This window comes from Periplaneta americana, chromosome 10 (genome assembly GCF_040183065.1).
Source record: "Periplaneta americana isolate PAMFEO1 chromosome 10, P.americana_PAMFEO1_priV1, whole genome shotgun sequence".
NCBI lineage: Eukaryota > Metazoa > Arthropoda > Insecta > Blattodea > Blattidae > Periplaneta > Periplaneta americana.
In genome coordinates, this window is record NC_091126.1 from 120977632 (window position 1) to 121121810 (window position 144179).

Sequence of the window (144179 nt, forward strand, 5' to 3'; positions counted from 1 at the left end):
CCGCTTGGGCGCTAGTGTCGCGAATGTTGGCAGAAAAAGTGTTGAAGTTTCGTGACTGTATGTCTTAGACTGTGAGTATACTATATAACGTCTTTGGAAGTTGCGCTCGGGCGCGGGTTCGATCCCCGCTTGGGCTGATTGCCTGGTTGGGTTTTTTCCGAGGTTTTCCCCAACCGTAAGGTGAATGCCAGGTAATCTATGGCGAATCCTCGGCCATATCTCGCTAAATACCATCTCGCTATCACCAATCCGCTAAATAACCTAGTAGCTGATACAGCGTCGTTAAATAACCAACTAAAAAAATACAATGATTATCACGATTAACGGCTATCGGCGTAGCTCAGTCGGACCGTATACTACGTATATAATGTCTTTGGTCAGGAGTTGCGCTGGGCTGATTATCTGGTTGGGTTTTCTTCCGAGGTTTTTTCCAACCGTAAGGCGAATGTCAGGTAATATATGGCGAATCCTCGGCCTCATCTCGCCAAATACCATTTCGCTATCATCAATCCCATCGACGCTAAATAACCTAGTAGTTGATAGAGTGTCGTTCAATAACGAACTAAAATATCATGATTAACTTACCGAATGTCCTCTTATCAACAATTATTCATGAGGCAGGATCAGTCTGGGCTGTCACATTAACAGTAAAGTTAAGCTACCGAAAACACACACACACACACACACACACTCTCTCTCTCTCTCTCTTTCTCTCTCATGCACGCGCGCACACACACACACACACACACATACACACGTGATTTTTCGTTATTTCATAACATACGAGATGGAATAACTTTAAAAAACGTGCCGTACATATGGCTCATAGTATACACTATAGATCAGGCATCGCAAAAGTCACGAATTTATGACGCAATATAAGTACCATAGACAAAATAATAAATACTACCCGCTACACATATAGTGAAGACGGGTGGAGAGTATCGGTCGCAGTAAACTAGACAGCAGAGGCGATTTGTGATCGTCACTGCCTTCCGTGTTCAAAATAAAATATGGAATGAATTTCTTTTTAGGATTATATTATTTTCATTTGCATTCTTTTATTTTTATTACAATATTTCCATTCGGTAATGTCTCAAAATTAGGGGTAGTCACTGCCATTTGTACACGAAGGCTGACATATGTTAAGCGTGTCCCTTTTTATTTTAATATATTTTTAATTTTGAAAAAAAAAAATCACAAATATACGTAGAACAGAACATAGCTGCGAATGTGGCAGCAAGTGAACTATGACGTGGATATTTAGAGAAGTTAATACTTTTAAATACATCTAAATCAACACAATTCTTATATTTGCTTTTCACAAATGTGTCATTTTGGAGATCAGCAATCTCAAATTGCAAGTCTGGTCGTACCTTCAGAATGGGTGTGTTAAAAAAGGAATTGCAAATAGAGAGAAATCATTTTCCATTTGTTTAAAATCACAAAATCTTCTATCTCTAAATTCTGAAAGTAATGTTTCCAGGATGTCGCAGTATATTTATATTCTTGAATTAGAAAAATTTGAAGGTGACTTCAGACAAGAAAAAAAATGATAAAAATCATTTTCTTTCAATTGTACTTTCCAAACATTTATATCATCATGGAAAAAGATTTCACCGCGTCATGCATGTCAACTATGTTCTGATCACGTCCTTGAAGTCGGCAGTTTAGTTTGTTCAGCTGTTCAGAAATATCTGTTATGAACGACAAAACACTATTCAGACCTCTGTTATTGTCTATGATTCAGACCAAAGACGTTATATAGTATACGGTCCGACTGAGCTACGCCGATACTGAATAACAGAATGAGCCACTGTTGAAGTATAAACAACGCTAGAGGAAGGGGTTCAGTGCGAAGAGGGGTGTTGTCACGTGGAACTTACGTCAGAGTTCAGGAACGCTGTTTCACGAAACACAATTTTGCGATGCCTGCTATATACAAATAAATACAAATATAGTGTGCTTCAAAGCATCCTTATCGCCCGTTTTTCTTTAAGAAAAAAAAGCTACACGACACTGGGTATTGGCGAAAAAAATTCGTTACCGAATCTATATTATAAAGAATTTATTGGTGGTAGGCTACTTCCGTTTCCCGGGACAAACCAGAAGTAAGGATGCGATACTACCTTTGGATAGGACTTATAAAAAGAAACAACTTTTAATAAAACTTTGTTTCTAACTTCCCTTCTTCATGAAAAATAAATTGTAAGTACGTTGCCGTATCTCAGTTATTGTGATATTGGGCATGAGAACATTCATTTAGTCTTTCTCACACAACACTCTCCATAAGTGCTCAAAATGTTTACTAACCTGCACAGATTGAAATTATTTTCATTATAGTGTTGCGAAGTGACTCTTTCTAGCTCGTTGGCCGAGAAGGTACTGAGAATGGTGTGACAAAAATTCTAGTCAATCAGGCGCAAGGGAGACGGAAGTAAGCGTGCTTGACGTATGTAACGAAGGGTTAATACTGCGAGCATTAAAGAAAACTTTCACGTTCGTTTAACATTTGACACTTACAATATATTTCCCTACACCGTCTTTTCTACCACTGGTCACAAACCTCGTGTGTATGTGTATGTGTCAAGATTCCAACATCTGGATTTCCTACTACACTTAGACTAGCCCCAAAAAAGGATGTGTTATTTTGTCCTAAACTCAATATTTCTCCACTTGTATTGGTAGCTATGTTGTAACAATTTCACAACTAGTGTAACACACCGGGCATGGAGGAGCTCCAACCACACTGCTTTCTTTCAAGTTATTGGAAGCGTGTTACGCTTAGAAGGGATTCGAAGTGGGCCAATCCCGAGGCCATATTAATCTGTGATAAACTCAAGTTTTTTTTTCACATGTGTTAGTACGTTTTAACGATTTCACAACTAGGACCATGGAGTCGCCCCAGCCACACGATTTTCTTCAAACTCCGGGAAGAATGCTATGCTTAGAAAGTTATTCGCAAGACGGTGTAAAGCAATATTTAAAATAAATAAAGAATTCAAAACATTGCTTGGAACAAGAAATACTTATAAAGGAGCTTCATTTATCTTTATTTCTTTATTTTAAATAATTATATTCAATAATTTCTTAGGTCTATTTCCATACATTTTCACTAGAACAAGTCATATAGTGTTAACATTATCTTTAGCATTACCACTTTGAGTTAGTTTTATATTATTTGGTTGAATTAATAATACTCAACACATATTTGCACACCTTGTACCTAGACCTATTAGCCCCTCAATACGAACCGCCCTGACTGTGGTTTGGAGAATTGTAGATACTGGAAAACAATTTTAAAATCTTTCGAATATTACTCTTTCATTTTATAGGCAGCCTTGCAGGTCGCAGTTAAAAATTTAAGGACATTAACATTATTTCTTCTTCTATATATATTTGCAGGAGCTCTTGCCTCACGTACATGACAATTTTGCTCAGTACAATATCCAGTAGTCACATACTATACCGGTAATATAACGAGTTAGGATCTCTGTTCTTACCACAGCAACTAGTTATATTACTATATAGTGGCTACAACGCCTTCTGATTGAAGACAATTGCGCATTAGTCCGCCATGTTTTGTTTGGTCAAAACAAAGGGGCGTGGCTCGAATATTGTAGGAAATGACAGTAATGAAGTTAGTATTATTATAAATTAAGTTACATATTAAGCCTATGTTATTAAGTAAAAAGTAAAAACACACAAAAGTTGACGTTTTATTAGTTTTACTAAATATAGCCCAGATATTAAATGAGAAGTTATACTCAATGTAATCAAACCAAAGCATCTAAAGACGGATGAAGGTATTCGGCAAAAGAAAAATACATAATTTTTGGTTTCGTCACAAATTTAATTAGCTTACATTTAATCTAACTTAATATAAAGCCATGTAATTCAGTGCTCAAAGTGATTTTAAGAGAGGCGACGGTATATAACTAATAGGAGTAAAATATAGGAAAGATGGTGGCGAAAATTTTAAAAGATTCAATAATTATTTAGAAAAATTAACTTCAAAACTGAATATAACCAAGAGGAGTTTACTAAACTCCTCTTGAATATAACACAGGGACTTTTAGAAAAATGCAGTTATTGAAACTATAAATAACCTCTTAGAATGCAAGATAATAATTAAAGAATGATTCTAATCGAAAGTTACTCATACCTCACCACATTTATTGAAACGATAAGATATTTACTGTTAACATTGTTATCAAAAAGAAGAGCCACAGCTTGCTACATTTCTTTTCGCGCGATGGACACATTGTGTAGTCTAATATAATTTGAAACAAATTAATTATCATCTCACACATGTCTCGCAACTAGGCTGAGGCTTTTGGAGAATAAAACTATTCTTACATTTAACGCAATAATGTCAAATTGTGTGTGATGTAAGTGCTGAGTTTCCTCTATGTTAACAAAAAGAACCCTAAGCATTAATAAATAGAAAATTCAAGTAGGCCCTATAAACAGAATAAATACTAAACTCTTGATCGTACAAACTTATTAAATATATATTTCGCTTATGCTCAGTCCGTCTTATCTTTATAATTATATGGGGCAATGCAACTCGTATTCAGAGAATTTAATCATCTATAAACAAATATTACGATTTACGGTACTTTTAATTTAAATCCAAGGGAATGAGACATTTTTAGAATTTTTAAGGTCTTAACCATTACGTCTTTATTTATTTATAAATCAGCATTTTACAAAAAACAATAGCGAAATGTTTAAATTAAATATTAATGTGTACGAAAAATGTAATAATAATAATAATAATAATAATAATAATAATAATAATAATAATAATAATAATAATAATTCATTTTATTTTACCTGGCAGAGTTAAGGCCTTCTCTTCAACTGATCCAAGTCTACAATGTAGGCCTATACAAATACGACAAGAATCACGATAAGGAACACGACATGAACTAGGATGAAGGATGACTACGACAAATAAAACAAGGATCATGATAAGGAGCATGACAAAGACGAGAACCGCTATAAGGTCCATGAAAAAGACAAGGACTAGAAACACAATAAGGATCATGACATGGACCACGACAAGCATCACGACAAGAATCACGATAAAGAACACGACATGGACTAGGATGAAGATCACAATAAGAACTACGAAAGGACAACGCAATCACTATAATAAGGATCACGATAAAGACAAGGACCACGATAAATATCACGATATGGGCCACGACAAACATCACGATAAGGACGGCAACTTAGACCACAACAATGACCATGATAAGAATGAAGACATGGACCAGGACTTAGACCACGACACTAACTACTATAAAGATCGCAAGGACCAGGACTACAGTAAGGATTATGAGAAAACAACAAGGATCACGATAATGACCATGACAAAGACAAAAATCATTATAAGAACCACTTCAAGAACAAGGAAGCTGACAAGGTAAATGACAAGTATCATCATAAGGAACACGACATGGATCACAAGTATCGCGATAAGGATCACGATAAACATCAAGGCGAAAATAAGAATCATAACAAAGACAACAAGGACCATGATAAGGACCTGGACAAAGACAACGAGAATCACAATATGGTACATGGCAAAAACAAAGGTCACGATAAGCACCATAACAAAAGCAAGAATCACGGTAGGGGTCATGACAATGACAACAAGGACCACTATACCGACCATTACAAGAACCACAATTAGGATCACGACATGGACCACGAAAAGCAGAGCGAAAAAATCACGAAATTACGAGGACCATGACAAAGACAACAATAAGGACAAAGGTCACGATAAGGACCATGACAAAGACAACAAATACTACAATAAGGCACATGACAGAGACAATGAGGAGAACTATAAGGACAATTAAATGACAGTAAGGGCAACGAAAAAGACATCAAGGATCACGATAAGGAGCATGACAAAGACAACAAGGATGACGATAAGAAACATGACAAAAACAACAAGGACCACTGTAAGGACCACGATAAGTTTCACGACATAGACCACGACAAGCACTACGACAAGGATCACGATAAAGTCCACGACATAGACGACGAAGGGACTACGATAAGAACTACACAAGGACCACAATAAAAACAATGAGGGACGTGATAAGGATCACAAGGACAAAACAAGACAACAGCTGGAACCATAATAAGAATCAAGACATTGGCCACGACAAGCTACACAATATGGAACACGATAAAGTCCACGATATTTGTTTGTTTATTTATTTATTTATTCTGGTGTAGTTAAGGCCATCAGACCTTCTCTGCCACGCCACCAGAAATACAAATACAATAATAGAAATAAAAGAAAAAATCACACTATAAACAAAGTAAAGCCACACAAAAATATATACACGTTGCAGTCACACAAACTTTCAATGAGTGATTACGTATCGACCACGATAAGGACCATGCAAAACATAAGAAACAACAAGTGCCACGATAAGGATCACGATATGGACCACGATAAGAATCACGACTAGGACCAAGACCACGATAAGGACCATAGCAAACGTAGCAAGGACCATGACTCAAAAAGTACCATGATAAGGATCAGAATAAAGACAACAGAAATCATAATAAGAACCATGACAAAGACAAGGACCACGATAAAGATCACAACAAAGACAACAAGGATAAAGGTAAGGACCATGACAAAGACAACATGGACCACGGTAAGCACCACGATAAGGCTCACAACAAGAATCATGACAATGACCAAGACATGACGTAGGACAATAATCACGACATTGACTACAACAAACACCATTGTCTTGTCCTTTTCTTTATCGTGGTCCTTTCTGTGCTTGTCGTGATCTCTTTTATGGTTGCTGTTTTGGCCCTTGTAATATAGCACTGTTTTTCAATATTTCGGAACGGCACTTGACTGCGGTGAGACCAAACAGCTAGATAAACACTTGTGTTGCCACTCGTCTCGGTGGCTCATACGGTTAATATGCATTTGTAATTATTATTGCTATTTAAAATCAGTTTCTTAATGCTTGTTAAAAGATTCAAAATTTCATTATTATTATTATTATTATTATTATTATTATTATTATTATTATTATTATTATTATTATTACCCCATTTACAATAACATCTTAAGGTTCATAAACCGCCCTCACATAAGCCCGCCATCGGTCCCTGTCCTGAGCAAGATTAATCCAGTCTCTACCATCATATCCCACGTCTCTCAGGTGAAGAATACAATATGTGCAGTTCTGCGGTGTGTAACTTTCTCCATTCTTCTATAACTTCATCCCTTTCAGCCCCAAATAATTTCCTAAGCACCTTATATTCAAACACCTTAAGCCTCTGTTTCTCTGACAAAGTGAGAGTCCAAGTTTCACTACCATGCAGAACAACCGGTAATATAACTGTTTTATAAATAACTAACTTCCAGGTTTTTTGAGAGTAGACTGGATGACAAAAGGCTCTCAACCGAATAATAACAAGCATTTCCCATATTTATTCTGCGTGTAATTTCCCTCCGTTTTTAAACATATATTTTTCATAATTAAAACGCATTCATTAATTTTTTTATGATAATATATATAATTTTTATTTTTGTGTTGTCTGTAACCATTAACACTCATCGAAAACAAGTCTCATTGTGCTCGCGATCAGCCACTTAATCTTAGGACTCTGTAAAACTAAGTGTTAACGTTATTAAGGAAATAAAAAAAAACACCGCGGGTATAGGGCTCGAACCTGCTCCCTTTCGCATGATAGAAAAAACTTCAGGCGATTGAGCTATTGAGACGATACGGAAAGTGTCTTTTCGGAGGAGCCTGTGGATCTCGCCACGAAGGCCCAAATTTCGATGTTACTGGAAGATTTTTATCTATATTTATCTATTTTTACAATACATTTACATTTTTTTTTGCAGTTTTCTGGTGAGTTTCGGAACTAGTCCCAACAACAGACAAAATAGACTGAACTTAAATAACTGAGTTATCCTATTATCTAACGAGTATGTATCTGGGCTCCGCGCTTCCGACCATGCGCAGTGTCTTGTATCTGGTACTTAAGAATATACCTTCGTCTCATTTCTGTAGACTTCCTGTACAGAATGTAAGAACTATTAGCCCTACATCAGATAGCATTTCCAAGGACTAGTCTTATCATGATAAATTGCGGACTTAAGCTTTTTCTGTATAAAGCGATTTTTATTGTAATTCCATACTTATTGTTATTGTAATTTAATAGTTCTAATCTATAAAAGTCAACAGAAAAATCACACAAGCTAACCAGAGCTTCCGTACATACCGGTACCTTATTATGATTCCTTAATGATTTTATAAAAAAGTACATATTAATATGTATGAAAATAAACAGTGTTTTTTTTTAATTTCCAAAATATTTACTTTTTGTGACTTAGGTCCTTCATGCATATAAATACCGTAATTAAATTCTTTCCTTAAACAAGACACGAATGGATAAATAGCATCAACATCTGAATCCAGTATGGTTGCATGAAGAGGAGGCGTTTAATGGTGGGGGAGGGGGGACACGAACAAGGTGGATTTTGGAACCAGCACACGGCACATCCTGTTGTCAATAGAATCACAGAGAAAAGGAAGTAGATTCAGAAACTTCTGCTAAAATAACTTCGTCCAAAATTGGACGGATTTTGGAACGTGGTGCCTTAATTAATTACGAAGAAATTATGTAATGGCAGGGGAAAAGTAAATCTGTCGTAGAAGTGGAAAATCGATTTACTGATCTTCCTGCTAACGGTACACCTAATACATACTGAACAAATTCAAGTGTTCGTACTTTCAATGACCGCCTTCGTTCAATTCCATTGTTTACTTCTAACCGGTATCCAAAATTCTCCCTGAAATTTGTAGCCTATCGCCTCCCTGGCTCTTGGAGGTGCTTAAGCTCTGCCCACACTACCACACGGGGCACCGCGCACCCGACTTGGGTTCCTGCAAGTTCTTGTGCCGGCGTGCCAGCCGAATGTTGGGATAGGACCTAATCCGCGAAATAGGGCCCAATCCCCGCGGAATCAATCTTGCGTCACCGCTGTAGCCGCGTCCTTCACCTACCTTCTAGAGGCCAGTCGGCCGCCTGGGCCGATCGATACGAGCGGCATCGCCCCGCGCAGGGCGAGGGCCCTCAGTCGCCTACTTACCCGTGTGATGAACGCGCGGCGCGGATGCTGCGGTCCCCTCACCCTCATCCGCTGCGCCGATGGCTTCTTGGACGACGAGTACCGGTATTCTCCGTCGCCCTCTCTAAGCGACTTTCTTCTGGCGGGAAAGCGAAGAAGCTCTCACAGGTAAGAAACGTGAGCCTTAAGTCCAAGGAAACACCCATGTATCTTGGTCTTAGCCTATATGATGTAAACTCGGCGTCTTACCTTACGCATCCTAGGGAAAGTTAGCACAATGTCGTTTTCCTCATTGATTAAAACTATCTACTCAATTTTGATATCGTTAGTTGATAATTTATCGGTTCAAATCACAGTCAGAGGTCGACTGAACCGAAGGAAATCTTTACCTAACCTTACATTTGAACACATATCCAACCTAGAAAGCTGGAATGTAATTATAGTGAAGTGTATTTACGTTGGTACTTGAAAAGCTTAGCATATTATGTACATTTAAAATTCAGAGAACTTAGAACCAAAATCGGAGAAATGACATTTTTTATATGGAACTAGAGTGTTGAGACACGCTTTCTCCCAATACTTTCAATTTTATTCTGAATTATTTACTATCATCGTCGTCCTCATCAGTATCCTTCAAATGACGGACTAGACATTTAACTGCAAATTCGTTCAACTCTCATGATGGGAAGTAATTACAGAGAGCATAAAATCGTCATATTAGCACAAGATCTGTTATGAACTTCACGGTTGTCTTCAATTTATTCTTTTGTAGTTTTAAATAATTGTAGCTCGTCAGCCATCAACTTATTTACCTGCTTTTCGACATTAATCTATTCCACTGGACTTTGTGGGATAGTGCAGTGTACAACACAGCCCTCTGACCTCTGTTGTCCTGATGCGTCAGCAATCAGCTACATAGCCCTATTTTCCTCCAGATACCTAGCACAAGAATATTTAGGAGTGCATGGAGGGCTCGTATGCTTCCATTTCAGATCAAGAACTTCAAAGATCAGTTTCATACTGCGTCTACTTTACCATTAGTGCGTTTCCGACTTATTTCAACTACAAAGGCTATTTCTCGTCAATGTGGTGATAATTTGTTGGTTGGAGAACAATGGTGAAGTGCGAAATTAGTGAGAAACTTGAAAGGCTATTATGATAATATTCTTCACAGCCGCATAATCTGCCACAGGATCTGCCTTCTGTTAGGTAACTCAGTGACGTCTTGCCTCTCTCATTCATTGGAAGGTTGCGTGGGATAGTCATAATTTTATTTCCTCGGAATAATAAAAGATTAATTGGATTTCCTTCGCAGTTGAGCAGGTGTTTGCAGAAAGAAAATGTTTTCCAGTCTTCTGTGTAGCTTCTTTGCAATAACATCTGTAAAATGTTGCATATTAGTATTATTATTATTATTATTATTATTATTATTATTATTATTATTATTATTATTAGACTATTACTTATCTGAACATTGTTCATGACAATGAATTAAAAATTTAAATAATTATAACTATAAATATATCACTGATGAACATTATTAAAATATATGTACATTACATATATACAGTATATTTATAATTGGTAACAAATTTTGGTCTGCTATTATGAAGTAGGGCTACTATTATTAGTCCAGGGACGTAGCGTCCCTGGATGTAGTGGCAGCATTGCTTCCCTTTTCATTTGTAAAGGAAAGAATTTTTATGTGTAAATGAATGAATTAAGTAGTTTTTTTCTTATAAGTTATTTCTTTTTTTTTTTTTTTTTGCGTTTATGCTGTGTAATGTTTAACTCGGGATAAATTTGAATGCGCGGGACTATGTAAGATGTTAGCTTCCGACTACCTACTTGTGACAATGGGCTGCTAGGAAGAAAAAGGGAGACAGAGAGATACAGAAGCATAATGTTAAACCTCTCACGGTATGTAATTCGTGAGCAGCATCCAGCCTTGTTTCTGACGTTTCTCCACTGTATTGACGACAAACATCAGCAAGCAGCATGTGATAGGCTACTTTTCACAAGGCGATACTGTAGCGTTTCAAAATTTAAATTACTATGACGTTACTATTGTAGTAGGGCCCGAATTTGTATATGAAAAAATGTTTTTTTTTCCTAATGCGTGCATTCCTAAAACAAAGTTTAATATCCATATAGAGGTCCGACAAACGCAAATTCCAAATTTTATGCTTAAAAAAAAAGTGAATAAATATTTCCGATATTGTCTCCATAAATACATATTTTAATACTTTTCCTCATTCTCTTTTAACATTTTACAACAAAAATTTGTATCGAAAGAATTCAATACAAATGCTTCATTTCCGCTTCAGGTGAGAATAATTCACTTGCACGTGCTTAATCGGGGAAGAACAGAATCCAGTCTCGAGATTACGTCATACAGTGACCTCTATGTTAGTGTGAACGCTTTTTCTGCTTCTACAAATAGTAACTCAATGCAGTGAGTCGGATATTCTTGCTTGTTTGTTAGTTAGAATCAAATCAATAGAGCAGTTGCTTTATTTTGTGAAGTGTAGCTGTGTGAATTAAAAGTGCCTAAAGTTAAATCGTGTGTACGCGAGCATCTGCAACAGTAGGCCTACGTACTAGAGTTTAATAACACTTTTACCACCGATGGAAAAAATATTATCTTAGGCCTACCAGCCTTGTGCGAAATCAGTAACTGCATACCAACGATCCCAGGCAATACAACATATGTCAGATAGTAAGCACATCGCAGCTGCATCGCGTGTTTCGTCGAGACAACTTCTTATAGGAGAATCAACGCCATCCTCATCTTCCAACATCCCAATACACTCAGATTATTATTCAGATTTATGTAAAGCCTTTCTTTCAGCTGACACTCCTCTTTTTATCGTGAACAATCCTAAGCGCAGAAAGTTTCTAACTAAATATTCGAACATAAGTCCTTCTGATGAGTCGACGCTAAGGAAAAATCTTCCAAAGTGCTACGATGAAACATTACGAAACATTAGGTCTATATGTGAAAATCAAAAAATCTGGTTGAGTATTGACGAAACTACCGAGGCCAGTGGTCGAAAAGTAGGAAATGCAATAGTAGGTGTACTTAAAAATGATGAAATCATTTCCAAGAAATTTTTCTTACTAGTCTGTAAAGAAATGCCAGCTGCAAATCAAGTAACAATAGCTATGCTATTTAATCAATCTTTGGAGATCTTGTGGCCGAATTGTGTGAAATATGGCAATGTATTTTTTCTGCTTACCGACATGATTCATGTAACGTGTGTCGTTCACGCCCTGCATAAATTGTGTGAAACATTCCGGTCCATTTATCCTAATGGACAAGTTAGTGTCCAACAGAAAAAAAGTCTTTGTTAATTCACCATCACGGATTGATCTTTTCAAAAAAATAAATCCTGATCTTCCATTGCCTCCTACACCTTTAGTCACGCTGGGCCGTGTTGTATTATGCAGATCATTCTGAAGCATTTACATCTGTAGTAAGTGAACTGGACAAAGACGATGCCTCTGCAATTGAGATTATTCAGAATTTAATATGTGATGATAATACTTTAAAATGTGACTTGGTCTGCATATCTGCTAATTTCGGTTTCTTGATTCACTCAATAAAGAAATTAGAAACTTCTCTAGATTTAATGAGTAATTCAGTTAAAGAAATGCAGTATGTTGAAAGGCAACTTAACACTATTTAGGGTTCGAAAATAGAAGTTCTAAGAAAAAAATTTAATGAGAAAAATAGTGGTTACCAAACCTTCTGCAAAATCGCTCAAGTTTTGGAAGGCCAAAACGTAAGTGAACTTGATCGTATATGTGTTAGTAATATATACCTCTTCAAATATGCAAGATTAACGTCGTGTGTTGTAGGCTAGAACGTTCCTTTTCTCAATATAAGGCACTGTTCTCAGATAATAGACAAGGATTTATGATCCACAATTTGGAGATGACTGCAACTCCAGTCAGCATTTTACATCTGATGTTTAGCTGCAATTGGTGAGTTTCAATATAATTTTTCTAGTAAGTTACGAATATTCTGATATTTTTGTTTTCATTTTCAGAAAATATTTTTTTTAGTTTTAACACATATTTTTCAAATTGTTAGCACACAAAAATATAAATATTTTTAAGTTTTTTAGCACATAAAAATCCGGGCCCTAGTTATTAGTAGTCACATACGTTAATATTGCAACTATAAAATATAATATTGCTAGTAATAAATAATAATAATAATAATAATAATAATAATAATAATAATAATAATAATAATAATAATAATAATAATAATAATCACTAAACACGAATAAGCGGTTTTCGTAGATCTGTCAGCCCATCTGACCATGACCATAGCACCAAAGTTCTTCAATAATTTCATCCATATATTTATGAGTAGACATTGGATATTTTAACACTAAACAAAGCACGTTTAGACATCTAAAGTACATTTCAAAATACTAACATAGGTTCCAAAATACTCCTTTTAGGCATTTTATAGACAAATCAGAAGAGGGCAGCAATGTTGCAATCAAGATATGAAAGACTAAAAATGTACCTAAATATAATTACGTAAATTTGATTTTATTATAGGAACTTTAGAAGGGGACAGCAATGCTGGAATTAAAATATAGCCAGCTAAAATTATATAACTAAATTTAATTACTGTATATAAATTTGATGTCAGATACATTAATAATTTTAGAAGAGGACAGGTCTTTTAAATTATTGAAAGAGAGACAAGGGATTGTAGTATCCTTGTAATAGCGTAGAACGTGGCTGCTCAAGACATTAGTAATATCCTAAATGTAATGCATATACGATTATATTCGAACTTCATTAATTTTTTCCAAAAAGAAAATAGGTTGTAGGTTGCATCAGTCCGCTGTCGCTAAGGAGCAATGGTACGTTGCGGAGTGCATCGGCGTGAACGAGCACAATAATACTAAATATTGTCCTGGTTAGGCCTATGAGCGTTGCATGTGATAAATTTAATTCAGGGACAAAATTACCAACCAAAATAAAAAAGTTATTATTTTGTTTTGGAGTTGCTACTTCAACCCAAACAGATAAAAAAATACTTTTACGTAAAGGACAAGAAATAACACATGTTATGAAGAGTTACATTTTCAAAAGTCATAAGCATATTTTAAAAGTGCCGGACTTTTTTTTTATATTTTTAAATGCCTGGAGGACAAAGCTTAAAAAGGAGGATATTTCCTCCAAAAGCCGGACGCCTGGTCGACCTGGCTAGGATGGAATCACACTCAACACATTAGATTTTTCTAGCCTTGATTTTCCTGTTATTTTTCTTACTGTACTCATCTCTGAGGTTTCCATAAGTTACTTTGTTTTCGTTATATCTACTGTTGTTGCAGCAGCATGAATAAGGATGCACTTGACTACAGTTTTATAAATTCTGGTTTTGACTTAGTTCTTAGATATTCGTACTTATTTTTCCATACTATATAATTTAAATATCCAGAGATTATGGCTGCTTTATTAGCTTGTTTTCTGACGTCCTTGCCTATTTTCCCATCATTTTGCAGCTCTACTCCCAAGTAGGCTATTTAATTAAAAATAATTACCTTACCTGATGTTCCTCATGCGTTTAGGGTGCGAACTTGTCATGTTGACCACATATCAAGCGACGCGAAATTTCATTGATCCCAAAGGGTGACCTTGCATAATAGAGCTATAATATGCAGGCCAACCTCTAAGTCAGCGGAGGCACACTCAATCGAATTGCAGTTTAGACCAAAACGTAAGGGGATCAGGAAAAGTCATTGCAATCAGACTCGCAGTGTATTTCTGTTTTTGGATCATGCATCCATCCATCCACCCGCCCACCCATCAAGAGCGCATATTCAACCACTATTGAGACAAGAGTAATAACTGTCAGAGAAAGACGCTGAGAATGTTTCAACATTCTATGAAATGAAACAGAATTTGTTTTCAGAGAATAAATATTGGCGGAGCGTAATCCTACTCGGTTGAGGTTGAGAAAAAATGTTAATGTTGCATCACTTTGTGTGTTCCATGTATTTTCATAATACGTGCTCTTATTCGTCATTGGATAATTATAATATTGTTACTAACGATTTATACTTCGCATGTAGTTTCAAAAATGATAAGTTCTCGGTTCTATGTCTTTGAATCTCGATGAATTTGAGTGAACTTAATAATAATAATAATAATAATAATAATAATAATAATAATAATAATAATAATAATAATAATAATGTCGAATTGTTATTATTATAACTATGTGTGCAGTTTAAAGTGTAAGTTCAAAAGTGTTATTTTGAAGAAATTTAATTTGTATATCAAACATTGAAGAAATTTCTAGCTTAAAATACTGTAGTGTAATTTATCTGTAGGTATGTAGTCTGTATCATTCTTGACAATCAGTTTTTATGAGTACTTACTCCTTCATTATTGTGTTCAGTGTATCGAATAATTGTTTTAATAAAATTTACACAATAAAACTGGTCTCAATCTACTTGACACTGAAAGAAAGATGATGATGATGATGATGATGATGATAATAATAATAATGATAATAATAATAGGCCTAATAATATGATGCTTTGTTGCGATTTGTTATTGTGGAGATAGAGTGGATGGTTTCCATTACAATATAAGTAAGATTAAAATATTAATAGTGATTCTGCCTTACTGTAACTAGTATTAACATTCACTGCCTTTATTTTTATGTAATCTACTTCAACGGATCTGTGACATTGAATAAAATAAACTTAGTCAATGTGAATCTTTTAACCAACAATCTGAAATACAAATTTATTATACATGAGGTTCAGTATCACACGACTGGTGTCTTACATGAACAATGATTTGTTTTATGTAGGCTTAAATATAAACTTATTTATTTTCGGATTCATTTCTTCACATGTGTACTTTACGATAACTGAACTCAATGTGCCAGTGTTACGCAGTCCAATAAAATTAGGCATATTTAGCTTGGATTTATTAAAGTTTACCTCAGTTTAAAAAAGTCTGTTCAAGTAGATCTCGATTGTTTCCTTCCTAATTGTATATTTTTTATTGATTTATTTTATGACACTTTATCAATTGCTATGGTTATCTAGCGTCTGAATAAGATGAAAGTTATAATGCCAACGAGATGATTCCTGGGTACAGCGCCGAAAGTTATCCAGCATTTGCTCTTAATGGGTTGAAGGAAAACCCCAGAAAACACTCAACCAGATAACTTGACCCAAATAGGATTTGAATCCGGACCCGCTCGTTCCACGGTCAGACATATTAACCGTTACTTCACAGCGGGAGGCAATTGTTTCTTATTCATCATATTATAATTTAGTTATAAAAGATAACGTTACCGGTACCATGTATTTACTTAGCCTGGCGAGTTATTCCTTTGGTTTGAATTGTAAATTAATTTAAAATACTCGTAGCTTGTAAGAGGATCTTAAACTAACAATTTTTAGGTTTATATAGTTTATTAGTTATGATTATACGGAATAATATGGGTGTAATTGTTTGTCTTATCTGAAGTGTTGTGTCAGTGAACCGTGATGAGTAGGGTCCGGAAGTTCATGCCCTAAAAAACTATGAAATATGCATGCAAATAATGCTCTTAAAAACTTGAAAATATGCCAATAAATATGCACTATTAAATTAAAAGAATTAATGTCCCTTGGCAGTAGACATGACTAGTTAGTAATAATAATAATAATAAACTTAACATTATTCCTTAAAGGTTGAAGCAGAAGTGGTCCCGCTGCCAATGTTGACTGAATAATTGCAGTTCACAACCATCACTTTGCACAAATTTTCAACTGAAAAACTTCGTATGTTGTCTCGCAAAACACTTTTGTAACGTGAAAAACTTCTCTCCACGTCACAAGATGTTATTGGGGCATATTTAAATGATGTTACTGCTCCACAGAGAGAGACAAGTCTCTTGGTGTGACAGACGGTTTTTCTTCGAGGATATCTCGAATATCGCAGATCTGTTTATAACCAGGATTTTTTGAAATTACATAATTTACTTTCTCTTTCACTTTTTGTCTTATAGCATACTACCAGGAACAGAACTTAGATTGCATATTGTTTTTTTTTCGAAAACGGTGATTCATTTAAGGGAGATCCTACAGCTTCCAGTGACGTTATGGCTGTTGGTAAGAAAGAAAAATGGGCAGATATGAAAACAAGATTCTCTTGTAACCCAGTGCCTGACAGAATATTTTGTAGTTTCTATTGATGTAGCATCATTCGAGTCCAATGAATTAACAACCTCTTTGACTATTTGTACAGTATGTGCTGAGCATAATACAAACTGCATCCAGCCATGTTCTCCATCGAGTTAACACTGGCGCAAGAGGAAGTGGGATATTAGGTGCTGTTGATCTAAACAACTTGACTCTTGAAGGAGATTTAACAAAAATTCTCTTTGTAGAGGCCACAAATCTATCTACCAATCGGAAAGAATTACGTATTGTCTCAGCAATGCTTTGAAGAGCATGCGCCACACAAGTTACATGAATTAAGTTAGGAAAGCCCATACAACTCATTAAAATATGCCATATAGGCACTAAAATATTGAAATATGATGCATTTATCAAAATCAAGGAAATATGCAGATATATGCACTATAAAATCATGTTCAAATAACTGAAAATTCCATAATTCGTGCACATAATGTATAAGCACACATTTTTAACCCCTAAGAAAAAACATGCAAATGCATCCGGGCCCTAGTGATGAGACAGTGAAGTTATGGTATTCAGTGGCAGTGAATAGTTTCGATCAGTATGATGTGGTTGTGTTCTAAAGTGTCAGTGAAATGTCCCATGAGAGTACAGTGAAAAAGTATCAGTACGAATGTGAAATTTAAGTAGGGAAAATTAGGTTCACTTATTAATTAGGCTATTTTAATAATTATTTTTAATTAATTTAATTTTAATTATTTTAATTATAATTATATTATTGTGTATTGCAATTATGGTGTGTAATTATTAAGTTACCTCTGCGACCGGATGTTTGCTCACTTGCACTGTAAATACATACATAATACATACATATGGTATACATACATACTCCTACTATCAACTCATCAGAGGTATAAATAAATGATCTAAGGATACTTGCAACCATCGTTAAATAAAATACTGAATAGGCAATAAGAACTTCTAAATAATACTACCCTTCTTTATACACTTATGTTATTCAATAATAACTTCATCTTACCGGATAATATCTGCTTGGAGATTTTGTGAGAAAACAAAGGAAAGTTGTAACATTATGGATAATGTAAGAAATCCATCTTGAATTTTAACGAACCTCGCAGTGGACTTGTGTCAATCAGACGTTACAGTCATCTCGTTTCTGCGCCGCATGACTGGAGTGCACGCTCATGTTTATTGTATTTCCTGGAGCTCAGGCGCGGTAGGTATCTGGCTGGAGCGTAAGCACCACATCCGCATGCGGATATTGGAATCCCTAGAGGCGTATCTCGCTGTACTTTCAACGCGTGTGAGTTATTGTAAGAGACGCGTTGGCTCAAAGAATGTCGTAAAATTACGATACATTAATAACAAATAACTTATTAAATTCTTGAAAATGATCGTGTCTGCTAGAGAACTTTAATGGTAACGGTGGTACACAGAATTGGCAGTGATTTCGCGAAGACTGGTCTGCTATAATGATCGCCATCTTGAATAATATCATTAAAGAGAAAGGGCTGTGATGCTAGAAAAAAATAGGTTTCTCAAACCATTACGCTTCGGATAAATTAATTATTATATGCGGAAGTATTTCTACTTTTCCTTGCTAATTTTCTAAGTCCAAATAGTTTCTAGGCTCAATCAAGGTATAGTCATTGATCTTAATGTAGAGCGCTTCGTTGCCAGAATTAGCATACCTTGTCATAAAACAATTTTTTACGCGTGAGTGAATCGAATCAAAGTCTAATGTAAGTATATATTAACATCTATGCAACTTTTTAGTGCCGAATTTCATAAGTATAACAACAATATGAGAACTTAATAAAATATATAGCTACCTTTAAGAGAAATGATGTTACATCATCCGGGAGGGGGTTCAGTGGTCCAAAGCGATGATACATATGTGCCTAATATAACTTACTTATGGTCGGAAATGTGTCATGTGAGCCTCTGGTTGGTTACAGATAGTAGATTACTTGAATACTAATGACACATCGAATATCTGGGCTTGGTTCAAGTAAACAAACAGATTTCCTTGACACTGAATGGCCAACTTTACGTACGTACATCAGCAGGTAGAGTTGTCAGGGGTAAGTATTCGTCTTGAGCTTGGTGCACAATGCTGCTGAATACGTATTTATTTGTAAGGTAAAAGTTTTTATTGACATTGATAATAACATTATGAAATTTAATTGGATTGGATGTTGCAGCCTACACCACTCACATTAAATATTCGACAATTAAAAATAAGCCCATTCTCTGCAACAAAAGTGCATTTGTGAATATCGTAGTATCATAGGAATAACAATACTAAACAAAAAAATTGCTGGTCTCTATCGCTCATATGACGCGTTTCCGGCCATAAGTATATACTGTCAACTCCGGTTATAGTGAACCTCTGAGGACCTGCATATTTCGTTCACTATGTCCGAGGTTCACTAAAACCGAGGTGTCTGCTTTTATACTACTAACGTTGCTATACATACAGTATTAATGCCCGTTTAGGACAGATCCGTTCAATATCAGTACTAATATTCTCTTTATCTTCCAACTTAAACACTTCACGCTTCGACATCCTAATGTTCACAGTTCGAAACTTAAATCTAATCTGGCCATGTAGGTAGTAGGCACTGATCGATTTCGCACCTCTTCTCACTAGAGGTATGCTACTGTGTACTCAGCCTTGGAATTTTCCTGGGTACACTTTTACAAAGATGCGGGAGAAAGAGTTGAGGACCATTATACTGTAATCCTTCTTATATTTACCCTTTGGTCATCATTCTACTCTCTTTTACAAAAAAAAAAAAAACACTTTCTCTTCCTATGCTTCTTATAACCTCTTTTAAAGGAGTCAGAACTAGCCTAATCCTTTCTTTATCCCTCACTGCATACACTATTCTCTTTAACATGTTTCAAGCAGTCCAGGAAGCTGAACAAATTCTTTGTCTTTCAATGCACTTAAGGAGAAGAAGGTTTGAGATTTTGTTCTGAACATATTCTTGGAAGTTTTTGGCCATTTTAAAATTACATTGTCTTGGGGACGTTCTAGTTTTAGGTTCACTATAACCGAAGTGAGAGTTCACTATAAACGGAAATATTAAAGTACTTTTTATTGCATGCGGGTCGGGATCAACGATTTAGGTTCACTATAGCCTAATGTTCACTATAACCGAGTTCACTATAACCAGAGCTGACTGTACCAAGAAAAATATCGCTTTGGACTGCTAAACCCGCTCCCGGTCTGTGTAACATCATTCTGATGCACGAGGTATATATAACAATATTGTAAAATTGTGAACAATTATTTATTTATTTATTAAACAATGCAATTTTGAAATGAAGTCAAATGTCTTAATTTTGGGATGATAAAAATCAGCGGCGGATTTTCAGGGGAGGCAAGGAAGGCCGCCCCCCCCCTAATATTTTACCAGGCTACGATACGACGGAATTAATTCCAGCTGAAGTAAGATCATAGTTATAGCAAATGACAAACATTAATTTTATTATTCAATGCGACTAAGGTTTAAGTTACTTCAAGTCGACCACATCCAGTTGGTGATGCCCGCTCGGTACTGAAAAAAAAAAAAAGATAATGCTGTAACTTGTACAATCGACAACCAGTAGCCTGCAGTGTCTGTGAGATAGCGGGACAGTAGGCAACTATATGACTCTCCTCCCCGGTAACCATGACAACCAATAAGATAGCTGGTTAGCGGTGTGTTTAAACCTAGACTGCATCCGAATTGACTCCGAGAAGAAAATGTGGTGTTCGGATTGGCTCCCAATTTTTTTTTGCATTGACTTCCAAGAAAAACAATAAAATTGCGTTCGAGTAGACTTCCTTACACAGAAACATCGGAACGTGTAAAATGTTTCTATCAATTAGAAGATCTTGTAAGTCTCATATAAGTTATGTAACACTAATGTTATTCTTGGTAGTGTTTTAGATCACAACCACGTAAAAGACAAGGAAAATATTTTAAAACGGCAAGAGATCTGCAATAATTTAGAAAGGAAAATGGAGGAAAGAAAACACGAACGTCCGTCTAAAATTATTCGTACTGAGTCACTAGAGATGTAGTCCAAAGAAACAATTCACGATGTGGATAGAATCTGGAAAAACTTGCATGCCTGTAAAATGAAATAAGTACGTGCCAAAGTTACCCAAAACACTGGAGGAGTTAGCTTAGCTTTAGACACTTACGAAGTTGCAACGATTAAGAGGGAGAATTTCTTGTATTTGAATGACAAAGAAAATAATATTGTGATTTTCACTTGTGAAAGTAATTTGACCGTTTTATGTAATACAGAAAGAGTGTGCATTGACGGCACTTTCAAGTGCTGCCCAAAGTTGTTCTGCCAGATTTTCAGCATACATGTTATAAATAATAACATTTAAGTTCCTTTAATATTTTCTCTCCTACCGTATAAAAAGTCCGACACCTACAAGAAATTATTCGAATTTCTAAAGGGCTCTGTGAAGCTGTACATGTATGAAATAGTAATGAGGTACGTGACAGGCCCTTTATATTTTAATACATAAAATACGACTTGTCATTAGTCACATCTTGACTTCCTCAACTTTCAAACCCATCGTCCGCCACTATAAAAAAGTTTTTTTTAATAAAATAAAAATTGTATTATGTGATTTCACTTAGCTGACATATCTTTTGACTAATAGTCCAATAAATAAATAAATAAATAAATAAATAAATAAATAAATAAATAAATAAATAAATAAATAAATAAATGAATGAATGAATGAATGAATGAATAAATAAATAAATAAATAAATAAATAAATAAATAAATAAATAAATAAATAAATGAGAAAGTATGTATAATATTTTGACATTTATATACATCATCATTTCCACACTGCATCATGCTCACCTAACCGCTCTATTCCATCCAGCACATATTGTACGCGTCCTAGCTCTGAAGCGCTGTTAGGGATGTGAGCAGCAATAAAGAAGCACATACGGCATGGTATGACGAGATATGGTCGACGAATTTTGTCTGGAACCCTCTATTAGGAATAGCGTTCTTTTACGTGTCGTAAATATATGATATGGACTTCCAAGCTTTGCTTCCCACCTGAAGGAAGTCATGCTCATTTTTTATCGCCCTTTAAATCCATAGCGCTCGGTCACGTTTGCAACCCGAATTTCGGATCAAACGGCTAGCATTGTAATGGAAACACATAAGCGTTGATTCGTGATGCAAATAATAATCTCTATTGTTCACTTTTACTACATATTTTTTAAAATTCAAGTACATAAAAATTAATTTTTTATACAATGAGTCCCAGCAAAGTTCCCGGTTCCCCTCCCCCTCCATTCACTGTAGGACCTGGTGCCGAGATATTAGTCTCATGCCGGGGTTTCTGTGGCCGACGAGCGCCAGTCCCTCTTCCCCCACTAACGCCGCTGCTTGCATCCGCGAAGTCACGGCGCTTTGCCGAATAGGGATATCTTATGCCAAGTTTTACCGTTAGATGGCAGGAGCGTTCCATGCGGCCCAACATGTACGGCTATATTATGTCATATGCTATAGTTGATTGCGTTCTCCCGCTTGTTGGTTTTTTGTGCGTCTCAAAATTATATTTATAATTATTTTGTATAGCTTAGTATAATTTAATATAATTCGGTATTTTCTTACCTCATAATTTAATTTAATTTATTTTACAATAAATAATAGCGTAAACTTGTATAATACTGAGCGATTCCCCTTAACAGATGGATGGGGAAATCTGCAATATGCAGAATGTATACATAGATACAAGTAAACTAAAGATTCATTAACCTAAACGAGAACTTTGAGAATGAGGTGCACGAATAAAAATAAATAAAATAGGAACATTGTTGAAGATGAATATTGCCTCTTTGATCATTAGTATTGTAAGTACCGTACGCTAAAAATTAGATATGCAGCCACTAATGCGTTTTTTTATAGGGAAGAAACTATTGAGATTGAATTCCTCGTATTTTTTCTATAGTTGCAGAAAGATCAAATGCAATGTTAGATAAGATGATATAATATGATCGCAGTATCACGATTATTCCTGTGTTTTGTAGGTTAAGGACATACAGTTTTGAATACTATGTAGGATGATTTTGAAAATTTGAAGTAAAAATATGGTTTTAATAATTAGTGTACAGCATATTAAAAAGATTATGTACGAAATGGATTTCACTATGGATCGTCCTGGACAATAAACATCCCAGTTAATCGAGAGTTTACTGCAGGCGTAAACGTCGGAGAGTCCTAGAAGTACTGAATATAATCTATAATCTTGCTGTCGAGGTTGCATATGCTTCTATTAATTTTTCTTTTCTCTCTTCCAAAATGAAACTGTAGCCAGCAATTCCTTACTTGAAGTAGTTACTTTTTGTTTAATAGCCACTTTCGAGGCACAATTTAATTAGTTACATTTTAAAGGTTTAAAACATATATTCAGAATATTTCGGGACCCGAATGAAGATAAAAGGCTTTCCCTGGTTTTTACATATAGGAACACAACAAAAATTTGGCATTTTGAGTTGTTTTTAAGAGTATTTAACGTAATTACTAATATACTACGTAAATCCTCAATGTTTAAATACCGGAAAACAAATGCACACGCAAAGCGCATCCCTCAAAGTACATGCGCGCTATCTGTTGGTGATAGTTCAGGATATCCCTATTGAAACTTACAGTACGATTATTTAGTCCTGGCAGTCGCCGGGAATGTGCGCCTTGGTCAGGCGAGTCCATTTAGTTACGCCAAAGGGTGTTTGGGTCAGTCACTCGCTGAGCGATCGGATGTCATGCGTGCGGTAGAGCTGTATGTTTCTAGTACAGTTAAGCTGTACTGCATTCCTTTACCGACAGCTCGCCCCTAACTCTACTCCGGAGCTCTCCCCACTACTCCTATTACTTCCCCTCTTTCGCGTCGCCGAGCTGTCAGGACTAAATAATCGGTCTGTACGTATTACTATGCTATATTGTACTGTATTAATAACATTTGGTAGCCTACTCACCCTCCACACAGTAGCTGCAGGATCTTTTGTGTTACATAATTCACATTAAATCACTCACAGAACATGTTTCATTCAACCTACTGACTACTGTTTTTCTACACGGAACTGGACGGCCAGGATATTTATTTCAAACCGTTCCTTCTACACGATTTCTTTTTGCATATGTACGTTTTCAAAATTGGACATCCCTGTTTTATGACTATTAAGAATGTCATTTGCACTATTCTCACGAGTTCGTCTCCCCTTGCTTGGCTTGGTTTTGAGTACTGGACTCGGAACACTTAGACACACTTTGGTCCATTGTGCGCTGTACATGCAATGATTGTCCAAGTCCGACACATGGCCTGGATGACATTCGTGAAACCGACGCTGACAGGTGGGCCATCCTACCTCAGCCCCTGATAGAGCCAGGTCCGATTCGCGGACGAGTAGCCTCATAAGCCCCAGGGCCCCGGAATCCCAAGCCCTTCCTGTGTCAGCATCGGAAACCCGTAATACACCCTAGACTTAACTCCAGCCTATTTTCACTATTACAGATGACAGATGAAATGAGAGGGAGGTGGAGAGCGTTGATGGGATGATAGAGGAAAACGAGAGTATCCCGAGAAAACCCCTCTGCAACGTCTCTTTGTCCACCACGAATTTCATCACGGCATAACCGGGAATCAAACCCGGCAGCCTGAATGGAAAATCAGAGCGCTAGCACTTGGGCCATAGACGCGGCGTCGTCTCCCTTTATATGCAGTCTGTCGTCTGTCCTTGACACAGCCGACAGTGAAGACTTGCAGTTATTCAGCTAATAATAAATGCGCTTTATTATGCTATGTTGTGTTTTGCAATAAATTGTTACATATTCAGTGTGTGTACAATTTTGAAAAAGTACATGCGGAAAAGAAATCATATGGCAGAACAAGGGAAAAACTCAGACGTAAATCTCCTGGCCGCCCAGTTCTAAGTAGGAGAACAATACTAAATTTAGTGCACAGGTTTCATGAAACAGGTTCTGTGAATTATATATCACAAAAGATGAGCAACATTTCCAGCAGATGTTCTGTGGAGGGTGAGTACCGAATGTTATTAATATAAGTAAGTTTTAACTCGGCAAAGCGCCGTGAGTTCGCTGATGAAAATAGCGGGGCTAGAGAGAGGGGATCTAGCGCTGGTCGGCAGACAGAAACATCGGGAATGTTGGCTGTGACTCAGTATTTTTGTCATCTAAACATCCGTTCCTTAGTCATGACTTTGCACCTAGTTATTTTGAATATTTCAGACATATTTTATTCCATGTGATAATATATAGGACACACGTCCAAATCAAGAATTTAATATTTTATGAACATGTGTAATATACCCTAATAACATTAATTGGTTCGGAAGATGCAAAAAGGTGATATGTGACTTTTTTGACATTTTTACTTTTTACTGGATTTAAATTCTACAGAGATAGATACAAAATACTATGCAAAAAGTTGACATGTAGTGGCACATCATGTGAACGAAACAGCAGGATATGTGCAGCACATATGCAAAGTATGAATAATGCTGGTACTCTATGGTCAGCTGGTGTTGACTGTCTGATTTGTATGTTATATTGTATACATATATTCAAAACCTTCACACAGTATTTACCCATTCGTGGGCATTCGTTTTTACTCTGTGGTACGGAGTTTGGCCAAATAAAATTACTTGTTTGGCTAGCTGACTATAAATAATGGTTGAACAGTTTGGAGAACTAATGCGAAAATCATCAACTTCTGGAGGTTTGCTGCAACATACTTTAACTCTGAAGTAACCCGTAACTCTTGGTGGGGAATATACTGTAGAAGGAGGTGTTTTTCAGATGAGTCCTCTGGAAGACATATTTCAAAAAGCGAAGAAATATCTTTTCAAATTAATGAATTTAAATACATCTCTTTTGACAAAGAAATGTGAAAGAAGAGGTGACAGCAAGACCTTTCATAGATGGACTCGAAAAGCATACATTCACGCTCCTTAAGTCGTCAGTCTTCAACTAAACATGCATACAATAGAAATATTTCAATTCATAAGAAAAAAAATGTGTGATTTAAAAAAGGTGTTAAAGTATGATCCTTATGGATTTAAATTTTATAGTGAGCTTTTGCAATGACCTCTAACATGAAAAGGAGAAAACAACATTCTGATATAAGCGTCAGTGAGTGAAGAAGAGGAAGAAGAAGAAAATACTAAAAACATAGTAAGAAGGTCATGTAGATAAAAAACATAACTGTACTCTATTGCAATTTATGCAATTTAATAGAGACAGATCCTCAGAAAGATCATAATTTACTAAAGGTGACATGTGAATCATAAACATTTATTTTTTCTTCCTAGTCCAAGAACACACAGATTTCAGACTTTGTAAAATCAAAATACCGGTATGTAGACTGACACAGGTAACTTAATTTTATATAGCATGTACAGAACATAACTTGCAAGAATTGGAAAATTTTTATTGTAATCTATAATTTTTTTGTCACATGTCGTCTTTTTTTGCATTTTCTGATTCAATTGAACACGGTATTGTTTTATTTTCATTAAAACCCTTTAAAATCCTTTTTATACTTCATGTTAGTATGAAACAAAAGATTCGGAATTTAGTATCATGAAACAAAACGATCAAGTTTAAATTTATCTGCGAAGGTTTTACACGATATTGAAACAAGGAACAATTAGAGGTTATATTTTTTAAATGAAAATTAAGTTTCTTACATGATTAAAGAGTTTATTTGCAGTGGAAAAAAGCTACTTTATATAGGCTTGGAAATAAAGAGAATAAAATAAACACATCCTGCAGACTGTATTTCTTATTTGATTATTTTCCAAGCATTGAGTCTACCGCGAAGGCAGGAAATGCCTTCGTGACCGAGATTATTCCTGTTTCCCAACCTCTCCGTTAATGTCACTACGTTTCCTTCATAGTCATCTTAATGCCTTCTTTCCGAGATGCGTTAACAAGCTAAGATTGAACATTTCGTCATTATTTCTTTATTTTCTCTCATCTAACTCTGTCTCTAAATGTATGTTTAATATTAAATAATAATAATAATAATAATAATAATAATAATAATAATAATAATAATAATAATAATAATAGCTGTATGGTCTCCTTTAGAAACCTTCGGAGACCACTGCATTCCAGTACTTCATTTCTCCACATTTCTCCATTACAAAATGTCTTCTGTCGTTTAGAAAAGTCGATCAAAGATTGAAGTAATCGCCTAACATAATACTGAATCGAAAAAGGAATTGTGGATTTTCATTAATATGTAATTACACTTATTTCCACTACTATAGGAAAGTTTTTGAAGAATCTATTGTATTTTTGGACATTTTCTTGAAACTTTTGGCAGGCAGTTTGAAGGGCTAGTTGAAATGGTTTCAGAAATATAGAATTCCTTCTCAAAATGTCACGGAAAAACACCCGAATATGCTTTTTTTTTTTTTTTTTTTTTTCACACAAGCGAACTCGCTTCTCTTCTGCGAACACACGACCAATACTTTGACTATTCCTCAGCAATGAAAATTATATGAGAAACCAATTCTTTCCATTCTGTCGAAGGTTTCTAATACCCAAAATGGGGTTTAATACATACACATAACCAATTTTTAGGAGGACATATTGCAGAACTTCGTAACGTTGGGTCATCCCGACAAACTAGATTTCTTAATATAGACATAAATTACATGTACGAAATAATACATGCAATTTAATCCCTTAACCCGGTATTTAAAAGTCCCAGTGCTAAGAGCTGAAGTGGTATATAAATCCTCTCTTAGAATTAAATTTACATGACGTCACTCTTTCATTTCCATTTCCGAAATGGTTAAACATAATAAAACCATACCATAGTAAAAAAATCAGATTCTCTACAACACAGTCGAAAAAACCGCATGAAAATATCTCCAATAGATTACGAACTGTGGTCGATTTTGTGCACTCGTGCATGATGCGTACACTTGTAGGTGAAACTGCTACAGAACTAACCTAGAGGCGTAAGGCAAACCGGCCTGAGGGGTCAAAAACATTTTTATTATACAGTCATAAATTTGTTTAAATGTTAATTTTTTCCGAAAGTTTTTTCATAAATATTTAAATATTATGAAATATAAGATCAATATGAAACTGGTAGTCATACTTATCGCTATAGGCCTAATGCTGGAATTTTACGAATGTTGCAACAAATGAAAGAACACTACTACTTTTGTCCTAGTAGGCCTATTTCTACATGAAAATTGCAACCAACCTAGAATAACACTAAGGCCAAAGCATGAATGCGGCTGAAGGAACTAAAACAAATACCTCTTGACAGTTTTTTTATTAGGCCTATAGATTCTATGGATGAAAGAGGTGGCCTACATAATACTGTAAGGATCTAGAGTATCCATCCAAAATAACTTATTAGTTTTTAAGTACTGGATGTAACAAAATCATCTTTTATTTAGGAGAAAATATTATAAATAGACGAACAGAAATAATAACAAAACCCAATTTGTGATGCAAGGGATAATAAAGTACGATTTCCGGTTGAAATCAGGAAATCAATTTTCGCAGTAACAACACATTCGCACTGTAGTTTGTATTATGAGAAAGCTACATACAGAATATAAACTACAAGCAGTAATTGTAAATACCTTTAAGGATGAAGGTAACATGACAAAATAAGTAGACACCCAGCAAAAATGGATTAGCAAACTCGCAATTTCCCAGTTAATACGCGTTTTTAATTACCGTACGTTTCTGCACTAATGTTGAAAGTACTGCCTGTAACTTGCAGGCTCATTTGCAGATTGAAAATAATTTGAAATAGCAGCATTCTAAATTCACTGCACTGTTATGAGTAGGGACCGTACTTTGTCCCAGGAGGCTACAACATTAAGTATTATTGGAGTTTTTAAGTGGACGACGCACGAACATCTAGCAAGCGAAGTACTTGACTGACAGCTCACGCTTCATAAAGTGGGGCAGAACAAAACATGTACCTCTATAACAATTACACTAATATTTACAATTTACATTATTTACACTATGTACATTACTTCATGCTGCGAACCCAGGACGAGCTGCAGTTGAGGTTTGGATGTCTTCTTTGTTGGTGCTGTTGCTGACTGCTTGCTAAACAATCATCTGATGTAAGTACGAGTATTACATATTCAATTTTAAGCATTTAGTGCATTTATTATGGCATTATTTAAAGTGCAATGACTTTCTACCTTAATATACACATCAATAAATAGGATTATTGAATAATCTTGCACCTTTTATGTAATAACAGCATGCACTGATTGCATTTATTGAACATGCAATTCTGGGTAATTCGGATCTCTTCTAGCGGGGTAAAGCGGATCACTATTTTTTTTTCACTGATGGGTTTATTTCTTCATACTGTGTATATATAGTAGCGTATCACTTTTCCATGAGTGTTGTAGAACAATGTTAATCAAATGGTGTGTCGCGACTCAGTGGTGGCCCACAATATGATTGGAAGTGAGATACAAGTAGGCTATTGTAATAGTTTATCCCACAGATATAATTTTAACCTAAATGTTTACGAGTATAATAATTGATGGACCTTAGTAGAATATATTAATTGTATATTTAATGGGCTTTAATGCCATGTAGAGCATAGTGTCCCAAATTGTAGTGCTCCCAACACGAGAAAATCGTTGACACTATGATAGTTTTAAAATACGTAGTAATGACCGACTCCCTACATTTAATAGGCCTATAGGCAATTTACTGTCATTTATTATTCATTCATTTCTTGTTATTTATTTATATTTTATTCAAGAAATTAATCGAATAGCATGAAAGGAAGATAGATCAGTTATAAAATGCAGTCAGTGATAGAGTGTAATATTACAAAACGTCAAACTTACTAATTTATATTGCTATTTTCAGATGCCTCGTATTTACGTTAAGAAAACCACACATGGTTCTTGGTCAAAAGTTGCTATGGAGGAAGCCGTTACATCTGTAAAGGAGTGTTGACGGTAGGGCGTAAACCTGTGTTATCCCTTGATGTTGAACGAGCACTAGCGACAAAGTTGATATATTTATCCGAGAGAGGCTTTGGTTTTACTCCAAAAACTATCCGTAAATACGCATACCAATATGTAGGCCTATCTACACGTGAAATCCAACATAATTTCAGCATCCAAAATGAAATGGCAGGTGAAGATTGGTTTCAGGGATTTTTGAGACGTAATCCCGAACTTTCACTTAGGAAATCCGAAAGTTTTTTCCGAGCTAGAATTAATGGAATGACATGTGAAAAAGTGGACCAGTTTTATAAGCAATTAAAGAAATTGACAATCGAGTGTAATCTTGAAGGAAGACCCGAGCGCATCTACAATCAAGATGAAACTGGTCTACCAATGAACAACAAGCCACCTAATGTAGTTGCTCAGAAAGGCTCTCGTGACGTTGTTTCATTGACGAATGTGGAACGTGGGGAAAGTGTGACCGTCATGGCGTGTGTTTCAGCCACAGGTGCATATATCTCGTCCCTTGTAACATTTAAAGGGAAGAGGATGAGAGATGAATTTAGCGACAACATGCCAGCGAGAACGGAGTATGCATAAGTTAACAGAATCTGGATGGGTGAATGAAGAAGCTTTTGGAAAATGGTTGAAGCATTTTAATAAGCATAGAACGCCTGGCAAAGTAATTCTAATCTTGAATGGACTTCATTCTCACACTTTGTTTGCAACAGCTGTTTTGTGCGAAAAAATATGGCATTGAAGTCTTGCGTTTACTGCCCCACACAACACATGCGCTGCAGCCCCTTAATGTCTGCATTTTCAAGTCACTGAAGAGCTATTACAATTCACACGGAACGTCATGGCAGCACTCTAATTCAAATAGAGCAATTTCAAGGTTGAATTTCGGCAGTATTTTCAAAAAAGCCTGGGACTCTATAGCAACAGGGTTTGAAGTAACTGGCATTTACCCACTTAACAGAACAGGTATTGCAAACCACAAATTCGTATCAGAATTTGGACCCAACCAAGACAATTCATCAGTAGGGCTAAACGATGCGTTACCAGAACCAAAATCTTCTGAGCAATCCCCCAATTCATCTCAACTCAGTAGGCCTACCGCAACACCTGAAGCATCCACTAGACATGAAGAAGTTAGAAGTTTGTTACCATTTACAGCAAAGATGACACCAAAGAGACCTAGGAAAACCATCGGACCTACTTCCTTGGTATTAACTTTACCAGAAAACATTTTCCTTCTGAAAGCCAAGGCGGCCGAAACTAAAAAGAGAATCGCCAAAGTTCAAAAGAAGGGGGATGTAAAAAAGAAGAAACAGAGTGTTAACCTTAGACTATCTGCGATTCAAGTGAAGAAGATGAAGAGACGAAGATGAAACAGAATCGGTCTGCAACTTCTGCAAAATGTCACACGATGATGACAGAAGTAATAATGCAGGTGTCTGGATTCAGAACCAGAAATGTAAGCTATGGTATTACGAACGCTGTGTTAATGCTTTTGTACGTAAACAATTCGTATGTGGAATATGCATGTGGAAAAAATAAAATTTCTTTCTAGCTCGATTTACCCCAGTATTGATCCATTTTACCCCGTATCATTGGGGAAAATCGGATAAGAACAGACTTATGTTTAACATTTATTATCATGAGTTAGGAGCTCATTATGCAATCTGTTATGCACAGCTTAGATATTTCAAAATATGTATTTTGTATTGGTTATATATTCTGTTTAATAAAATTTCTTTTTTACCAAAATAGATCAACTTTTTTAAAAATTGACCCGATTTTTCCCGGTCTATCCTATATGTAACCATTTGTCTTTTGGGTATCTATTGTTTATTGTTTCTAGAGCTGACAATTTTATTTTAGTTGGGTTAGTGTCTTTCCTCCTCTGAATCTAGGGAGTTTTGTAACAGGAAAGACTGTCTGGTGTAGATTTAATGTCAAGTTTCTCTATCATATCTACAATTTTCTGAATATATTCTTCTTAGGCCTTTGAGTTACGTGTATAGTTTTCATACATGTTCCACTATTCACTACATGGCAATCTTAAAGTTTTTCATAAAGAACTAAATTCTTTTCTTCGATTAATGAATGAAGTTTACTATTTCCGGTTAGAAGCATTGCAACTATGGGTGAGGTGTTTATTCCTCCGGTGTTAAGACGAAGTGCCTGATTGTGTATTAATTCTAGTTTATTCATGATTTGATTATTTGCCATTATTAATACTTCAGTGCAATATGTCATGACAGAGCTTATATGTAAGTTTTAATGTTGATCTGGAGAAGCCCCACCTGCTTTCAGCAAACCCCTTTACTAAATTTAATCGGGTTATACTGCGGGTGGTTATCTTAGAAGTGTGAGATTGTCGTGTGATTTTGTTATCAAATGTTACTCCAAGATATGTAAGCCTACTTTCATCTGTGTTGTTTAATAGTTAATATATTTCTGTTCAGGATTTATGCTTCGATGAGCTAATGAGGACTGGACACACACACACATACACACACACACACACATACACACATAATTTATTCCTCTGATGTGAACTAAAACACCCTTTGACGTGGTGTACTGTATGTTCGTAACACATCGAGATATTTTATATGTGTACTAGCTGCAATGTTCTTTTTCGGTTAATGAGAGATCTCTCAGATGGGCGAGAGATGATTGAGGATGAGTCAACCCACTTAACACCGCGCTATGCAAAGGTTAAACAAGGGTGACCTGCGACATGGCACAGGGAACTGCGCAACTTCTCAGAAAGTTCCCAACACCATTAGATCACACTCCGTTCCGAACGTGTTGCATCAAGCCTGGAGGAAGTGAGCAATTCCACTTCCTATCCTAGAACGAAGCACTATGTCACGTTGAGAACGCACATGGCTCAGTTCGCGAAATCCGTCCTTGATACAGGGATCCGTTTCATGTTGCTGTAATCTCGAGCACGTTTTCAGTGCTGTGGCTCCAGGAACGTCACAAATTTATAACTTTATTTTAAAAAAGCGAGGGAAGGCACCAATGTTGGTAGTTTATTCAAAAAGAGTTTCTTCAGAATATCTGTATAATTGTTGACGGGTTGATCCATCTTGGCCAACAGGTAAGGAAGAGGAAATTTATTCGTTGTAATCATCACGATTGACAATTCACTGGTCAATAACCTTGGCAAATGTATATTCAACCGTCGTAACATCTTGTTTTCATATATACTTGTATCTTGGAAATGGAGAAGTTCTTTCAAAAAGCCTGTTTTTGCCTGCCTGCCTGCCTGTTGTGAACTATTATTGTAAAATATGTGCAATTTCAATTAAATTTACGGTAGTACCACAGTCTAGTATATACAGTCACGAAGCTTGAGTTGTGAGGGTGGTAGGAACAATAGATTGTGCCGGTACTATTTCGCATTGTTTGTAATGAGGCGATATTAGCGATCCTAGTGGTTAGCAACTATACTATCTATGGATGCACATTTACTATGTATTGAGCTTCGTGACTGTATATACTAGGCTGTGGTAGTACATTCACTGTTAAGTGTCAGTTGACGCGCTTACAATATATATATATATATATATATATATATATATATATATATATATATATATATATATATATTCATTCATTTATTAAGTATCTACCTATTTTTTTAGAGTGAGCTAATTTACATAATGTACTTGGGTCCACGGAATGTTTACGGTCATAAAGGACAACATCAGTTTTCTTAAGTCTTGGTATGTTTTGTGGTATCCCACAAATGTTGATGGCAACATTAACATCTTTAAAGTGAAATACGACAGTAATGATCATTTCAAGGAATGCAGTGTTTCTAATTTAGGCTGCGGCTACATACAATAAATTTTTTTTAAGTACAACAAAGTTAGAAGGTGAATGAATGTATATCTATTTGCGGTAAATTTACATTTAAAGAACAATACATAGTTTTTCAATAGTTATTTGCGTTTTATGAAGATAAATACAATTTTGTTAAATAATTATTGTTACATAAAATTATTACTTTGAATTATATTTTAATTAACTTTTGTAATACTAAAATGCATTGTATTGTGAAAATAAAATTTCCTACACCAACTAAAATTACACTAATCATAGAATGAAACCTCAGAGTAACTTAAAAACACAATCTGATGTCTGTCACAAGGGCAGCCTTGAAACGCTTACAAACAAAACTCTGTTCTCAAAGTTTCAAGTTACACCGTAACAGATCTTAAGAACTAAATCTTGACCAGAAGAAAACGCAGAAGACATCATACAGCAGTCATGATTTAGACAAATGTGATAACAGTCTTTTGGCTCCATCTTAAAGAAATTAAAGTGACACTCACTCTCATCTTAACTCGTGTGTTTTAATCTGTAAGAGAGATACGAATGGATGATACGTAAAACATAATGCAGGCTAAACCTGTGCTATAGTATATTGTTCACGGTCGCTATGTGGATATTACACATCAATTCAGGATCTCCTTATTAACTGGTGCTTTTAGAACGTATACATAGCCTTTATATTTATACGTGAATCTGTTGCATTGAAACAACATAATGCATTTCTAAAAATATTTTACCAATTATCACAGAAGATAGCTTCAGACACATAATTATATTTTTACTTTCCCACTATTCTGTTGTCTAACAACATGATAACCTCAGCACGTACTACCTAGTAAAAAAAACCCATGAGTGGTATGAATTATTGGCGGTTTGTGGACAAGTCACAAGACTTGTGCTACATCAAAAGTTCAATTTTGACGTAAGTGATATTTTACCTGAAGCTCTCTAGCTTAGGGTAAAGATTTCTTCTACGTGACATAAATCAACGACACGGCCTCCCATTTTTATTCCTTTCCCGAAGGAATTTACAGTAAGAACTTATGTCGCCCGTACAAAATCCATTGTCCTCGGTCAGGTATAAACACTCGAAACTCGGCGAGTTATCTATTACTCTACCGAGAACAACATAACAACCCCATGTAACATCTTCAACAAAATTTTATTGAAGGAAATTATACAATACCGAAAACGGCATTATTAGAATGAGAGTATTTTTTATAAGTGGACCCTAAAGAATTATGGTTTTATTTATATTATAGTTAGGCCTACTATATAGGATAACATTTTATCTGAAATGAATTACACAGCATTGTACACTAAACGATACTCTTTTTCAAAGTAACATATCATCATTAAATTAATTCAGGTTCTAAAATTGAAACGTTTTCTTTCAAAGGCATAGCATACTTATTAATTCACGGATTTTACTGCAATTCACTGCAATTCAGTAAGGCGGAGGATTTAAATACAGACACGAAATTTAAATTATATTACAACATTTAACGATTTATTATAGCTACTGCAAGAACAGTAACAATCTAACATGAATATTCAATCTATGTATATAATAAAACAAATGTTTGTAATACAGTAATTAACTTAAATAATGATTCATAATTTTAAATTAGAAAGTATAATGCGACTAGTCAGCGATGTATGCAATGGAGGGAAAAAGGAATTAGCCACCCTAGCATTATAAAGAGTGGCGCATAGCAAGTTCCCTAGTTTTGGAGTCTTATATTTAATGACTGAGAAGGGAGAGGAAAATAATAAATGTACCAATTAAAAGTATGGAACATGCCATTTATTTACCTCATGTCACAAACTTATTTCTTGAAAACAATATCTTCAAGATGGCCTCCATTACAGTCCACGCATTATCGCAAGCGTGTAATGAAACTGGAATGATTTTTCAATGATTTCCTTGTGATTATTAGGTGTCCAGTACCTCATATTCTGTTTGTTAACGTAACTGTCCAAGTGGAAGATGGCTTCGTCACTCATGAGTAATGTACCACATCTGAGTTTTCCCATATCATGTTAAGCATGATGTTGCTAAAGTTAACTTTTGTTGGCCGCTCTATAGGAAGAAGGTTTTGAGTCACTTGAATTTTTTATGGGCGAAACTTGAGTTCACCTAGTATGCGTCCCAAAGACCTTCGAGAAAGACCCAATATTGCTTGTTTACGAGCTGAATGACTCGGACTACGTTCAAAAGCTTGTCTCACTCGAGCCACATTCTTTAGTGTTGTCACTGTTTTAGGCGGTCCATGTTTAATGTCTACGACACTAACACTGGCTAAAACTTACTCATCCATTGCGTAATTGTTTTCCGTGAAGGAATCTCATCGCGCCTTGACACATTGAAGTGAACGCAAAATCTCGTCTGCGTTGTCACAACAGACCTAGTCTCGTGGAAGAAACGCACAACTGCAACACGATTTGCCACTGACCAACGCTCCATTGCTTCTGACCAAGAGGGCTAGAGCAAGAGGAATTAAATATAATATACAGAGTGTTTAAAAAATACGGGGCATAATTTCAGGTATGTATTTCCCACATGTAGACAATCAAAATAGTTCATTACAACATGTGTCCGGAAATGCTTCATTTCCGAGTTATGGCCTTCACAACATTGAAATTCACCGGAACGTTTTTCTTTCCGCAGGTCGTTGTCATTACAGAAGATGTTCAAAATGTCCACCTCCTGCTTGAATACAGACCTCACATCGATGTCTCATTGACCTGCGAACACGATCCCAAACTCCAGGAGTATTGCGTATGTCCTCAGAACATGCCACAATTCGATTCCGAAGGGATTCCAAATCAGGCACCGGAGACGAATAAACCAATGATTTTAAATGGCCCCACAAGTAGAAATCGAGAGGGTTCAGATCAGGTGAGCATGGAGGCCAAGCAACTGGGCCACCTCTACCTATCCATCGATCAGGAAACCTTCGATCCAAGTACCGGCGAGCCGTACGACTGAAGTGTGCAGGAGCGCCAACATGCAAGAAGTGAATGTGTTGACGATTGATCAGTGGAGTGTCTTCTAAAACATGAGGTATGGTGTTTTCCAGGAAGTTTGTGTACGCCTGCCCCGTAAGTCTGTTTACAAGTACCGTACATGGGGTCCAACTAATCTATCACCAATGATACCGGCCCACATGTTGAGGGAGAACCGCACCTGGTGATGAGATGGAACAGTTGCACGTGGGTTTTCATACGCCCATACATGCTGATTGTGGAAATTTGTTATGCCATCTCGTGTGAACTGTGCTTCATCTGTAAATAATACTAAGGCAGGAAAGTTCGGATTTACACCACACTGCTGCAAGAACCACTGACAGAACCTAACTCGTGCAGGTTAATCTGCTGGTGACAGGGCCTATACACGTTGCAAATGATAAGGATACAATTGATACTCTTTCAACAGTCTCCAGACAGTCGTATGAGGAACATTGACTTGCAACGCTACCCTTCGTGTGCTGATAGAAGGAGTCATGTTCACAGCCTCCAGAATCTCCTCCTGTACTTCTGGAGTTGTAGATCTTGGTCGTCCCCTTCCCAAACCAGGAGAGTTAAATTTTCCATACTCCCACAGACGGTAATGGAGACGTACAAATGTCTTCCGATCTGGACATTGTCGCTATGGGTACCTCTCCTGGTACAAACGACGAGCCAGCGCAGCATTGCCGTCCGCCTTACCGTACATGAAGTGTATCTCTGCCAGCTCTTGATTTGAATACATGTCGCACAGTCTAACGCCTACACAACACTGAATGTAACCTTCGCCTCGGAATGAACTGTCAGAGTGGCCTCTTAATGTCTCCTTTGACGGCAACGACCTGCGGAAAGAAAAACGTTCCGGTGAATTTCAATGTTGTGAAGACTATAACTCGGAAATAAAGCATTTCCGGACACATGTTGTAATGAACTATTTTGATTGTCTACATGTGGGAAATATATACCTGAAATTATGCCCCATATTTTTTAAACACTCTGTATAGTCCTCTTGGGCTAGAGCCCTCTTGCTTCTGACGCAGACGCATACCAAACAAAACTGCATCGTTCCTCTTTTCTATTGATAAGGTATTACCAACAGCACGGCTTCATATTTTCCCAGGACATAGATTAGAAAATGGGGAATTTGCTATGCGCTACCCTCTATCATGGCTTAGTTGCCTCATAAGTGCAAGCTTACCATACGTCCCGTAAAAGACGGAAGTCTCCTTTTTTGGCCTAGATGTCCGGTCTCCCTATAATTGTTGTCGGGACGCGTAAAAGTCCCGCTTTTTAATCAAACTTTATTTCATAATGTAAAAATCAATAATTTCTCTGATGTTTACTTCATAAATTACTTTCTTACTTACTTACTGGCTCTTAAGGAACCCGGAGGTTCATTGCTGCCCTCACATAAGCCCGCCATTGGTCCCTATCCTGAGCAAGATTAATCCAGTCTCTATCATCATATCCCACCTCCCTCAAATCCATTCCCATCTACGTCTCGGCCTCCCCAAAGGTCTTTTTCCCTCCGGCCTCCCAACTAACACTCTATACTTATTTGAAGGTTTCGTGACAAGCTGTTTTTACGGTGATGGGTTGTTAGCACTTCGCCCAACCCCCAAGCTGGAGGACCACCCCTCATCGTCTGTCCGCGACTGCTTATTCAATATATTCACAGCTACCCTCCATATCTGGAGGCACTTCATAAATTAGTGTTGAAAATTTTATTTGTATAAATGTTTGCAAATGTTTGATGAATGAACTATGAATGAAGGGTACTCTTAGACAAGAAGATAAGTGCAAAATACTGTCAAGTGACATAAAGAAATTGACACGAATGAACACTGTTTAAAGGCAAAAGTGTTCTTCCTTTTGTTATCTCTCTTGTTTCAATCTCAGTACATTTCTCATTAGAGCGCTTTCAGAATAAGAAGGCATATAAGGCGGAGCTAGTTCAGGCCGGTCTAGCTCAAGATGAGTAGAAATATACTCCTCTTGGTCTAGCTCGACTAGCCAGTGACAGTGAAGCGGTGTTGCCTAGTTAAATCGTCGCGCAGTCTCGCTGAAGCGTCGCGTATTAGTTTATTTCTTGCGCGCACAATACTTATGGCTAGGAATGAATTTTAAGCTATGCCATTCGATAGAGCTCCGAATTCTGAATCTAACAGTACACGAATGGCAGTTGTATGTCAACTGGCTGGCGTGTTATCGCTTTAAGACTAAACAGAGATATCCAACCTACACCATAGAACATATTTTGCTCTGAATTCCGTCTCTGTAAACGAAGATATAATCTGTTTATTTTCAAATTCAGATGTGGATGTTTTCTCTTGTGTGATGTGTAACTTACCGTAACAATGTCTCTTGAAGGGATTGCAATTGGCTCTGGTGTTTCATCTGTTATACGCAAAGGGATAGTCCAACACTCACAAGCGAGGAGTATGGATTTTTTGTATACAACTTTTTTAAAGGACTAACTTATGATGCAGTGCGTGTCAGTTCTTCAAGAACAAAGAATCTCACTGCAGAGACGTGTGGTTTAGAAGTACATACGTTATCTCATATTCTCGGACAGGAAAAAGAGACAATTAAAATATGTGGTATACTTGAATTTACCTCTCCTGGAAAATAACGCAAACAAACGTGTTCATTATTTGTACAATTTTCAGAACCGTGTATTACTTCAGCATACGATATTTGAAATACATTAGAAGTATGTGTTAGCAGTGCCATTATAATAGAACGTGGAAAGAAGAAGAAAGCTGAGAATAACCATAGGTACGATTTTCACTTTTCATTGGAATATTATACATGGTATAAGATGAAATAATGCATAAACATATGAGATACTTGGATGATATTGTAAACATAAACACTCCTGGCTCTTTTTCCATGAATTATACGAAGAGAATTAACAATATTCTTCTCTTAAAAGCATTAGAAAACTTTATAAAATGAAGCACATTAACTACATTTCACTTTTAAAATAAATACAGGCATGTTAGGAACGAGGAGATTTTATAATATTCCAAAACTCAATTTCTATTTTAAAAACCTTTCGTTATATATATTACACTTTATGTGATTTTTTTCTAATATACAATTTTATCTTCAATATATTAACGATATTCTTGGATTACGGTTTTCATATTCGCTTCTGTACAACTACCTTCACTCGTAGTTTATATTGCCACTGGCCAGAGTGATAGAACATAGAATACTGGACTTCTAGGTAGGTATAAGCTTAAGGATTAAATTAAATTAGATAGACTTGATTTAACAAAGTAAAAGAAAGTAATTTTCAGTTTCATTATGAGTACTGAATTAGGCCTACATATGAACAGATATGCTTATATTCTTATAGCCGGATTCTTAGCCAGAATATGGAACACTGGACCTCTAGATATGTAAAAATTATATGATAAAATAAAATCAGATAGACTTAGTTTAACAAAGAAAAATAAAATAATCTACAGTTCCAGTATGAGTACTGAATTATATATGAACACACATTATGATTACGTTGCATTATAGCCAGATTCGTAACCAGAATGTAGAACCCTGGACCCCTAGGTATGTATAAGCTAGAGAATTAAATTAAATTATATAGGCTTCATTTAACGGAGGAAAAATAAAATACTTTCCAACTTCAATATCAATATAAATTACGTATCTACAGATATGTTTTCGTTTTGTTATTGCTAGATTCTTAGGCTGCTCCTACAAACAAACTGTACCTTATCTTTCCTCTGGAGAAATAAACAATAATAAATTCAGTTTTACTGTACAAGGAAGTCTGAGTAAGAATTAAAACATTCTTTCTCAGACATTAGCAAAGTAAATTTCTACATATCTGTCACTTTATTTCGCAAGTCAGTGACTCCAAGAGCTACTGATCTATGAAGTGAAGAAGTATAAAAATTGAGATGAGAATTACTTCAGTAAGAATAATTATATTTAAACATTACACACAATGAAGAAACAGGTCTGGACCCGCTCGTTCAGCGAGCATCTGCAACTGATATGTTCTGTCCTTATCTGTTGTCTCTGTCTTCCACTTCTCGTGCACCGTGCACTGTGTGACAACGTCGAACTGTTGCTAGCACTCAATTGGCTTAGGCCATGTGCCTTCTTATTCTGAAACCGCTATAACTACTAACTTTATTTTCCATAAGAAATCGTTGATAGTAAAAATGTCCCGTATTTTCGTGAGATATGTAAGGCAGGCTTACATAAGTGGTACCTTGTTGGTATCAATTGCGAGATTCAGATCTGTCTTCGGACAGTTGATTACACAACAACAACAACAATACCATAAAATGTTACGATTCACAGTGGAATACGTATGATATAACTAGGTACTGATCTTTTCTCTCAATAATGGACCTTTGGATATGGGAAATGACGGGAATTAAGACTTTTATAAAAGAAAATAGCATATATTGTTTTATTTTAACACTGTTTATTAATGCAGCAGGCCCGCTGATGTGCGTTCCCGGCAGAGTATGTGCCGCGTGCCATTTGCTGTGGAACCTCGTGTACGTCGGCGCCGGCATAGTGCAGCTGGTGGCGGGCATCTTTTTCCTCATCTCGCTGCCCATATTCAAGATGGGCTCCAACATATGGGCAGGCGCTTGGGTAAGCTTCAACTGTATCACTACCCTCTGAGCTTTTGATATCCATGCTCAATAAATAGGGAATTGTGAACTATTATTATCGAAACCTTGCCTCAAACTGCGCACATTGTATTAGACCTCACACAAGATAGGGAGGTACAAAAAATAGCTGCCCAAAATTAATTGAGTTTTGCGAAATTAAAGAGTAGGCCTATGCATTCAGGCGGGTGGCGACTCAGGTACTTCCTCCAGACAATCGTCGTTATTTTTAAAGCAACACTCTAAGTAAGTGTCCATAACTTTACAGTTGGTATGGCAGCTTCATGTTTGTCTATTTCCTGTAGAAATCTGCGTGCCCAGTTTGAAGGGAGGTTTCGATATGAGGCATTAACAGTTATCTACTTGTGAATCAGATCAGTAATTCAACGGCCTTAAAATCTTTTTAATTTAATTTATAAGTGGTGGATTTTCTCGTTGGTTTGCTACAATGCTGACTAATACTCGTGAAGTATGGGAAAAGTAGGTCTACAGTAATGCAACAAAATTCACGATTTTGCCTATATGGTAGGCGTTAGCTGTAGTTTTGACACAAAAACTGTTTCTGACTCCTCGTCACTTTATACAGTTTTTTTTATCATAACGCAGTCAACACATTTCATTTACATACATATATTCATATATGAGGTCTTGCCATCCTCATTGAATAATCAAGACTGCTCTTTTTTGTTAGTAGTCAACATGTATATACCTATTAATTTGAGAAAAAATCGTTCCTGCACCGGGGAGCTGAGAGGTCTCGGGTTCGATTCTCGGCGCAGGAACGAATTTTTCTCAGATTAATAGGTATCAACATTTCGTTTATATTAATGCAGCTTTAACCATGCATGACAATCAAAATCATGGATTGCAATTCCGTCTACAGTTTGCGCGTTTGTATTCTGTCAGTATACTATCCTTTGTTATTATTGTAAGTGGAGGTCCGATGATGCTAGCTTCACGAATATGAGGATTATGAGTAGTCAAAACTAGATATTTTCGGATTTAATTTATGCCAAATTAAAGAAGGAAAACTAAATGGTGCCACTGGAATATGAGTATAAACGGTTCTATATGTGAGACGCATAAATCCTACCAAATAACAGTTGGACTGTGCTTAAGACTATTATTTAAGTTCTGTTATGTAAAGGTATCACGCTATTTTGTGTTCAATAATTAAATTATTTTCTCTTTAAATTGATACCAAATTTTACATTACTGTATGCTACATTCTACTCTAAACCTTGGACCAGGGACAGCACTAAAGTTATATGAGCAAAAGCATTATCATAATGATCGATTAAAAGTACTTTGACTTCTCCACAATTCGGTAAAGAGGGAAAATACCTACTTGGGATAAAATTTAGATTAGAATTTTAATACATACTTTGAGGATCCTTAAACACACCTTAGTTGCATCCTTAATAATTAATAATTATTATGCTTATGGCCTATATGGGTATAGATTTTAGTCAGCAAAGCTTGCACACATACTAATCAAAATTATTGTAATTGTGTATTTTAAACGCATACTTAGCTGTCAGTGGCGTAACTAGAGGCTTGGAGGCTCCTGGAAAAGTTTTAAGTTGGGATCGCCCACTACTTTGGAGTTCTACAAACGAAGATCCTTAAATGTTTTATAATATCTTAATAATTTCTATACCGCGCATATTAGGAATATGTAACTCTAAATACAATTTATATACAAGACAGAGTCGGTATAGCGCTGAAATACTGTGCTCGAGGTTGCGAGTTCGATCCTGACCAAGGTCGATGGCATTTAAGTGTGCTTAAATGCGACAGGCTCATGTCAGTACATTTACTGGCATGTAAAAGAACTCCTGCGGGACAAAATTCCGGCACACCGGCGACGCTGATATAACCTCGGCAGTTGCGAGCGTCGTTAAATAAACCATAATTTAAAAACAATTTTACAAGACAGATATTCAGAATTGTATATGTATAACATTTTTCATACCGGTACCATAAAACTCATTTCTTCTTACTTTGACCTCGGCATGGCTATCTATTACGGTGCCCTCATTTCCCATAACTATAGTCCTGGAATACAACTATGGTCCACGATACAACCATTCAAAGAACATTGTACAAGTAACATAGACCGTTCATAGATAGCTGCAGTGACTTGACTTCAAACTACAGTACAGCAAAAAGTATAGATAAACGAGGTACTACGTTATGGAGTACAACATTTGAATGGTTGTATCGTGGACCATAATTGTGCTCCAAAACCATAGTTATGGAAAATGACGGTACATCTTCAAAATATAGTTCCTGCTCGATGAATAGAAGTGCTAAACCTTTCAATCTTCCTGATCCATGGTGCTTTTCAGATACCGGTAGCCTTTTATTATTTTAAGTTTGGAAAATTAAAGCTCCACACTGGCAGTTGTAACAGAAATGGTCAGAAACAATACCAATGCTGTACAACATTCCTTAAAACAGGATGGAAGGAAGTTTTTCACTATAAGAAGAATGACCAGTTCACTGATTGTTGTCACTTTTGAAATCTCATTACTAAGTACCGATCGCATACATAAAATGTCTCGTGGAAATGCTGAAGAAATGTCTTTGCTGTACTGTACATTATCTGAGAACTCCTTTTTCTTATGTAGGAGATTAGTGCCACTTAAATTCTGTAGAGGCTTCAGTTCAGAACATTACAGTTTGGTAACAGTTAACTCATACCATTGAAAGAATACTGCATTTGACTTGTAATAACATGCGAATAAAACACATTTACTGGAAACTTTCATGATCTCTTGATCGTCCATCTTGATAAAGTTCGAATCGCGTCGTTCGAGATGTACACGGCTCAAAATACTTTAATTCCTTCAAATCCAGTATATTTTAGGTTTAAATTAGCTCTGTTCACGACTTATTTACAAGAAAAGAACGGATTTAGAGATTTCAGTAAAACAAGCAACATAGTATAAGGGCTTAATTTTTATTATGACGATAAGTAGGCTCTGTGAAAAGCTGTTGCAATGGTCGCATTGCGTACTTGAATCTACTATAAAAGCTAAAGTAAAATAAGCACTTTTTTCTTCATTGTTTATGATGATATAATGAGAGATACTACATTTGCATTTCAGAGTTACATATGTAGTTGTTTATTTACTAACTTATCTTTTAGTTCACTTAATATTTCGGTATCAGAAAATGTTATCTCTTCTCGCTAGAGCAGAATGCGTAATTTTAAACGCTCATTACATTTTCTAAGATTCGTCAAGATATAATTTTGTTATTTTATATACTTAAGAACAAATCTCTTTAACACAGAAAAAATGGAAATTTGTGGCTCTGATCTGAACCAGGAGAATGTAGTTTAAACATGCACATTGGGCATAGGCCTATTCTCAAGTCATTGAATGAAAAGCATTTCCATTCAATTGAGAGGTTTTAGAGGGCTTATGATGAATCGATTCACATAATATTCTACGGTGTCCTACCAGGTAATTCTCAAGAAAATGCTCTATTAATGACTAGACATTTGACTGATGGACGTACGAAACTATTAAGATTCATCTGTGCACCGAAAATAAGGCCTATTATTGATGATGCGAAGAAGATAGTCCGGCTCTATTTACGGAAAACTCTCATATTGGCATTAGACAGGCTGCAGCGGACATAGGAATCTTTAAAGAGTCCATCATCGAATCCTCTAAGGAAACAGCGAGTAAGTGGCATTCTAAACAACTTCAGTTGCTACAAGAGTTGGCGGAAATGACTTTCACACCAGAGTAACCTATTATAATGAGATGGTACGATTTCTTAAACAGCTAGATTTCATTACGCAAGTACTTTGGTCTGATGAAAGTACACTTAGCGGCAAAAAGACTCTTGGTCGATAGAAATGCTAAGTTCTATCGCGCGGTTCACTCGTGTAAACGTAACCCACTGCAAGGCATTGCTGTGGTGTCTCTTCATTGAAAGTCACCGTCTATAATGTAATAAACCTTACGAGCAGTGTGTGGCCCAGTGGTAAGAAGTGTGACATCCGTGCCACAGGTTGTGAGTTTGCCTCCTAGTACGGTAAAATTATTATTATTTTTTTTTACTTTTACTTAATTTATTAGTTTAAATGTGAAATGGCATTTGTTAACAAACTTCGTTATGCCTGCCTTGTAAACATATTATTGCCCATCATCTGTGGGCTATTAATAGGTGAGACCTGGCCTGTATAAACAAAAAAACTTGTTTCACATCCTAAAAAAACGGAGGCATATGAAACACAAATAAATAACTAAATTAACAAAAACAAACAATTTGTTAATATATTAACAAAACAAGGCTGTGGTGGGGACTAGTATCTCGTCCACAAACCACCTGCGTCAACAACTGCCCTCATTCTGCGCGGCATGGAGTCCACAAGATTATGGAACAGGTCTAAATTCTTGGCCATCTCCTCCCACGCATCTAGAACTCTGTCCCACAATTCCTCAGGTGTCCGAACGGGTGGTTGTTCTGCCCAATTAGAGCGTAGGATCCTTTTGACTGCAGCCCACAAATTTTGAAACGGATTCATATCTGGTGAATTTGGAGGCCAGTCGACTGGGTCGACATCACGCCTCCTCGTAAACCATCTTTGAATCCGGTTGGCGGTGTGTATCGGATGATTATCCTGCCGGAAGAAAAGTGTTCCTTCTGGATATCGTTTTCGGGCGGAAGGGATCATTACATTTGCCAAAATGTGTTCGTAGACTTCTGCCGCAAACAGACCGTGGATGCGTTCCAGAAGTCCTGCCCCATCGTATGACATCCACCCCCAACACGCGACACTCACGCGAAGCGTATCGGTGGTCATTCATACAATAAACTAGGGCAGTACTATCATTGCTATTGGAGACAATTACCTCGTCGGAGAAAATGACATTTCTCCAATCGAAGTCCTGTCGGAACCAGGGCAATGAGTTATTGTTTCTGTGCCATCTTCAAGCGCAATGACGAGACAGAAAGTTATATTAACAGAAATCAGTATTGCTTGAAAGAGAGAGGGAGGTTTATTATTTATTAGAGTTTGGGCATATTCTAAGACATATCGCCACATAATTATAGCTTTGCGAGACACATATGATGGCAAATTTTTAATAAAAAAAAAGAAGATTGGGGGAGATTAGAACCTTGAGCTACTAGTAGGCCTACTAACGTGTTCAATATACCAATGCCGTAACAACTTACGCTACTGCAACTGTTTATGTCAGTTCGGCATAATACATGGTTTTCCTGTTCATATTCGCTCCGGTCGATTTTGTATTTATCAATTTTATTATTATTTCACTCTTCAAGGGCCCTGATGCATCTAGAATCAACCCGCCATTTGATTTTATTACATATTTTAGCTTCTTAAACAAAATACAGCAAATTTAAATGGTTTAATTATGTGTTACCTAGTGAACTATGGCGTTGACGAGACGAGCATGCGCAATGTACGTCTCTGGAACTTAGAAATTGTTGGCCGGCCCATTCTTTTTGCCGCTAAGTGTACATTCACAAACACTGGAATCGTACTCCGGCACAACATGGTTTGCTGGGCAGATCACAATCCTCGTTGGGTCCGTAAACGTCATACCCAGAAGTTTAATATGCGGTACGTATCCTAGGGTATCATCTCACTGGTTCAGTCTTCCTGGACGTTGCTGTTACTGGAGACTGTGTCTTAGAACTCCTGTAGACTGAACTAACGAACGGCGATCATTTAGTTGATATCCCACTGCAGCTGGTAACATCCCATTGGATACAGATGAATTGTGTACCCCAACATTATGATATAAGAATGCGGGGATTTCTCGACTTTTCCTATCCATGACAATGGATAGGCTGTGGAAGACCTATATCCTGACTTCACACTCGTATATTTTTTTCTCTGGGGATACGTAAAGATAGCGGTCTATCACACCAGACCACATGACATTGAGGACCTACGCAGAGACATCATCGCTGCTTGCCGTAATGTGACACCGCAGATGCTGCGACGAGTGCACAGAATAAACAGCGGCGCCTTTTCCACTGCATACGCTCAGAGAGAAGATCAACTGAGCTCGAGGGATAAAGAAATTAACCTTGCTAGTTTTTGTTAGTACTCACCAACCTGCAGTGAAACTAAACGCAGAGGGAGAGGCAGGAAGACCAACACAAAAAGAAATTACATTTAATAAATAAATGTGTGAACCAGTACAAAGACAATAAAATAGTTGTGTACCTTATTAGAAACATTTAATGCAGTTTAAATTCAACAAAAAACCCACCCTTAACTAAAGGTTATGATTTAATAGCAGACAATGACCATTAACAGCAGAACATTACTATGGCGAAAATATTACAGTAAACATACAAGAAAATAAACCGTAATTGTATATAACTTTTACCAACTTGAAAATCCTTCAAAATGCATCTAACATGATACGTGAGACATGCGAGTGTAGGCCTATTACATTATAAGTTCAAGAAATGGACGGCGTTTCAGGCGCAGTCTGTATATATGCATACATGAGTGTATGGTGTATGTATTATTATTTTAATACGAATAATGAAAATTAAATTCTACTCAAAGAACCTCATTCTTTATTTGAAATAAAAAGTGCACTGCACTTGCAATATGAATATGATGCAAAAAACGAGACTTCTGCATCTCTCAAAATTTGTTCAGGTAATTGAGGTACGTGGTTTATTTAAAAGTTAGAAGTAGTCTATATATTATCAGTACGAGTACAAATTAACGAAAAATTTGTTTTTAACATAATAATTCAGTTGGATAGTACTGGTCATAATATTGTGATCATTATTTGTTACTTAAGGTGTGGCAACAGAAGCTTATGGAATCAATTAACCACTTCCCTGATTAACCCGAGTTAACTCGGGTTGCTAACTTGTGTCAAAATTTATTAACCCGAGTTAACTCGTTTGAGTCCATTTTCGCTGTTAAGGATTATTATCCCGAATATATACGTTTCCATCCTTCCATTAACCTTTTCCTGACTAGATGGCTACAGAAGTTAGTGATATTGCTACATCTGGTGGTGTGTTTTGTACTTCTTCCTTGCGAGTGGAATTCTATGCTCATATAGCATTCACACACAGTAGTGAGTAGATGCTAGTTAGTTTTGCCGGTTTCTGTTTGTGTTTAGTGTTTTGTTGTGCTGTTTTGTGTTAAGATGGATCAAGTTAGTGATTCCGAAACTTTTGATCAGGAATATATTCCTGTAGAAGTTTAGGAAATGAAACATCGGTATCAGAAGACGAAGTTATAGACCAATATACAGATTCAGATCAGTTGAGTCGCGTCTTTTCGACAGTGGTTTGAATAGAAGACATCTGGCACCACTTCTTCTGCACCTCCGAGGTCCCCATTCCCTGAAATTTTAACATTGTTTCTGGTAACGATAATTCTCAATTTTTAAAATTATTCTTTGATAATGACCTCATCAACATTATATTCGAGGAGACGATTCGGCATGCTAATAAGTGTTCACAGAATGCTGAAAATAATTCTATCAAATTCGACACAAGAGCAGATGCTACTATCCGGAATGCAATATGCCACTGTGCGTAAAACCCTGCTTTCGGGTCTATCACACGACAAGCAACATTTAACACCTTGATAACAGCACTGGCATTGTACCTCATAAATTAATTCATAAAAAAACATAAGTTGATAATTAGTTCAGGAGAAAATCAAAGTGGGACAACTACCAGAGCTAGAATCAAGGTGCACGAGATAACTCGGGATAATAATTCAGGTATTAATGTATGTCCATTTCATAGTGATTTTTTAGGTATGTAAGAAAATTAGTGATTTACAGTGATTCTGTAATATTAAATGATCTCTATACAAAAATAAAAAAAGACACTTTTTTCACAAAACTGGTAAAATATATAGTAAGGGAAGAGGTTAAAGGTTAATGAGATTTTTTTTTTCAAATTCATTTAGTGGACAGAATGTGTATGTTTTCGGTAATACTCCGCACCTCATTAAATTCATAAGAAACCATTTCTTGAATTCTGGATTTTCAATTGACGGGAAAATGCTGACGAAGTGGAGATGATGGAGAAAACTGGGTCTTGAGACATAAATATTGCTTATAAAATTACTTAACTTCATTTGAACGTAAAGCATATTCAACGGAAAAAGTTAAATACATACGCTTTAAGAAGAGCAGGGAACTTGGGACTATTGAAATCTGAATAATGGGAAGAGTTTTCCTGTTTCATGAAGTTAGTGAATGATTGGTCCGATGTTTTTAATTCTGAAGAGCCAAGAATTGATTCTAGGGAAATAGTGGTGGCTTGCGGACTAGAACTAGAAATCAGAAATAAAATACAGTTTGCGCCAAAACAAACAGTACTGAAATAATCTGCTATCCACGTTTCTCTAGCAACGAAGTATTTATTTATTGCATACAATAGTTCGACATATTGTGAATTTAGTGTTGTGTTGATTTCTGCAATTATGGTTCTCACAACAGAATAGAAGATGTTTATTATCGAGCATTATTTCCGGTCATACGGAGTACTGAAATTACAAACTACTCTGAAAATCAAGATAAATCATTACAACATGTAAGGCGACATAAAACTGACCCCGTACGACGGAACTTCTCGACGATAGCTAACATTGTTGTGTTATATGGTGCCGAATTGTTCAATCGCTCCTGGTACTGCTCTTTAACGTGACGCCCCACTCCATATGACCGAAATAACGCTGGAAAATAAACACTTCCTCCTCTGTTGTGAGAAACATAATAATAATTGGAGAAATCAACACAACACTGAATTCACAATATGTCAAACTATTGTATGCAATAAATAAATACTTCGTTGCTAGGGAAACGTGGACAACAGATGAACGATAATTGCAGTACTGTTTGTTTTGGCGCATACCGTACTTACCGATATGAAGTGAACAGTGCAAAAGATGAGATTAAGTCTAAGAACACATTTTGTCCTTTTTTAAAGGGACACTCATGAATATTAAGTTTTTAAGAATGTTCTTTGAAGACATCTGTATTAAATACAAGATCGGTTATTATAATAAAAACCCGACAAAATCAAGATATCCTAGAAAAGTTTTTTCAGTCTCATGAGATACAATGTAGAAATGCATGGTCGTACATCGCCATTGGAATTTAAATACAGATTCAGAATTACCTACTTGGAAAAAATGATGTGGTTTTGTCTACAGCAGCAAAAAAAGATCGAAATGATAGTGGTGATATCATGGTTATAAAAACTAATTACCGATCAATCAGTTCCCTACCTGACAACGTTGATAGCATGATGAAGGAACGATGATCACGGGGACCATATTTCGTGACTTAACAAGAGACAGTGTAATACCGAAATAACAGAAATTGAAGACGACATGTTGAAAAGTATTGATCGGTTTTTATCGTCAATAAGTTTAGAAATACGTTGGGTGCACTTACAGAAAATTTTGAGGATACTTATGTCGACCAGTTGTCAGAGGGATGCCTGTACAAACCATTCGTAGAATTTTTGGAAATATTGTCGCGATTGTTGAACATTTTTCAAAGAAACAGTCTGGCACGAAAACACAATATTTCATCAAGTCTCTACTTCAACAACCGTGTAATGTTGATGTTCCTGAAGATGTAATTTTTTTTTTCAGAACTGTTAAGGCCCGATCCCACTTAGTGGAATCGAACCGAATCGAATCGAAACGAAAAGTCTGCTGCCGCTCACATCTAGTGGAACCGAACAATACTTTTGTGTTTTGTCATTCAAAAGAGGATAATTCTACAGAAGATTTAACTTATTAATTTTTCTTCGTTCATATTAATTTTTTAATTTTGTATCAGCAATAACTTTCAATAGTAAATTAATTAAGTATCAAAGAGTGGATATGGTTCATTTGTTTTTTTTTTTTTCACGAAGGCTTCACAAGAACTTAAGGGCCGCTCCCACTTAGCGGAATCGAATCGAACAGAATTTCTCTTCACAATGTATTTAAATGGAAGATAGCAGAAAGCTGTGCGTCGAATCGCACAGAATTCAGGAGCTAGAATATTTATTCCACTGCCGGAACAGAATTTATTGTTTCGGATATGATCGTAATGCTCTTCGCCATTAAAAGACATAATGGAGACATCAATGGCACCAAAAGACGTAAACGAAAACTAAAAAAGAAAAGACTGTAACTTGAAAGCCATAAATAATACTGCAAAATGTTATGTACCGGTATATATCTCGTTTACACTCATAACATGCATTCTTAAATTAGATAATTTCTATTTAAATCATACACAAAGATAAAGTGAATGGTGTATACTCGTATTTTTGAGTGAATAGTAAACTAGTAAATCGAGTGTGAAGTTGAATATTTCGTACATACCATAGCATAATATATTTGAATATCTGAACATTATAGATGTTATCAGCTCTGACATGGAATTTCTCTACATAACTGTAAGTAGCCCTATTCATATTCATGCTACTTTACATATGAAAGAAATGTGCAATGTTAAGCTTCCATTCAATGTAGTTGATAAAAAATTTAGACAGTAAGTAATTTATTACATGCTTACTAATCAAATATTTTATTCATATTTATCTAAGGCAAATTCATAGGTTAAGGTAAAAGAATGAAAACAACTTTATAGTAGTGTCAGCGGCGGTCACCCGCCGACATTACGTGTGGGAAAGAGATAATGCTACTCAAGTGCAATAATCTACCTGTAGTCGTAGTATAATGGTTACTATTATTATTATTATTATTATTATTATTATTATTATTATTATATTACTACTACTACTACTACTACTACTACTACTACTACTACTACTACTACTACTACTACTACTACTACTACTACAACCATACTACCACAGCCATCACAGACACTCTTTGAAATAATCAGCGTAAAATCTGAGGTCATGTGAGTATAGTATATCTATCGAAATGCGCGCTATTGATTTTTTGTAGTACGCACATCAGTTGTAACAACGACAGAAACGTGAATACAACTGTCATCGCTAGTAATGTCACGACCTCCGCCATGGAAAGATACGAATTTTTATTTCTGTCATTCGTTATGAAATTCGTACTTCTGCAATACCGTACCTCAAAATGGTTTGTCACTTTTCATGTAACGTCTACATACTGTTACCTGCGACACATCTGAGCAGAAGAAGTTACATTCTGACAGGTGTCACTAGAACGGCCGAGCAGAACCATTGATCTTCGGGAGTAGCAGATTCGCAGGCTACGGGGATGCTCTGGACTTACTCTACAGTGAACCCACCCGTGAACATATCGATTAGGAGCGTGATTCGGTCTTCACTGCGTTACGAGATCTACTTGATCACCTCGTATCTTTAATCTTTTTATTCTCTCCCAGATATATGAGGCGTTCCGCAAGAGAAGGGCGAACCCGCCAAGTGTACCTTCAGAGATAATCGATGTTCAAAGTATTTTACCTGTAAACGAGATAAGGGCGAAGCCGCCAAGGACACGTTTGTAAATAAGTATAATTACTTTGTACACTGAAAAACGAATACCTTTATTGAAAATTGCAATTAAATGTCCAATCTAATATTCCAACTTAATAGTGATCATTGATGACATTATGAATTCATCAATATTATGGGAATAATTTGAAAACAGTATATTAGAAAAAGCAAAGGGCGTAGAATGAACTCAATAGTGGCAGACTTAATAATAATAATAATAATAATAATAATAATAATAATAATAATAAACAAAAACACTTAATCGCACTGTGACGTATCATTTACAAAGTGTCTGAAATTATTAATAAACAAAAATAAGTAGACGCTTGTCATGTTATTACCCTTGCTATCAAAAGTGGTCACACTTGTTCTGGGAACAGAGGTGCTAATAATCCATTACATCATCTTCATGAAGATGTTCCTCTGAGTCGGTCACTGCTAGTTACAGGTTTTGGTTGCTGATCACGTCATCCAGAAACGTTCTGTGGCACATAATTATGTAGATAAGAAGAGCTTTCAGATCCTTTACTTTATTAGAAGTGAGCTTTATTGGCGTGACATACCTCTTTGGTAAAACCAGCTGAGAGAGGTCGGCCTGTTCTTAATGCGACATCTGTTCACATCAACAATGGTTACGAGCTTAGAAATATAGGCATTCTGGAGGTCATAATCACCCAACTCGCAGAAATTACGAAATACAGGTTGTATTTTCTCCATACCTAATGCGTTGAAGCACCCACAAGTACATGGCGGGACTATACCGCGAGCTTGCATATGTCGAGATGTTTTCGTACTAATGTACGATTCACCTTTGTTCCTTTTAATTTTTGCTTGTACGTTTGTCCATTTTTCGACATGCCTCTGACGTTTCCTACAATAACCAGATATGCCTGGTTGATTATCACTGTCACTATTACTCATACTAAGCTATTACAATGCCCATAAATACACGTAATTCCTCACTATGGTTGTACTCGTCTGTGTGGTTACAACAATACTGAGACAATGAATGACGCGCCGCTTCAGGCGGAGTGGCGTATTCGCCCTTCTCGTACGGAGTAAAATGAATATTATGAACCTGTCACAGACTACACAGTTTTTCCGACCTTACAAACAATGATAATTTCGATGTAGCAAGGGAGAGCCCACCAACGTCTGCCAGGCTTAAATTGTAGATGTGTCTCAAATATTCGGAGGAAAAAAAAATCGACCCTCGGCGGGTTCGCCCTTCTCTTACGGAACGCCTCATCTAGTCTACGGTAGAAGAGTTCGGGGCAGAAGAAGATATCAAATGATAGACAACATTAAGATATATGGATCATATGCAGAGACAAAGAGGAAGGCAGAAAATAGGAAAGACTGGAGAATACTGGGTTTGCAGTGAAAGACCTGCCCTTGGGCAGAATACTATGAACGAATGATATAATTACTGAGGAGCCAGGTGCAGTACGAGCTTTAGCCGGTTAACGCTGTTGCTGCATAGAAGCTGTTCTTAAATGTTATACATTACATAATTTTAAATTTTGTTAATACATAACCCCTTAACACAAGACTAATTTTTGCTGTAGTATGTAAAGATTTTGTTCATAACAGTTTTAACTTTTCTATATAGTTTTCCTGAAGAGCTATTTTTTTTTTTCATTAACGCTGTTATTACACCCAGCTTCTCAATTACAATACGAAAAAATATTAATTATAACCGTTATTATTAGGGAACGGATTTCTATTTTGTTTGCTACGTTCTAGACGCAGATATCTCTACGTTTCATGTATACAGGACCACCCTATTAAAATTCTATACGACCTAAAACGACTAAATGAACCATAATTTCCTATAAATGCCTAAAAACTATGTCTGTATCTGAAATGCGTCTTTTTAGTATTTTGTGTATATTCAAAATAAAAATATCTGTTCTAAAAATTAAAAATAACAAAGAACTACAAAAATGCAATTTAAAAATTTAAAAGAATTATCTTACAGACAAACATTGGTCTGGCAAGTTCGTTCCATATTGGTCTCAGAAGGGGAGAGAAGATTTTACCTAATTTTCTGGAACCAAAGCTCGTTTGGAGAAGTCCATTCTAGCACAAAAGAGGTGGTAGGTTGTTAAAGTTAGGCGAAAGCTTACAAATTAGTTTTCGCGTTAATGCATCCCCGTTATGCGAAATTAATCTAACCAAGCAACAATCATTCTTTCACTGGTAGAAATTGAGTCTTCGGTTTGGTAGCACTCATTGTCAGTATCATTTCTTTGTAGGTACAAATAATTCCCGCCTAAAATGGAATATTTACTAAAATTTAAAACATGAATTGTTAATTTTATATAAACTCATAAAAGTGCTCAATTTAATTCTATGAAGTCCTAAATCTCTCTTTTTAACACCTAGAAATCCGTTCCCTAGTTACCATACATGTACAATACAGGGGCTACCACAGACGATGAAATAATGAAGAAATCTAATGTGCATTACAAATTTCGTAGTATTTGCCTGGAAAAGAGTTCAGACGCTTTTGTAAAAATCCATTATTTAGTGGAAGTATGACTGGGCGCTAGAAATCCTCCCACATGAATTAAGACGTCATCTAAAATTTGTACTTCTTTAATTAGGCTATATACTTTGTGGACATCACTGAATAATTTGAACCAATTACAGATAATTATAAATTATATCACATTTTAGTCCGTTATTTAACGGCGCTGTATCAACTACTAGGTTATTTAGCGTCAATGTAATTGGTGATACTTGTAGTGAGATGAGATGAGATGAGATGAGATGAGATGAGATGAGATGAGATGAGATGAGATCGACGATTCGCCATATGATTCTCACATTCGCCTTATACTCGTAGTTGCTGAAAACATCGGAAAAATTCCAACCAGGGAATCGAGCGGGCATCGAACCCACACCAGAGCGCAGTTCCGGATCAGTAGGCAAACACGCGTACCAACTGAGCTATGCTGGTGGCCAATAATTTTATCAGAGAGGAGATTAAATTCGGGGAATATAAAAATTTATATCGCTTCGCTTTATTTCATGGAAAGTGGAGACAAGAATAGGATAACGTAATTACAGTATATTTTAGGTCGCCAGTTTCTTTACTAGTACACGAAATATCGTCTCTCATTCTAAGAGTAGAGCAGAAGTTGACAGCGTAAAAAACAAGGTGCTTAGGAAGCCATACTTCTAGGTTTAAGAAAGTTGAAATGATGGGGGAACAAAATATTGCGTAAGTATTAGCTTCACGCTTTGTCTCTACGCTAGGATTGACAGGACATATGAAAAGAATGAAAGAAATGAGAATTAAATTCACTTCGAACATTATAAAAACCCATTCAAGAACTTCCATGAGGGTGATTCCATGATAGATAACTTTATTTAACATTTCACAAAGACCAGTGTCAATCAGTTCACATGAGGCAAAAAAAAAAATCTAAACAATGTAACGAAAGTATATGTTTAATGGTAGAGTTGTTTGGACTTTTTTCATTGCTAATTTTAAACAAATTGTAGCACAACGTTTCGAAGAGTGGATCTCTCTTCGTCGTCAGATGAAAACTTACTGTGGGGATCGTCACAAGTAGCTAGCCTGTCTGACTGATCGACGACAGTCAGGTTGGTGCGAAATATAAAGACGGAACGCACGATGTCATGTCATAAGCTGTTGTAACATGAAATATAGAGAATGAAAAGAAGAATAAAGGGAAGAATTCCGTGATTGTAACTAAACTAATATATACAGGGACATCATTTTATTTTTACTTCAATTTTTATTGTACCTGAGTTTTAGAATGTACTTCACTCCCACCCCTTCTACTAATGAAGTTCCAACCGTCCTCTACACAGAATCCAAGGCCGCATATAGTAAACAGAACTGAGTTAGTGAGTATAGTACGTTCCAGAAATATGTTCGCGTTTTCCAGTGGCGAAAGAGCTTTCAATATTGAATCATATTTTCGCACAGATACTGTTGTCCGTTTGCCTACATTCGCATCCCGATTTCTCCCACCTGCTTCTGCTCGCCCCTCTGTAAAGTCTAATGGCTGGGTTGTCTTAGCTCTTTTCTGAAAACATTAATTTCTGTTAGTAATTGGACGTCTACGTAATATTATACAACTGTTTAAAATAACTTAAATAAAATAGCCTTGTTAAGTAATTAACTGTCACGTGATTTTCCCCCTTTCTACGATCCTGCGACATAACCACTTGGACGGGCAGTAGATAGCATGTCTGAGTAATTTTATCTGTGCGGGTTGGGCAGAAGTGCAGATTGAATTTACAGTACGTAACGTACTCTTTTATAGAGTAGGTACAGAATTATTTCAACAGGAGTTACTAGTACGAAGGACGAAACTGGTAATTGGAATTAGATGCAATAGTCTATAGTGCAAGCGAGATGAGTCTAGGGTCCATCGGCGAAAGTTACCCAGCATTTGCTCTTAATGGGTTGAGAGAAAATCCCCGGAAAAAACTTCAATCAAGTAACTTGTCCCAACCAGGATTTGAACCCGGACCCGATCGTTTCGCGGTCAGGCAGACTAACCGTTATTCCACAGCGGTGGACCTAGGCTGTTATTTAGATACCTGTTAGAGAGAAGTGTAACTAATGGAAAACCTTAGTGAAGATATGCAATCTCAAGACTCGAACCTCAGATATGTAGGCCTACATAAAAATATTTTAATATCGTAACTATTTCAATTACGCTTAATCCGGGGTAAACTCAAATAGCTGATCATATGCCATGCTCCTACTATGAGATGTGGTCCTGTGATAGTGGAGAATGTGGCAAAGGAATGAAGAGTGCATTGGGTAAAGCTATAGCGAACATCGTTTTCCCCACCATAGATCAATCCAGCTTTACCCTGGTCTCCCTCTGCCTTGAAAATCGATGCTCTTGCCTCGTCAAATGGAGCGCAGCATGTAGTTTGTACAAATACAGAGATTACTTATTGCAAACACGAGAACAGGAAGAGTGAGGTCGATGGTGAGGAGTGATGGAGTAGCACGCGGTAATATCGCCTTTGGGAGCACGTCGCTCGCTACATGGGAACCTCCTCAGCAAGGAGTTATTGCGCCGGAATGGCTGGAGGCTTTCCAGGAATCTCTGGCAGTGATTATAGTGGTACAGAGAAGCTGTTGTCCGTCGTGGCGCCTGAGTTTTCTTCAAATAGGCGGGAATTGCTTGGAATGTTTAAATGTTCACCTTAAAGTTATGTGAATTGCAGTGACGTGGCTGAGGGAATAGGCCTAATAGCTATTCAATAATAGTAATGGGTATAATAATATTAACAACATACTGTACATAGTACCTACAATATCTATCTACAAATAGTGTCTAGTATTTTCGTTCGGAGGTCCGGTTCGATGTCAGATAACGTCTTTTATGGCCGAGATTTCTGTGATTTTACTTGATTCTTAAAAAAATATTGAAATAAAAATGTAAAGTAAAGGATAATACAGTAATACTGTAGATGAAATTGATTAAAATGTTATTTCTCTTAACGAATTTGAAGTTATTCCATCATTCCATTATTTGGTTTAAAATATACAAAGATATCTTACTAATCCAGAGCGTAAAATATCTCGGAAAAGTCAGATTTATGTATTAAATAGAGATTAAATATTCGTGATGACGTGATAATATATCTAAAGACATAATTCCATCTCTGGTATTCTGTAATATTACACTGAATTCATTTTAAATATTTTTCGATATAGGAAATAAATGTTATTACTTACTTACTTACTTACTTACTGGCTTTTAAGGAACCCGGAGGTTCATGGCCGCTCTCACATAAGCCCGCCATTGGTCCCTATCCTGAGCAAGATTAATCCATTCTCTATCATCATATCCCACCTCCCTCAAATCCATTTTAATATTATCTTCCCATCTACGTCTCGGCCTCCCTGTGGTCGTGCCAGAGAATCAGTCCGAGGCTTATTTGAAGGATTCGTAACAAGCTGTTTTTTACGGTGATGGGTTGTTAGCCCTTCGCCCAACCCCCAAGCTGGAGGACCCCCCTCATCGGCTGTCCGCGACTGCTTATTCAATATATTCACAGCTACCCTCCATATCTCGAGGCCGTCTCCTCGATCCGCAACCTAAGGACGCGCCATGCCGTGGTGATAGGGATCCACAATACATAAATGTTATTACTAAGATTAGTTTAGCACATGTAATGTAAATTATGAATTCAATAACATGCAATCTGTGGGAGAACGTCCTCTGTTTTAAATACGGCGATAAGAAAAAATCTGGAGTTGTGATATTGGAAGAACGCGAAGGCCATGAGATATTCCACCATAGATTACATGATTTTTTAAAATAAAAGATGCGTGAATAAACAATACGTAAAATATAAATAACTCAGTAAGGTGTTTAAATACATTTAATTCGCACCATAAAATTTTATTATACTTTAAAAATAATTAGCTGAAAATGTCCCACTTTTTATTTGTATTATCAAGCACTAATGATTGCTTTGCAAAGTTCCCTCAGGTAACACACTTTCATAATTCCCCCTAGTGTTTTTCAGCCAACATTTTCAGGTAAAGAAGGAAGGGAATTACGCAATAATATACGGCAAGCTCGGAAACTTGCTGATGGAGGAACAAGTTGTGGATTACGTGAATCAAAATACAACTTGATCTCGTCATTATTTTAAAGACTCCCACCAGTCAATAAATAATAATCTATAGTTCTGTATCAAATACTACATTCGTAAAAGAGCTTCACTTTGAAGATCCTATCGAAGACTTTACAGCAGTGAAAGCATGTCTAGTGAACTTAAAAACGTTATGAATTTTGTAATTTTTATTATAGTAATCTATTACAAATTGCAATTATTAAACTTATATAATTGCTTTTGCTTTTCTTCTTTTCCTTTAAAAAGTTTTTCTGTAAACAACCCTAGGCTTCTTATACAGATAATATTTCTAATTCAAATAAAAAAAATGGTGATGGCTAGAACAACCAATGAAAATATTGTTAAACGAGAAAAAGATTAGTTAAATACATAAATCGAAACTAAAACCCAAGACGACTATATTTGTAAGTTCCCGGAACAAAACCAGAAAGCCATGAAATAGCGTGAGTTTTGAGGGTTTTCTGTCTGAGAATTTTCGTAATTTTCCTTAGTTTCTTCAGATATAGGCTTACCGATTAGTTTCGTACTTTCCGTTACACCATTTACAATTGAAAATAATCTTTAAGTTGGAATCCACTTTTTTTTCTTTCAACACAACATTTAAGTGACGGTTCCAATACAGATTCGAGCATTGGTTATATCAATGTTAAATGTTAATGAAGATCGAAGTAATGCTACATTCTTTACTTCGTTGCAGTGCAAAAGTCTCTTCTCGAACACTGTGCTTGAACATTCATTGAGAATATTTGAAATATGTTGTGTATTCTGTTGCAGAACATTGTGGTGGGGATTGGCGGAGCAATGCTATCCTGCATTGGGGACCTGACGACCAAGAAACAAGAGGCGCTGTTGTTCCTCACTGTGTCCATCCTCGCGATCAACGTGGTCAACATCGTGATCCTCGAGATCGGTGAATGGCATTTCTTCATGACCAGCAACATCCAGGAAATCATCGGTCAGAAAAATCTCAAGAAACTAGTCTTCTACGGTACTGCACCAACCTTGCTCCTTATGTATTAGGGTTCACATTATTAAATTGTGCTATAATATCGGATCTCAATCATTAGAATAAAAGAAGCATATAAAGCAATAAATATACAGAGGGTCTTACTGAAAGTCATGAACAACCCATTACTATAATTCAAATTTTAACAATGTAACAAAAACGAGTGTATGATCATAATATACAGACTTTACACTATGTATTGACATTTTGTGACATCATTAGCTTCTATCATGTGACCACATGTGCAATGTTTGCAAAATGGTCAACAACGATGGTTCGTTTCGACAGCGTGCTGTCTTAGAATTACCTGTTAAAGAGAACAAACCTTCTGCTGAAATTCACCTCAGACTTCAGCGTGCATACGGAAATGTTTGCATGGACGCCAGCAGTAATAGGAGATGGGTGAAACATTTCAAAGAAGAGAACAAGAGCATCCAAGATGAGCCTCGTAGCGGTCGCCCTCCACGGAACGCAACAAGGAAAGAGTTGATGAGTTTTGGGAAGCATTCTGGTTGAATTTCCTGAACCTGGAGAGGCCATAAATGCAACCTCCCTACAGTCCCGACTTGGAACCCTCCGACTACCAACTTTTCGGTTCTGTAAAGGAACAGCTGCAAGCAGCGATAACTTCAAACTCTGACTACTATGCCCCCAAGTTAATGCGTCCCGTGAATGCGAGAGACGAGCGCTAGTAGCTCTAGTTGCTCTAGTTGTTAGTATACAACCTACTGTTTCGTCTGTGAGTGAGATCATGTTACAAGAGATAATGCAATGAGTGAGGTATGTGTAAGAAATATGGTGTCACACCATCACAAACTCGCTGCAGAAACAACTTATAAAACTTGGAGATGATAAAAATGACGTTGAATCTTGTGCCTAATCAACATGTTGAGACTTTGAAGGCTGTGATTCAACGATTCCAACGTCTCGCCGAACTAAAAAATTCCAGCTTTAGCTATGATGGAATAATTCTATGTATGAATGACATCATGATAATGACCACGATATCACGTCAGCCAATCAACAGAATACCACGATGACATCATCTTTTTTCCTTCTAAGATAAAAAATTTCATTACGTAACTCTGAACTGAAGTGAACAGCATTGCAAGTTCTGTCGTCGATCAATAAATTAGATCTGCTTGCAATTACATCAAGATCCACAATTTCAAAAATAACTTTAGTATGCCTTCCTTTGAAATATAAAGAAAGTCAGGAGTTTCTCATGGAAATTGAAAGACATAGACTATGTCCCGAACCGGGAAGGAAAATGGAAAATTTTATTGACCATTTCTTCCACATACCAAAATTTGTCTCCAGCGGTATTCATTCTCACCATTATTACGACGTCAGGGATAATTAATTCCGCTTACAGGCGCCACCACTTAAGAAATTAAATGCTCTACAATTTTATTTCAGGCCCTCAGCGTATCCTGATCCATATACCTCATTGCCTTGTACAGCATTGTTGTTTAGTCAACTGTCCGAAGACAGGTCTGAACCTCATACGTGATACCATAAGGCATCACTCATGAGGTAACTAAACCAGGAGACAATGGGGTAAGGTGGCCAGTTACTTTCCCCTTCCATTGCATAAATCGCTGATTACTTACACTGGTCAGACTTCAGATTCATAGAAACAATTGTTCTTTCTCTGATACATAATGTCAAGTGAGATGTACTGCCTGATAGATGTACATATCAGCCAGAACCTCAATCATAGGTATGTACAGCATTAATGACCAGTAATCAAATAATCACTGGCTCGCCTGCTACTCATTTCTTTCAGACTGCAACGTTCGTTATTATTTCCCCTCATCCCTTCACCTGTTTGTTGCTCACGCTTAGCTGGCTAGTCCTCGAGTTTGTGTAGTGCCGCATTACTGTATTTGACGCGCATGAAGGTGAAAGTTCTATGACTTCCGCCTACAGTTGGATCGTGGGTCAGCGCCTTTGTCGGAGTCTGCGCGTTTGATCGATCAGTTGCTGAAGGCAGAGTGCAGTCGTTATTGACCCCTCTTCCTCACATCATGCGGCGCCCTTGCGCTTTTAAGTTTGCCGACATGTCCATCCACCATCGACATGTGAAAGCCACAGAAATGCAGTACTATACCATCTCCAAACTAAAAATGTGAGCATTGCTTTAATCATAATTACTTCGTAATAATAATAATAATAATAATAATAATAATAATAATAATAATAATAGTAATAATAATAATAATAATAATAATAATAATAATAATTTAGAGGAAATTTCTACAAGATAATTCGTGGTATAACATGTAGGCCTATGTACTGTAGAAATGATTGTGTAATTATTCTAAAAATATATAGACTAACAAAATCTATCACTAGCATTATTACTACTCTAATGATGACAATAACAGTTAAAATAATAATAATAATAATAATAATAATAATAATAATAATAATAATAATAATACACCTGATCACATATATAACAGATTGGCCATCCCCATGCAAAAATCGGTAACATGTGGAAGAGAACAGCCACCAGGATCGCCACCGTCGATTCAGAACGACCGTAGATGGAAGTACAGTTGCTCAATGCAATTCAAATGAGAGTTCTTATGCAGTAGCTAGATGGCAGCATAATGAAATTGATAAAAGTTGTTGCCAACAAAGCCTATAAGATTGTTATATCTGGGATAATACCGATAATATGAAAAATCACTTTGTGTTGCCAGCGTCAGTCTTTATGAGTGTCAAATTACGACACGGCATTGGTGAAACTACTTCTCTGCTCTATAAACCACGCGACGTCGGAACAATGAACCAGGTGGTTCGCGCAATGTAGTGCTTTCAGTTGATGACTCCTCTTGTAGATCTCTGTATATAGGGCATTCGTGAAACTTATCTGCGCGTGAGGGGAAGGAAAAAGTGGACTGAGGAGCTTCCCTCCCTCGCTACGCTTCGACTTGCAAGCTAGCTAGCTCACTTATTCCCACCATAAGGTTCTAGTTCTTACTGTGAGCTACAGCGCACAAATGCATTTGGTTTCACGAGATAACGATTGACCTATATTATGGAAAGTAACTATTCCCAAGAGTCTTCATAGCATATACTGTTTGGGATATTTTTGCCTATCTTACTCACATTAACATTATTAATGGAATTGAATCGGTTATTGTTGAAAGGAATTAAGTCCACTTTTTAAAGTTTGAGATAATCGAAAAAAAAAAACTGTTTTGTGGATAATATATCGAAGATTGAGCAAAATATATTGTACACATATATTTCATGTGTACAATATATTTTGGTTTAATCTTCGATAGATTATTCACAAATCTGTTTTTTTTTTTCGATTATCTCAGAACTTTAAAAAGTGGACTTAGTTCCTTTCAACAATAACCGATATTGTATAATCTCTTCCTGACTTTCTGGAGCCAAAAGCGTCTATAACATCCTCGCAGTCAATACAATTTAACAACAGCTCTTTCTCAATAGAAAGAATATCAAGCTGGTTTAACTTCTCTTCAGACATGGTAGACCTGAGACGTGTTGAACATGATCGTTCATCGGAATAGTTATTCGCTTGAGTTTTTAAGTACTGTAGCATTAATGAGTTTCAGATAAAATATCTTTTCCTTCCTCTTCCCTCCCCCCCCCCTCTCTCTCTCTCTTGGAATGCTAGGATTGTTCGGAATTTAGATTTAGCTGGATTTGGACTAGCAGAGTTCTACTGTAAATAACAATAATAAATGGTTTAATTGTTCCCCTCTCCCTACCTCTACATATCATACACTGTATCGATAATACAATTAATAATAAATAATTTAAATCAGATGATTAATAGATTACTTCTGATAAGTGAGGTTTAATTATAAAATAACTTTTATTTTACTACCTAACTTATTTTTATTTATTGGTATGTTTTACTAATAAATGAAGTTAGTAAAACAAATAACTAAAAAAAACTTATCTTTACGTGAGTTTGGAAGCCTTCACAATCGTCAGAGAGGCCTAAACTTCTTTTATAATACGTGAAATAGTAGGAACTAACACTTTGAAAGCAAATCTTAAACTTGAAAAGCTGTCATCAGTGGCTAAAAATCTTAAACATATTGGGTGCTATTCATAGACATTTCGCTAGCCCGCGCTACGAGTGTGCTAAATTAGCTCCGGCTATCGACTGCTTACTTGTACGGGATTCATATCATATCATATCATATCGCTAACACTGGTTTATGAATACGAAAAACGTTAGTTCGCTGATCATCCACCGGAAGCCCGCGCTAAGAATGTTTATGAATACGGCCCATTATGTCCAATATAGTAGCTGCTGGAACTGCTTCACGAAAACAAAGTATTGTTTTTAATTATTTCTTGTCCAGTCAACTGTAATATAATTTCGAAATCTGATCGCGACATCGAGTAAAATATTGAAAAAGTGATTTTTCGGCCATCTTCACTTCTTCAATCATGAATCTAGTTTCAGCCCTTCCTTTGTGATATTCACTCATCCAAAATAAAGGCCCTTTTCGTCTCTCCCGTTGCGGTCGATCAGCTATATTAATCAAAATAGCTGCAGAGATAGTTAGACCTACATCAAGCGTCGACATTGCTTTTCGGAATGGACCAAAAATCCTAATATATTCGCTGGAATACAGTATGTGCACATATGGAAACGAGATGTGAGCAACTGTTGCTTGGCTCTCATTATTCCTGTGCACTGCAGTTGCAAAAGTGAAAACGACGCTTTAAAGAAACTATGATTCCTAATCCATTAACTTTGATGGGATAAGACTGCAAAGAGGTATAGATATGGGTGACTGATGAAGAATATTGACGTGAAATCTTCTACGTATGCTACATACGAGTATTTTGGTCCCAGATTCAGAAAATCGAAAGCTTGTCAATATAATTATTGCACATATCTGACTCTTTTCAAACATTTCCTGATCACTGACTATGAAATAATGTGACATGTTTTTTCCCGTTCCGTTTCAGCTCGTATGACCACCAGCATAAGTACTGCGGTTGCCATAGTGACGTCATTCTTGGATAGTCAATTCACATTCTGCTCCATGCAGAGAAGAACTCCGAAGAAGAGCCTTCACGAACAAGTTTCAGATATCGAATACATCTTACCCAGGGTATGTTGCTATGTCATATTCGCTATTCATTAGCTTAACATAGAAGTTTATGTTTGCGCTCTACTGAAATACGTCACTGTTAACTCCCCAAAAATGCAATTAGAATGTTACAAATATACTAGCTAATTAATATTTTAGTATTAGTATATTATTGTCTTCAATACTACTACAGAGCGCTCGTTTACATACTGTAGGTCGACCGGGTGGCGCGCGACCGGCACGAGGCTATGCAACACATCTCCCGCACGCTCGGCAGTTCAGTCTCTCTGTAAAAGTGGTGGTGTTGACGTTAGATTGCGTGTTATTCTTCTGATTGTGTTAGTGTAGTGTTTAGATTTAGATTTAGGACTGGTATTTTGCTGCTGGTGCTATGTGGAACGGTAACATTAGGACATTTTCTGCAAATCGTCTTTTTATCTTTCCGCAATCACTCTTTTTCAGATAAGTTTCTACCATGAAATACTTTGCCCTAATGTAAATTTCTGTGTGCCATGTGAGCAAGATAATCTAAACAGCTGTGTTCAATTTTGTAGTTACGCCTTTCACTAGTTCGCGATAATCCGCCAGGCATGGTGACGTATGACCATCTGGCAGACTTTGTGTATAACCAGTGGTGGCTAGTGCAAACTGAAGGTATTATCTTAGGCACAAATAATGATTATCAGCCATAGGCTAAGTCCCCTTCGGAAAATTTCGTGTGCTTTCGTGAGAGCTTTCGTGAACGAATGTATTCTGCAACTGGAGAGATCCAGTGACTCTTACTGTAAGACAGCAGTGGCGAAAATGTGACTCGCGAGCACATTGTGGCTCGCAGTAATAGCTATGCATTTCTCTTACTTCCTACCTCCTCCAACCCCCACCCTCTCACTCACTGGAGTCAAACTCCGTTCCATTTGTATTTGTCTCTAACCTGCGAGTGGCGTATCATCGCAATGTCTCTCTCGAAATCATGTACCTCTACAAAATCGAAAGTTTCAAGTAAGATGGGTGGACGCATTTTTTTGCTGCCAATATGATGAGAAAATTAAATGTATGTTTTGTTCACAAGTATTACGAGGAAAACGGTTGTACAACATAAAACTGCATTATACTACATGTGACTCATAAAACGTTAAAAGGTTAAGTATTATTATTATTATTATTATTATTATTATTATTATCATCTCTGTACGTCGACCCTTTTTCAACAGGTGTAAGAATAATGCAGTTAGATGTTCAATTTAAACTCACAAATTTACAATGTAGCATTATGTTACAATGAAAGCTAGATGTAAGGACTTGACAAATGTTGAACTTTTCAAATCTTTGCCAAAAATAAATATCCAAAGCTTCGTTCTTTCACTTGCTCTGTTGAAGCCATGTTCGCTACAACTTACATTTGTGAAAAATTATTTTCAACAATGAAAATAATATAAACCAAATTTAGATCACGACTGACAGACAAATATCTTCGTGATCAACTACGACTGGCAGTAAGTGACATAATTCCTGATTTTGAAACTCTGTTGCAGAGACATTCTGAAGACAGTTAATTTTAGATTGTGATAATGTGTTCTATGTTTTCTTATTCATTTCTTTCTTCGTTACACGTACTGAACATTATTTTGTAACCTTATACTGTATAAAATTATATTTAAGTGCTTGATGTAAGGAAAATGAAAATCCGTTAATAAGTCAGACAGTTACTTCACTTTCCCTTCGGGTGTCCGCCTCCCTCCATAGGTGCTATGCACGTTGCAGGTTAGACAGTGGCTCGGCGCACGATCATATTTTCGCCACGGCTGTTGTAAGAACACGTAACTGTTATCTCGAAACCCAGGATTCAAGTGACGGTTTAGTAAAAGATAGGAAGTAAGTGTAAGACTCCGCTCTATGTTTCTTTTGTTTTGTTTTTTGTTGTTCTTTCTGTTTATTAATCAAGTATTATAAATAATTTATAACAAAGAAATATTCAAAGGGTAAATTAGATGCAAAGTAAACATCCTTTCCCTTGTCGTATGAAAGAGGCGCTGTTTGAAGGTAAACTTAAGAGAAATTCAGGTTACACGAGATCGCTCATTTTTTGTGTCGTAGAGTGTACATTGCAACAATGGAAATTAAATAATTTCCGTATTCATTCCAATCTGTGTTAATTTGGTGGGTTGCAAAATATTATAGGCTTATACCATACGACATACACATTTTAAACTAAAAACTTCAAAATGCATATTGTAATATAAGAAACAAAATCAAAATAATGTGCTACTAGGAAATAGGCTCCTAGAAAACAAATCTATCAAATTTATCGAATCACTTACCATCATTCCACAAGTGTAGTTGCCTGAAATAGGGAATAATATCAGTCATTGCAATTGTGAGCTGATTCTTCAAATTATCGTTTATAAGTCTAGATCTCGATTTTGATTTAGCCGGCTTCATCTGTGAAACCAAACATTGATGCAATTTTCATAGTGAAACTACGTAGGTTCGGGTTTGTTAATTTACAAAGTTATTTATATACGTCCAAGCCAACAATATTAGTACATTTACTTCTGGTAAATGTGTAATTTTGTAGAAGGATAACCTCCATCTCCAAATCTAATCGAACATATCGGACAGCAACATGAAAATAATAAGAAATCGTTCTGCAAATTGATAAAATCATGAAATCTATTATTGGAATAATTGTACGAGCGCGTATGATTAAATAGCACTTGGGTGGCATTATCACTGACTACATAAATACATTGAACATTTTCAAATTCTTGAAATAAATAAAATGATGTTGAGACAAACCAATTACTTATATATCTTAGTTTAAATAAACAATATTCTAGCTAAGACAGGTACTGTGTTATAAAATTCCAAATTCCTTTGGGAAAACATGAATTATTAATTGCTTCAAGTGTCTAGTTTTGATTTATGCCGTGTGTTAAGTATGTGAATACCACATTTGAGATTATATAAAGAAATTATACGTAAATTAATGATGAAAACATAAATAAGTTATGAAATGTACGAATGTTCAATTGAATAAAAACGCTTTAGTTCATTGTTTTTAAAACCTAAAATAGCTCTTATTGCTCTCTTAACATATTAAGTCATTCTTAATATAGGCCTATATCACGTCATCGCATGAATTAATATAATACATGAGGTGGTTTTTTAACAATACAAAATGAGATAGATTTAAAAAAAAAAGAAATAAAGATATTTTTCCAAATATTTTGACCTGTTACTTGTAAAATGTAGAATACTATTCTTACCTTTACTTTCACTGTATTCACGATGATTAAGTTGCATTTTTACCTCTCGTAACACTTTAGAGCACATCAAACATCGAATGTGGTCCTCCTCTTATACAACAAAAAAAAGTTGGTTTTCCCATTATTTGTGGAAATAATATCATTTTACCTCTGACTGAGGCTCTGGCTATATATATGTATATATATACATATATATGTATATATATATATATATATATATATATATATATATATATATATAATCAGGCAGTACATCTCACTCGACGATGTGTCAGAGGAAGAACAATTGTTTGCATCTGAAGTCTTCTAAATACCATTTTGACTATTAGGCCTATATTCCTTCCGCTTCTTATTCACTTTCAGTGCAAAAATTTGTAGGCGCTATCACCACTTAGTCTCTCTAATTTCTCCCCCATTCTTGTTTACTACTGCTCGCATTCGACATCCACCACATTTGACGGCGTGTGTGTACTTCAATTGCATTGTTATCTCCTCTAAAGCTATGTGTACACAGGCGACAAATTGTTGCACAACATTTTTGTCGTTACGGTGTGTTCAATAAATTTGAATGAGCGTGTGTACATAGGCGACGACGCGACAAAACTGTGTCTGAGCTGTTGAAAGGTTGTGGAGGATCTAAGGTATAACAGTGCGACGACTAGGATGCGCCTAATGTAATAAGATGGGACCGTGTACACCAGCAACAGTTCTGTCGACAGGCCCACGATCTCTAGTTATTTCTCTACAGTTTCTTTCTTTGTTTCATAAATTATTTTATTTGTGAGAGGGGAAGGGGAATTTTAGCAGTGCCTAGGGGCGGCACTACTCACAAGCCCCTCAGCATAATACGATATTTTATTCAACAACTCTTTATAAATAATGATTATATAACTACTTCCAGGAAAAAGATACACTTAATGTTTGTCATATGATGTTCAATATTGAATTCTGGCAATTTTCCAAATAACTGTACAAGCGGTAAATTTTACGAAATTAGCCTATTTACTTTATTTTTCACGAATGATTACATTCGGTTTCGCAAACATTCCTCAGCTGGGCATTTGTCTAGAATTTCGAAGCGCGTCAAAGGTTGCACTGGTTTTAGCGTATATAAACATTAACAAATTAAAGTAGGTCTGCAATAGGCCCTATAATAAAATACTAATTTTTGGACAGTTTAAAGGATTTCCCGAACTGACTTGCTTTGCTAAATGTAATTTGTTCTTGTTCTACTTCTTCAAATAATACCCAAGGCTCTATATGTACGAGTATTATACACTGATACATACAGTATACACATGATACGATCTAGCTCTGCATATAGGCCTAATGTATCAAAATGGTCAATACTGAATGCATAATGCAATATTCTTAGTGAAATTCACAGGATAACTCTACAACCTGTAAAAATCCATTAAAGGAACTTAATTTTTCGCCATTGAATATATTTGTTTTTGCAATTAAGGGAACTGTTTTAATCGAAAGTGAATAATAATTACTATCGGTAAATACTTTTAACACAAATACTTTAAACAATATATACAAAGAACTTCTTGGAGATATCAGACAATTGCACATATCGATTTTTTTATTTTTATTTTAGTTGGGTATTTAACGACGCTGTATCAACTACTAAGTTATTTAGCGTCGATGAGGTTGGTGATAGCGAGATGAGGCTGGTTGGGGAAAACATCGGAAAAAACCCAACCAGGTAATCAGCCCAAGAGGGGATCGAATCCGCGCCCGAACGCAACTTCAGACCGGCAGGCAAGAGTCTTAACCGACTGAGCCACGCCGATGGCTCACATATCGATTTCCCTTTCATTGAAGGATACTGTCCTATAAATATTACGTCATAATAACCACTTCCATTAAAAGTCAATAAATTACATTACATTACTTACTTACTTACTTACTTACTTATGGCTTTTAAGGAACCCGGAGGTTCATTGCCGCCTTCACATAAGCCCGCCATCGGTTCCTATCCTGTGCAAGATTAATCCAGTCTCTATCATCATATCCCACCTCCCACAAATCTATTTTAATATTATCCTCCCATCTATGTTTCGGCCTCCCCAAAGGTATTTTTCCCTCCGGCCTCCCAACTAACACTCTATATGCATTTCTAGATTCGCCCATACGTGCTACATGCCCTGTCCATCTCAAAGATCTGAATTTAATGTTCCTAATTATGTCAAGTGAAGAATACAATGCATGCAGTTCTGCGTTGTGTAACTTTCTCCATTCTTCAGTAACTTCATCCCACTTAGCCCCAAATATTTTCCTAAGAATCTTATTCTCAAATACCATTAATCTCTGTTCCTCTCTCAAAGTGAGAATCAAAATTTCACAACCATACAGAACAACCGTAATATAAATGTTTTATAAATTATAACTTTCAGATTATTTGACAGGAGACTAGATGACAAAATCTTCTCAACCGAATAATAACAGGCATTATCCATATTTATTCTGCGTTTAATTTCCTCCCGCGTATCATTTATATTTGTTACTATTGCTTCAACATATTTGAATTTTTTCACCTCTTCGTAGAATACATTTCCAATTTTTATATTTCCATTTCGTAGAATATTCTGGTCACGAGACATAATCATATAATTTGTCTTTTCGGGATTTATTTCCAAAGCTATCGCTTTACTTGCTTCAAGTAAAATTTCCGTGTTTTCCCTAATCGTTTGTGGATTTTCTCCTAACATATTCACGTCATCCGCACGGACAAGAAGCTGATGTAACCCGTTCAACTCCAAACCCTGTCTATTACCCTGAACTTTCTTTAGCAAATTCTAGAGCGAAGTTAAAAAGTAAAGGTGATAGTGCATCTCCTTGCTTTAGCCCGCAGTGAATTGGAAAAACACCCGACAGAAACTGGCCTATTACGGACTCTGCTGTATGTTTCACCGAGACACATTTTAATTAATCGAACTAGTTTCTTGGGAATATGAACTTCGATAAGAATATTATATAAAACTTACCTCTTAACAGAGTCATATGATCTTTTTGAAATCTATGAATAACTGGTGTACTGTACCCTTATACTCCCATTTTTTCTCCATTATCGGTTGAATAGAAAATATCTGATCAATAGTCGATCTATTACGCCTAAAACCATACTGATGATCCCCAATAATTTAATCTACATACGGAGTTAATCTTCTCAAAAGAATATTGGATAAAATTTTGTACGACGTCAACAAAAGTAATATTCCTCGAAAGTACTAAAGTTAGTCTTGTCCCCCTTCTTAAAAATAGGTACAATTATGGACTCCTTCCATTGTTTTGGTACAATTTCTTTTTCCCAAATAGCAAGTACAAGCTGATAAATTTCTCTAGATAATGCGCTTCCACCCTCTTGTATTAATTCTGATGGAATTTGATCGATACCTGGCAGAAACAGGCAAAATTTCTTTCAGGCTTGCCCATGACTGTTTACGTTCGTGAGCGGGCTTACGCTTAGTATCATTCGCCCGCCTGCAACCTTCCCTCACGAGCAGGCAGGCAGTGTGGTTGCACGTGACTCCCAAACAGTCCTAAGAGTGACCCGAAAGGACTGTTGGGTTCCGCCGACCTGCGCTAGACTGTGCTGCTTTCAGATGCATGATAAATATCAACCAAGTCATTCAAACCTGACAAGAAGTCTACAGATATAGACAAACTACTGAAAACTTAATTTGTTGTCTTCTGAAACGTACCGTTAATAAAGAAAGAAAACTATTTCTCGTCAACATAATATCCATTAAATGTCAAGAGTTATTATAAATTACTTGCACTTTCCTTTTCATCGTAGTAATATAAATTTAATGCAAACCATTCAAATTTTCAGCTTAATAAATAAAAAGAAATCTGTCCCTCAGAAGTTAAATATCAAATCATTATTCTGAAGAACGAAAAACTTTTATACATTTTACAGGTATTCATGAAGCTTTTAATTGTTGATAAGGAAAAAGTTAAAATGAAATATTTTTCTATAATAGTTGTTAATATTCATAATAATTGTTACCAATATCTTTTCAACATATCTCCTCTCCTCTCCTCTCCTCTCCTCTCCTCTCCTCTCCTCTCCTCTCCTCTCCTCTCCTCTCCTCTCCTCTCCTCTCCTCGTCACAAGTTACGAAATGTTACCATTTTGTTGATTGAGTGAGATACACTTTGCAGGAATATGAAATGTATATTATTGTCTTATTATTTTTTAATTCTGTAGCGCAATAAATCGTAAAACTGCGTTTCTTTAGTCAAGAATTATCTGCCGTTATTTCTTGACTCAGATACACTTTGCAGAAAAATGAAATGTATAATATATATCTTATAATTTTATTATTTTATGAAATTCTGTAGTGTAATAAATTGTAAAACTATATTTCTTTAATCAAGAATTTTCTGCCGTGTTGAACCATAAAATAAAGATTTTTTGAAGTGATTAAATAGCCAACGAACTTAAATTTCAGACTAGTACTGTTTCATCTTAACCAGCGCAGACTGGCTTCCATGAATGCAAGTCACTCTACCTTATCTTATAATACGAGCAAACAGGCAGGCTTTCTTGGGTCCCGCCTGGGCTGAACTTATAAAACCCGGGGTTCAGTCTTAAAAGTTAACTTGCTTTGTAGCGTCACCGGAACCCAAGCCTGACGGCAAGCAGTTACGGGCGTGAGTCTTGTCTGATTTGCCGGTGTCTAATACCTGGAGACTTGTACTTTTTCAGATTTTCTATTGCAATTTCGCAATAAATTATACTGGTTGTCTAAAAATAAGTTTTTTTTTTACAAATCTTGCTTTGTAGTGGCAATTTTCAAGGTATTGAAATCTGGAAGCAGGAAATATAGTAAGTACGTTATTTTAAAATTGAATGCATTTTTGACACGTTGTCACGTACTACAGACGGTGGTGGTGGTAATTTGTTACTAATAATATAAATTAAACATCATATACCGGTATGAATGTTCTATAAAATTAACTTGGTTCCTAGGAGCAACGAGTGGATGAAAGTTTAAAAATCTCACTCGTTGCTTTTAATAACACTAACTTCAATTAAAAAAATACTTTATAATAAATTATGTTAAGTATCAACATAACAATGGACAATTTTATTAAGAGGTGTAGGATAAAAAATACACAGATATCAATAATTGGTGTATTAATACTTTCCCTTTGTAGAGTTTTTATACTTCGAAATTTCACAAAAATATTCTACAAACCTTGCAGCGTGTACTAAATATAAAACCAATGCATGTAAAATGCACTTACGAGAAAAAAATACGCTTTAGTCCTATGCAGTTTCACACTAATCGTCAGTTTTCGTTAGTATATTAACTTTAACATTTTTTTTTTCATAGTGCCAAGGAACGCTACCCTGATGGAAAATAAAGTATTCTGCAAAGTGATTTCTCACATCTCATGTCAAGGAAGCTTCTCGCATGTTGCATGGATTGAAAAGGAACCTCGTATAAAATGTCATTAAAATGTATTCCACCTTTTCAGCGCACTTAATTATACAAGGAGTAGGCCTTACAATCGACTCATAAAGAGGTAAGCTGGTGTTTAGTGGCTTGTACAAAATACAATATTTCGATACTAAAATTTCAAATGTGACTTCTATCACAGGACGAGCTCTGACATATTTATTTTCCAATTGGTGTCCTGCCGAGCAATTGAAGGTCCAACTAGAGCCAAGAGTTCATAAAATCTGGAAATTCTCATTCTATAACTTAGTATAAAACTTATCAGAATAATTACTATAACGTTGAAAACTTGCATAAAACTTTCCAAGTAACAGTATTTCAGTGTCATAGGATGCACCCAAAATTGACATTCACGTTGACATTTTCAATTCCAGCATATAAGACCCAAAATAAATAGCAGCTACTTCTACAACATTCATGATGACGGTGGCAACAAAACTGTGTCTGGTGAACACACACGCCAACGACCCGAGTTTTGTCTTTCACTTGCCGTGCAGTTGCCAGCGAGAGAGGTTGACGACAAAAATGTCGTTTAAAAATTTGTCACCTGTGTACATATAGCCTTAATACAACCCTATGCACTTTTTAGTTTACTTCTCTCCACATTTCTGCAAACATGCTTCCCATATTTCTGCCAACGCTTGACACCATCTGTTCGTTTTTTGCTACATCTTCCATTCCTACACGGTCGTTGATTTGGTTTAATATATACTTTTCTCAAACGTCTCCAGCTGATCGTTTGATGAGTTTTGCATTCCTTCATCGACTTTCTTGTCTTACTTTCACAAGTTTTTCTCCACTGTTTTTTCCGTCCGAATTCCTGGCACTTGCACTGTCCTTGGATGCAAAAATATTCGAACTCCATTGAAATTCTTTATTCCGCTAAATACTTTTGGCAGTATTCTAAATCAAACATTTTTCCATTTATCTTAAGTTTGACTCTCACTAATACTGGGAACTGCCCTTTCACTCTCGCATCTTTTAAAAACGGTAGTAACAACTTCTTGTTTCTCGTTTCCCAGCTATAGTCCAGATCGACTCTTATCCTCTTCCCTTTGAGTTAAATGTAAAATGTTATGTTTTATTTAACGACGCTCGCAACTGGTGAGGTTATATCAGCGTCGCCGGATGTGCCGGAATTTTGTCCCGCAGGAGTTCTTTACATGCCAGTAAATCTACTGACATGAGCCTGTCGCATTTAAGCACACTTAAATGCCATCGACTTGGCCCGGGATCGAACCGGCAACCTTGGGCATAGAAGACCAGCGCTATACCAACTCGCCAACCAGTTCGACTCTTTGCTTTGAGATTTTCAGGTTATTCAAGATAAATTCTTCTGTTCTTTCGTTTTTAAATGGCCGATTCCTTCCCTTTCTAGTTTAATAGTTTCTTCAATGTGGTCCTCATCCAGATTTAGCCCGAAACTCTAACTGCCTTACTACATTATATGGTCCAATTTTCTTTTCGCGCCAGTCTTCTTTCCTGCCGAAAATAATTATATTTTTGTTCTTCTGGCAGTCCTCAATATTTTAACCTTCATTTGTAGTTTATTGTTCTCTTATTGCAGTTTGGTAATGTTCTCAGTCTTGACTTCCAGTTCTTGCTGTAACCCCACTATTGTATTGTTCAGGTCATTTAAGTTCTGTTTGAATTTTCCCATCATTAATTTAAATTCTTCCTTAATTTCTTCCTCTACTAGTTTTAACAGCACTGCCTCTGCTTTCTTGGTCTGTTCTGTCAATATTAATCCTATTGCCCATATTAGTAGATTGGATGCTGGATCTTGAGCACTTCACACTTTTTACATTGAATGTTTTTGCTGTATGTCCACACTCATCTTGCTTTCTTCACAACACTTCCACAACTTTCTAAATTATTTGATTCTTACTATTGCCCCCTATTAATAGTACGAAAACATTATTCTCCACTATATATATATATATATATATATATATATATATATATATATATATATATATTACACTTGGGTAAAAGAACCTCTGCTGCTGTGTTAGCGTCTGCACTAGACAGAGCTCTGCTCTCCCTTTCGTTGTTGACTGAATTCTGACATAAATTAATTACATTTGTATTATAAAATTAAATTAACAGCAACGGGTACAAAATTCATTACGCAATATCGAGAGATACTTTATGACAATAATGAATAACGTTCGAATAAAAATGGCAGAAAATCTTACATGTTCGGAAGAATCCTATTCCATAGCCACTTTACTACTACTGCATATGCCTCGAGGTTATGTACACGCATGGACGATAATAGTTAGACAATTTTGAAAATTGTTGGTTCTAATTAATGAAAAAGCGGTCGGTTGTGGTTCCAGAAAAAGCCCTCCGGGAAGCAGGCGCACAACATCTACAGCCAGTACGCGCAGTCGTGGGTGTTCGACTCGGACACAGCGGGTTCTTCGAAGAGCGAGTCTCCTTACCTCAAGCTGCCCAATGAGAGCCACAAAGTGGATGTGCATCGCAGCCACAGCAACGAGCCCAAGATGTGCGTGGTGAATCCCATCGTGCGCGTGGAACAAGTATCGGACGAGAGCAACGGCGACCGTAGCCTCAACTACATGAAGAGCTTCTCGAGGACGCCGTCGCCTGCCGCCGTGTCGGAGAGTTCATCCCCAGACTCAAGCGCTAATCCCCCGATCTACGAGTGCCTGGAGCGGCTCACTGAGCCAGCGCTGTACAGATCACGGCTCAACACGGCCATCAGCCTCAACGCAGAGTCCTCCATGGCCACCGCCGTCAGTCCTGCACGACCTCGCAGCGAGATATTAGACGGCTTGGACTTAACTGATAAGGTGCAGTACGCATCGCTTATGGTGGAACTGCAGCAGGCTTTCCTTTCCAAGAAGAAGAAATTCCAGCAGGCGCCGACATCGCCCCAAAGTGCGTGTGAAAGTGTACTTGTGGGGGATGGTGAATCCAAAGACAGTAGCTGTCAGGAGTCCTCTCAGGATGACTCCCAACGGACAGGACACAAAGGCAGCGACGCCGAGTTCTCCAAGGAGCTGGAGGCGGCACTACAGCTGATCCAGGACCTGGAGTCCCCTAACACCATCGAGACCCCGTCTGAGACCTGCAGGTCGATCGACGAGGTCGAGGTGGTACTCCCCAGCAGTTGTGCTCCTGTGGTGTGTGTTCAGTGGGAAAACAGTGATGAGAGCTCAAGCGCGCCGAGTGAGTGTGTCTCTCCGGTGCCGGAGGAGACCGCCTCAAAGGGTAAGGAAAGTGCCTCATCCTCTGGTTACAGCTCTCCGGCGCCCGGCACCTCCCTTTGTCCCCTTGCAGGCTCCTCCTCCGTCAGAGACGCTACTGGGGTTCGAGTACCCAGTAACGCGCCTTCGACTTCAAACTCGGACCTGATTGTCGAAAACAATAATAACATATACAGAAGGGTAAAGCGATGCCACGGAACGTCTCTGAAGAAGTTGCTCCAAGACGATGTCGACTCGATCGATGAAGTGTCCGGACCTTCAGATCGAAAAGGCAATGGCAGGCAACGGAGTCAGAGTACCACGCGCTGGATGGTCAAGTCTCTTCTGAGAAAGAAGAGTAGCCCGCCCCTGTTCGCCCCGGAATTGGAAGGTGCAATTTTCAAATCTGAAAGTCTCGCGTACCTAACTGAACTCGAACTTCTTGCTAGACATGCAAGAACCAAATCCATACAGAGGGTAAGGACACTTCCTAAACAAACATCTCATTGCTTGCAGAGTGACCTTAGTATGTAGACAATCCATTCCTGCCAAATTTATCAACCAGATAGTTTTTATTTATTTATTTATTTATTTATTTAGACATATATTCAAAAGAACCAAAGATCGGGAGTTCGATACCCCTTGGTCTCGAAACAACTCTGCTTAAGAAGAGGTCAAGCTGACCCACTTCCCCAGAAAGACTAATGGAGTGTCCTTAGCGCACAACTAGAGACTTTAATTTATCTTATGTTCAAATGCACTAAAACGATCGATAAATTTTACTTTTGTTTGGTCAACAAGCCTTAGTTCTTTTCAGGTAAGTGGTTTTGTACGAGTAGTTGTTTGTTTTGCCCTCCACCCTGCTCACTTAGTACATTATTTGAGTTCGCTATGTTTTCCGACAGGCAAAGTTTAAGGATTAATGGCTTCGACAAGAATTTGGATACTTTATCCCTTCGAAGTTAGTGACTATCTTGGACTAAACTCTTTAATATTTTGCAGAGTAGAATACTTTTAAGATCTATAGAACTCATATGATGAAATATTTGAAATAAATTATGTCTGTATCATAATCACCAATCCATCTTGAACGATGGTGAAGGTCATTCAATAAAACAAATCGTTTGAAACGGAAGACGAATTATCCACCCCCTATAAACTTTAAGTCTATGTAATCTATATTTATTTATATGTTATTAATTTTACATTTAATACTTTTGTTCTTTATCTGTTACAGATTTAGAATGTTAAATTTAATTATCACGACATCCAAATCACGTGAGAAGCCTTTAACACTCTAAACAAATGTCGGCTGTTTTAACTAGCTGTGACCAGCCTTCATTCCCTCGGAAACTGTATTTTTGAATGTGTTCGAACGCAAAGGTAATAATGGTGGTATTTGAGTTTTTAAGTTATTTATTTTAATGTATATTTTTTATCACTGCTTTGCACAATCACTTTCTCGAGAAAAGAGTGGTTTAAATAAAATCAATGAAGCTTATATACATGTATATTTATATTCTTTAGGCAAGATATATTTTGTTGATAGTATTTTAGTACACTTTTATGCCTATATTTTAATGCATAAATTAATTGATTATATAAAAATTCTGTATCTGTGGGAATTGTATTTAGCAATTTATATGCCTCGACTGGTCATTGTTAAAATATGACGTATAATAACTATAAAAACATTCTTTCTGCACTTATTTCACTAAAGAGGCGTCTACTTTATACAAATAATATATTATATTACATCAATGTGTCATTCATGTTGGGGAACACTCTGTGGTGTACAGTAATTTACACAGATCCATAAAAGTAGGCTCATTCACATTTTCTCCCACTATTTACCTTTAATATCGCCGTTTCCTTGGTGTAATAATAATAATAATAATAATAATAATAATAATAATAATAATGATTTATTTTAGCTGGCAGAGTTAAGGCCGTAAGGCCTTCTCTTCCACACAACCAGCAAAAAGTGTATATACATATGCATGAACTTACAAAGAATTCAACAATTTGATTTAGATGAGAGTTACATGTATACAAGAGTTATTTACGAATGGTGTAGTTGTTGGCTTGCCCGACTGTGAACCATGAGGTTCCGATATCGATTCCCGGCTACACCGAAGAAATTTATGAAGGAACGGGATCTGACCAGTCTCGTCATAGAAAAACTTGAGATCCATGATAGGTATTTAGCGAACTCCAGTGAAAGAAATGCCAATTAATAACTGTAGGAACTCTCAGCAACCCTATCCCGTCTGGTAGGGCAATTGACTGGATGGCAGGTGTGGCTGTACAGCCAGAGAGAGAAGTTTATCCCTAAAAAGACATAAAGTTTCACATCGAATTTAAAACATATACATCCTGTTCGCCCTATAAAATCCCCGATATTACTGAGCGTCATGCTAACTACATGATTATGATCTTAACGTGAATTTGTAAATACATACTACATATGAAGCAAGGACATTGGACAGATACTTCACTACATACTCAAAGCCGATTTTATTTAACACATTTAGTACGTAAGTAATGTATTTTTGGAAGACATATTTCACAAATAAACCTCAATAATATCTCTACTTACACGCAAAGAAAATAACTTTACCAAAATCACAAGGACTAGTCCCTGATGTACTGTGAAATAGAATCGGTATTAACATTTATGAACATGTAACATGTTTGTTACTAGTAAATCTGACTACATCAAGATACCAGGGGCGTATACTGGTTAAAGGGTTTGGGCTACCGCTGACCCTATTATTACACAAAATATATCTAACAATTACTTTAATTTTAATTACTATGGTAAAACTAATAATACAAAATTATTACATTATGTTATATTATAAACTTTTTCTTTTGTAATTTCCTTGGGCTATCGCCGGTAGCCCCGGTAGCCCGCAAAATACGCCCCTGCATGATACATATTGCTACATACAGAAGGTTTCATAAGTATAGGTACAAACTTAGGGTGACCAGATTCACATCGATAGAAAAGAGGACACAGAGCTTCAAAAAGGAAGACATTGTTCGAAAAGAGAGGACAGAAAATATATACTTAGATTTGGGCTTATTATACTTTAAATTACGTCAATATCTATTTCATTACAAAATATTTACAGTACAGATTTAGGCTTATATCTTACTTAAATATATATTAATATCTATTTTATTACAAAATAATTATGAAAAAACTTAATAATGATTTTACAGTTAGCTACATACGAAAGTCAAGGAAACTATATATAATTAATATTAAAGAGGGCAGATAATATCTATTAAGATTATTATATTATACTTAAAATTATGCCAATATCTATTTTATTATAGCATACTTACGATAAAACTTAATAATATAAAATGGTTTTACAGTTAATGAAAGCAACGTCCGTAACAAGTAGGAGCAAAGAGAGTTATGATCGTTGGCAAAGAGTATATTCAGTCGATGCTGCTACCACCTACAGGCAAATTACTTGAGAAAGGCGTCAAATCTGATAATTTAAAAATATCAGGCATACAAGTTACGAAAAAGAGGATATTGATTTTTTTTAAATCCGCCCGGACCCCGGACAAAGGCCTAAAAAGGAGGACATGTCCGGACAAAAGAGGACGTCTGGTCACCCTATACAAATTGTAGGAGTGACTAGAGGACAATGAAACAAGACAAAAATTCGTAATAAACGTAGGTCCGGAAAGTAATCGTTCCCGAGATATGCCGTCACAGTGGCCACCGACTGAATATATCTGTTTCTTACTTCGCGTGCGTAGCTGCGTACCTCCATTTTTTCAACATCAGCTACGCTAACTTTTATTTGCTGTGCCTCTTTGGGAAAGGCAGCTGCTTTGGTACATGTATGACAGAACACCGGTCCAGTTTCATTTCTTACGTAAAAGTGTCTACACGAGATGTATCAGTTATGGTTTTCCAATACCATGACCTCTCAGCTCCCCTGATTTGAATTCTTTGGACTTTTGTTTGTTTTGTGATATTTTAAATGTTTTATGTATTCCATTCCAGTTGAAATGTTAACGAAGTTCGGTAAGGCATTGTCAGTTGTTGTCAGATCATTAGATGCACGCCGGGAATATTCGAATGTGTGTGATTGTCGATGAGGAAACGTGCTGATGTCTGCCTCATCATGAACGGTGGTCACATTGAGCACATGTTACAACCCTCTTCGATGTTATCCTACTGACGAGACATAATAAAATCTCATTATTTCGGAAACAGCTGGTTTGCGTATCTATGCTTATTAAGGCTTTTTGCCTTGTTTCATTGTCCTCTACTCACTTTTGCAGTTTGTGCATATAATTATGAAACACTTTGTATAATTGCCAACAAATTAGTGGTAATGTATATTGATATGAGGACTGGGGATGGTAATGGTATGAAAGATGTAAGCACTAACAGCTGTCTACATGAGAAGCATAATTATCCTGCCACATCAAAAAGGTTTTGTAAATCTGCGTGAAATTTGGTAATATGCGTAATATTTTTAAAGCTGAAACAATTTTATATGCGACTATCAACATACCCTACGGTTTCTGTTAATTGGTAATCACTGTCAGTACAACAATCTAACATTGTCAGTAGGCATATTGACAACCTACTGACAATCATTTTGCAAAATAAGTTACGTACTTAAGTGATGTCTAATGGTTTTTATTAAGAAAACTGAATTTTAAAGTACAGTCATTGAATATATGATTTAAACGTAAAAACTGTAGTAAATTTTACCCCTATATATAATACAATAATACAGATCGATACAAATAAAAATGCTTCTTCAACATTCTGTATTTCAAGGCGCAAATAAAATGTTTCGTACATATTTATAGCATAAGGCTTAACAATAACGTCCATACATGATGTTATTTATTGAAGTAATTCTAGTCAGATATGAGGATGTTCCTTAATACACCAGCGTTGCTTCACATCTGACCATCGCCAATTCATGAAAAAAGACGAGAATTCGATTGAGCTCTCAAGCATATTCCTGACGGTTCTGATTTCTTTTCAAATTCGTTTCCTCAACAATTTGAAGCGTATGTATAATTTTGCATAGGCATATTCTCAAAGTTACATCGTTGTGCAAAATAATAACATAAAATAATGTTTCTTATACAATTCTTTTATTCGCAAAGTATTCAAAAAATTTCTTAATTTTCTTGGAAGCATGACATGGCGCAAAGTTTGCTGAAACATAGCAGACCCATCCGTCTGAAAATTCCTCAGTTGTGAGATCACTTTAGTTCTTATCTTGGTATACTTGTTGCTGCTCATCACCCCTTCAATTGGAATCAGAAATCCTGACCCACTCTGAAAAAAACATCCCAAAATATCTTCTTCACTGGATAATAATAATATTAGCAGTTTGGTGAATATGTTTGGCGGGAACTTTTCATCATCATGCCGACGGACATGTTGGATCCGGATTCCTTTAACTAAACAAACGGCTCTCATTAGAGAACAACACTTTTTTCCAGTGTTTCTTGGTTCAGTTATATTTCTTTCTCCGCTAGAGACGTTTCTTGACCACAGCAAATGTCGATTTTGTTTCTAAGCTGGTCGAAGCACTTCATGGCCATATTCCAACAAATTCCGGGGAATGGTTGAGTCATGAACGCGAGTTCCATAATAAGCCAATTCCTTCTGAAAATCGAAACTACTCTCGCTAGGATTAATTTTATTTCCTTTAAACAAATAAGTGTCATATTTGGCTATTATGACTCGCTTCCTTCCACATTTTTCTTTCCTTTAAGGATAAAGAGAGCCAGTTTCTGTCTTTGGCTTAAGAATTTTACACACTGAACTTTGACTAAAATCAGACTAAGCAGTAATCTGTCGTTGGATGAGAAGTGTTCTGACTCTGTCTCCTTCATGGAATTACATCCATCTTGCAGTGTTGAATAAAGTAACCGAAATACTGTAGGCCTACCTAAGATAAATTAAGATGGCCAATGAAAGTACACTAACAATACTGTAAAACACACTAAGCACAATGACGAACACCCCGAATGACAAAATGAGATTAGAGTAGAAGTAATCAGCAAATCAGCTCATAGAAACAAAAGAAAAACTGGGACTAGCATGACCAACATCAAGAAACAAATTTTACTAGCTCGATTTTATTAATTTGCATAAAGGCGTAAGTCTCTTATTGTATGGTATTTCTATTATATTCATCTTCACGAGAGTTGGTTACATCGCAAAGCTCAGAATTAAAATTGAGCTCTTCACCTCGCGCAACATGTTGTACGAGTAATTTCATTTTAAAATAGCAAATTTCTCACTGGACTGTTGAGAACAGCTTCTTACAGAATTATGTGTCAGACTGAATTACTTTGGCGAATGCAAAGTTCTATTTAAAGAATTAGTTATACGTATTTAGGTTGTCACTACAGACATCATGAAGCTTGGGTATCCGACGAATCACTCGCACACTTAATGCTTTTGCACTAAATTAAGCACTGGAAAATGTCACTTCTGCCCAAACAGCTTCATAGCTGCATAAAAATCTCCATAAATATACCTATTAGTTTTTTTTTTTTTAATTTTTATTGACATTGTTATGAATCCAATAAGTTAAGAAGTTTCAATATATTTATGAGTTGGTTTCAGTTCATAATTGATCTATTTTAGTAAGACGTAATAAATTAGTCATATAGGCTATATAATGATTACAGAGGAAATATTAATTAAGCTTAATCCCACGAGTTTAATGGTGCTTATATATTTACTGCCTGAAGTTTTCAATATTTATTATGTTAATTGTTTCTATAATACATTTCACCCTTGATATCATCGCTTATACAAGAAACGATGGCTTCCAGTACAAAGCTTATGAGTTGCTATTGCTTGGAAATATATAACAACACTCTGTAAAAGTGGAACATGAATCAGCTTCAGTTTTAGTATTCCATGATAAGGATATTTGTTTCATTCAATACGAATTGATTATATTTAATGGACAAATGATGTCATGAAACGATACTTAATTTTATATTAGTTATTGTTGCCACTAATAGATACAGCATGCTGTTTTCTTCAATTCTCCTCTAAGTTTTGTAATCATTGTTTCAACTTCAATCCAAATAAAAAGCAAACACATAGTTACATATAAAATGTATAACTGTCCTGGACCTTAATGCGTAGCTGACGGTCTTGGACTCTACTGTATGATGTATTATAATAGTATTGTATTTTCGTTCACAGCAAATTGAACAGCGGGTCCATCAGCAAATCTTGGAACATTCGCCGTCAGTTTTTCACTGCTAGGAAAATAACCCATCCCACAGCTCTGAAGAAACATAATAAAATTTCAACTTTATTTACACTAAAATAACTTACAATTTACGATTAATAAGTTTTCAATATGTCCACAAAAGAGTTAAATAACATTGCTAATTAACATTGTTAACTTAAGGATCCGTTTACAAACTCAACTTCTTTCTCATATATCAAATTTTAACTTCCTGTCAATTCTGATAATACGTTGAGATTGTATAAAGTTAATATACAGTTATTCGTAAATGACAAAAATACAATAAAATAGTTTAAATTGCAGAATTAATGAACTTACAAAAATTTCTGAGATTACATTAAGAATGTATACAGTATACATTTCCTATTATAACATTAAATAGTACTTATATTGTCAATTATGTTTCAAGATTTTCGAAAGACAGTGTTTCTCAAAAGTACTATTGTTAATGTCAAAATGCATGTAGGTGACATTTTCACTTACACGAAGCTCTTTGTAATACACAGACAAAACATTAACAACGTTATTTTATGAGAAACGTCTTCGATAAGGCAGCTTCGAAACAATGTTCCATTAACAGTGTTGTGTAACATTTTCAGCGTGGACAGTACGAATGGAAGCAATAAAATTACGATTATAAGATATGGAAGAATTAACTTGGTGCTGGTGTCCTACAAAATTAATTCTATTTTCTCTCATTTACTGTTAAAGTAATCAATGTTTATAGTGTTATAATTGGAATAATTCCCTGCATTGTTAAAATACTTTTACACACTTAGAACCGTCCAAAAAGACGTCAAAATGTTTATAGAGTTTATTGTGTGTTATTATACCTCTTGTAGCAAACTGTTTGTTGAATAAAAAACAATAAAGTTAAGATTTAATCATGTTTGTAAAGATAAGTTTTTATCTGTTTCTCAACAACCTTATTCCACCGCTAATGTCCTTAAAATATGTTCTCCACAGCAAAACCACTTAAACTTTATGAAAATATTAAGTGTAGCCCTACATTTTTTCTTTTTGCTGTTATTTATACTCGCTTTAACATCTCTGGTCATATCGCGAGTTAATCTTTTTTTTTAGATGAAATCCGAAGGCCTGTGTACTATTGTTGAGTACTGGTTCTATTGTTGTGAACTAGATGGCGTCTGTAGATGTTTACTGATTTGTTATGAATATGATTTTGGTGATGAATGGAGCCAGTGATATCAGCGAATAGGGGTTATAAAGAATGGACACTGAGCGAATTTTCCTGTGTTTTGTTTCTCTGTGCGCCAGCGTTTAGTTCTACTTTCAAGCGCTAGAGGTTAGTGTAATCGAGCATAGGCTAAGATAATAATTGAGAATAGAGTTGAGACACAGGATTCAAACATCGCCTACCTTATTGCATAATCCAGTAACGCTTTGCTTCAAATAAATTCAAGTTAACAGCTTTTCCTTATTTCTCAGTGACGAACTAGTTGTAATAATAATTTTTTATATTTCAGATATAATAAATTATATTATAAAATAATATAATACATTATAAAATGATATATAAAATTCGTTTAATATTTGTATATAATATAATATAATATAATATAATATAATATAATATAATATAATATAATATAATATAATATAGGTATATGGTTTTACTTCTCATAAGAGTTTTGTTTTTTCATTTTCAGTGCTATCAAATCATTACATCTTTAATTGTTGTTGGGGGTCAACGTCTCAACTCTCGTTATAAAGGAACTCTAGAGTCTAGACATTACAGTTAATAACGGATTTATTATTTTATGGATCCAATTTATTTTATTTGAGTACATAATGTACCTAGATGTATTAATTATATGTGTTATATTTCCGCTGTGTCGACTGCTAGCTGGTGTGATGTCAGCGCCAACTCTAGGGAGAAAGCAGAATCTCACGCTCTAGCTGGCTTGAAGGTCATTGAAATCAGTCCGGCTACATCAAAGGTACCGACGCGAAGTGTCCATTCTTTATAAACCCTATTCGCTGGTGATATTCAGAGATGTTTTGGCCCGAATTTCCTGACATTTGTCTTACAGTTGAGGGAAAACCCTGAAAAATCTCAACCAGGAAATTCAAGCCAACTGGGAATCGAACCCGGGCCCTCTGCATAAGAGACCAGTATGCTGACTGACTCCTATACCACAGAGGTGATCTACATTTCTTATACTGACAGTTTATAAAAGATTTCATATACAATTTTCTTTTAACATATTATATAAAGTAATTAAGAAATTAGATTAATTTAAAATAATTTCATTTCAATTACGTTTAAAGACAAAATTAATATGATACAAACTTTACGGGTCTGCATAATATGTAGACTGATATATCAGTGGCGATCTGCGGCCCAAAAATGAGGTATTTTTCACATGACACGCACAGAAGACAGCCATATTCACGAAAATACCACTATTTAAATTACGTTTCGAAACTTCTATTTGTGCATGTGTTACCGATACATATGCTCAATCTTCGAGTCTTTTCTAATCTGAATTCCGTACAGAAAAAAAATTATTAATGCTATCCTCGATTGTCTGACGGTAGTCTGCTGGCCATAGAATCCTAGGTTCGCTGTTCAGAAGTGACCAAGGACGATAAAATCTTCAGCATTGCTTCCTTCGGGAGGGAAATAATGCTGACGATCTCATGTCGTACATATAGGCCTACGACACACAAAATAAACCCGTTCCTGATAAAGAGTTCCAAGCAAAATTCGTCGGCCATTTATCTCCCACATTCAATTTCGGTGCAGAATAACCTTTGCAGTTAAAATTATCATTAAATAAAATATTATATAAATCTCTTTAAATGGGTGGTCAGTCCATGCTAACAAACTGATATAAACACAAACACGCTTGAAAAAACTTCATATATTCAGTACGCGCTGACAAATAAACTGTCAAGTGTAACATTACAGTATACAATACATAATAAGAACGCTAGCAAATAAATTGTTATAAAAGAATAGGCCTACTTCTATAGGAGGGTTGTTTGAAAAGTTCATATCCTGACATAGAAATTAAACTAGGATTATTCTGAAACAATCTTTGTTTCTCTACATAATCTCCCCTTGAGATTCACACACTTGCTGTTACAATGCTGCTATACCCTCCTTGTACACATATTTCTCGAGGTCTGCAAAAAAGCCTTCTGCTGCTGCGATAACCTCTTCATTTGACGAAAATTTCTTCTCACCCAAGAGTGAGTTTGAGCTTTGGGAAAAGAAAAAGTCTGAGGGTGCGAGATCTGTGAGTAGGGGGATGTGGCAACAATTCAAACCGTAGTTCGTGTAGTTTAGCAACCGTGATTTTAGACTGTGAGCAGGTGTATTGTCGTGATGAAACAACACGTTCTTCTTGACCATATCCGAGTTTATCTCACGAATTTTCCCTTTCAGTTACTGTAGGAGATTTGAATAATTAATATTTCCCGGTTATTGTTCTCTCCTTTGCTAGATAGTCGATCATGATTATTCCCTTAGAGTCCCATAACACGGACGCCATGACTTTCCCAGATATTTGAACAGCTTTTGCTTTCTTTAGAGGCAGATAATCATTATATGTCCACTGTTTCCACTGCTGTTTTGTCTCTGGTATGTAGTAGTGGATTCAGGTTTCATTAGTGGTAAAAAAACCGCCTAAACATCAGGCATATTTTTCTGGAATCGAGCCACACAATCCTCGAAATTTTACATCGGACGTGCTTTTGTTCCGGTGTTAACAAACTCGGAACCCACCTTGTGGAGACCTTGGACATGCCAAGACACTGACTGAGATGTGGCGCACCCGTTTAGTTGAGATACGCATAACCTCGCTAATTCACCGAACTTTCAGTCGACGGTCATTCAACATCATATCATCTATTTTTTCTATGATTTCTTCACTTGTTGCTCTTACTGGATCTCCACTGCGAAGGTCGTCTTTCACACTCTTTCGACCATGTTTAAATGGTGCCGGCCATTTTTCACAGTCGAAAACGATTAAACGGATTCCTCTCAGTGTAGCATCTACGCCTGCTTTAATTTCTGTTGGACTCATTTCCTTTTGTACGAAATATTTAATGACAGCACGAAGCTCTATATTTTCCATTTTTTGCCAATCTGTTCGACGCACTAACTTCAAAATGAAACTACACAAAATGTAGTCAACAGACACTTTATAATTTCTCGTGCTTGAACTAATGTCAAATGGTCGTCAACAACGGCGACATTTTTGACACGTTTTCAATGCATCCATGTGTGAGACCACGTACTTTCCAAACGCACCCCGTAAGTTACAAAAATAAACTGACATAAATAATAACAATTTTATCAATTTTATACAACTAACATCTTCATTTAACACTAACTAAGAAAATTGCAAATACATTTGAATACAACCATGTATGCAGTTCGCATTAGCTCATAAAATGGCGCAAATAATGCAACAGAAGTTGAAAACGAGAAAGAACAGCATCATGATATGGGTTCAATGATGTGCGAGACAACCTAGGGAAAGAAGAGATAGAGAAGCTGACTCATTTTCCTAGGGCCGGACCCTGGACGCATCAATGTACTTATGTTTAGGCTACATCATGCCATCATGATCCACTGTACACTCTATATGCGATGATTGTTCGAGTAGCTTGTATGCCATTCGAGTCGATGCTGACAGGCGGGCCTCCGTCCTGACAGAGCCAACATTCATTCTAACACGACTGCCTGACAAATCCCAGGGTCCTGTGTCTCAAGCCCTTGAATCCTATATAGGCATCGGAAACAAAAGGTCTGTTTTTTTCTTTTTTTAACTTTTCAGATGGTAGACGATATGAGGAAGAGGTAGAAAGTGTTGGTGGAATGAAATAGGAAAACAGGAGTAGGCTACACCCAGAAAATTCCTCTGCAACGTTGGTTTTATCCACAAAATAGTTCCATTACGACTAGACCAGAGATCGAACCCGAGCCGACTGACTGGAAGACCTTCGCGACAGCGCTTTGCTGTAGACGCGGCAAAAAATATAGATACATAAGGTGTATATTTGCAGAAGCTAGCATACGGCTATGGAAACCCTGTATTGTCTCACTCCTACCAGAGCCCACAGATAAACCTACTTACCTGCCTGCTTACCTATTTAGTCCGTAGTGTTTTTTCTTTGAGTATAAAAAGACAGGAGGGAACATCAGCTTGGAACGGTGGAATCAGAAATGTGTACTAGTATGGCCTTAAAATTACTCATAGTTCATCTCTTTTTCCGGTGTGTTAATCAACTGTTTTATTCATATTATTACGATTACAAATTGTTTTGTATTGTGAATATTTCAAAAGTTCAGTCAAATTCAGTAGGTGTTATTTTCTTTTATAAATAAGCAGTGTTTTTTTTTTTTCTGGCGGAACGCGCCAACTTTTTGACGTGAATACGTGCGGTCCAGTATCAGAATGCCATCCCAGACACATTTTCAGGCCAGTTTCGCCCTTCTATAATTTCCAAACTACATGACATATTCCAGTGAAGAAATGATGATCGGCAGACGAAGGACAAATGCATCCAACTTGACCTGAATTGGAGCGGGAGACGTCTTTTAGCGATACGCGAGAGGGGAGAATTTGAAGCGATTCGGCGGATCGCGTGGCAACCGAGGCAGTGTAATTCGATAATTTGTAACAATAGAACATTCGCAATGGTGTCAAAGAAATAATGAACCAGGTTACAAACTCAATCTCAATTGAGCATCAATCAGCAGTCGACAAGATAAATTGGAAAAATTCGCGAGTGAAATTAAGTAAGGATAACACAGATAGGAGAGGGCTACAAGCAACGGGTAGCAAACGATAGTGTACGACAGTTACTATAGCAACGGACATGTTCACTCTCAATGCATACAAGATGGTTACTCCCAGGAGTCCCAGCACAGCAAGACATATAGATTTTTAAGAGTATGTGGAAAGAAAAGATGTCACTGCTGACATTTATCTTAACAGCAATTCTAGCAGCGACGTATTCATGCATAAAACTTGTGCAGCCTATCCACATTTTCTTGTTATATTTTCCATCAGAGAACCTAGAAATGTTCGAATTTCACGCCGTCAATATCCACTGAGATCATCCCTGCTACTGTCCGACCGAGTGGTTAAGTCGCAGAGTCGGCAAAACAGAGGAAATCACATGACAGTTCATACTTCACGAGGCCCTTTTCTTTAAATATTTTAAATAGTTGTATAATAATAGGACTACGTACACTTTCAATTCCGAACAGCAAATGTTTTCTGGAAAGAGCCTAACACCAGCCACTGGCCTTTACAGAGAGGCCTTCCTCGATCAACTTCAACCCTGACAACTGTGTTAAACCTTGGTTGCTAAAAGGCCATCGTGCTGCAACGGACTCACAAGGAAAGAGCGTAACAGGGAAGATAAAAACACTGAAGAAATGGCTATGCTTTGGAAAATCTAATGCTTTGGATACCGGTATGTAGTTTGGTAAATTTCTTTGTTGGAAACAAATTTATTACTCTGTTCCCAAATTGAGTCAATTTATACTAATGTGGATTTAATTTGCATTTCTTCTTAAAGGTGCATTAAAATGTGAAAATAAATAAAGGTTAATATTATGTTTTATCAAGATTTTTAATTAACGCCATTTAGGCCTTGAATTTCTGGTGTGCTGGGCAGTAATTAACTAATCATCTCCTCGTCCGCTCCAATAAATTTTACACCGGGTTCCGCCGTCTTTCCCTCTAGAAAAAAAGCACTGTAAATAAGCTAATATTCAGTTCGGCCCAACTGTAGAATATGTTTCTCTATGCTTTACACTAATTTATGAAGAAGTACCAACATTCTTCTTGATAAAAGAAATAATGTGGAAATAAAAGTGTTCAGTGCATGTAACAACCACAACACTTTTAATAAATATACAGTGAAATGTACATTGATTCTACTTATACTCCTGTTACCTCCGCATCCATTCTAAATCGTTTACGTATGATCGAAACAGATAGCATCAATAAAGTGGAATAGTTGGCGATATTTTGCGGAGGATTGTGATGTAGTTTGAAGTCATATCCGTCACGCCGATTTCAAGCATTTTTCTTTGGATTGCTTTCTTCTTTCTGTTTTTCTATCCTCTCAGGCTTTTATACGTGGGTTCATGTTTGTGATTAATTAATTAAACGTATTCAAAGTAGGATAATAACATTAATACGTTATTATGTACCGATTATAGCCACAGTGATGGCGAACTATTGTTTTTTCTTTAATTTGTTCTACGATATTACTAGTGCAGCGACATGAAAAACTCTGAATACAAGTCTGAAAGTGAATTAAATCGGAAAGTAGCAGGCCAATGGTCTTATACTAACTCCAAGTGTCTGGGCATTAATTTTAATAAATAATAATATGTTCTCGGCAAACAACGGGAGTTAGACAATCAGTGAAACTTCATTATATAATAGGAACAATGTAATATATCTACCTATTGTGCTAGGTCGAAAAAAGTCACAATATTTCCTATGAAAATTCTTTACGCGCCTATGTCAGTCAATAGAAATCGGCTGCGTTCGTCCCAAAATCACGCGACAAGTTGTTGAAACCCTTCAGTAGCCTCCTGCCAGCTATGCATGCTCTCTATATTATACTACTAAGCAACAAATTGAAAAACCCCTAATACATGGGTCATTCAATAAATAATTAGTGCCAACAATGTTTGTATGTGGTGCTATTAATATCAGCGGTAACTGGTAACAATGAGAAAGAAGAACATCTGATGTGCATTATCTGTAAGTTTGAAGACAATAATCTCATTTATAAGATATTTGTAGTGAGTTTAATTTGTAAGCTGTTATCTGTAGTGCTCTAAAATGTTTAGCAAATACGAACAAAGATGCTTCATTAAAATTCAGATTGCAAGAGGAAAGAAAGCTCGACAATGGTGGAAGCTTGTTGTAAGAGAGACTTCACCATATCGTACCGTGGCTAGATGTGCACATGCATTTCGCAACGGAAGGGAAGATGTTCATCAAAAACATGGAGCTGGCAGACCACAATCGGCAAATGTTGATGAGCATGTAAACGCTGTAAGAGCACTGCTGGAAGAACACCGTTGTTGGACTTGTATTGAACTAAAGTAAGGGAAGTTGGAATTGTTCACATACTTAAGAAGAAGTTAAAGACGCGGAAAATCTGCGCTCGGAAAAAAAGAGGAAAGAGGAAAACATGTGGCAGAGAATGGAAACAGCGAGATTGTACTTAGAACGCTATAAACGTGAAGGCGACGTACAGTACCATCACTTTAGATCAGCGGTGACCAAAGCGGGTGTCGTGATTACATCGTGTAATCACAGGCATTCAACGGATAGGCCTACGAGGAGTTCCCTGTACATTGCTGTGTATTTCATTCACGTACTGAAGACAAGCAGTGGCAATATCATGTCGCTCTACAAACTCTCTCTACAAGCAGTAAGAGATGGTTTCGTAAAGAATGAGATGGAGAACTTTTTTATTGTTCTGTCGGACAAAATGTAATATATTTACTTTGCTCAACGGTTCAATAGGACTATATAGAAACATTAATTGCCACGCTGAATAATGTATTATTATTATTATTATTATTATTATTATTATTATTATTATTATTATTATTATTATTTTAGTAGGTTATTTTACGGCGCTTTATCAACATCTTAGGTTATTTAGCGTCTGAATGAGATGAAGGTGATAATGTCGGGGAAATGTGTCCGGGGTCCAGTACCGATAGTTACCCAGCATTTGCTCATATTGGGTTAAGGGAAAACTCCGGAAAAAAACCTCAACCAGGTGACTTACCCCGACCGGGAATCAAACCCGGGCTTATTATTATTATTATTATTATTATTATTATTATTATTATTATTATTATTACTGACTACTAAGTATGTGTTTCTATAATTCTTCTGTACGTGCATGAATATTGACATTTTTAGGTCTTCTTCCTAGAAGGATAAAATTATTACGTTTTATCTCAATTTTAATCTTCTTAATCTTTAGATGAGGGTAACTATTTATTAATTATTAATTTAATAATAATATTGTAGAAAAACTGTTTCAATATTATGTGCCAACGAACTGTTAAACGCCAGGAAATGACATGTCTTAAATCATAGCCAGGAGAGAAAGATGAGATAAATAAATGTAAGGAAGTCAGCTACCTAATGGGGTTTGAAATATCTCATGCTCTAAAGCCTTTTAATAGAACAGATTTTCTCAAAAGAATAATGATTAAAATATAAATTAAGCTTTCAGGTATAACTCCCTGTAAAGTTACTTTGAATAATTTCGAGGGAAAAATTGTTCCGGGGCCGGGTGTCGAACCCGGGACCTTTGGTTTCCCTCGAAATTATTCAAATTAACTTTACAGGGAGTTATACCTGAAAGCTTGATTTACATAATACACGTCACTGTTCGTTAACAGAAAACCACAATTTATGTCACACAAAGTTAGTATGCACTCAATGTTGGTTTCTTGACGGTTGTCAGCGCACTTTGAGGTCTGTGGATATAGAGGGAAAAATTGTATCGGTGTCTGGTAGAAATCCCGGCTAGCTCAGTTGGTAGAGCGTTGGAACGTTTAACCAAAGGTCCCGGGTTCGATACCCTGCCCCGGAACAATTTTTCCCTCGAAATTATTCATGATTAAAATAGCTTAAATAATTTGTCCGTAAAAAGTTTTTAATTTTGAAAAATTATGAATTTCTCGACCAAGTATCGAGTGAAGAATTTAGAAAATTCCTGATTATATTCAAGAGGAAGATTAAAAGAGCAAGAAAAATCGTATATTATTCACTAACTCTTGATGACAGCAGTGACATTACTGATACAGCAAATGTTGAGATTTTTATCCGCGGGATTGATCAAGATGTTAGTACAGGAACTACCCACTGGTTGTAGTTTTCATGCCAAGTGTCTTTCCTTCGTCTCCTTACTTCATAGGCTGTCTGTCGCATGTAATCACTGCAGCTCGAGTTTCGGTCACCGCTGCTTTAGATGAAATCTGGGTTCGACGCTACCAACCAAAATTGAAGAGACAATCAAATGAGTGGCGGCAAAATGATTCCCCACGGCCAAAAAAGGTATCGGCATGAACAAGATCCACTTAAAGTCATGTTCATTGTTGCTTATGATTTTGACGGTGTCCTTGTCACTCATTCAGCTCCTGCAGGAAATTATGTCAATGGTGGATATTAGTTACTTTCTGGAACAACATTTACAACCAGCTGTGCTCCGTAAACGTCCAAATCTCCTGAATTCTCATCCTATTGTGCTACATGATGGTGCTGGCTCTCAAATAGCTGCCCCTGTGGTTAATTTACTTCGCAGATGGAACTGGGAAATTCTGGAGCATTCTCCATACTCCCCAGATATGAGCCTATGTGATTTTGACCTTTACGCGAAAATGAAATTACCAGTTAGAGGCGATCGCTTTAGAACCAGACAGGCAATTACAGCAGCAATAGAGCAGTCCGTTCGAAGATTAGTACAAGGCGTTGTGGATGACATCCGTTCTTCATGTTGGAGGAGATTACTTCTGAGCTCTGCAACAATGTGACTTGTTCCAAAAATGTTTCCTTTGTTGTTAATTCAAATGTTGTCACTAATTATGGAATGACCCATGTACATAGAAAATATAGTTCTCTCTTTTTTTTTCTAAATTGGAATGATCTTTTTTTTTATAGTATAATGTTTTACCGAGAATAATGTTAGTTAAGAATCCACACCTGTGGAGTAACGGTCAACGCGTCTGGCCCCGAAACCAGGTGGCCCGGGTTCGAATCCCGGTCGGGACAAGTTATCTGGTTGAGGTTTTTTCCGGGATTTTCCCTCAACCCAATACGAGCACATGCTGGGTAACTTTCGGTGTTGGACACCGGACTCATTTCACCGACATTATCACCTTCATATCATTCAGACGCTAAATAACCTAGATGTTGATACAGCGTCGTAAAATAATAAAATAAAATAAATAATGTTAGTAGTAGTACATTCAAAATCCGGTTTCGTAAGTTAGCTATATTGGCTGGGGGGGGGGGATATTGTACCGAACACACGTTACCTCCGTACTGGTTGGATTATCGTTGAACGTGAGGCTAGCAGTTGGTTGGTCGGTCCTGGCCCTCCAGTGCGTAGTGGTCCGAAACGTAAATCTAGTGGGCAAAATTAACAACTTCTCTCCTATCTAACAGATTTTATGTACGTAACTTTGTACAGTAGTTACAGGTAGCATATTTGTTTCGTATAAAAACTCTCATTGTGTTTCTGTAAAAGAAACTACTCCATATATAGGGGGTGAATTTAGACAAAATTATCAACTTTTCTCCTATCTAACAGATTTTCATCAAATTTTATATAGTAGTTACAGGTAACATGTTTGCTTTGTATACAAATTCTCATTGCATTTGTTTAAAAGGAACTACCCCATTACAAGAGGTGAATTTAGACAAAATTGTCAACTTTTCTCCTATCTAACAGATTTTCTTCAAACTTTACACAGCAGTTACACGTACCGTACCTAACATATTTGTTTTGTATAGAAACTCTCATTACATTTGTGTAAAAGAAACTACCCCATTATAAAGGGTGAATTTAGACAAAATTAATACCTTTTCTCCTAGGTAACAGATTTTCATGAAACTTTGTACAGTAGTTACAGGTGGCATACTTGTTCCGTATACAAACTCTTATTACGATTGTGTAAGAGATAGACGAAGTTAATAACTTGGCTTCTATATAACACATTTTCAGATATTAATGTATGCTGAATAATTTTCAAATCAACTTTACAGGGAGTTATACCTGAAAATCTTGATTTGCATTAATGTATGCTATTTAGTGTGTTTATATTCTAATAAAATGACAGTATTTCAGAGACATATGGTATTGGAGGCGAACATGGTGAAAAATAGGCTTTTGCTTTTTTTCATATTTTGTGGTTTCTCTCTTCTCTGTGAGAGCTGACTTACTTGCGAGGCCCACTTCTTTTTATATCTTCTTTACCTGTGACAGTACTAATCTACACCCTGTCTTTAAATTGCCTTCCGAAAATTATTTTCTTGGTACTCCAGCAGATATGAGTAGGAGTAGGTTCTGTGGTACTACATGAATGTAATGATCTCCCACGAAATTTATTTTTGAACTGAAACTTTGTCGGTATTTTAGCACAAACCTGTTACATTGCTTTCAAAGCATCTGAAAGCCTCAGTTTTCGAAATTTTTTGCAATAGCATCACTACAGTTGTGTAGTATTCTAATTTGATAATTCACAGTAAATCATTTCTTCTGGAAGAGTTCTGTATGAGTCACCATCCTTCATTTGGACTCTCGTTTTAAACATCGTGGTTCCCTCTAAGAATAAAAAGTAAAGGACAGTTCTGAATTTTTATATACCCTAATAGTAAATGATTCATTTATTCATTCATTCATAGTGTTCTGCCCAAGGGCAGGTCTTTCTCTGCAAACCCAGCATTCTCCAGTCTTTCCTATTTTCTGTCTTCCTCTTTGTCTCCTTATATGATCCATATATATCTAATTCTTTAATATTTATTATGAAAGCATTAAAACCTCTGTTGTTAAGCAAACGAATTTGAAGTAAATAATTTAACTTCTATTTTGTCCAAGACTAATTTTGTAAGATCAGCGCATAAAATTATTATAAATTAAGTTCAACGGTTTAATTTATTCAAACTAACATCCTATTTAATTTTTATTATAGGTTATTTAGCGTCGATGGAATTGGTGATAGCGAGATGATATTTGGCGAGATGAGACCGAGGATTCGCCTTAGATTATCTGACATTTGCCTTACGGTTGGGTTTTCTTTTCAATTAAGGCAAGTCCTGGTTACAGGATATTTTTCCTTGTTAATTGCCTTGGAAGAAATTACGAATATCTTAAAAAGGCACAAGTGTCGCACTTTGCGGGTTTATGCATTTTGTAGCCCTAAATTTCTCTACAATATACTAAATTTTTATCGTTATATATTTTTAAAGTATGTTCAAATTTGTAGGATAAAAATAATTTAATTTTAAGAAATACTAATTAATATCACAGACACACAGCTCTCAGTATATGTAGACCTATAATAAAATTATTATACCAATACCAAAAGGTTACACATACATATGCTTTTATCTTAAAAATTCAGTAGGAGTGGGAGCTTCCTCTTCACACTTCTTTGCAGTCACTAACTAATCTCACGACGACAACAGTCTGACGGCAGACGCTAAGTCAGCATCTAAACATTCAGCCACACAGTATTATTTTAGATTACACTGGCGGTATGTTTAGAGTAATATTGAACCATCTTTACTTAGGTACATCTTCAAGAGTGACCAAAATTATTTTTGTTCCGCTAGATTCGTTATTTGGGCCACTGTGCAGTGGCGCCACAGAAAAATTAGCAGTGGCGGCTCGTGAACTTGTGGATTGGGAGAGCTGCAGTGGATTTCGGTACATACAAATTTCACTTCTTGATACCATTACTAATACGTATAGGACAAAAATAAATGCACTACATATCGAAAAACCAAAACTTCCTGACTTAGTTGGAAGATGTCTGTGGGACCATTTACTAATCCCTAAGAAAAACTAATACCATCGATTTCAGTCTGAATTTCAGATCGGCAGACACTCAGCTTACAATCTACCAGTTCATTCTGAATTGTCTTAGAATAACCTTAAACAGTGGCATGTTCCAAATGATTTTTGAGAGGCTCGTTTAGATTACTCACGGACTGTAGCAACCCACGAAACACATCAGGGTTCTTCGAATCGTTTTTTCATCATGTCCCCTAAGAGGAAGTTCATATTGGCCACAAAATTTGATACAATCAATATTTTTTAAAAATAATTTCACGATTTTTTCTCACTTCTTGATTATATTTGAGAATGTTTGTTCTGTTCGTTTCACTTAATTGCACAGCAGTATGAGTTGCGTAACATAGCCAATGAAACAACATTTTTCAGGTAAGATTGCGAAGATTCGTGCATTTTGCTTTTTAGGGGCAAATGTCCTAAATCTGTCACACCACTCCTAGTCCATGCAGCATCACCACCGAAGAGGAGGCAAGGAAAACAAAATACAGATTTTCTTTGTTCACATCCACGTAACCACAAATGCTTAGTGTAAATTTCATTTTATACTTCCTTACATATATGCACTATTTCGGCTGGATGAAGATTAAGTAAGATTTAAGTCGGGTAACGGACGACCCTTTAATTTCACTTCATTACATCAATATTCTCCGCAAGGGAAAGTTGAGAAAAATAAAATTAATATTCTGTAATTCACACACACTCATGCTTGCAAATTTGCACTGGTTAAGTTACGGTATTAAGACGTCACACCAAAGCAACACTCAGATATACTGATGGTCAACAATTTTCTAAAACTGGAAAAGAAGTCTCTTTCGTATTTTACGTGCTATATTAAAAGGATTCTACTCGTGCAATCATTTTGAGTTAAGGCAAATATTAGGTTCTGCTGGAGGCTGGATATATACGTAATAATAAGGCAAAAGAGAATATTAATTTCGTTATATTAACTCGATAAGATTCTACAACAATAAGTATGTGAAAAGAAAATAAAAATTTTGTCATTAAGTTTCAAGGGAATAGAGAATCCATTTGACGCAGCATTACAATAGCGGTGTGGGAGGAGAGGGAAGATCCCTTGTGGCCTGGCTCTGCAAGCCACTGCAGCGAGATATAGGTTTTAAACAGCGGCAGTATCCCTCTGCTTCTCTTCACCTATCTACCCCCTGACCACGCAAGACACAGTCTATGGGGTGACCACCCTGCAGATCCCAGGACGACTTTGAATGCAGTGTCAATTCCAATACAGTCGGCGCGCAAAAAGATTATGCATAAGATAATAGTACATATTCCCGGCCAGATGAAATATAAAGCAATTTACCAATAAAAGCTGTAACAATTCTTCTACAAATTAAAATACATATTATTTTTATTTTCCTGTCAAAGCAGGGAGTGCTGCAGCTCCGCAGTTCTTATGGACGAGCCGCCCCTGAAAATTAGTATATCCTTTCCACTTTAAAACGCCATTATTCTCACAAATAATTTCAGTAGGCCTACCAATTAGCTTCAACCTTCAGGCTTCTTTCAAAATTTTCGTCCTCCTTCAAGTTAACTCTATTAATTTGACCCTGCTCTCTCACTCTACGCACCATCTCTGTTTATAAACATTTCTTTCACATCTATAGTTCTAATACAGAGGCCAGATTTAAGTAATAACAGATTATTAGCACGTTTTTCAACAATCGTTTGAATATGCCGCTGCGTGAGAGTGAAGAACACAAACCGAGATTCTCCAATAGCAGGTAAGGATCAGTGTGTTCGGCAGGTCAAACCCCTTCGCAATAGTCGTGATTGGAACTGGCGGTCTTAGTGGAATCTACAGGTGCTACAGAATAAAGAAAGTTCGTAAGTTAATACGTTATAATCAGCATTGAAGAACGTTAACATGTTGCTGTTGCAAGTTTAAAGGTGTAAATGTGTCTGATATAATAGATCTCTTCAGGCTGTGTATTTTTTTTCCTAAACGCAACAAAGCTATGTTGCCAGATGTAATAAAATACAGTTTTTGTCATACCTAAGGTTTGAAATATGTTTATTCCACATTATTGTCATAAATATGAAAATTTGAGTTCACAGGCCAATGTATTAAAAGTATCACAATAGGCTATCCATATGTCTTAGGTTTTCAGAAATATAAGTACTGTAAATAATAATAATAAAAAAAAACAATCGAGACACTACATAATTCTGCATCGTTATTTAATCTGTTTACGTTTTTAAATTTACTCATGAACTTTGCAGAACAAAGAAAACAATGTAACTACATTTCAAATCTGTAATTCATTATTTGTGTGTTTCGAATGTTTTCAATATTGTATTTGCCCTTCAATCTCTTAATTTAGTAACACAAATTTTTTTCGTTGTACTTTCAAAATCATTGACAGGCTACTGTAGGTATGTGAATAAAAATGCGGGGTAGCCTACATACGTATGTCGAGAGTAAACATTTCGTGATTGCATTTAATCTTAATATGAATTTTCATTCATTTTAATCTCGGCAGTAAACTGCATTGCATAACCTCACACTTTCTTTAGTTCTGAGGATAAATTTCAGAACACGGATTCCTTCCTTTCCCTCTTACTTCAAAATTCCAACCTTGTGCACACAAAATAAATTATTGGCACTGAAAAGTGCCTTTTCATAAGTATGATGATGCGCATTCGACAAACGCAGACAAATCTGCTCTTTTTAGTATTTTAAGATATAATTGTTAGTGAGGAATCTGTATATACTGAAATATAATAATAATAATAATAATAATAATGGTACTGAGCTGGATCGCATTCTGGCACCTTTTTATTGTATTTTCGTCATGGAACCTAGAAACGTGTTAATAATTATGTTTTCAACATGATTTTTCTTTGAACTCCGCTCTTGAAAGTCTTAAAGTTGGACGAAAAGGAGATCGAAAACGACAAAATTCCCATTAGGCCCTATACTGGACAGTATCATCTCCCCGTCTGCTATAATATAGGCTATTCTACAGAGTCCCACCACCTTTTTCTCCAGAAGAAGAGCGCTGGTACCTACTGATGTTATTATTTACCTGACATCCATTGAATACAGAATTTCATAGGCCTATGATATCACATCACTTTTTCTTATTTAGGCCTAAAGAAAATTTGGAATTTCTACATTTTGGGAATGGTGATATTGAATTCCATAGGACTAATTTATTATTCTTACAAAAAATTTCAGTTCAATTTTTCTTCAGAAAAGAATATTACAAATATTTAAATGTTTCGATATAATTTTTTTTATTCAAGTGATAATATTCAATTTTGCATGAAATAAACAAAGATAACATATTAATATAATTTATTGTACGAGTTAAGAAGCTTACTCTTATGAAAAATTACATACAATATTGAATTGAACAAATTAAAGTAAAGTAAGTAGCCTATATTTGTCTTAAAAGTGGTTTCCCTCAGTTCTTCCAGTTGCAGCTTTTAGAATAATCTTCCCTTCCTTACCCAGAAATGCAGCATACTCAAAACATGTACCGGCATTCTGTAGATTTAAGTATATCTTTAACATTTTTAAAGATTCAGCAGTAGCGGCTCGCCGTAAAAAAAAAATAGGTGAAGTGCTGTTCACATACACAAATGCATAAACAGTTTTACCAATATGAGTAGGCCTACTATTCGTAAACTGCGTGCAATTTTAATAGGTCTAGAACACATGCAAACAGGAAAATTAATTTATTTCAGGACTCACTCAATTTCTTGCATATCAAGTCAATCCTTCTACCTTTTAAAGCAGCAAACCTGTCGATGATGTCTTCATAAAATGTCTGACTTTAACTGAGGGTGGACAGTATATCTCTATGCAAAGCTATGGGACTAATGAAGAAAATCTCTCCTGTGATGTAGCATTCCGAGTGAAATTTTTAATCTCTTCAAACAGAAAATATTCTTTCATCGAAAAATTTTTTTAAAGTTATTTTATACAACTTCTCTATTTTCTTAGCACTTTTTAAAACAAAGAACAAATGGAACTGTAGGTCGTCCAAAATTTAAAACATCTTTCTTATCCTCATATATAAGTCTACAAAACGGCATTTCTAATAAATAATAAAACGTGTCATTTTCGGGATACATATTTCGCACTCATTTATCAATATTTTCTATGTACTGGTATCTGTTTGTATAATAGCACTATAGTGATTAAACATATAATATGCACTGTGATGTAGGATTAATACACTATATACACTTATCACTAATATACTCTAAATACATTAAATAATAAGTTAATATATATGTACACAGTATTAAACTACATGTGTATATTTACACGCGCGTTAAACTTTCAAATACAAGAGCTGGAACAAAACTGGCAAGCTCATGGTAAGAAATAATACACGCAGCGGAAAACAACTTGTAAACTTTGTGAATGTATGTTGGGTGTATTTCTGATAAAATAACATAGAGCTAGCTAATTTACCACAGTAGGGGTGGCTGCTTCGACACAAGGAATGAGGATAATATTCTCGAGTCAGGTAGTACATACTCTAAAATTTCGCAGCCCTTAAACAATAGCCCCCGGCCTTGGAGACCAGCTGCAACGCTTCTCTATCGTCAGATCTGCAAACTGGTTACTCCACCTACAACAAGTCTGACAGTTCTCCGTAACTGAAAGACTCAGAAATGCACTTCACTCATACAATCTTTCTTTAGTGCGTGACGTCACGTTACCATGGAAACCAAGTGCTGTATGAGAATGGGAGCCCAAATAATTTCACCTTTACAGTATTGTAAGTTCCAATAGATACCGCTCGGCGCTCGTAACAGTTGACATTATTCTATTCAGCGGGCGGTTACAGGTACTATTTATACATCTAAACACTATTCATAACGACTGAAAATAAAACTTTTTTTTATTTTAGAAATATGGTACCAGTAATAACTAGAATTAATTATTAGTACGAGATAAAATTGTGTTTTACGCGTAAATAGGTGAAGTCACACTTCACCTACTTCACCTGAATAACCGCCCCTGAGGTTCAGACACATTTGATTTCTCTCTTTGGTCCAAAAACTACCCATAATACTGATTGTTCTCTTAGCATACAGTATACAAGGTTGCCATAAACTTTGGAACTAAAATCGAGGCATATAATTAAAACACCTGTTCATTGTGCAAACATTGATTTTTATTGGAATTCAAATAATTTTGCAAAGAAATTATTTTTATTGGAATTAAAATAATTTTTCAAAGAAATTAACACAATAACCATACCATTCATATTTTTCAGATTTGCACACAGCCTGCATGATGGATGGATATCTTTGTACATACATGTAAAATTTAGAACATGTCATGTTCAGATTGTAGTGGCACTGCAATATGCTTTCTATAGTGTCTATGCTGAACCGATTTCTTTCATCAGTCCATTGTGCTGCCATCAGAGAAAATCTGCGTTCAAGATTTGCATTGTGAGCAGGTACAGCGAAAATATACTGGCAGATTTCAAGTAATTCTGAATACTCTTCATTATGGTTTACAGTCTCAAAAAATTTAAGTCACTTCCCTTGAACTTTTCCGCTTTTCCATTCATGAACACCCAACTTCGTACTCACAAAGTTTTTCAAGCAAACAAACTGATCAAACATTTCAGATTCTGAAAGCTGCACTTCTTTTTGTTTTTAGGTAAGTCAATGTCTCTTCTATATAACTTCTATAGGCCTATCACTATTTAAAGTTTTCAACAAGTTCGGCTAAATCACACAATAGATATATTGTAGTAACCTTAAAATACAAATAAGCTGAAAACCAACTCAAAATCGGGACATCTGACTGTCCCAAACAAATTTGTCAGGGCACCGGGATAGTGGACACAAAAGCGGTGACAATCCTGGAAAACTGGGATGTATGGCAACCCTGAGCATATGCGTTACTTAACCCATATCAGCCCATGGAATCATTAACGACCCACTCAAAGAATTAAAAAAAAATTGTTTCAAATTACAAAATGAATGCATTGTTAAGGTTGTTAATAATTAACATTCTCAAGTTCAACATCTAGATATTGAGCACAACTTCTCTTTTGAATGACATACTGTCCAGTGTCTTGGTCTAAATTGTCGATTGAATGGTTGCTGTACCTTTGTGCACTACGAAGTGTAGAAGTGCAAGGAAGAAATGAAAGTTCTGTTTTCAATTTTATTTATTGACTATTTATATTAGTGTTAATATGATCACGAAAGAGTAATGGATAGTTACGCATAATTGTCCAATATTACAAACTCATAGATTTAGCATAAAAGTGGCATATTTTGATGAATCACTAATGACCCACTGGGCAGATATCATAGCAATACATTATATAATCATTCAAAATATTACACTACTAATTTTATGAAGCTATCAGCAGTCTCTTGTGGTCATAAAAATATTCTGCTATCTGCAAACCTGGGTTCGATATTTTAGTACTTTAGTAGTTGGTTTTGCAATGCTCTGCCTTAATTATAACATGAAAATAATTATTTCTCTGGTAGAGTCCTGGCTGTTCTCTTCTCATATTTATTGAATAGAAACACACTCTTCACACCAGATGATTTTTCTTTTATTATTATGGTATTCCTTATTTTACAATGCTATGTTAGGGTTGACAACATAATTATGACATATTTGAAGTGAACAAACTGAACAAAGTAACTGCAGACTCTTGCTTTGGCTGCAATAAAATATCGTTTCACTTCATAGAGGTTCAACACCATGCTCTTTGGACATAAGTGTAACAACAAAGTCGCAATCCCCCAACGTGATGTAGTATGCAAATACAACTCTTTCATGGAAGGAGTAGATCAACTAGTCTCCAATATTGCTGCTTACAGGATATCAATATGAGGCAAGAAACAGTATATCCCCCATTTTATATTTTGGAAGTTCCATGTGTTGGTGAACAATTTTTGTGTCTTAGCAAGATCGTACAATCCTAGCATCACCCCCTTGAATTTCGGAAAAAAATATTGCCATTGCATTGCTCGTGAAGTATGGAATGCCTGCAGCTCGACCAGAACCTTCAGCTAAGCTACTGATAGATTTCTCATCCCCTGTTCGTTGACACCAAACAGGTCACAGGATTGGGTCAAGTAAGGAAAAGTGTTGTTGTTGTTTTCTAATGCCAGGCGTTTGACAATAAAGTCATTTGACTTCTTGCACTCATAATTTTTTCAAAGATATTATCATGGCCAGCCACTGAAGCACAGATTTTGAGGTGTTCCGAATCCATTTCTTGGTTTGAGTTGCACAATGGACAGTTAGGGGACTGATATATTCCAATTCTATGCAGGTGTTTGGCCAAACAATCATGGCCTGTTGCCAATCTAAATGCAGCTACAGACGATTTTCGTGGTAAATCGGGAATTAACTGTGGATTTTGATGCAGAGAGTTCCATTTTTTCCCTTGAGATTGTGTCATCAAATTTTGTTTGTTGAAGTCTAAGTATGTAGATTTAATAAATCTTTTCACAGAGTAATACATAGATTTAGTAACAGGTCTGTAAGTAGCAGTGCTGCCCTTCTTAGCTAAATCATCCGCATTCTCGTTTCCCAGGATTCTACAATGGGATGGTATCCATTGGAATACAATTCTTTTATTGAGTGATATTAATTGAGAGGGCATTTTAGTTATTTCTGCTGTTTGAGATGAAGGTGTGTGTTTAGAGACTATTGATAGAATAGCTGCTTTGGAGTCTGACAATATAACTGCATTTTTAAATTTACTGATGTGGCATAGAAGATTCCTGAGGCTTTCACTTATTGCAATGATTTCTCCATCAAAACTTGTTGTTCCATACCCAAGAGATCTATAAAGTGAGAAGAGACAGCACGTAACACTTGCACCGGCACCTTGTTCTCTGGAGATCAAGGATCCATCAGTGTATAAATGAAGCCAGTTTTGTGGAGGGTACCTAATATTAATTGTCTCTAAAGACAATTGTTTTAGTATTTCAGTGTTTACTTCTGATTTTAGTATTTCTTCTGTTAAATTTAGATTATATTCTATATTTAATAGAGTTAAAGGGTTTGGTTTAATTTGTAGGTTTTTTTTTTAAATTCGGAATATTGATTTTCTGTTTTAATTCTTGAACAATGGATATGAAACTTTTTTGAGTTTTCAATCTACAGAGAGGACTGTATGAATGCCAATTGTTTCCTGGTAATCTAATAAGCCCTTCATATTGAATCAGTGCTTTTTCTTCTATTGTCATTTTGATGCTGTTAATATTAGTGAGGAATCTCATAGAATCTATTGGAGTTGTTTTGATTCCACCAGTAATGAGTCTGAGAGCTTGCTTTTGAACATATTCTATTTCGTTTATGAAAGGTGAAGTAATTAAAATTTCTCCGCAGTATGTCAGCACTGGCTGTATAAACATTTTGTATGTAGTGTTCAAAGTAAGGAAAAGTTGTAAAGTGTGTAAAAGTAAGACTGGAAAAGCCTGCAGGAAATGTCAAGTTCCTCTTTACGACAAATGTTTTGCTACATTGCAAAATAGTTTTATGCGTATAACTGATAAGATTGCTTGTTTTCACAGACAAATATAATTAGTTAATTACCATTGCTTAAGTGAATAATAATTATTTTGTGTCTGTTAAAAAAATCATATCTCAATTAAACAGTTGCAACTTCAAAAATCAGTTTCATTTGTAATAATTCTCCAGTTCAGTAGAGAACATTATTTAGCACTAGAGTAACACATCTGCCCAGTGAGTTGTTAACAACCCATCCTCAGAAGTCCACTTGTGCCTCAAATATAATTAAAATTCTTGTTTCTCGTCACTTCTTAGGTCCCTAGGATGAAGATATGTAAAATTTATAAAGAAACTTGAAGGAAGACATTCTGGACAGATATGGGTTGAAGGAAATGACAAAACAAAAGAAACCAACTGCAGTAGTTCATCAGCACTTTCATGTTTGTGAAAATATTCTGCCCATATTTTATCATCAGATGAATCTATATTAGCTCGATACACCAATCTGAAATCACAGTAGTCATTGTACAGTTTGTCTAAATCTAGTGTGAGTTTAAGTATCATCCCAAATGAAAGGCACAATAACTTGTATTACCAGTACACTTAACTTTTAGTGAGTGACAAACAACTCACATATCTAAAGAAGCCGTCTCCACTAAAATCAGTCCCCCCCCCCCCCTCCCAGATAAGCAATGCATCGCCTAAGGAAGTTACATTTGCTTTAAATCTCTCTTTGTCATCATTTCTCAGATTAATCAAAATAGCATTAACTCTTGTACCATAGAATTGATCATCAAGCCGGTATTCTAATTGTCGGAAATTTTCGCATTATTGCATCCAAGTTCACAGAACATGAAGTGCTTCCCAACTCAAGTACAATGGCATTGAAGTGGGAAAGTATGCTATGCAGAAAGAACAAATTCTTCTTCTTCTACTATGGCACCACACCTCGCAATCGAGCCTTGGCCTCCTCTATCCTTAGAAAGAACAAATGCTTATATGGAACATTCACTATATGAAGCCTCGGAGAAATCTGCATCAGAGCCCTCTGGAGCAACAAACTCCCATATTATCTTGGAACAGTCATCTTTTCCTTTGGACAATAAGTACGCTCATGGCAGGATATAGTGACAGCCATCTAGTGGGTACATGTTGCAGAAGTTCTTTATATTACATCTCGGCAAAATCAGCAAATTCTTTAAGACGTTCTGTCCTAATAGATGAACTGAATTCACTGAACTTTTTTATGGCAGCTGCTTCGATGTTATATGAGAGAATTTGCCACCATATTTCACACAGTTGTTGATAACATGACATTTGCAATTTGCTTTACAACACATGGAATTTCATGATGTAGCTTTACATTATATAGAATTGTGTTTCCCATAATTTACTGACACATTACCAGCACAATACGCACTCATTATTTTGTTCAATTTTTAATTCATTTACCACTGCGGTATTTTTTAAAGCATTAAAAATATCAATTGAGCTCTCCTTCGGATCTTCGTAGAAACTAGGAGCTTCTGACATATTCTAATTCTCAAGTCGAAATAATGAACTGAATAAGAAAATGTTTTGATATTTCCTACATTAGAAGTGTTTGATGATACCGACAAGTATCCAGAATTTACTTCACGTTTCTGTGAGAAGGGGGCAGTACATATTGAACAACTGCAGTCACTTTGGTTGTTCCATACGCTATTTTAGCAGTAGTCTTGCATTCAGAAAACATTTTTCTTATACTACAGTTTTGTTTTGACAGTCAAGACTGTTGTAGCCTTGACCATGTTTAACAGTGTGAAATATGGAAAAAATTTTAGCTTTTATTACGGCATCTTCATCACTGTGATTTTGCTCACAGAAAGCGCATTGATGGCTTTATTTTGGCGCTGTATTCCTTGTCTTTAAAATGATTTTTCCATTCAATATTAACCTTTAAGGCGCATCACTCTTCATATTTTACAAAAACCTTAAAGAGGATGTAATGTACATTTAGGCCTAGCCATAAAATCGTCGTCTCACAACCCAATTTTAGATTTCTTTTTCTTTTTCCCATTCTTTGTTACAAGAGCAAAATCTTTTAAGTTTTTTACTGGTCGAGTAGATTTACATGGCTCATCCTCGTCTTCATCATTGTGAAACTTGCCATGTTTTATAATATATACTGGTAAATTTTCACGTTGTTAGTAACAATCACTTCACAAATACACACTACAATAATGTTTCCCAACAGCTTAATGCAGACAGACTAATAAAATAGTGTATTAATATTAAGCTAACAGCAGTTTATAAGACAATAACATCTATTACTGAGTGTTTCGGTTCATAATTATTTGACAGTTCATTATAAATACCTCACATACACCCTCAATATTATATAAATAGATGCCTTATGGTTCAAAATTGTTTGATCAGTCATGCTAAATTTAGCCTTCATACACACTCATTGTTGACTCCCTGCACACAGACACAACGAAGAAAGTGTTTTCCATGTACATCTGTTGTGTAGGCCTAATTATATTTTCTCTAGAATAAATTTGTTTTTTATGTGCCTGAAGGGCCGCTTGACAGAAATTTCCTGGACTTCATTTTTCTCGACCAGGAGTCAGGACAAAGAATTCAATTCCTGTACAATTTCAGCCAATTCTGAACAGGTGGCAACCCTACATATCACCTACCAACAATTTTGAACGAACTGCAATACAAAATTGGAACCAGCTTCAGTAACATCTACACATCACCAAAAGGAGAGCAAATTTTTTTAAGCTTATTTATACATGCTTTAACATCTAAGTCATATCACGTGTGTAGGATAATTGGTTATATCAGCAGGCCATAGACTGTTGTTGAGTTTGTTTCTAATGTCGTATGATAGCTTGTATTCATTTAAACTGATTTAAATTTTATTAATTATTATGATAATGGTGATTAAGATGGTGATGAATCATGGTATGTAAATTTCCAATCTGGCATTTGCCATGAAAAACTTTAGTTAGATTGGCCGGCCATGCGGTTTGAACTCCAGACCTTCCGAATGCAAATCTAGTGCAGTAACCCTTAGCCACTCGCATGGTGCAGAATTTATTCACTACTTATAGGCACAGTTTAGCAAAGGTATCACTTTTGTCGCATCTATCCTTCCCACAAGTGTCAATGCAATAGCATTACAGCTTATTTCTACAGTGCGTCTGAACCATACGTCCACGATGATTTTTTTTTATTTTATTGGGTTATTTTACGACGCTGTATCAACATCTAGGTTATTTAGCATCTGAATGATATGAAGGTGATAATGCTGGTGAAATGAGTCCGGGGTCCAGCACCGAAAGTTATGCAGCATTTGGTCGTATTGGGTTGAGGGAAAACCCCGGAAAAAACCTCAACCAGGTAACTTGCCCCAACAGGGATTCGAACCCGGGCCACCTGGTTTCGCGGCCAGACGCGCTGACTGTTACTCCACAGGTGTGGACTCCACGATGATTGACCGGCCACATGCTCAGTGGGAGGCCACGCCTTCTCCACTAAGACGACATGTATGCTGGCGCAGCTGGAAGGCCTTTCCATTCATATCAACACTACGACGTCTACAAATAAAACAGTTTATCTGTAACTTCACCTCTGGCAGTATTTGTTTAGCTGAGATGGACAGATCTTTTCGTCATGGTAAACAGATATTAATTAAGGAAATGTATACAACATATACAACACGTACATAAAGAATATAAAATCGTGTGTTTCAATGAGGCGACAATTCAGACGTAAATTTCCTGACAGGACAGTACCCTCTAAAAGAACATCATTAAGTTTATTTAATAGATTTAATGAAAGACGATAAAAGCACCGTATTCTTACAGAGGAAAAACTGGATGAAATGTTGCAGCATTATGTGTAGCCCATGCAAGTCTCTGAAACATGTAGCACAGCAGACAGGGGTTTCTAAACCATCTGTGGAAATGGCAGTAAAATTATTGAGACTAAAACTATACAGAATTCCATCATGTCGTGAATTACAGCACCAAGATGCAATCGCGGGCTTAATTTCTGCAGTTGGGTGTTAGAAAAAGTAAATAATGAAGAACTTGAATGACAATTTCTTGAGAAGATGTGAAATATGCGTCTAAGAAAATGTACAGTACATCACATACAACATTTTCTGTGAGCAGGGTGAGTACCAAATGATGATGTGTTACCTATACCTAGTTTTAACGAGTTCAGTTGCACAAGCATGCTTGCCGTCTCAGTGACAGAAGTGCAACCTCCCTACGGGTATGCGGCTAGTCAGTCATTGTGGACATATGGCCCAGACGCACTGTGTGTGTGTGTGTGTGTGTGTGTATGTATATACAGGGTGTTTAAAAAATACGGGGCATAATTTCAGGTAAGTATTTCCCACATGTAGACAATTAAAATAGTTCATTACAACATTTGTCCGGAGATGCTTTATTTCCGAGTTATGACCTTCACAACATTGAAATTCACCGGAACATTTTTCTTTCCGCAGGTCATTGCCGTCAAAGGAGACATTAAGAGGGTCTGACAGTTCATTCCGAGGCGAAGGTTACATTCAGTGTTGTGTAGGCGTTAGACTGTGCGACATGTATTCAAATCAAGAGCTGGCAGAGATACACTTCATGTACGGTAAGGCGGACGGCAATGCTGCACTGCCCACAGCGACAATGTCCAGATCGGAAGACATTTGTACGTCTCCATTACTGTCTGTGCGAGTATGGAAAATTTAACTCTCCTGGTTTGGGAAGGGGACGACCAAGATCTACAACTCCAGAAGTACAGGAGGAGATTCTGGAGGCTGTGAACATGACTCCTTCTATCAGCACACGAAGGGTAGCATTGCAAGTCAATGTTCCTCATACGACTGTCTGGAGACTGTTGAAAGAGTATCAATTGTATCCTTATCATTTGCAACGTGTACAGGCCCTGTCACCAGCAGATTACCCTGCACGAGTTAGGTTCTGTCAGTGGTTCTTGCAGCAGTGTGGTGTAAATCCGAACTTTCCTGCTTTAGTATTATTTACAGATGAAGCACAGTTCACACGAGATGGCATAACTAATTTTCACAATCAGCATGTATGGGCATATGAAAACCCACGTGCAACTGTTCCATCTCATCACCAGGTGCGGTTCTCCCTCAACATGTGGGCCGGTATCATTGGTGATCGATTAGTTGGACCCCATGTACTTGTAAACAGACTTACGGGGCAGGCGTACACAACTTCCTGGAAAACACCATACCTCATGTTTTAGAAGACACTCCACTGATCAATCGTCAACACATTCACTTCTTGCATGATGGCGCTCCTGCACACTTCAGTCGTACGGCTCGCCAGTACTTGGATCGAAGATTTTCTGTTCGATGGATAGGTAGAGGTGGCCCAATTGCTTGGCCTCCACGCTCACCTGATCTGAACCCTCTCGATTTCTACTTATGGGGCCATTTAAAATCATTGGCTTATTCGTCTCTGGTGCCTGATTTGGAATCCCTTCGGAATCGAATTGTGGCATGTTCTGAGGACATACGCAATACTCCTGGAGTTTGGGATCGTGTTCACAGGTCAATGAGACATCGATGTGAGGTCTGTATTCAAGCAGGAGGTGGACATTTTGAACATCTTCTGTAATGACAACGACCTGCGGAAAGAAAAACGTTCCGGTGAATTTCAATGTTGTGAAGGCCATAACTCGGAAATGAAGCATTTCCGGACACATGTTGTAATGAACTATTTTGATTGTCTACATGTGGGAAATACATACCTGAAATTATGCTCCGTATTTTTGAAACACCCTGTATATATATATATATATATATATATATATATATATATATATATATACACACACGACTTCCTTTACACCTAAGTTCAATTTTTATAATATTTTGTACCATATCACTTGCAGAAGTTTTGAAGTTGAAATTAAACATCTTAAAAATAAGATATCAGTATATGGGGAAGATAGTTAATAATTGATGGATAAAAAATGCAGTTTTAGTAGATAATAGTTGATGTTTATATTTCTGACCTATATTAAAACAGAACAGACATGAGAATTGAGATTAATAAAATATTTATTTAAATCTGTTCTCCTAATTATACCTATAATATGATTCTTATCTATACATTAAGATCCTGATATTATTATGAACATAAAAACTAAAAACTGAATGTTAACCAAACTACAGTTAAAGCTAACTTCGATATATGGCTCGTTATTACATTACATACAAATGTGACATAGGCATATTTCTGTATCCTGGTCTAACGAATCTGATATAAGTTACTCAGACCTGTAGTGTTCACGTGAATTAATTAGTATAGGCATGTTTATTGTCTTTATTAACTGTGAAAATGTATAAAATACTTCATCTGATGGCGATGACCACTGCCACTTGCTCTATCTTGCTTACTAGCTTTTTCCATTATATTCAAAGTAGAACCAGTCACTAATGCTAACTATATTTTCTGAAGTCACTGTGACAGTTACATTAGGTTCACTCGAAAAGAAATTCCAACAGATGGCATATGAGGAAAGTCTGGAATGCAGTAAAACAGAAAAAGTGCCTCATTATCAGTGTCCCACAATGAATATGTTTACCTGTGACTGTTGCCAGTGAGCCAATTGGACCTCATCTTGTAATATATAAGTGTAATTTTCAGAAAATAAGTGTTTTATTGATGAATGATGTATTTGTAGTTGAATCTGATCTTTCTGCAGCTCTCAGCTTGATGCCTTTTCATGTAACTGTAAAAAAAACTAAGGAACTGATTTTTATATGAATTGGATAAGCTTGGTTGTTGTTCCTTCTTCTAAAACTTTAAGAATTCTTTCTCCAGAGATGTTTCATGTATAGGCCTACTATTTCACCTCTTTCTTCCATGCTTCCAATGAATTCCACAAATCCTTTTCCATTATTATTTGTGTCACACTTATTAGTCCAGCACTCTACTGTAGCATTCTCACAAGTTATTTTCCCCGGTAGGTCACTACTGTATTTAGGAATATTTCTTTTAACCTTATGTAAACTTGAAACTGCAAGGGCGAAGTTTTCATGGTACTTGCATAAGTATACATTATGTGGAAGTTTACTGCTTAACAATACATAAGGTCGAAGTTTGCGAATTTACCTTCACCAATAGACAGGTTGGGAAAATGTTCTGTTAATTTTTGATATGCAAGTGAATTTTCATGATATGACAATCCAAGTTTTGTGGTAAACATTTCACTTCAGTGACAAAAAGCTTTCTGATTACTGTACTACAGCGTCAAGAAGTTGGCGGTATAGCACATTTTGCTCCTGAAACTGATTTTTCTAGGGCTTGTGAACTGGCATACAGTATATCGAGGAGATATAGGTAGACAAGTACTAATACCTTCTGTTTTCTTCAGTAATCTATGTTTGGAAACACTTTCCTCACGCTTTCCTTGTTTTATTTTCAGTGCTAACTTGTTCCTCATTTGACAGTTTTTTAAACTTTCTCTCGCAACCTACTTCGACTTCTCCATACTTCCTACCTATGTTTTATTCTACAAGCCGAGATGGCCAGCGTCATTATCAATGACCTGTAGGTTGAGGTGCGTGGGCAATGAGGAAAGATAACCGATTGAGGGAAGTGATAATACTTCTGTTACACATAAAAAAAATTTAACACTTAACACACTCACAATAAGAGCAAGTTACAGAATGAAAATGAATCATTGTGCATGGGTGACCTTCTCAGGTAAGATAACAGGTTGCCAGATTTAAAAAATACTGTCTCAAAGAGGGACATTTTACTGCTGTTGAGATTACAAGCGACAATGTGTGTAGGATAATTAAAGAATTACTTTTTCAACATTTTAATAAATATTTACCAATACATTTGTTATAATTTACAATACTGTGTCATTTAAGTTAATGTGACAATTTAATATGGTACATAAGTTATATAGAACTTACATTTTTATTACCAAGACAGATACCAAATATCAAAATACAAAATTAATGTGGTAGGAGAGTATCCTCTTAAATTTGCGTATCTCTGAACACGGTGTGTGGCACATTATTTTGTTTCGCATCGTGCCCAAATTTAAATTCTGCTTAGGAATGGCTAATCCCTATTAAAAAAAAACAGGACATTCTGCAACCTGAAAATCGGGAATGTCCCGATATCGCCATATTGGGACATCTGACAATCCCAAGTGACACCCTATACCCCTCATATGTCTCATGCCATCTCGTCAACTTTTAACTAATCTTTTGTTCTCATATTTTCCTCCTTTCTGTAGTTTTTATCTCTTGTAATAGCGTTCTGCTTCTTCTAGTTATTTCACTGAAATTATTATGTTATAATAGCAATGACCCTACATAATTTAATTAACTTTTACAATTTCATGTATCAAAATGAAAATCCCAAAACTTAGTTTTCGCATAATATTTCTGTAACTCACATTATACATCCTGCGTGACTCAAGTTGTAATAATACCTATTGTATTTTTAAAACCATGTATAAATACTGTACTTTCATCTACCTGCAGAATTACGATCATTAATTAAAAACAAACTATTTATGTAATAGGTCAAAACACCATTAGGCTACTTACGAAAGATATTAATATTTTCCATGTTTTTTGACTTAGTATGTCAAAAAATGATTGAGGTTAGAATATTACATAGGTACCGGTAGGCTACAAAATAAATGTGTATCCACGAAATTTTAACCTTTAGTGACATGCTTACTCGAAAAGTGCTTTATGTAACACAACTATATGAAATTATGGTTATTATCCTGGTTTCCATTTTAGAATGGCAGATACACTTCAGTGAGCATGTTATATCTGTTTTTGACACCTTTCTACAGAGCTATTATTATCATACGTCCCAGAAAAGAGCGGCCGGACAGCCGCGCCCTGCATGGTTTCCGCCGAGCGCATAACCATTTCTCTGGCGCTTCTACAACAGTACTATAGTCCCGACGCTGTTATTTCCGGCGTGACTCCGCCCCTTTGCTTACGTCTTAGGCAGTAAAGGCTCTATGAAGTCTAGGTAGGTAGTATTGTTCGCCATTTTTGTTCTCACATTGCCGAGCTACCATACGAGGAATCTATTTGCCGCACCGTTAAACATTATCATGTCGTAGCTCCTATGATAATAAATCAAACGCAATGTAATTCAGCAAATAATTGAGCGGCAAATAACGTCTTCGTGTGTTTTCTGCGAACGCCAAAAAAAAGAGCTAAAATGGCGGGCGATTATATTAACTATTTATCGAGCCTTAAGAAATGAATCAGCGAATCACAAGACGCACACGTTTAAATGTAGGCGACCTGCAACGCGATTGGCTACCGGAAATTAGAGCGACGGGACATGAACGTTCAATAATTTGGACTTACCATGCTCACGGTCGTTGCTGAAAATGGCCTCCGTTTGCCGCCACACACAACTGACATCTTCTGATAAACGAATGAACAACACTCTGAAGTTTCACATCATTGATAGCTTGGCTTTCTTCTCGTGTATAGTCTTTTAGTTCATCTATAGATATAGAGTGAGGTTTTTTCCTATAAACCCTACCTTTTAGTGTTCCCCATAAATGAAAGTCACCGGGTGTTTATATCTGGGCTTCGTGGAGACCACAAATTATTACTGATTAGTCTTGTACCAAAAATACGCCTCTATTCCCTCATTGACACGGCAGCTGTATAAGCAGTGGCGGAATCTTGTTGAAAATAAACTGGCAATCGTTCCGCGTAAAAACAGTACGTTTTCTGCTTGATTTTCGATTCTTCACTGAGCCTGTTTCTTTAAATCTTTTAGCGAGTCGTCTAATTGTTTTGGCAGAAGGCACAGGTCTGTTTGGAAACTTTACTCGAAATTTTCGTCTTGTTTTCGCACACGACCTTCTGCCTTCTACAGCTTGATTCAGGGATTTTGGCCCCTGCAAAAAGAAAGTAGACAGACTAAGAGCGAGTTACTCATCACTAGCGGCGGGCTGGGTCACATAGGTCAGGCCGCGCAGTCATAATACCTAACACTTCCTTCTTATCATGTCGCGGTACAGTCCGTCTTAAAACACAATATTCTTCTACACGTCCCGTTACTATAATCCCGACGCTGTTATTTCCGGCGTGACTCCGCCTCTTTGCTTACGTCTTAGAAAGTGAAGGCTCTATAAAGTCTAGGTAGGTAATATCGTTCGCCATTTTTGTTCTTACGTTGCCGAGCTACCATACGAGGAATCTGTTTGCCACACCATTAAACATTATCATGTCGTAGCTCCTATGATAATAAATCAAACACAATGTAATTCAGCAAATAATTGAGCAGCAAATAACGTCTTCGTGTGCTTTCTGCGAACGCCAACGAAAGAGCTAAAATGGCGGGCGATTATATTAAGTATTTATCGAGCCTTAAGAAATGAATCAGCGAATCACGAGACGCACACGTTTAAATGTAGCCGACCTGCAACGCGATTGGCTACCGGAAATTAGAGCGACGGGACTATACCTAACCATTACGTCTGTTGACTAAACAATGCCTTGATGGCTTATATTTTCTTGACATGAGTGTCCCTCAACTTCGAGCATAGATATTATTTTCATTCTTCCTCTTTCCTCTTCCCCTCCTAAGCACAATTGTGATTAAATTTCTTTCTTATGACGCAACACACAGCTCGCTCACTAGACGAACAATAAAGGAATCGAAACCGTCGTACTAACTTATGAAAATTGTCGTACTTCAGCATAAAATTGTCGTACATTTCGCAACTTCCTAATATATTTGTAGTCCACCGCTGTGTAATAATGGTTAGCAAGTCTGATTGTGAAACGAGCGGACCGGAGTTCAAATCTTGGATGAGACGAGTAATCTGGTTGAGATTGTTTTCTGGGTTTTCCCTCAACCCATTAAGAGCAATGATGGGTAACGTTCGGCGCTGGAGTCATTTCGCTGGCATTATCACCTTCATGTCATTACGCAATTGATAAAGAATATATATATATATATATATATATATATATATATATATATATATATATATATATATATAATTAAATTGTGGTTTATTTAACGACGCTCGCAACTGCAGAGGTTATACCAGTGTCACCAGTGTGCCGGAATTTTGTCCCGCAGGAGTTCTTTTACATGCCAGTAAATCTACTGACATAACCCTGTCGCATTTAAACACACTTAAATGCCATCGATCTGGGCCGGGATCGAACCTGCAACCTCGAGCACAGAAGGCCAGCGCTATACCGACTAGCTACCGAGGCTGACTATATATACATAAATACTATATAATATTGTGACAGCTGCGTCGGGATTCGACAGGGCGCGCGCCAGACGAAACGTTGGTCGCTTAGGTGCGGCGTACGTAAGGGGAGCGTCTGCATGCCGAGAGGGCAGAGGGACGGTGTACTACGGCGCGAGGCAAGGAGGGACGCAAAGCTATTAGCGCTTCGCTGTGCGGGGTGAAGGGGGGGACGGACCCTCCCGAACAGAATCGTCCAGAAGTCTGTTGAAGTAGAAATCTCGAGAAGTCGTACTTTCTGGCATCTATGGTGTGGTTATAAATTACGACACGCAAGTGAACTTTAGTCAGTCAATAAGTCAGTGTTGTTACAGTCAGTGGACAGCAAGCCAGCCAGTCTTGTGTTTCGGAGTTCGACTTGAGTGTGTGTCCGCAACTGTGTGAGCATCCGAAGACCTGAGTTCGAGTGCAGTAGACCGCAGTTGGAGGGACCTGAGTTCGAAGTTCAGTGGACTGTCTCTAAGGTCTGGGGTTCGAGATATTGTGAACTCGAGTGACTGAGCTAGAAGAACTGTGAACTGAGAACTGACAGTTCTGATTTGTAAATAGTGCTTGTGAACATTAGTTAAAATGAACAGTTCATTGTTGTTCTCAATAATCCAAGTAAATTGTCATTGTCGTCTGTGGAGTGCAATAACGAATACTGTGTTGCAGTGTGGAGAGCAAATCCCACTGTTGACGGGAGTAGAATTAAATTGTAGAAAGTGAAGAGTTATCGTTGTGAGAATAAAACTACATTGTTGTTTAGTATAAAATTTACAATATATGTCTATCAGTAAATTTTAGTTCCAATTAAAAATACTACTAATTATTGTTCACATCCACAATGACATTCAGCATTGAAACAAATCACCACCTATTTCTTCATCATCAACACTGTCTTCGCAGTAAGGCGTGCACAATGACGCTTGATTAGAAACAACTTTGTTATATTTAAAGTCAACAGAAATTTGATCTTTGGCCGGCACGGCGGCAATCAAAAAATGTGGCGGCTGAAAATTATATCAAATTAATTCATCTACTGTAGACTCAAACCCGACACCTCTATAACGTCGGCACATTTAGACTATTTAATTGATAAAAGATTTCCTTTATCGAACATACAATGAAGTTAATAAAATTAAACTCATATTACTTTGATATAACCGTGCCATATACGTGAAACCTAGAGCTCAAGATGGCAAATTATGACTTGCATGGCAAGCATTGTTACCAGATCGATTTTCAGAGTATTTCCCCCCTTAAAAGAATGTTTTGTCATATTAGTCCAGGACATACTAAATGAAGAAAACTTGTCTAAAAGGGACAAATTAACCATCATTTTTTTTAAATTATAAACCAACATTATAAGTTCCCAATTATTTTTTCCCTTCAGTGAAATAGTCGTACAAAATTGCGTACGACTATAGTCGTACGTACGGCAAGTCGAGAGAAACGGTTAGCGCGTGGCGGAAACCACACCGGCCGGCCGCTCTTTTCTGGGATGTATGATGATAACAGCTCTGTAGTTTAAAATGGTTGTCCATGATTTAAAACTGTCGAGTTTTTATAATGCTACATTTTTTAAGATTCTTCTCACTCTTGCAGAAAGAAAGACATGGCTCAACCTCAGTCAACAACTCTTGACGGCTTGCCAAAACAGTTTGTGGTAGCAATGCGCACTCTGTTTGATATAATGGATGATAAAAGAACTGGATATGTCAAATTTTCAGGTAATAACAGTCATTTATGTTTAGGTCTACCATTAAATATTAACTTATCTGAAAGAAAGAGGGATATAGGCAGTGCTCTAGTTGAAAAAAAAAATTACAGGGATTCGGCTGTCAGAAGGCCCATATTCCTTCATCAGTCGTTTCCTATATTATTTATACTGGAACTGTGGAATCCTAATATTGTTTTTACTGGAACTGCGTTCCAGCCCATCTACAGCACTGGATATAGGTAGAATAAAAACATACATACTAATTTAAATTTTCTGTTATTAACCTATTTATGAAAAACGAAAATTAAAATGTGATCATATTAATAGCAGCCTATGTATATACAAGATTATATTGTTACGTGTTTGTGTATTTGAAACCGAATATTTTTACTCCGCTTACCATATTTACTCGCGTAATAGACACACTTTTTTTCCCCCCATAATTTTTGTATTAAAAATCCAGGACGCGTATTATATGCGAGGAAAAAATCATAACTAACTGAATCTCTCGTGATAATCACAGTTGATTTCAACATCGAACATTCAGGTAATATTGAAAATGATCCATTGTACGACTTCGAGAGCATCGATATATCAAACGCTTATGAACAAAAGAAGCTGTAAGCTGTGTAAGCTTACTATATGTCCCGTGAAAATCGGGACAGTCCCTTTTTTGGCCTACGTGTCCGGAGTCCCCGTAATTTTTGTCAGAACGCACAAAAATCCCACAATTTAATCAAACTTTATTTCATAATGTAAAATGCAATCATTTGTCTAGCTGATGTTTACTTCATGAATTAGAGTTGAAATTATTGTTTTGATTTGTATAAATGTTTAGAAAGTGCAAAATACTGTCAAGAGGCGTAAATAAATTGTCATGAACAAACATTGCTAAAAAAATTATGGTTTATTTAACGACGCTCGCAACTGCCGAGTTATACCAGCGTCACCGGTATGCCAGAATTTTGTCCCGCAGGAATTCTTTTACATGCCAGTAAATCTACCGACATGAGCCTGTCGCATTTAAGCACACTTAAATGCCATCGACCTGAGCCTGGATCGAACCCGCAACCTCGAGCATAGAAGGCCAGCGCTATACCGACTGCGCAACCCAGGCCGACAACATTGTTTAAAGACAGTAGTGTTCAATGATCGTTAATTCTTTGATAGGCTTACATTTTTCAGTAACTTCTAACTGAAATTTCCTTACAAAAACGTCGATAATAAAACTGTCCCGTATTTTTGTTTATGACAGGCATAACTGCTACAGGAAAAAAGTCTTGATTTGTTTTGCTGTCATAACTCGTAAGTGATTCAGTATTTCCACATGATTTCTCTAAATATCGATTATTATTGACGTGCATCCTGAATTTGCTTCAGAAGCAACCTCCAGTGATCTGTGTTGCATCCAATGCATTAGCAATCATCGCTGTAATGAAACCGTGCTCATTCAACTGCTAGGAACTCCAGGCGATAATCACCGTAAACAAACTGGAGCTTAATACAGTTTGTCCGAAAGTCTCATTCCATTTCCATTAAATCGACAATATTTTCTTTTTATTTCAGTTTGATCAAGAAGGATGATTACTATTGACGAACGAATAACAGCTGTTTCCGCGCGATTGCGATTATTGAGCTATGAACAAGTGCGTCAGAAGTGTGAACGACAATTTTACAAACCAGCACCTATTAAAGCCAATATTCGTACGTTAGTGAACAAATTCAAAAGAACAGGAAGTTTTCTCGATGGAAAGCATTCCGGCATACCATAGACCTCTGAAAATGATGTTCTACTTCTTCAGCATGCAATTGACCGCAGTCCAGGCACATCGACTAGCCACCTCAGTAATGAACTGGACATTCCCAGGACAACAATTTGGAGAGTTCTCCGGTTTACACTCCACAAATGTGCGTACTATCTGCAAATGCTACATAATTTAGAACAGGAAGATTATGCTGCCTGTCAGGCTATGTGCCATGATCTACTTGAGACTGTTCTAATGAGAATCTAATTAACCATATCCTTTTAAGTGACAAGGCTACATTTCATACTTGTGGTCGTGTGAGAAGACATTATGTGGAATACGGACCGACGAGCAACCTAATGCTACTTACGAATGGCAAAGGGATACATCCAGAATTACTGGTTCATACATCATGCTTCAAGAATCCACAGTCATTGGAGTCACATACTTGAACATGCTTCAACAATTCCTAGAACCACAGCTTACTCAGGATGGTGTTTTATACTCTGTTGTCTTTCAGCAAGATGGTGCTCCAACCCACTTTGCTATGATTGTGTGTGACATCGGAATGAAATCTTTCCGGATCAATGTATTGGCAGAGCTGCGCCAAGACTGTGGGCTTCACGTTCACCAGATTTAACCCTCACTTAATTTTTTTGCTTGGGGTTTGATTAAATCTCATGTGTACAAGACAAAGATTCGTGACTTTCCTCATTTACGGCAATGCATTTACGAAGCAGGAGCTGCTATTACACCACATAATGTTTTAGAGCGATATTGTAATGCTCAGAAGGGGGACAGGTTGAACTGTACTGAATATTGTACATAGGCTTCTGACAAATAACATATGTAACAATCATTAATGTTGGACCATGCTTTCAACAAACTGGATCGAGACTTTTGGACCACTCCATAATTAAAGTTCGAAGGTTTAGTCCCAATCTAGCCCGCAAGTAGTGGAGGAGGTAGCATTACGTCTGTTTACTGCTGTGCCATGCATCAGGTACGTACAGTCAACTCACAACACTCGTGTAGGAGGATGTCATTCTGATAGGATTTGTCCGTGCGTAATAATTTTATGATTAAAGAAAGCAGTATAAGGATAACAAACAAACAATGTTATTGAACATATTGTCATTCACAAAACATACATACAGAGATATTTGATAGCTGTCCCAACCAGGGTTTAATAATCAGCCTCCTATTCAATTCTAAATGAATAGTTATATTTAATTTAATTTTTTCTTTAATAGAAACCCTAGTTAGGTAGACTATAATTGAAAAATTTATTGGAAATGCAACAAACAAATTAGGCTGCAAGACAAATTAAAATTGGTTGGAAATGCAACAAACAATTTAGGCTACAAGACAAATTACATTTTATAAAGAATATAAATGATTAATTATGCAAATCGATGACTTCAGTGCAGTGGAGGATATCATGTCCAGGGTGTTGTCAGGAACTTTTAATTTTCGGAAGACTTCTAAGGACTCCCGTGGGATTGTGCCTCTAGCCCCAATCATAATTCCTATAACGTTCCATGTCTTGATGTTATATTTGGTCCCTAAATCGCTGCAGCATGGCAGATAAATTGCCCGTTTTTCTTTGCAGACTTCTCTAGGTTGTTCCTCGCTGTTCTCAAAACGGATTTTGGGATCGAGAATGAGTCCACAATTTTTTTTGGTCTACAATAATAATGATATTTGCTCTTCGAGTTGAACTGTCAGCAGAAAGGCACCCAATTTCCTCGTACACCTCATACTTATCAGCCCGGCGAAGTTCATTGGCAATCATGGAGCGAATTTTATTATGACGGTCAATTCTCAGTAATTCTCCCTTCTGCCAAAAATCCAGTACATGGGCTAAGGTAGATCCCTAATATGGAGAAACGGGAGAACCCCGAGAAAAGCCCCAACTGCGACCTTGTCTGCCACAACTGCAGACAGTGTTTATATCATGGAATGGAGCGTTCCATGTTACACAATGTAATAGTAAAGTAATGAATGTTACTTTCACGCAAGTTATATTCCTGGAGGTTGCGTCTGTGGAACCAGTGAACATATAATTGATAGGCTACATTCAGTAGTGAGTTTTGAGAGAGGAGAAGTGGGACTTGGGGAAGTTAATCTCGTGAACTATCTGCGCAATATGCCGACCTGAGATAACATTCAGTATCACTGTTCAAAAACATTACCATTTCATAGTCGTACAGATCTTTCATTAATTCTCTGGCTCTGTGCAATGTCCAGTTTGCATTTAGCGGGAAGATAGATAGCAAAAGGTTGTAATGCTTTTTAATGCTGTGCTAAAAAGCATGGGATTTCTGCAGAAGAGATTACACGATCGAAGACTCATTCGAGAACGACCGAACATTATTGATTGGCACTGCGGGAATATCACAAAAGCTAAATGCTTTAGAGCAGAGCAAAGACGAATATTTTATCTATATGAGTGTTGGATAGACACCGATTTGACTTTCTAAGAATGGAGGCAGAAAGGAAAAGATGTTAGAAGGAAATAAGTCCAAAATACTTATAATAGTAGATATAGGTTCTGAAACTGGATTTCCTTATAATAGTAGATATAAGTTCCGAAACTGGATTTCTTGATGGCGGTCTTCTCACTTATAAAAGTGGCTCAACTACTGGTGACTACCACCGAGAAATGAACTCCACCAGCTTCGGGAAATGGTTGAGGGAGTGAGTAACTTTCAAATTTTCGACCTTTGTAATAGTGCTTGACAATGCTCCCTGTCATTCAGTGCAAGTAGCCTTCCAGTTACCAGACAAAGAAATTGTCGCTTGGTTAATGAGACATGGCATTCCTTGTAAGGAAAAAGATAACCAAGACAAAAGGTAAAGCCTTTGCTCTGAGAGAATAATACAAGCAGAGAATTTTCCCTAGGAGCTCTAAGGAAACTGAGTGTGCAGGCAGTAAATGAAGTTTCTCAGAAAGACTGGCAAGGTTATTGTCGCCATGTAGTGAAAATTGAGGACGGGTATTGGTAGAATGACAGCAAGCTTGAGTCTACTATGGACGAAATAATTCGATTGAGTGGAGATGATGGAAATGGTAGTGATGATGACAGTAGTGGTAGTGGAATGAAAGTGCTAGTGTTAGTGATAACTCTGTCTTAGCTATGCCTTTGGAGTGAAAAACACACTGTTTTAAGTGAGAGTAATAACATATTTATATACCAGGTGTTTCAGACCACCTGTATCAGGTCTTTTCGCGAAAACTATATGATACTGGTTGTTTATAAAAAAATTTTGATAACAGGAACCAATGTAAAGAATCGATTGGTGGTAGTACATTTCCCGTAACAAACCGGAAGTAGGGGTAGCCTACTCGTGGTCAACTGCGAAATTTCAAATGAAAACATAGGTCATTGAAGGTACCATTGGAAACAACTTTTACTGAAACTTTTTTTTTCTAACTTTTATTATTTACTCACAAAGCAACAAAAATGGTATCTTCTGAGAAATGCTGTACATTGTTAATGTACGTACACTCTTCATAGTAATTGTTCAAAATGTCCGCCACCCTGTGCTAAACAACGTTCTGATCTCCTACTAACATCCGTGATGTATGTATGTATTTATTCACACTGCAAATGGGTATGTACCCAGTGGCTGTGGTAACTAATTACACTCAATAATAAACACAATTAACAAAAAATACAATTAATAATAAATTAATACTACTACTACTACTACTACTACTACTAATAATAAAAATAATAATAATAATAATAATAATAATAATAATAATAATAATAATAAGAGGGAGCATCCTAAATTAAATGAAGTACGATCATTTAAAATAACATTTAACCCTAAGTTCAAACTAAAGCCCACAAGTATGATACGTTCATACCTGCACAAGTATCTTTCAGCACTACACTCATGTCACTGACAACTCACTCACTGCACTGAAACTACGACACATTTCACTGATTCTATCCTGATTTCATTAACACTTCAAAAACATTTCACTGTTCAAATACTTTGCACTGCCACTATAAACTATAAAGCTTCACTGACAGAAACAGACTTCACTCTTTACTGACACAACACACTTCTTCACTGATACAACATTTCAAACAGCAAAATATCAATTACACCCTTTAAATAGTGTGTATAATATACTACCGTCTATTAGTGAAGTCCTTAAGCTTATTTTTAAATACATTTTTGGTTGTTGGTAAAGCCTTTAGTAAGTATGCAGGTAAAGCATTCCAGTCCCTGATAGTACGATTGAGAAAAAAAAAAACTTTCCAGTGTCCGTCCTCTGTCTTCTTTCCCTCACTTTATATGAATGGTCGTTCCTTGAAGAGTAATTTGGCTGCTGCAACCTATTTTTTATTTCTCTACAGGCAGGCTCACCTCTGTATGTTTTGAACATTGCACATAATCGAATTCGCATTCTCCTGTCTGTGTGTCGCATTTTAATGGTGAATTATTACGACAATGCTTGAGAGCCCGTTTTTTAATTTTTTCCAGCGTCTTAATATGTTCTAATCTGTAAGGATCCCAACATGCAGCACCATATTCCATTACTGGACGAACTAGTACCTTTTCTCAGTACCCTCATTACAAAGTGTAATGCTCTCCATGCTTTTCCCGCTGTGTCAGTAATGTGTTCCCCCCAGCTGAGATCGCTGCTGAATGTTATTCCTAGGTATTTACATTTGTTAACTTCCGGAATGGTTTCACCTCCTAATGTATACGATGCAATTATTTTATTTCTTTTTCTTGTAAAGCTGGCAGCTTTGCTCTTTAGAGAATTTATTTTCATTTTGTTGGCTATTGTGCAATCATTTGTTGTATTGAGGTCATTCTGAAGAAGAGTAGTATATTCGTAACTTTTTATTTCCTTGTATGCAATACGATCATCTGCAAATCTGGACAAGATGTTAACTGGCAGATCATTTACAAAAGCCAGGAATAGAAGGGGCCCCAAGACACTCCCCTGTGGTTGCACAGAGCACTTCAGCACACTTGAGAGACCCACAGGCTTCTCTAATTCTTTGTTCCATATCTTCTCTAGTTGTTGGACGCACCTGGTAGACCATGTTTTTAATTCTCCCCTACAAGAAGTCATTTGGAGCAAAGTCAGGAGTTCGGGCCAACCAAGCTACTGGTCCTTCTCGTCCAATCCACTGTAGGGGAAGTAACTGGTTAATAACTCGTCGAGCCCTACGTGAAAAGTGAGCCATACAGCCGTCCAGCTGAAGTTACATCATTAACTGAAGCACAAGGGGAACATTATGAAGCAAATGGTGCAAAATGTTTCGGATGAAGCATGCGTACATTCTGCCGTTCAAGTTCTCCTCAAAAAAAGTATGGTCCTATGACTCAGTATCCGAGGAGGCCACACCATGTGTTAAGGCTTCACACATGCTGGTAATCTACTTCATGTAGCCAGTATGGATTAATCAGAGACCAATAACGGTCATTGTAGATATTCACCTGACCATTACTTTTGAAAGTTGCCTCATCAGTCCACAGAATTCTGAGCTCGAAATCACGGTCTATGTTTAGAAACCAGTTGCAGAAATCAAAACAAGTCAGGAAGTCATGTCCCTCAAGTTCTTGGTGGGGAAGAATATGGTATGAATGAAATTTGTTGTCTTTGAGAATTCTAAACACTGTAGGCCCTACTATGATGCAATCCAGAGTCACGGGCAATCCTTCTTGTGGAGTCATGAGGATTAACTATCACCACAGTGAGGATATTGGCAGCTTCTTTCTCATTCCTCACAGGTCGTCTAATATGCTCATCTTTGTTGTGTTTCGGTTGCACCATGCCATTTGTATGCACATGCTTTGCAAGACGTGAAAAACATTGTACGAATGATGGGCGCATAATAGATATCTCTCTGCGTAAACATGTGCTACTTCTCTGCAATTCCGATGGCATTCTGCAAGTATCATCAACATATCGAATGCTTATTCATTTGTGAATGGTATTTTCCAAATTGCAAACCCAAATGGAGACAACATTGTATGGACGAATAAATGAAATTTACTGTTGCTATGCAAAATAAAAGGCACTGGAAAGTGACTTGGATTCATACAATGATGTACCTACTACCGGTTCAGTATGTACATAAACAACATACATTTCTCAGAAGATACCATTTTTATTGCTTTGTGAGTGAACAATAAAAATTAGAAAAAAAGTTTCGGTAAAAGTTGTTTCTTTTTAAAAGAAGGTTCCAATGATACCTTCAATTACCTATGTTCTCGTTTGAAATTTCGAAGTTGACCACAGGTACCCCTGCTTTTGGTTTGTTAAGGGAAATGGTATTACCACCAATCGATTCTTTACATAGGTTTTGGTTATCAACATTTTTTTATGAACAACCACTACCGTATAGTTTTCGAGAAAAAAGTCTGATATTGGTGGTCTGAAACACCTGGTATGTATGTATGTATGTATGTATGTATGTATGTATGTATGTATGTATGTATGTATAGGCCTATGTAAATACTTGGGGTGTACTATAAGCAGTAATATGAGCTGCTGTCAGGAAGTCAAAGGAGAATAGCAATGGCAAAGGAAGCTTTCAATAGAAAAAGGAGCATCTTCTGCGGACCTGTGGAAAAGTAACTAAGAGGAGATTAGTGAAGTGTCTTGTGTGGAGTGTGATGTTCTATGAGGCAGAAACATGGCCGTTATGACGATCTGAAGAGAAGAAACTAGAAGAATTTGAAATATGGATATGGAGAATAATGAAGCATGTGAAATAGAATAATAAACGAAGCTGTGCTGAAAAGACTGGGTGAAGAAAGAATAATGCTGAAACTGATCAAGAAAAGAAAAAGGAATTGGCTGAGTCACAGACTAAGAAGAAACTGTCTACTGAAGGATGCAGTGGAAGGAATGGTGAACGGAAGAAAAGTTCGAGGCAGAAGAAGATATCAGATGATAGACAATTTTAAGATATGTACGTACATGGATCATAATGCGGAGACTAAGAGGAAGATAGAAAGTAGGAAAAATTTGAGATTGCTGGGTTTGCAGGGAAAACCTGCCCTTGGGCAGAAAACTATATATATGACACACACATACACACACACACACACACACACACACACACACACACACACACACAGTTTTTCAGAATGTAAAAAATAACATTTAACTGCTAATTCATACAATATTCAAGGTGGGTAGTCTATGTCACCAGTAAAGTATAAAATTCAGGAATTATCGTAAATAGAAAGTCTAGGAACTATATAAAATGCCGGACAATTTTTGGCAAAGTAATAAATTCTTAATTTTTTTTTATACTTTTCCTAAGCATTGTATATATTATCTAGGCATTATATATAATGTCAGAACTTTGCCACTGTAATATATCTAAATGAAAAAAGGAAAAAAAAAAAAAAAGTATTTCAAAGAACAATTTAATGTTTCATACAGTTGCATAGAAAATCTTAATTTGTTTAAAAAAATTTGTTAAAAACATAAACAATAATTAAATATATAAATAATAAGTCTGAAAATTTTCAACAACTATTCTGTGAATAAATCCGTACTATTATTTTTCTTGCGGTATATGGCATTCAAATCATTCTAACCTATCTGATGATATTTTTTTCCCTCTTTCTTAACTGTAAATGAGCACAAACGATACTTAAGTGTAAATTTTTCTGACATTTTGTATATTCGATTCCCTAACCATTTCTAATGTAACTCATTTTGCCTTTTAGGTGTGTTTCCAAATTATATGTAATACGCTTTGTCAAATCTGGCAACCTTTTTATAAGGGAAGCTAAATTTATATATTATATATATTACTTTTAAATGAATGAAAAGTATAAGAATATTAAATTACCAAAATCAAAGACTCTTATTTGTTGCAACAAGGGAGAGATAAGCGACACTTAAAATTGCACTGTATTTCATTTTTCACACAAAAGTACTGCATATTTCGGCACTTGGTCTTGCACATGCATCTAATGAATCCTTGGCCACCTCCTATAGACTGAGAGGTCGCGGCTGTTCGGAGTGCAATTTCATGATTCGGGACATCTTCAAGTCTCACTAATTCCTTTGGATACACTGTGAACTGCGACCTCTAATAAAGCTGTTTCAGAATCCTATTCACTGTTCCTAGTTGGTAGAAGCCATCTTCAGACACCTTCATCACAACTGTGAACACATTGCGAGAATCACCCTTTCTCTTGTCGAAGTCAGGAATGGGAATTTGAACAGTATCTCCTAAATGGGTGGGAGGAAATTTTTTTTCAGGGTTTAACTTCATTTTCTTTGCTTGGTGTTCGGGATTCGATTTACCGTCTTTTCTTCCTTCAGCAGCTTTGTTCATATTGAAACAAAGATTGCACAGAACTCTGCTCCCATAACCTATATCCTCACCTTTGCCATCTCTAAGAACATGTCTGCAGATCGAATGTAGTTTTCGGTCGTAGTCTCGACATGTATGGGCACCAGTGGTTTCTTTCGAGCAGACACAGCAGGCAATTACTTCTGAGGTGAAGGCTGTTGACTTTCCAGAGTTTGAACATCAGAATATTTGTTTTCTTCGCCTTGGGTTGTAACCCGATTGATGCTTCTTTAGGATCATCTGCACCATGCTGTTCAGGTATTTCTATGCTATCCAGGACTTTTTCCAGATCATCTTCGCTCTTTATGATCGTAAAACATCCTGGGGCAGAAAAAACTATTGTAGAATGCTGTCAACATATCGCGCCTATTGTGATTATGTCATAATCAGGACTTGGGAGTCCAGCTTGCTATTAAATGCGGCCCTACAATATCACGTATTATAGCCGACATTACTGCATTCCCACAATTTTATTGTTCTTACCTATGTAACAAATTTATTTTTTAGGTATGTGACAATTGGTTTGTTAGGTAACCCATTAAAAATATGTGAGATATTGTCCACATTATTTTTAGAGCTTCAAGCATTGGCAAATGATTCTAAAATGGTGATAGTTTCAGAAATAGGTGAAAAGTTATGGTTAATCACATTATTACGCATGGGTAAATCCTATCACTGACCGGATTGTCTGGAACTTGACAGAAGTGTTGTGAGTTGACTGTACGTACATGATGCATGGCGCAGCAGTAAACAGACATAATGTTACCACTTCCTTCACGTGGCAGGCTAGATCTGCGCTAAATCTTTGGACTCTAGTAATAATGTAAAGTGCGTAATATACAAAATGAATAAAAATGTTTTACAGTATAACCTAAAACTGAATGAAAATAAAGCAAAAACTTGGTAGATTACCACAGATATCAACTGAAAATATAATGCGGGAATTTTTTCTCCCTATGTACTACTGTCAAAAACAGAGATGCGTACATTATGCGATGACGTCTATTACGAAAGTATATATGGTATTTCATCTCATTCTTCATAATACTGATATGAATAATGAATGAAATGTAAGCATTATGCAGAGAAAACTTAAGTTACTGGCATTCTTACCGAGTCATAAGGTTGATGACCAGTTTGTTGGGTTTTTCCAGTTTATATCCTCTTTGAACAATGTTCCTTCTTATGCAGAACGGAACACATTTCTATCCAAATATGTAATAATTTAACACACTGTTTCAATGGATGCGTAGCCTCTGAGAAACTTCTTCGAAACTTCCATAAACACAACTCGAATGACTTCTTCAGGAAATAAGTTCTAACGAGAAAATGCGTTGTACTGTGTATCTATTATTGAAAATGCGTATTTAGGTGCATCTACAAGGTTCAATTTTCCATGTATGTACGCATGCACTCTGGGGAGAATATTGAAAGAATAAAGTTTAAAACGCACATTCAATTAAGATGCACGCAGATTTTGTGTCTACATGGTGTGTCGTGTTGAACATCATCTTCACGATATATATACTGTATATGTATATGTGTATATATATATATATATATATATATATATATATATATATATATATATATATATTAATTAATAGATACTAAATACCAATCCAGTACTTAGGCCTACATGATTCTCAGAATTGTGGTTAAACACTCCATAGGCACTGGTATTTGCGATAATCTTCAATAAAGCTAATCGTACTTGCCGCCATTTTCAGCTTGAAAGGTCCAACATCACCCTCGACAACTCAAGCTTCGTGTCTGTATATACTAGACTGTGCTGGTGTTTGCTACATGCTACTGTTGAACGAAATAACACACAAGATACCCACCAGTAATGGGTAGCTTTTAATTGCTACATCCATTCTCATTTTTAGTGGAAAAACACAGGCATAATTGAATGTGTTTCAGTCAATCTTGCATGCATTGCTTGAATGTGTAAAGTTAAAAAAAAAAGTTGAACCATGTATATGCACCTTTTGTACATTCTCAGGTGCATTTAATGCGCAATTAATAAAACTTTGTTCAAAATTAAAATTACTATTTTTGCAAAAACAAAATAAAATATTTTCACATTTATTAGGCGCATATATATATATATATATATATATAAAACCTGCCCAGGTTGGCACACTTTATTATTAGGCCTAAGTACGGTTAAAAATGTATTGTTACAGAAATTGAGAATCGATGGCAGGATGATGGTACAAAAGGTCTTCCTAAAGGAGTGATAGACAGCTTGCAGAAAGTTACTCCTCCAAATGGTCTTTTGTCTTTTGAACGATTTTGTGCTGGCCTGAAAATTTGTCTTCTTCGGAATCAAGTTGAAAGTACACGAGGACAATCACACAAACCTGACTGCTCCAGCCCCACCCAACCCATCCGTCCTCCCTCAGCTCCTCTGCTTGATATTGAGTCGTCACAAAAACAGTCGTGGACAGCAGCAAACACAGCCACTGTTCATCCAAACAATGCAATGTCTCAGCAGAGAACACTAAGCATGCCTCAGCTTCTTGGAGAGAGGAAAGAGAATATTCAGCCTGAGTTAAATGAACTGAGGAACTACGCCAGTGATGCCAAGCTCATAATGCCCAATATGAAACCTGGTGGCATACTGTATGGACCTCCAAAACCACCACGGACAGCAGCAGGCTTGGAAAGAGCTATGTTGGTGGCTAGCGGTGAACGCAATCTTGGAACAGAGAGAAATCTCGACAAAGCAGAAATACGAACAGCTTTGCAGAACTGGCAGATGGGCCTCATGATGAACGACCATGAAATTAACAAACCCATGGCATACCAAGGACTGGAAACTCGAGGCAACACTCGTGGAGGAAGGGGGTCAGGAGATGGAAAACCATCTGGTAAGTCAATTTAAGATGGTGCACATATAATTTCTATTATTCAAAGCAATGGGAAGTACGATACATTCAATATTACTGTTGTACCAGTACTTAAATTTATGGAATTTAAAATCATGGTAAATACCATACAAATCTAAATATTTCAACTGTACCTATGAAATGAAGTCTTCACACAACACACAGATGTACTGGTGTTCTATCATGAGAAGATGAGCAGCTGTTGGATAGGTAGGTTGTCTCTATTTCCTTTGCTGTCATTCAAACATTCCTCCATTATGCAAATCAAGCTTTCAGGTATAACTCCGTGTAAAGTTAATTTGAATAATTTGTCGATACCCGGCCCTGGAACAATTTTTCCCTCGAAATTATTCATTCCTCCATTATCATCAATTCACTATCTTAGTACCAACACGTTCTATAGTTTAAGAGTGTCTTTATTTAAAAGTAGTGGTATTTGTGTGATTACTATTACTGCATTAGATTTGTTCCTGTGCAAAAATTTTTACTTCTAAGGTATGGTCACATATCACTATTTTTGAAGTGCTGCAGTACAAAATACTACACAACTTGTTTACTGTGATGTGTGGATAACAGTACTACACTACAGTATTACTCCATCAGCAAGTCTATCGTGCTATCAAAAAGGAGTGCGTTATACGGCAGTAAAAATTTTTAATAGCCTCCCTATTGATATAAAAAATGAAACTCAAAACATAACATTATTTAAGGCCAAATTAAAGAAATACCTAATTTCTCACGCCTCCTATTCTGTAGGTAAATTCATGACATTCAACAACGCTTCATGAAATTGATACTAAAACTTTATGTTTTACTAGTAGACTATATTGTAAACCTCTTCTGTAGATTGTGACTATGAATTAAGACTTTATAGCACTGGTAGTATTTAAGTTTTTTGACTTGTTCCATATTCTAGCTGTGAAGCAATATACGAATACCATGGAATGTTAATAAATACAATACAATACACAGAAAGCAGCGGCTATGGAATTACCAGGGCTGCATTCACAGCATTTTTAATATTGGTTTTGTTGAAGCATTTGCAGTGATTATGAACAGCATCACTACCCAAATGTGCCATAATACATATTGTTCATATAGTGTATTGTTTATATGCATCATAGTGTTCTGTATGATGAAAATGAACGGTGTCAATTGCAAAATATACAACGTAGAGAAGAGTATACTTTATGTAGCATAATATCAAACAGGAGAGTTGTCAATACTGTTTACAAGAATAATGCTATTGGTTATCTGGTATACTGGCGTTTTTCTAATGGCTTTACAATGTCAGGTTTGAATACAGGTACTAATTGGAGCAGAAAAATAAATAACAGACCTAATAGAACCTGGCGAAAAAATAAATAAATAAAAAATAAAAAGTGGTTGGCCTTAGCATAAATTGCTAGTGTAACACAAATGTAAAAAATGATGTTAAGAATAAATTTCATACTCTTCAGGCCCAGTATGAATAAAATGGTTAAAACTAAATCTTGCTGAAACTTTTAGTTCTTAAAATTATTATTCATTCACTTTTGTGACCCAGCACATTTTCTTTTGGTAGCTCTACATTTTGTTCTCTGCTTTATAATAAAAGCTGCTTATAAGTAAGCTGTAGCTTGCATTTCATAATCTGGAAACCTATCAGGAACATAACCACGAGAGGCACTAAAAAAATCAGCACAGAGATACAAAAGTGCAATCTCCTGTTGCAACATTTGCAGCATGAAAACCAGAATACTGCATGCTACTTTAGGCTTGTGTGCGAATGCGACGTGCAACTTTTGCATATGTAATACAAAAGTAGTGACTTGTGACTATACCTTTATTTAATTTTAATTTTCAGTTGAGGGAGAGGGAGGAAAGAAAGGAAGAAGTAGACCAAAGTTCTATTGAACTGCAGGCTCTCTTGGGAGAATATGAATGTACTCATGCGCTTGACAGAAAGAAAATTGTATCTGGCTGGCCATCATAATTTGATGCTCAAATACTAATATATTGTATTTTTTGACACAATGAAATGAGAGAAAGGTAAAGAGAAATGGAATTTATAAGCTAAGGAAAACGGAAGAATCTCGGAAAAAATTCATTTTCTATTCTTGTCCAACACAAGTATTAGTCCAGGTAACACTGAGGATTCAGAGTTCATGGAAAGATGAGCCTGCATTCTAGAACTGAAACGCTGGATATGCGTTCCTGAGTATTAGGTGACTCAAATTACTTTATCCCGCTGGCTGAACATGCTTAGTGGATAATGAAGTGGGCATCATGTCTATAATAAAGATAACGATTATAGTAATATAATCTTTAACTTATAACTTTGTGTATATTTCGTACATATTCTGATATTGTATGTGCTTAATTATTTGTGCATTATATTAAAAACAAAAAATTATATATTTGTCGTGTATGATGAATTCTCAAAGTATACTTTTTAAAGTTTCGTTGCTGTTCCATTAAGTGAGGCAAGAAATTAAGAAAAGCCACAAATAACACTGTTAGACCTAAAAAGACAGCACAGATTTTAATATACTTTGGCATTGATACAAATGCATTCCAGGGTTTGGTAATCACCAATTTAGCAAATGTAATCTTCATCTTACGATGTTTGGGTGACATATATACGTCCGTTGTTTCTTTCCAGCCATAAGCAGTGCTGACTAAGATCAGACGCTATGGACAGTACTCTATAACAGAGTCGCCAGTATGAAAGGATAATTCCGAGCCTTTGGCGTGAGACAAACTCGATAGCTCAGTGGTAGAGCGCCTGACCGGAGAACAGGAAGTCGCAGGTTCGATTCCCGCTCGAGGTTGTGAAATTTTTCTTTCATACCATGGCATGATTGTGACTATAATAGTATTTAATTCACCAATTTAGCATTATTGCGGTAGCAAGTTGATGTGTTGTGAACACATTAGTCTTAAAAAAAAAAGTGTAAGAAATGCAAAAATTGAGAGTTGGATGAGATAAATATTGTATTGTTCTGTAGGTCAACCAGACCAAGTGGGGATTCCTCACAAGAAAATGACAGGACGCAGGAGAGAGCCACGGCGTCATACACTGCAAAATGGAATTGACTATAATATGGTAAAGTGTTCAGAGAGAATTAATAAAATTATCAGTAACAGTAACACGTAGTAGTTTCCAAACTGTGAGGCACAAACAAATGATTGGTTCTAAGGAAATAATTCAAATTTCAATATATAAATGTTTAATAAGATTTTATTCATACATGATTCATCAGCAGTTACGATATAAAGCTTAATTTTTAATTCATGTTTAGGAGTGGAATTAGTTGAAATTTTTAGAGGGATTGTGTAATTTTAGTAGAGTTAAGTTAATGAGATTTAAGAAGGGTGCATCAGCTACTATGGCTATTTGCTCCCTTATCTACAATAAATTCTTAAAAAAACAAATAATTTTAGTAGAAGCACGACTTCCAACTTTACAGCATACTTACACTCGTGTCTTATTGCGAAGTTCTCTCTAAACAACAATGAAAATTTTCTATTGATATAATTTAGCTATCAGTTATTCTTTGAATGTGAATAGATTTTTGAAGTATTTACAAGTTCTGTTCTTATTATGTCGTACAATTATTTCCTGAAAAAGGATAGAACTTCATGAGTTTTTGATATGGTCGCAATTAAGACAAGATATCTTCTTCTTCCAACTGCAGTATCACTGAAGATACACTGCAAGTACTGTAGTATATATTGCTGTCGTAAAACTTTTTACAATATGGACATCACATGTTTCAGCTGAAAAGAATGAAACAAATTGAGCAAGAAAAAGACGTCCTGATGCAAGGTCTGCAAGCTGTGGAGAGGGCTAGGGAGTGGTACTTGAAGCAGGTGGCAGCGGTACAGGAGAAAATGAAATATTTAGGAAGAATGGGATCGCACATGGTAAATAATATTAGAGCTTCATCTCTTGTATTCGCCGCATGTCTGTAATCTCGGCTTGCCCTGTAGAATTACCTTGGTGAAATTTGTGTTGTAAGGTTTGAGTTAAGGCCTGCACCAAGGTCAGAGCATCAATGAGTGAAGGAAATGTAGTGAAATACTAATATTATTTCTTGTACCCTCATACATAGACATACATGAGAGATTTAAATAACTACTTATTAATATGATACAAATCATTTTAATTTTTCCTTCCTATATGCTTCTGTACAATCGCCTTTTTTTTTTTCTTTCGAGATTTAACTTATAAATTCTGAACACAAAGAAGAGAACAGTTCCACGTTTTCGAGAACATGTGATTTATGGAAAATTCTAACCTTTGTGCCGCATTATATTTTTGTGGTGTTTACATTAGAGCAGTGGTTCCCAAAGTGGGGGTCATGTAGACAGCTGAGGGGGACCACAAGATGATTTACAAAATAAAACGAGAAATGCCTTATTAACATACATTTGTGTTGTATTAGGAACTAAACAAAGTTGAACATAAGAATAAAAGAATGTTTCAGAAGTTATAAAGTAAAATATAATTAATACGATAAATATGTCTGTTTTTCAGAAAGTAGCTGAAAATCTAAAGTCTGTATCTGACACAAACACACTAATATTTTAAATTTCAAGGTGATTTCTCGGTGTTTTGATTGCAGGCATAGACAAGAAACTTACGTATTTTTCATAAATACGAGGTTTCAAGTGCTACCAGAATTTAAGAGCTTTTTTTTGGAAGTTCGAGTTATTCTTGCATTCTTTTGATCCAAAACTGGTTTATACTGCAGGGGCGGGGAACGTAGTTTCAACATTCCATCAGTAGGTACATATTTCAATGAATCTTTCCTTAATATTATTTGGAATTGCAGCCAGTTGAATGCAACTGTCCAAAAATGGATTCAGTATTCTTTTGTTAATTATTGACATATTTGTTTCGAGTTTCTTTCTGAAAAAAAAAAATGTTTAAAACTGTGCAAACTTTATTGCTTGTCCGCGAAAGCAAGCACCATCTGTTGTAGCATATGGTATTACGTAGATAAATTTTTTCATGAGTTCTTTAATAAACTTGTAAATTGGAATGAATGAAATTTCTCTTTGTCAAGTGATGTTAACCAGAAATTAAGTATCCTTAAAAATTCGTTGATTTTATCTGTGGACATTATGTTAATATCTTGGCCTTTTAAATTACTATTCAAAGTGCTTAAAATGTTCGAAAAATATATCAGTAAGCAAGGCCAGTCTAAGAAGCAAAGAGAATTGGAAAATAGATTTGCATATTTCGATTTCTCATCTTGGAGATACTGGTAGATTAGAAATTTGGTGGTATTCATTGCTTTTGAGTAAAATTATCGTTGTTTACGATTTTATAGAAGTTTATATTTTTCAAATGGTGTTATGCACCATTACGGTAATGGGGGGGGGGGGGAGGAGGGGTCGCAAACAAAATTTTCGCACAGAAGTGGATTGTGTCTTCAAAAAGTTTGGGAATCACTGCATTAGAGAGTTTACAGCATTTTTTTTTAGAGAAAAAGCTGACTCTGACGACTGTTAAATGATTTTCATTTGATTGCAATTTTTGTATTGACATTTAGCTTTCTGAAATTGTATTTTCATTGTTGGAAAAAGTTAAATTTTGTTTGATTCGGAAATTATTGAGAAATTTTGGCCATTTTTAAATTACTGGTATATTTTTATTATGTAATGTGCAAAAGCATATACTGGTAACACATGTTTCTATATTTAAACTACACCATGTACATAAAATAATCTATCAAAATAATACAAATATATCTAATAAGGTAATCAGAATAATTTAATTCTATGTCTTGTAAAATGTTAACAAAAGTTGGGAGATTTTATGGATTAGCAGTAATTAGGCATTGTCGTCAAGTGTACGCGTCACTTTGCTTTTCAGTTTTTTTAAATGAGTATGCAACAAAAGACTCGTTGTATATAGTTACTAATTCAGACAATTTACACAACACAGATGCAACAGAACTTAGGAGAGTCTACAATATGTCATGTGCACCCTCTAGACGTGATATTAAATTATGATATGAGCTATTTATAGTGTAGAATAAGCATGCACCTAAAGCTCGACTTGCAGCAGTACAGGAAACTTCCTAATACAGTCCCCAAAGTCAATTCATCGTGCATCACAAGAATTGCAGATTACTCAACCTCCACGAAGTTGTTCAGAAGTATTTTAAACTCTATCCATACAAAGTGCAAATTCACCTCGAGCATAGACATATTAAAACTCCTAATAAATACAGATTTCTCAGAATTCATTGATAGTGATCACAGGGACTTTGGCTATCTTTGAAATGACCATAATTTAAAAGCCTCCGAGTACTTAAAAAAAACTCAAATATTAGACTGGAAATGATTTTGAATATGAAGTAAGATGCAGAAGAATATTGATTCCTTTTATGAAGGTTGCAAGAAAAAATGGTTATTTCACTAGATTATACGGAGACAAATTAAAGATAAATGAGAAGATGTTTGATGTGGAATTTTGTTTGGAAAATTTGAACCATACAGAGAAAGGGACAAATGTTAATGAAATGAAAAAAAGAGATATGAAAGAGGAGATAAGGAACATTATAGTAAAACATACGATGGGAGAACTATTTGGAAAATTAGAAGGTGGAGAGGTCATCACACAGGAAAGAATAGCACGTGATGGAATGAAAGAGTCAGCAAATCACATGAACCAGGAAGAGGGGCCAGCGACCAAAATAATGCAAAGCGCAGGAACAGCAGCAGACAAGGATGTCAAGAAGCGATTGAGGAAGAAACAAGAGACTTGCACTAAAATAATAATGATGGCACCAGGTAGATAGAGGAAAACAGAAGGACGGCATACAGGAGCTGAGAACAGCAAAAAGAGTTCAGTGAATCCAGCTAGAAGAACAAATATGGGTCAGCAATTACAAAAGGGATCGAGAGACGAAAAAGAAACTAAGGTAAGAAGTTGAGATTCTGCAAGAACTGGAAGGGATAAAGTAACATTAGGGACAGAGAATAGAGGTACGTCAGTGAGAAGAAGGGACAGAAAAGTTATAACTTAAGAGGTTGGTGCATGAGTGATAAAACATAGGAAAGCGATAAAGTGAAAATACTGTAGTATGCATGAGTGACAAAACTAGGAAAGTGATAAAGTGAAAATGGTGATGGTGACAGAAAAGACAGTAAGGCAAGGGAATAATAGTGAAAAAGGATAAGATACAAGTAATAACCAGGGAGTGATAATAAGTAAGTAGTGATACAAATATAATAAATGAAGTGGAAATGGAAATATAATGAAAGTGTAGAAACTACTTCGTCTGAAAATATACAGATTAGATTAATTGGAATAAGTGCTCAGTGAACGTTAGTGATTCAAGTGAATAAATAAGTTGACAACTATGGAAGAGTTAAACATATTGTAAACAATGTTGGGAACAATTAATAAGGAATTGAGAGAAGTGACTGTTTAGTTAAATGAGATTAGTAAGAATGAGATAGATATCTAGGAAAGGGAGGGGTAAGTAGAAAAAGAAGGGAGGGAACAGAGGTGAGAGATGTGATAGAAAAGTGATTAGGGTCATTATATGTAATAGCCAGATGTTTAAAAAAGCGTAAGCAGAGTATGTATCCAAGGGAGTGATGGCACTGTATGCAGAAATGTGAAGGGCCATCAACACCGATGTAAGTCAGTGGAATAAAATATCATATCATATCATATCATAAAAGCCTCCGAAGAGGGATTGGAAAGTGGCCAGATCAATCGTCAATGTCTCCAAAATTGAATGGGCCATAAATAAATTTGCTCCATTTAAATCTCCTGGTGAAGATGGAATCTTTCCAGCTTTACTGCAGAAAGGACCTGATTCGCTATTCTGTCTACTCTGTGAAATCCTTAAGGCCAGTATAGCCTTTGGATATACACCTTTGGCCTGGAGGAAAAGCAGAGTAGTATTTATTTCGAAACCGGCATAAGGGAACTATACGAGTCCCAAATTATTTCGGCCCATCTGCTTATCCTCCTTCATTTTCAAAACATTGGAGAGTAGTAGAAAGACATATTCAAAATGGAATTCTAATAAGAAATCACATTCATGAAAATCAACATGCCTTTCGTACAGGAAGGTGATGCGATACTGCTTTACACCAACTGGTTAGTAGGATTGAAAAATCGCTTGAATACCAGGAAATTGCCCTTGGAATCTTTCTTGACATACAAGGGGCCACCAGGTGGCCCGGGTTCGAATCCCGATCGGGGCAAGTTATCTGGTTGAGGTTTTTTCTGGGGTTTTCCCTCAACCCAATACGAGCAAATACTGGGTAACTTTCGGTGTTGGACCCTGGACTCATTTCACCGGCATTATCACCTTCATATCATTCAGACGCTAAATAACTTAGATGTTGATACAGCGTCGTAAAATAACTAAATAAAAAAAATACAAGGGGCCTTTGATAACACAAGTTATCACTCCATTATTAGAGAAACTAAGCAGCGGGGCTTGAATCAAACCACACATAGATGGTTAGAAGTCACTCTCTGTAGCAGAACAATTCAAGCTCATGAATATGGAGAAACATTAGAAGTACAATTACGAAAGGAACTCCACAGGGGGAAATTCTACCCCTTTCTTCTATGAAATCTCGTAGTAGACTCTCTTCTAACTTCATTAAATGACAAAGGAATCTATACTCAAGGATATGCAGACGACATTGTCCTATTAGTAAAAGGTAAATTTCCTAACATAATCTCAGACATTACAAACATGCTCTGAAGATTGTAAATGACTGGTGCAAAAAGAAGAGTCTAGGGATAAATCCCAATAAAATTACCATTGTCCCATTCACTAGGAAAAGGAAACTTAATGACCTTAAGAACATTAAGATTGACAGTGCTATGTTGGAGATTTCTGACAGTGTAAAATACCTAGGAGTTATCCTTGATAGCAAACTGACATGGAATCACCACATAGAAAAAAACCATCTCTAAGGCTAGATGGTCATTAATAACCTGTAAAAGGCTAGTGAGTAAAAGTTGGGGCTTAAAGTTTACCATACTTAAATGGATCTATCAGTCTGTGGTAAAGCCACAGATCACATATGGATCCCTAGTATGGTGGCCAAAAGCCTTACAAATTAAAACACAAGAGAGACTAGCGAGTCTTCAAAGACTAGCATGCATTTTTAGTTATGTGTAAATATTTTAGACACTTTCTCATGAACAAGCCCTTATCCAGGACAAAATTAATGATCTTTTTTTCCTTGTGCCCTACTTTTAATACCTACAGAATTTGCACTTGGTGATGATGATTAGAGTTGGAAGTGGGTATACCGCAGTGCACCTCAGCCTGAAAGGCTTTTTGTGCTCTTCCTAATTACTGATTCAGAAGTCAGATTCTACATCTTTAATTAGATGTATCATCTGCTTCACCAAATCAGAGTTCAGTTTTTATTGTGGGGCAGCTTCAAAGAGTAGATATCTTTTCCACTCTAAGGCCTCACAATCCATTAGTAGATGTTGCTGTTTCATTAGCTTGTTTACATAAATGACAAGTTGGGTTTCCTGTGAACCTTCCTATTGTTTGAAGATGTTTTTTGAAGCACCCTGCCTAGTTAGAAAGCAGATAGCTCTTCTTAATGAGTTTTTATTCAATCTTAATAGAGTATCAGTGAGATTTTTCTAGGATTTCTTATTATTAGCTTGTAGAGTTTATGAATTTCATATTGAAGGTATACCGATAAGCTATCACAATTTGACTATAATTATGTGTGTGTTCCGCCTTTGCTTATCATACAATTAAATGGAGAAACTAATAAATCATATTTTCATTAACGTTTTCGGTACCTATGTACCATCTTCAGATGTATGTATATGATGCTAATTGTTAACCAAGCCTCTGGGTGCATGTGTCGTAAACTTAAATAATCAGTGTATTTGTGCGTACTGTACTATATCGATGAAGTGTTGCCATGATTGAATAAATAATTACCTAGCTTTTATATACTATTTGTTGGTACAGCATACTATCAAAATTAAAGTTAAAAATTAAAAATTGAATATTTCAGTCAATGTTTAAAACACTGTTTAAAAACACTATTTAAAACTGTTTAAAACACATAGTTTGTGCATCACTATAAATATATGAAGTTAGTGATCACTTGTTGTGCGGTGTTTGCCGATGTGAAGTTGAATGGAGCAGTTGTGGCGATCTTGTTTATTAGCGTTGAGCTAGACGTGGTATCGTTGACATGGCTATGTTTGCTGAAAGTGATGTTGTGGCACTTCTATAATAGTTAATGGCATTGCTGTAATTTGTACCCATGGATGTATTGTTAAAACAAATTGAAGGTTGTCAAGTCCATGGATTTAGTATCGCCTGGCGTGTCTGTAACAATGATTAAGTATTAATTTATGACATATTACAGCAAGATTTCAAACAAACTTAGTAACTTTTTTAAAAAACAAACTATTAACATAGCCCATTGTACCAACAACAAACTAAACAACATAATTCCTAATAACACCAACAATAATGAACCCCTCCTAAACAGTGGTATATACCAGCTAAACTGCAAAAATTGCACCAAAACATATATAGGACAGACTCGGCGTAACTTCAAAATAAGATTTCGTGAACACACCTCTGACTTTGTTTATAATAGAAACAGATCTAAATTCGCACAACACCTCATAGATGAAAACCACGAACTCGCAAATATTAACGACACTTTGAAAATACTAAAAATCATAAATGACCCCACAATAGAAACAGCT

The 144179-nt window shown here is 36.3% G+C and overlaps 2 protein-coding genes across 12 annotated transcripts in view; both read left to right on the forward strand.

Moving 5' to 3' along the window:
- The first annotated feature begins 9089 nt into the window (after window positions 1-9089).
- Window positions 9090-86238, forward strand: LOC138707985 (uncharacterized). Of its 9 annotated transcripts, none has more exons than XM_069838079.1 (7): window positions 9091-9304; window positions 41691-41854; window positions 60781-60994; window positions 65987-66132; window positions 77197-78546; window positions 79307-79452; window positions 85301-86238. In XM_069838079.1, the coding sequence occupies exons 2-6, from the start codon at window positions 41702-41704 to the stop codon at window positions 79310-79312; spliced, it is 1869 nt and encodes a 622-aa protein (XP_069694180.1). In that variant the 5' UTR covers window positions 9091-9304; window positions 41691-41701; the 3' UTR covers window positions 79313-79452; window positions 85301-86238. The 9 variants fall into 9 exon arrangements, with proteins under 9 accessions (XP_069694177.1, XP_069694180.1, XP_069694181.1 ...); XM_069838080.1 differs by having other exon boundaries at window positions 77197-78460; XM_069838081.1 differs by having other exon boundaries at window positions 9093-9304; window positions 77197-78094.
- Window positions 86239-100706: 14468 nt separating this feature from the next.
- Window positions 100707-144179, forward strand: part of LOC138707986 (suppressor APC domain-containing protein 2) — a 65378-nt gene continuing 21905 nt past the window's right edge. For 2 of the 3 annotated variants that reach the window (XM_069838086.1, XM_069838083.1), the window contains exons 1-5: window positions 100707-100805; window positions 120337-120461; window positions 132743-133429; window positions 136438-136535; window positions 137210-137356. In XM_069838086.1, the coding sequence (XP_069694187.1) occupies window positions 120347-120461; window positions 132743-133429; window positions 136438-136535; window positions 137210-137356 (1047 nt within the window). In that variant the 5' untranslated portion in view covers window positions 100707-100805; window positions 120337-120346. Of the gene's footprint in view, window positions 100806-104218; window positions 104408-120336; window positions 120462-132742; window positions 133430-136437; window positions 136536-137209; window positions 137357-144179 lie in introns of all 3 variants that reach the window. The other variant, XM_069838085.1, reaches the window with a different exon arrangement.

What these genes read in the sequence shown, in the direction of transcription:
- LOC138707985 (XM_069838076.1), top strand. Translation starts at nt 41,702, where the DNA reads ATGTGCGTTCCCGGCAGAGTATGTGCCGCGTGCCATTTGCTGTGGAAC. An exon ending in ACATATGGGCAGGCGCTTGG is followed by an intron (nt 41,855 to 60,780) that starts GTAAGCTTCAAC and finishes ATTCTGTTGCAG; the next exon opens with AACATTGTGGTGGGGATTGG. An exon ending in GAACCAAATCCATACAGAGG is followed by an intron (nt 78,547 to 85,300) that starts GTAAGGACACTT and finishes TTTCGTTCACAG; the next exon opens with CAAATTGAACAGCGGGTCCA.